At 40.1% G+C, this 109190-nt stretch overlaps 1 protein-coding gene across 1 annotated transcript; it reads left to right on the forward strand.

The window, feature by feature from the left end:
• Window positions 1–31786: 31786 nt before the first annotated feature.
• ofcc1 (orofacial cleft 1 candidate 1) lies at window positions 31787–108867 on the forward strand. The gene is made up of 24 exons (XM_082547155.1): window positions 31787–31817; window positions 34262–34338; window positions 38577–38643; window positions 39024–39203; window positions 41590–41694; window positions 42344–42427; window positions 44518–44742; window positions 45071–45168; window positions 45459–45520; window positions 46554–46605; window positions 47837–48166; window positions 53145–53387; window positions 56466–56614; window positions 56923–57037; window positions 57860–58157; window positions 63929–64020; window positions 65811–65956; window positions 77354–77608; window positions 79654–79906; window positions 80289–80452; window positions 85588–85747; window positions 102881–103081; window positions 108385–108517; window positions 108708–108867. Exons 2-24 carry the CDS (start codon window positions 34321–34323, stop codon window positions 108779–108781), a joined length of 3504 nt encoding a protein of 1167 aa, XP_082403281.1. The 5' UTR covers window positions 31787–31817; window positions 34262–34320; the 3' UTR covers window positions 108782–108867.
• Window positions 108868–109190: the final 323 nt, after the last annotated feature.

The following is a 109190-nucleotide window of genomic DNA, read 5'->3' on the forward strand; positions in this document are numbered from 1 at the left end:
CCAATTTGTGGAAAAGCAGTTCCAAAATAGTATTTATAGAAATAATCAAAATGAAATAGCTTTTGAGCACCTCCCAATAAGGCAACTTTTGGTTACCAAATTGCAGGTGAAATAAGTTATTTTTGTTTTGATTGTATTGATATGTGCCTTTTAATAACTGTTAAACCAGTTTAACATAAATAAATAAATAATTTTGCACTGCACACTGCACATGTGCAACCCTGTTACTGGAAACTATTTAGGAAAATCGAGTCGCGTCGTAACACCGAGGTCGGTGCTTGTTGATGTTTTGTATTTTTTCAGTCTTTTCTGACTAGATCGAGTATGTCAGTCTAACAAAACAAAACATATCAATTTCAGTTTCCTTACTTTATTTATATAACTTCATCAATCCTGTTACAAAAAAGTGTAACTTTAAAAAAACTGTAACAAAATGACTAATGAAAAGTTGGGCTTATCTAAAACTGAATGACTATGCAGTATCAGGGTAACTTAATGGTGATGGTTTATTCATAGCACACAGCAACTAAAATATCTTGTAAAAATGTGCAGTTAATGCCTCATCTGAGCAAGAATAACTTTTAATGATTTATTGTTAATGTCTTAAATGCATAATGGAGAATTATAAAGTAAAGGGTCTATTTCTTTTATTTCACCAGTTTTGAAGCCTAAATCATCCTCATTCTGGAATGACCCAGTAGTGGTTTGTCAAAAGTACAAGATGTAACACAAAGAAGTACCTGATGCTAAAGATAAGCCTGTTTAGACCCAATTTTTTAAAAAATGCTTATTTTTGCTATAGTTAGAAGATCCACAGAGAATTTTTTTTTATTAAAAATGTAATTTAAAGTAAAAAAAGGAAACATAAGGGATACATAAATATACATAAAAATGCTTAAATATTGCCACAATCCCTAATGCCAGTCTGCTACTCTGAGTCCAAATCAAGCTGTCAGCGAGTGTGCCAACATGTCCAGAGGGCGTCACCACACATACTGTACTGAGCTACAAACAGACACCACTTCATGCAGTGGGTTTACAGTGGCTGCCAAAGGCCAGAGAGGAAAGGAGTATGAGGTGTGTGGAGAAAAAAAATGTGGGACTGAAAGATGTAAAGAGAAGATGAAGAGAGAGAGAAAGGAAAAGTGGAAGTGAGAATGGAAAGAGAGAGGAGAAGAGAGGATGTAGGAGATGGCATGAGGGCAGCATGAAGATTGCCCAGGACCTGACTGGCATATTCTTGGATAGCTAACAAACAGAGAAACAGAGAATAGAGGGAGGGGCGGGGAGCCTGGGGAAAGTTTGGGCCCTCAGGATGTTCTGTCCCACTGCCAGCCCCAGAAGTGTGGCTAGGAGATAGCAAGCCCACGTGCAGTGGTGCACCATACACATGCAGACATCCACACACATGGACTGACAGTGAAAATGAAGACATTGAGCAATGTATGTATCGGGACGCTTAAGGGAAAATGTCCCAAAGATACAGGGAATAAACTAAAGGTAAAAAAAAACAAAAGAAAGAAAGAAAAAATTGATGTTCACGTCTCTTGGAAGATTTTTCAGCTTCTGGATGACTCTGCATTAAAAATGATGCATTCTTCAAGTTTCATTCCCCAGAATTTGGTAACTCAGACTCTTTTCACATAGACCAGTGTGTAGTGCATCTTCAGTCAGGTCAGCTCTCTTTTTCTGCTACACTTTCTCCATCTTTATCCTCCACTCTCTCATTGGCAATGTAGAGTGGAGGAGCTTGAGGCCATGTGTGCAGGTTTGGGCCAATTATAGGGATTCTCATCAGTGCTGGGCTGTCTCTTGCTGCAGGCACAGAGCACACAGACCAGCCGAGGGTCCACATGGGTCAACCCTGTACCCTGCACATTTCTGCACAATGAGCATACCTGGGAGATGCAGTTTGGTAGACTTGATACATAAAAGACGGGGGAAAAAAACAGAAAAAGGAAAATTATTCTTGTTGAGCTCACGTACAAAGAAAAAAAAAGGTGTTTTTCTTTAAAAACATAATACATATTGTATTCTAATACAACCAGACAAAAATTATGTAAACAAATGAAGAAGCTAAAAATGCTTAAATTTCCTAACGCGATCTGGTCAAAGTTATTTGTTATGTATTGTTGTCCCTCTCTGAAAAAGGACTGCTGTCACATAAAATAAAATCTAAATACAAAAGAAAAATCATGAAATTTAAATTCAGAAACACTAACTTCACAACGCACCTGTTGAAACATGAAAAAATGTCCTAAGAAAGAAACACAGAGAAGCTTTGTGTTAAAGTTGTGCCTCTAAAGGTTTCAAAGACACCATGCAAACATAAGAAGGATAGAGCAAAGATGTAAGCACCGAGTTTGACACGAAAACAGATGGATAATCCAGTCATACAACAAGACAGTGGGGATGAGATAATCTGCACACAAAGCATTTCCTCTTTAGTAAGTTATTTCTTCGAAATACGACATGTATTCAAATGTATTTCAGCTCTAATGAATTGTTATAAAATAAAAATAAAGAAAAGTTACACAAGCTTAAACATATGATGGTGTAGTAGCAGGAATTCTTGAAACAGAGCCTGTGGTTCACACAGTTCAGCCCCCCTTTTAGGCTAGAAGAAAAAGTAAATAATTGGTACCCAGTGAGTGAAACGTAACATCTGCTGACAAAGTGGTTAAAGCTCACTGTCCCAACTCCCCCATAACTGCTTCTTGCTGGACTCCTTAACACACTAATGTAGAAGTCACTGCCCTAAAAACAAATATCCACATCAGCAGATACCAGTCAATTAGGTACAAGTCAGTTTGGCTTTACCACAAAGCTAACATGGAAGAACAGGTCAGTGACTTTCTTAGTTTACCTGGAAGTAAACAGCACAGGTACGACACTTGGCTCAGGGCTTGACAACAGCAACGACAGCAATACTTCGAGTATGCGCTTTATTCAGCCGTAATTGCCAGCTTGGAGGGAAATTTGGATGAGAAACTGGATTAAGCATGACCAAATCTTCTTAAATGTGTAGAAAATCAAAGCGCAGTGAATGTTTGCCCCATACACATTGGCTGTGGGATGAAAGGCTTGGCCGAGGTTCGTGAACTAGTGCCGACACCGGGAAGGTTGTTTGTTGTCAAATTATCTGCTTTTATACTACCAGAACTTTGAACAGTGCTGGTTTGTGTGTTTGCTGCTGAAACAGAATCTCAAACATGGCCTAGAACTGTGTGTCTTGGAGAGGGAACCAAACTTGTGGCCTGTTTGGCGCGCCTGCAGTAGCGCAGCCCTTAAAGTGGATTTTGCTGGTGCACAGGATTAGCTGCGAGCAGACTCAAGCAGAGTGTGTACGTGTGTATGAAAAAAAAAAAACTATGTGTGCATGTCTGTGTGTTGGCGCTGGAGGCTAGCGTGTGGTGAGGAGGAAAGATTCGCACCTCCATGCATGCTGCTGAAAACCTGCTAACCGTTGCATTTACAACTCTCAGTATGGTGAGGTAAACACATTTTTACTGAAACTGAACCCCCACCCTCCCCTCCACAGTAGATTTTTTTTTAAAGGAAAAGCAACAAAAACATATCTAAAATAGCAGTGCTACAGAGGAGGGATTCTCTTTGCCCCTAAAACAAACATTTTGGATTGCCAAATGATCCCTGTCATCCAAATGCAAACATTCCCAATACCATCAGTTGGGCTTACGCCTGCTGACAAAATGGAAAGCAAATTATGTGCGGTCACCATCTCTACAGAAACTAGCAGTGACATAAAAATATGCCCACTGAGATCAGCTAATGCTTTAAACACTCATTTAAGTGCTCTTGAATTTATTAAAACCATAATATAAATAACCATGGGTATTTTTTCACTCCTAAGAGAAGAAAAATGAATGTCAGACCCAGATTTCTATCCCAAAGTGCATTTTGGCTTGTTAGTTGAAGAGGAGGGAAGGAAGCTAGAGGAAGCTTTAAATCCTTGTCAAAAAGAAAGACATTAAGCCTGAGCAAGATGTTCATTTAGGAAACCTGGTCTGAAGGTAGGTACGACGGTGGTCCATTAATTACAATAATCACATCGTAGGTGTTAGAATAATTCATTAACTCAGATTTAGTTAAGGCTTCATTTAATAAGTCCTTGTTGGTCAGGAGAATAAGAGACAGGAGAGAGGAGGGCGGGAGGGAGACGGAGATAGAAAGAAACAAAGGGAGGGGGAAGCTTGAGAGGGAGATACAGGGTGCCTATTAAACCACAAGGCCTGGATTGTCAATTTGTGTTTGAGCGTTCCACTGGGGGAACTGTTCCATCCTTTTTAAGAGATATATCATTTTATAAACGACCAAAGGGAGGGAAATGGAGACAAAAACTGGGGGCTGGGTTGGGTGGGTGGTGGTGATACAAGGGAGGGATGGAAGGAGGGAGTTACAGAGGAGGGGGTGGTTGGATAGGGAATCAGTTTTGCCTACTATATTTAACTGACCCATAAATCTGTTTTTAAATTCCCCTCCATTAAAAAACGCCTGGGCAAACGGGAGAGAGGAGAAGGCAAGGAAAGGGAGGGCTTTTCTTTTTCGCGCCAGCTGTTAAGTACCACAATCCATGCATAGCCAGCGCTACATTTATCCTAACAATGTAATTGGTCCAGCTCCCTTGGCTGGTGGCTCAGTTACTGGCCCTCCCTCAGGCCCCCCAGTGTGTGTATGTGTGTGTATGTGAGTCTGAAACTGAGGCCCTCCCTTCAGCCCTAAAATGAAGAGAAATCCCTGGATTCTACTGAGACAGAAAGTCACAGGGGGCTACGGTGGCTAGGCTAACCTTGGCTAATGCTAACATAAACTGCATGCACCTGCTAACAACCTCACTTCAGGGCTGTAAATCTGTGTGTATGAGTGTGTGCATATTTGTGCATGGAGGGCACAGGCAACAGATGAAAAAGCAAAGGAGGTATGAGTTAAAACACATATATATGCACACACATACTTGAACAAGCTATCAGTCCTCCTACCAGCCTCTCCTTGTTTTTTTCTTTCTCTTTGACACATGTACAGTACACACACATTCACAGTCATCGCCACATGCACCCATACACACACACACACACACACACTGTATTGAAAGCCTTGGTGCAATTATGAGCAAAAGGACAAAAGCTTCATAGCAGCGAAAGGGTTTGCTCACTGTTTTACCTGGAGCTAAATATCTGAAGAAGAGTGGAGTAAGAGACGAGGGAGGAAAAGGGGGTGAGGACAGAGACATGGAGAGGGGGAAGAAATGGGCAGCAGGACAACAGGGCAAGACCAGAAGAGGAGGTGGTTAAACGCAACTATCGAAAGAATGGATATGATTTTTTTTTCTCTTCTGTTGTTCAGTTTCTGATTTTAGAATTTTATATCAGATTTTGACAGTGCTAAGAGTGTTGGGGAGCAAGTTTTCTTTAATCAGCATGAAAAATAATGTGAGACGCTGGGTGAGGGTTGGGAAAAACGGGGAGGTGAGGTGGAAGAAGGGAGCATTGGGGATGAGAAAGGAGACAGGAGCTGCATAATGAAATGCCGGGCTAATTTAGAGAACTCCAGCTGGCTGAAGCCAGAGGGCCTGAGCTTCCACAACATCTGAAGCACCTTAATGCTGCACATGCACACACACTATAAACTACAAACACACACACACCCTGTCAGTAGGCTTGTGTGGCGTGGCTTTGTGTATGCCCGTTCGTGTTGTTTGGTGACGGTTGATTTCATCTGGCTGGTATATGCGTGCATAAGTTTTTAGAAGGAAGCATGCTAATACTTGGATTAGAATTATTTACATAGAGTATCTTTGTTCTTTGTTTTGTGATATGCGTTTCCACGTAAACTGCGTGTCATGCAGATTTGTGAAGAATGGGAACACAATGCAATGCCATATTTTCCATTCAAAATACTTCTTCTGAATGGCTCACCATGAGATAAAATGCATATGTTTCTCTAACTGTGATTCTAACAGCAATGGCCTCAAGCTTTCCCAAAATTTCTCCCCCCAAAAAACTAAAAAGATATTCAAATTTCTTCGTATCTTTTCATACAAACAAATGTAACAGATACGGCGACACAATAGAGCATCATTTGTTGCATCTCGTGTTCATAATATGGTGCATGGTATGTTTAAAAAAATGTGACAGTGCCATTGTAAAAATAAACTAACAATGACATTGACGATGAAAGTGTCAGTTACCTTTATGGTGCAGTCATTTTGAAACAATAACCCTGCCACTATTAATAATCCTGCTTTTGTTATTGATCATCACAATCGATCTGACAGGTTCAACTTGAGGTTGAAGTAGTTCTGCTAGTATGGTTGGCCCGGCACACCTTTTCTGAACATCCAATACTTCTTTTTGCTCCCTGTCAACTTTTCAAATTTCCTCTGTTTGGGGCTCTGCTGCCTTTTTGACCCAAGGAATATGTTGGCCCTGAGAAGTCAAACGCACTTCGACTTAAGAAAACACCAGCAAAAAGAAAAATGCTGTAAAAGCACACAAAACACAACAGAAGTGCTTTTTGGAGACAATAACTTGAGTGAACAGCTGTGGAAGTGACAGAACATGCACAACACAACATGAAAAGGATTGTACTGAGACAAGCTTCAAAGGAGTAGAGCATTCACCGCTGTTTTGAAGAAGAAGATACAAGGAAGTGTTTGCTTTAATTGCATGAGTCATATAACACTGCAGATACATGTTTGCTTATACAGTTAGCTCGTCCCGAAAAACACTTCCATCGTGTTTGGTGTGCTTTGTGTTTTTTTGGCATTATCCTATTTAGTACACTGACCTTTCAAGGACACCATAAACTTACTTACTTTCCTTTGGCCAGGTAGTGTGTACAGGTGTATAATATCTTGGCATACAAGATAACATTGAATATGTACAGTACTCAAAAAAGAGTAGTAAGGAAGAATATTAGCATTCTATTAAAACTAATAGCAATTATATTGTGAAAGTGAAACTTTTCCGCCTTCAGTTCCCAACTGCAAGGTTTGGTCTTCAACACACTGATGCCAGCTACATATGAGGCACTGAGCAGAACATAATTGGCTGAAATGTTGGAGTAAAATTCCTTTCCTCTGAGGCTACATCACAGTAATGGCTCAAAACACAGCTGGATTAGAGCCTTTCTGGTTTACAACCAATAAGGTTTCCCATCTGCAAACAATGCCCAACTATATTTTGTTGCCCTCCTCCATTTGGTTAACCTCAAGCCTTTATGGTTACCTAGGGGTGGCTTGAGGTGATGGCATTTGACTTAAGACTAGAGCCAGAGTGAAATGTTGACTAATCTGTAACATCTGGCAACCTTTACGAGAGAGAGAGAAGAGAGAAAGAGAGAGAGACTGATGTCAAGTTGGCAGGTGGAAGAGTGAGGAGCAGTCACTGTTAAATTTTTATAACCACACACGCACGCGCACACCTACGTGCACATGAAGCGACTAGACTTCCCATTGCCAGGGTGTGTCGGCTACCGATGCCAAGCAGCTCGACCTTGAAAGTTAACCAACACACATTTGTGCGGTTGTGTTAGTTATCCCAAATAAACACACCAAACACAGTCGTCATCTTAGATGGTCACTGAGTGTTTTACATTTACATGCATGTGCACACACACACACACACACACACACACACACACACACACACACACACACACACACACACACAGATCATTGTGAAGTATCATGTAGTCCAACCAGTGTGTTTTGCAATTGTCGCCCTGACCTTTACTGCAAAGAAGGCACGGTGAGCCCGAGACCTGGGAGCTGTCAGCAACTCAAACACTCCAATAAATAATGTTTAGGCTTAGGTGTAAATGTATGTGTGTGGGTCTGTGTGCTACTTAGAAGAGGCCTACAGCACTGTTTCGTTTAGTTGATACTCAGAAACCATTTAATAAAACGTTAAAAAAATAGATAAATGCACAGCCGTAAGTACAAGTCAAAACAACACACAACTGGTCTATTATTAGAGTTCAGTGTTTCCTGGTTACTGCTGCTGCTGAAGTCTTGGGTTTGAATCCAGCAACTGGCCGAGGCCTTTCTGTGTGGCGTTTGCATGTTTTTCCCGTGTCTTCTTCTATGATCCAAAGACATGCAGTTGGTGGGTTTTGGTCAACTGGTGAGTCTAAAACTATTCCATAGATATAAATAGTTGAACTGTGGGGTGGGGTTTTGTGGCAACAGTTAACCATAATCTGAGCATAATTATTCAAAGCACCAGTAGGAATTGATACACAGGTTATTGTGGCAATGTTGACTTCACTTCTGCTTTCTCTACTGAGTATATGCTGTAAAACTGAAAGATAAACAAGCCTCCCCCTTTTCTCCTTGGCATTTATTAAGCATTATTTTTATTCAAGTAATTTTTCATATCAATTCTTAGCTAGTGTCAGGCTTGCAGTAAACAACCTTCCTTTGTGCTATAAAATCACCAAGCAGATCCCCCCTCTGAAATGTGATAAAGGTGGCACACAATTAAGTCTGTGTATATTATATTTTTCTTATACGTGTAAGATGAATAAGTTTGAATATGAATGTTTCCACACACACGCACAACGATGCACATGCTCTTCTTCAGCACAGACCTCCTGTCTTCCTCACACACTGAATTACTCTGATAATCACCGGAAAAATGAAACAGCTATGACACATAATGCAACATAAAAGGGAAAAACACATGCAACACACTTTACTCCATGTTCTAAGCTGTACCACGTAGCAATCACACGTTTGGTACGCACCAGGGTGAGAGGAATAGCAATAAATTGGATTTCCCAAGGATGATGGTGTGATGAAAGATTGTGTGTTTTTCTCATCTACCGCCAGTGCTGTTAGAGCAAGGCATGATTAAATAAAACCTTGCCCAAGTTTCAATAAATGCATTATAACAATTGCATTTCCTTGACAAAGATTTAGGGACTGGTGTGATGCGATTGGATTACTGGGGAACATTGAGCTTTTTTAATGCTGTTTTTGCCCTGCCTGAAGTTGAACGTACACCTCCACTTGAGCAAGTTTAAAGGATTTCTCTCCTCTCAACATGTGGTTAGGGACTTTGATGAACATGATAGAGGTGGCTTTTGCTCGTTCCGTCCCCACCCTTTATGCAATGAAGAAAATAAATGACCACGCTTCTGCCTTTCACGCAATGATTTTAATTCCTATTTGTGGTTAGTGCACACACCAGCAGTGTAACAAGTCATCTGAAAGTTTCTCTCCCAGTATTGATTAAACCCCTAAAAGCTCATCTCTCTTAATCAAAATGGCATATTTAGAAGGTTTTGTTTGGTCTCTTTAAATGGACAAAATGTAACTCTACACCTTTGTAAAGGCAAACCTGTCTCTGCCTCCAGCTCCATCAACCCTCTCCATCTCTCTCCTCCATTGGAAGCTACACAATGGCTAGGTGTAGTATTGGTGTCATTTGCCATGCATGTTTGAACCAGAAAGCAATTCAAGAAATAAAAGGGTAAATTGTACATGGTTGTATGCAAACTTGACTGTGTCATGAAAGCTCATAAATCTGTTGTCGAGCCTTTCTCACGACACTGTGCAAGATGCCGGGACTGGTTCCACAGGAATTTTATGTTTGAAACCGTGAATGTCTGAAACAGGAGATTTTGTGCAGCTCCAAGTTGGGAGTGTTACAATACACGATGCCAAATGTCAAACTTTTATATATTTATTTGTTTTTTTTAATGACACAGCAATGGAGAAAAGCCTGGTATCCAAAAACAAACTTGTATATGCACCAAAAATCTTTTTGTGATTCTAGAACATAGCAACACAATTGATTGCACGGGCACATTCATGTGGTCTGTGCTGCCTCAGATGAAATATTTATCTGAAGAGTAGAGAGACTATGAGTCATAGCAGATCTAATAGTACAGAAAGATTAGAAGCCTGTTACGCTGATGACTAATACGTAAAAGGCAGTGCATAGTTACTGAGGAAATTCAAAGAGATGTAGAGATAGGAAGAACACCCAGATAAACAAAAGGAGACGAGACAAGTTTATGAATGTGTGTGTGTGTATGTGTCACCTACCAGCGTGGGAAGATTGGGTTTTTTTTTAAATTTAAGGTCAACTGTCTGTCTTTTCATTAATTCAAGTCCACATGTTAGGAGATATAAACATACTCATGACCCAGCGCTACCCATCTGTGATTCTGGCAGGTGGCGACAGGTTTGTTAACAATACCACACCTTCTCTTTCTGCTTTCACCCACACAGATGTACAGAGTATACACTGATATATAGGACCTGTATGAACACATTACAAAAAAATTACACGCTTTAAAATCCTGCTGCTCTTGTCATCGGTCCATATTCTCCTGCCTATCTGTTTACAGGGGCAGAATAGAGGAGGACACATGACCTTGAGAGGTGTTATTGTCTTCAAAACGGTGTGGAGAATCTTTTTTGCAAGTGTTCAGGATGTTAGAAATGAAAAAAGCTGTCCAGGTTGTTCAGAAATGCCTGAACAGCCCGTAACTGAAACACAGTATTTTGGGATTTAGACTTTACAGCTTGATCATTTACTTTATGTGACCAAAATAAAAAAACACCTCCAAAGACAACATGACGTGTTAGGTAGGTTATTTTCTCTGTGTCAAGAATTTGACTCTAAATAATGGAGGTTAGTTCATATATACTGTCGGTGTTATTTGCCTTATGCTATTGTGCGACCAAACTCTGCGCAGAAAGGGTTCGTGCCATCCCTCCTCTTTGGTAGAATACGTAATTGGGCTCATAGCAAGTGTGTCCAGCGCCAAGATACATGCTAAAATACAGATCTTTCCTCTTTAAACCAGCCAAGTGCTATAGAAAACTTTCTTCACCAATGGTGTCCACAACAGCCTTTTGACACCAGCACAGCCACCAAAGCAATAGAGATGTGGAACATGGAACATTGGTTCCCCACACTCTTACATAAGGCTTCAACAGCTTTGCAAGATTTGAAGAGATCCCAGATTACTAATTGCCTAAACTGACACTTTTATGATGAAACACAACGAGTTGGTCAGACAGTTCTTGCTGATCACACCGCAGTCCCATTCCACTGCCCAAGTGAGCACTGAAGGCCCCAATGGAGTCACGCCAAAGGAGTCCAGAGAGACGCTTGAAGTAGTCCCCCAACCCAAGAGTACAATGAAAGCACTGGAGGAAAGCAAAATGTATGGCCACTAAACCTGGAGCCAAGAGTACTGCAGTGTACACCACTGTGCACTGCTTCTTACCCAGTGCAACTCCAGAGACCAATAGAGTCCAGCCTCTCTCCAAAAGATTGGCTCAAGAACTTGAACATTTAGGTAAATCCAAACTAGATTTAGCAGTTTTCTTTCAAACATAACTCCCTTCTTCTTATAGCAGTAGTCTTGGAAAATATAAGTTTGTCTAGGGTGACCCTACAAGAGTCAAATTGCCCCAGACAACAGCTTGTAACAAAAACTGCCTGCAAAACTAAATAATATCAAGGTGTTTTTTTAACATTGTTTTAACTGGTTACATGTTGCTAATTCAACCAGTTCAGTTCCAGAATAAACATGGTGCACCAGTGATTTAACCACAACAGTTTAGCACATCAGAGAATTTAAGCTAAAGGCTGAAACAAAGCGAGGAAACATTGCCTCTGGTCTTCTAAGTAAGATCGGACTAAATTCAAGTGATTTGAAAATGCTATAGATTAATTTTTAATGCCAGTAAGGCAGCGTAAACCATTTTAATTCATCTGTCACGTACGGGCGTGTGGCAAGCAGGGAGCGAACCCAGACACAGGACCCATCTCTTAATCTTGGCTTTATTAATGCTGGAAAAACAGCAGGAAAAGCAAATAGCAAACAGTGATAAGGCAGGTCAGGAACTGATTGACAAAGATCACACACAATGAAGAAGAACACAACAGAGAACAGAGGGAAACACAGGCAATATATACACAGGGGGTCAATTCAAGTGGTTGGGCTGTATCCTATCACAGCTGCCATAAGGTTAGAGGCAGGCAACACCGTGGACGCGTCATCAGGTCCTGTAAAACATTCACAAATTACTAGTTAACCTAACATGCATGTCTTTGGACTGTGGGTGGAACTCAGAAAGAACCCATAGACAAGCACAGGAAGAACATTCAAACCTCGCATAGTAGGTGAATTCAAACCCAGGCAACAGTGCTAACCACCGCGCCACTGTGACGCCAACAACTACTTAATGTTTTTTAGTTTAGCGAGTGTGTGAATCTGCACTTATGTGTTGAAGATATTACATTCACAGTTAACACAAACCCTATTTCATTGCTTCATAATATGTAATAAGGTGAAATCTCATTTAAGCCATCGAGACAATGACGATTTCATAACACTAACTGTATATGCGAATACATTAATGTAAAAGTTCCTTATTGAGAGAAGCACAGCTGTACGATGTTAACAAGAGTGTGATGAAGAACAGCATGTTAAAGTGGATGGATGTTAAGTAGGCAATAGTGCAATATATAGCTTAAAAGGGGAAATGTAGGTTGTTTAAACAAAAACACTAAAGTATAAAGCTTAAAAAACACTTTGCGATGTCACATTCCTACTGACGCTTTAAAAAAAGCATAATGCAAAATATGCCTGGTATGACATGAATAAAAAAAAATTGCACAGCTTTAAGCCTTAAAATTAAATGAGAAACAAAACATTGTTTACAATATGCCACGGTTATCATTATTTCAACAGGCAAATATGTGACATTATGGAATGTCATAAAAAAAAAGTGACATTGAGTGATAGCAAGAGCATGCAATTGTGTGCCACGGTGGCAAAGGCTGCTACGTCAAATCACTGCGAACTAAAGTGACACGCAGGTTCCTCAATGCAAAATAAAAATAGAGTATTATAATGAGAAAATTTTTTTTATTAATGTTTCCCCCCTTTTCTCTTTTTCTCTCGCCGTTGGAGGCATCCAGGGTTCTGCTCAGCATAGCTCACAGTTCCTCCCTACTTGCAGTCTCTCCTTGGAGGGAAAGTCAAAAGGTTTTTCATTTATCTCAGACTGAAGACAAAGCACAAAACATGACTCCCTCGAGAGACCCACGAGGAAACTGCGAACACCTTGCCCTAAATATCTGATCTTGGAGGAGCAGAAAATAGCATGCACGCATTTGTTTGCTAGGACGAAGACTTCCCTCATTCCCCAGACGCTGTGTTGTCATTGAACATTTTGCCTGTGTTTTTTAGGCATATAAAAATACATTTCGATTTTTATTGGGGAAAGAAAACACATACTACCAAGAACAAAAGATAATTGTATTGATTTGCAGAGCATGTGGAGCAGTTCAAAAAAAAGTATCTGTTGGTAATGTTTGGAGCTCTGAGATTGTGAATGTGTGTTATGTGTGCATGCATGTGTGTGTGTATTTGCTCACTTCTGTATCTGGATGTGTATATTCTATTGACCACATTTTTATTTTTTTTTTTTACCAATGTTGACTTCCAGATATAAAAAGGCTCATTGGGTTGTTAAACTTGAATTTGAGAAACAGCTTTGAGGTATAAAAAACTAAGATGAAAGCTAAAGAGGTGGAGGCAAAAGCTTTAGAGTCCTTCTGCGGGTGTATCTGTACACTGTTCCTGCACAGTGCAGCTACATATATAGATCAGTGTGACACAGAGTTAAAGTTCAAAGCTGAAGGGAATGTGGTTTAAAGGCTGTCATACTCATTGCGGTAGCTTCCGTGTTTGTTAATGCAGCAGTAATATTTTGCACTTTGCATTCAAACCTGCATAAAAGTGCCGAGTAAGGGACTCCAATGCTTGCATTAGGCTTTTTATTGTGAAATAAAATTCGTATTTCACGCATGCTTTTCCTGCAGAAATTCATGGCTGCATCTGAACAAAGTCACAGACAACAGTTAATCAGAGTCACTGAGAGGAACTGGTAATGTCAGTTATGGCTCATGGCTCAAAGACATATTTTCTCATCTGTAGGCAAGTTAATCTCTCACTAACACACTCTCTTTTGCTGCAAGCTACACTAAATCAGATTTGCATATGGATAACTACTCAAGTGAAACCGTATGAATGTCCACAGAAAAAAAGAAAACAACAACCCCCCCAAAAAAACTAAAGAGCAAAATAGTTATTATGCTCTGTTTTGCTTTTATAATATATTCTGCCTGACTCGTTGTCTCGTTCTCTCATGTACACATGCAAAAATGTGTATCTTGTATCAAATGTTCATGTTATTTTGCAAGATATATAAAATGAAGAAATAGAGGAGACAATGTAAAAGTCTGCCCTCTGCTGCAGCCGGAATGGCAGGCTCCTGTTTGTGCCAAGCGTCGAGTCTTGCACAGACTGGTTTGCTGCACCAAAGCAGTGCAACAAGTAATATATTAGATCATTAGTGCAAAACCTTCATCATGTGCTTTTTCTTGTGTGGGTGGGGGACCTCCGGGGAGGCCAAGCTTAGGGGGGAGACCTCCAACCTTTTCACAAGGAGGGTGACCTACAGAGGCAAAGGGGAGTAATAAGACCTTCAAAGGCAGGTTAGTTGAAGAGAGTCAGGGACAACCCACACTTAGTGCCCGCATGAATATGAAAACAAGCACAAAACTTGATGCAATGGAGCACTTAATCATAATGTTTGGGTTTTTAAAAAAAATAAATAAAAGGACATACAAGAACATATAAAGCTGGGAAAGAAATTCTCACTGATGCTACAGATGCTAAAAGAAAACCTCCTTCCTCTCACCTACATGTCCACACAAGCACTCACATAAAGTTTCAATCTGGTTATCAACCTTGGTCTCTTGGCTACAGGGCTTGTGGGATATCCCTGCTTCTTGGCACTCATATCTAACACAAGCTAGAAAAACAGGCTTCGGGTTTGTGTGCGCACGTCTGCGCTTCTGAGTCATTCTCTGTGTGCGTTTTGTTTTTGTACGAGTGAGTGTATTTTCAGAGTACGTCTGTTTCTCAGGCATGTGCGTTTTAGACGGGCTTTTGTTTGTGGGATAACTTGTGCATGCACCTGTGCAAATGTGTGTGGATTACAGAAGGTAAAAACAGATCCACGACTAGATAAAGCTGCTGAAAAACATAAATGACACATAGAGGCAGAAACGGCAATTAGCCGGAGACTAAGAAAAGAAGAGATCCGAAAGCAACTGGTTTCTAAAAAAGCGAATCATTTCTTCTTCTGTCCATGCAACAAAAGGATTACAAAATGTTCTTGCAGAGGGCTTTTGTGTCGTTACTAAACTTTTAATCAAAGTGAAAGATAAATTTTGGATTTATATGTGAATGTATAAATGACAGAATCAAACAAAAAGCATAAAGCCTGAGGAGCAGAAAAAGTGTTAACATTTCGTGTTAACTCATTTCATGTTACTCAAATGCTGAATTCTGATTATGCTGCAAGTGTTCATGACAGAATTACTCAATTTACATCTTTCAACAACTATATTTTTTAGGTGTAGGCACAGGTACGTCTGTAGGTATAAGTGGGTGTTACTGTAAGTACAGGGTGTTTTAAAAAGAGTCATCCGATTTGAAAAGGCTATATTTTTCAAAGTAAAGGCGAGAGAAGCTTATGGTAAATTTTAAAATACGAATTCCAACAATATGTGTTTGAGTCATTACTAGTGAACGGCCGTGGAATGAAACCACTTTGTAATCGGATTATTCTTTTTAAAACATCCTGTAAATCTAGCACAGTTGAATTTGTATTATAAGACCACAGTAATACATTATAAACTATCAGGGTTGTGATCTCATTTTTGAGTCAAGGTTTGAAATCTCAGCAGAGATACACGTTTCCATCTCACTTACATGTTTTCCTAAGAAGTTACACATGCAACTCTAACTGCTGTTTTTACTGCCTCCTGTCTGGGCTTTGAGGTCACCTCTTACCTTTAATTAGCTCCATCCGTCTGTCCTTCCTTTCATCCATTTTTTCCCCAGTTTCCCTATTTAGCCTTTTGGACCTTGACTTTGAATAGTTCAGCCCAAGCAAGATGGACTTTAATTCTGACAGGTGTATTTTTTCCCCCACTGGATCACTTTAAATAAGGGCAACATTTATTTGAAAAATGTGGCTCTGATGATGTGTAACATCGTGGAGGATGATGCCAAGGTAGGATACATGTTGAATTATTGACGGTGTTGGTGGTAGAGCAGAGTAAGCAGATATTTGATGAAGATTTTGGATGAGATACCCTGAACAACCTGCTCATAAATGTAGTACTAAGTGCTGACGTGCCAGAAGCTCTCCTTAATTTTTTGATTACAAGCAGCATTTGCAAAGCTGCTTTGCAAACACACACACTCCCAACCTCATTCATACATTTAAACACCTAAATTGTTTCCCCCTTAATCCTAAGATAACCAGATGGTTTGCTTCTAGATACTATTTATCTAACAGCACTATTATTGATATGGATGGCGATAATGGGCAGGGGTTGGGGAGAGGACATGGTGCGGCAGCATTCCTGGTAGCCACTCAGCCAGCTGGAGAGTTAGTACTGCTGAAAGCAAAGAGACTTCCCACCCATTTTTCAGAAGATCTACAGGTACCTGCTACTGCAGCCAGTGTGTTTGTTTGTGTTTATACACTTTTTTGACTACATGAATAAGTTATTAAAAAGCAACCATGGACTAGTTAGACATAGATCTCAAACAACTGCAAGCAATGCCGGGATGTGTGTGCAAATAATCCAAATAAGTGGGCACTGAGCGAAAATAAACAAAGCAAGCATAAAATTACTAAATTTCACCATCAAAACACTGGTTAACATTTTATGACCGAAAAATCAGAATAAATCTGGACATAAAGGCACAGAATTACACAGAATTGTATTGTAATTAACCAGAAACATCATCTCATTATTATGAGTCATGGTCATGGCAATCAAAAAGGTCAGTCCTATAAAATTATATCACTTCCTTTTCTTTCAAGCAATACGAAAGAAACCGTTAACAACTGAGCTGTAGCCAAAACAAGACAGTAGGACAGTAAGATGTGAAGAAGCTAAGCGTTTCATTTTTGAGTGGAGTGTTGATAGAAACCTTTCCTCTCTTCTTTCTGATATGTGATGTCTCGTCTTTCTTGTGGATATGAACTAAATATAAATAAAAGGGCAGGGTGCACAGGTATGAGTCTGAATAGAATAAAAATGGTAGACACATGCAGACAGATACATTTTTGATTAGCTTACTCACTGCACAGGCTGAATGGTAGAGAAGCTGTTGAATGAATGCTTGTGCATTGCTCATTTTCTAAAATTCATTTTTATTTCTCTACTCTATCACCGCTGTTCACACATGTTGGTTTTCAGTTGCAATTTTTACTTAAAATGTTGTGGCGAAATTGTAGTAAGCAGGCCCCGCACCACTGGCCTCCTCTCCTTTAATAGACCTGGTTAGTCTGAAAATCTCCTTGACTCAAGTTGTTTAATGACCATGGCTAATGCTGCTGTGCTCCCTCCTCTCTTTGTCTTGTCTGTGTAGCTAGCCTAATCACTGCTGACAGTCAGCTTTGCTCTTTTATTAGCTCTGCGTCGCTTGCAATCAGTGACAGTGAAGTCAGGCAGCAGGAAGGGCTTGTGTGAACTCAACACCCACTCTGGCCCAATGTTCAGACTTGCACACACACAGACACACACATACACACAAATGTGTACACATGCATCATCACAAAAAAAAAAAAAAAACCTCCCTAGTCAAATCAACAATCACGCAGCCTCTGACTTGCACACATGCAAATGAGCAGTGTATGTGCAGAGACACGCACGGCCATAAATTCATAAAAATATCTGCAGCGATGTATGTAAGCACAGACTTGTCCATACATGCATTCATACATCTACTTTCAAAATAATGGAACAGCCTTGACAGCCACTGGCCCCTCTGTATGTGGGTCAGGCCAATGCAAAGCTATATTGATTTTTTTGGCTGTGTGTCTAACTGCGTGCCCCCGTGTTCAAGAGGCTGACTGCTAACACGACAGCTAGCAAGCATATCTAAACGCGCACACACTCATTCACAGATGAGAGGTTCCACAGTTTGCTAGCCCTTCTCGTCAGTGCCCCACGAATTGGCAGACAATGAACTTATTTGATAAAGAGGAGGGCTGACATTCGAACGGGCAATTTGTGAGCGACAGGCCAGGAGAGAGGGATGGGGGTGGGAATAGGGGGTCAGGAATTTGCTTCACTCTCTTTAGAGAATGTAGCGTCACCCATATGTCCGTCTGCCCTGGTGCATACTCGATGGAGTGGAAGAACAGGGATGTGAGAGTGCTCTCTCTTTTTTATTCTCTCTCTACTTCCAGCCTATTTTTGCAGGGCTGACAAGCTTTTCTCCCAACTCTGGTGCAGAGCGAAAGCTTAATGCTGTTTTGTCTATTGCATTAAACCATGGAGTGGCCATTTAGGCCACTATGTAGGCCACACAAAGCCAGAAAGAGACAACTTTAAAACCTGTGCCATTCGTAGCTGAGGTTAGTGCAGAGCACTGCTCTTTCTCAGTGAAATATCTCCCGTATTTTAAAACACTGAAATGTCACTCATCCTGAATTGCCGGAACGTTTCTTTTCCTAAAACGTGCATGCTATATTTAAGTGCTTTTCAGGGATCCCTTATTAATCCCCTTAACTGCAGGTTTGCACCTCATATTTACCACAGCTGACCTTTTGACCCTAGCCACCGGCTAACATCTAATGTTGAAATTGGCTAATTTGTGAAATGGCTGAATTTGGGGCTAAAGACCACTTAGTGCTAATGGCTGGCTCATCTGAATATAAGCGCCATGCTCAGGGGAGGGCATGAACAGGGCAGCACTGCTACCAGTGTTGGTGAGAAGTATTTGCAAGAATTTCCCATCTCAAAGAAGCTAGATGTGTCTCCCTCCCACATCAATCTGAATACCTAAGACTTTCACTGTTTCCATTATCTTGCCATTCGTTATCCTTGTGTGCTGTAGGCTTATTCTCAATTACAGCCATTTATGGTTTCTAGAGTAATTACATCAAACTTCAGTCAGTTACCTGTAAGGTGTGTTCTACTGTAAATTAATTTGGAAGTTTCTGTCTTACTTCCTTTTCATTTGGTAGTAATGGGCTGTACTTCTTTTTATGCAAGACAACTAGAGGGCTGAATGAATTTAGAAGCAGGAATCTGACCTCATGAGGGAAAGCAAAATTCCAAGAGTTCAGAACAGTTTCTATTAAAACCGGGAGACTGAACACGATATGTGACAAATGCCGCACATGGATGGGAAAAAAAGATGAGTCATTTGTTCTCTGTTAATAGGAAGATAATTTAACACATTATTACCACATTTTTTAATTAGAAACAGCTTAATTTGTGCGATGGTAATTGGAATGATGATTCAAATAGACAAACTGTAGCGTTGTGCAAAGTAACTAAAAGTAAAGTAACCATCTTAAAATAGTTTTATTGTAACTTCTTATAGTCCAGTAAAATAAATCCACTTATTGTGCAACCAAACTATCTACAGACCACCACTTATTCTAGGTACAGCTGCTAGATATTCTAGGACAGTGGTGTCCAAACTCAGGCCTCGAGGGCCGGTGTCCTGCAGGTTTTAGATGTGTCCTTGATCCATCACAGCTGATTTAAATGGCTAAATGACCTCCTCAACATGTCTTGAAGTTCCCCAGAGGCCTGGTAATGAACTAAACATTTGATTCAGGTGTGTTGACCCAGGGTGAGATCTAAAACCTGCAGGACACCGGCCCTCAAGGCCTGGAGTTGGCCAAGTCTGTTCTAGGAGAATCTTTCCACAAGTCTTATGGGAATTTAGACTTTTTCCAGATATTTCATGTAATCCCAAACTACCTTTGGAGGTTGCAATCAATATGATAAAGTGTATATTTATTTATGGTCGCCTATCCTGCAGAGCGAATCTGGGATCAATCATACACCTTCCTGATGGTACGGTCCCTAAAACCTTATATTGCTGTATTCTGTTTCCCAAGATACAAACATCATCAAATACTAAGAACACTTTTGGAAGGAGTACGGTGCTTTTTCAGTGGAATTACACAGAAAATATGCATGATGACAGCTATACCTGAGAAAGCATATTTACTTCCAGCTTCTTCACTTTCTCTTCACTGTAATTTGTGTACTGGATGTTTCACTATCTCGGTTACCTTCAGCATATTTAGCCAGCCCTTCATTTGCACTCGTCATTTAGGCTAACAGCTTATTCAGCCTGTTTATGGATGGCCCCTCAGAGCTAAATTAATAGAAGAGGCTTTGGGGACCAGAGAGGAAAGTCATAAGCAAGACTGTAATGCTCATTTGCAACGCAGAGGCTAATTACCAATTTGCCACTCTCCAATCTTGTTTCATAATACTTTCACGACTCAACTTCTTTTGTGTTTTGGTGCCTGCGAGCGATGTATGACTTTTATACAACAGAGGATGCTTTGATTCTGTCTTCTTTATAACTTCATGTGCTGGAGATATTGAGCTTATAGAGTTGCTCCACACAGGCCCACATTAAACACTGGCTCATGTGAGAGTGGTACTGTGATTGCCTTCAGATTTGACAGTCTTCCCTTCAGTTGCATTTTTTTTTTGTCTCATGAAGAAAAAGAGAGGTAGATGTGACGAAGCATCTGAGGGAAAGAGTGCAATTGGACATAAATCATCACTCTAAGCTATTCAGTGGTTAAACTTCTAAAAAGATCTTATCATTTCCTTTTGAGATTCAGAAAATGTGGATAATTTTACAGATAAGAATCTTGCGATAACAACACTTAAAAAACAGACTTTTGCAAGTTTTATTATAACCTATAGTTTACAGCAGGACAAAATGCTCAGATGTCAGGTAATCAGGGGTGATTATAAATAATAACACGCTTTTTAAAAAATATGTGTTTTTAGGGATCATAGACGCATGAAAAATATGAACTGACAAAGCAGTATAAGCACCCTGAGATACGTTACCTGCTTTTAAAATGCCTTTTTTCATTGAAGCCCCGAAAAGACAGACAGAAAAGGAATCTGGAGGGTTTACTGTATTTGACAAAAGCTTTGCTGAACACAATCCAGTCAAATAATTTTGTCAGATCTTAACAGAAAAGTGAAGTCTGATTTCTGAAGGACTCCGGGGTGACGTGTTGACTCAAGGATTAACAAACCTGAGTTATAACATGCGTTCACGAAATGAATGTTGACTCCAGCCTTTTATGTACTTTTCATCTATGGTTAAACATCTTCTACACAGTAGCTATTAATGCTGCTCATCTCACAGCAAACAAACAATGGATTACCCAGCTTTAGAGACTGCATTCTTGAGAATCCATCACTTATGACTTTTGGGTGTTAGCCCTGAAAGCGTTCATAAATAAAAATCAAATTATGTGTCTGCGTGAATGCTGTCAAGGCAAATGCCAAAACATATAGCATTAATATCTTGTTGTAGACTTTCACATTCCTATGAGAGCACATAATCCCCATTGAAACCTCTTTTTTTTGTACTGACATGAAGGAGCTGGCTAGCTAGCATATGTGGAAAATTAATTTGGGAAATCAAATTGAAAAGAAACTTGTGGTTTTCTCATAACCACTAGAGGAGCTAGCTTACAATCCTTACAGCTTAAATGTTACCTATATCCCAGTCTTCTTTCTGACTGCCTTTTTATTTGGGCTATTTATATCTGACTGCTCAGTGCTAGAAAGCTGCTAGCTTACTCTGTTACAGCTACTTGTAAAGATATGGTGTCCCTGCAAAATTAAACAATAAAGTAAACAACAAAAACCCACAAGAAGTTGCTGTGTGGGCTACCAAAATTTTCTTTGATATACTGTTTACTCACCTCTGCTATTGCCTTGAGATTAGCTAATGTTAAAGGTTATTTTGTAATATGTTCAAGATGTAAAGACACCGAGGTCATGTAGCCATATTCAAGTCACGTGTTTCTGGGAGGAGTCTTGACAGTGGTGCTCAAGCACCTGTCCTTTTGGCCTCTTCCTTGGTAAGTGCACTTTTTGCAAGACAATTTTTTTTGTGTTTTTTTTTTTTTTTTAATTTCAATTTTAATCTTAAATTTTGCCCACAGCACACAATTCCCAATTCAAGAATGTAATTTCCAGCAACTATATTTTTATAATTTTGCCAGACCACACATAAGCAGCTAAGCCTGCCAATCAACCGCCATTATGTCTCCTAGCTGCTTTTTTCTGGTGAGCCAGGTAATGATGGTGTTTGCCCTAGCCTCATCCATGTGCTATCAATCAATATAATACAGCCAGCCAAACACAAGCAATGATAATCCACTTTTAGCTTATAAAAAGCAACGCGTGAGCTCAGTCAGTCTCTTTGCTTGATTGCTGAGAGAATTAGGTGATCATTTGTCTACACAAATACTTTTTAATAATTATCATTATTATTTTGGATGAAAACAACATAAACACATCTAGTTAGAGTAGACAAACCAGGTGTCTGGTTCTGTGGGTGCTTCATGAGGTTGGGCTTTTGCTCTGAGTGGACAATGTAGCAGTACAAACAAAATGAAAGAATATATCAAAGTTCTCTGCAAGACATGAGTAGCAGCAAATTGCGTGACATGCTGCAGAGGAAAAAAAACAACAGAGACGACAGAGTTGATGCCCTGAATAGTTTGGATAATTTGCTCATCATCAGACTGAAATATTCCTAGCATTCTCCAGAAAAACATACAATTCAAAAATGCAAGTCACAAACCTAAATCAGTGTCGGTCACTGTTATCGATCAAATGTCTTTAAACCTTAAATGTTGCATATTCATTTAATGCTGATTAACCCTTAATTATCATGTAACACAGCGGTCTCCAACCTTTTTTGCGCCACGGACCGGTTTATGCCCGACAATATTTTCACGGACCGGCCTTTAATGTGTTGCGGATAAATACAACAAAATAAAACTAGTACCGGTACCGAAAAAAAGAAGATTTATTCATAACACATGTGAAAAGACCCAGGAAAACCGAGTTAACGATGAAAACGATAACAAAATAACGCTGAAAACCGATAAAAACCCTGAAAACCATACATTTCCCACCTGAGCCTCAACTCTCGCGGCTCAGGTACCAAACGACTCACGGATCAGTGGTCCGAGGCCCGGGGCTTGGGGACCACTGATGTAACATACTGCTTTTGTATTCAGCAGTTGCCACAATCCCAAGAAACAAGAGATTTGGAAAATGAAAGAAAGAGAACTACAGCAGGCAGTCCAGGGTAGCAGCTCACCTCTGTCATGGATCAGGCCAGCTATCAGTAAAGCGGTGGGAGGGAGATATATATTATCACCTATTAAACATCCTAAACAGTGACTGCAAAACACCACGCTCTGTGTGAAATAATATTTTTGATCTGATAGATGTTTACATTATTGTAAATAAATAAATCATTAAGTATGTAAGCCACTAAATGGTGTGATATTTTGTAGAACCTTTAATTATTTATTTTTGATTAATACTCATGTAGCCTTCTGTGGCTTGAGCAGCTTAGTTAGCTGCTGGTCTAAAAATGTGTGACAAATTTCAAGTCTTATTTTGAAAAGAACCTTTATATTACACACACACATACAAATTTCGAAATCTACAACATCTACAACAACATTGAGAGTGACACAAACAGCAAAATGCAATTTTACCCCAGAGAACTCCTAGTTCTCAATGTGTCCTTGCTTCCCTTGTGCGTTAATATGTCAGTGCACACACACAGCAGTAAACCGAGTGTTGAATCATTAACTGTAGGAAATAGATCATTAAAAGTTCAAAAGAGATCTAGGTTAAACTCACAGAGTGAACATTATACCCTTTAAAAAACTTAAAAGGCAAGAGGCAGAGGACACATAGTCTATGAATAGTCCAATGAGCTTGCTACTGCCTTCAGGGTCAGTGTTGCATGTCCACTGAAGACAAGCTAAGAGGAGTTGCTCATTGGACATTAACATTTCAAACGTACTCCTAGAAATTTAGACACACGTGTGGGTTAGCTACCAACCTCAGAGATCATGGTTGAACTCATTTGAGGCAATCAGTTGCTGTTACAGAAAGAGGTTAACCTGGACAGCTCAACTATTTCCTGGTACATTAATTAAAACAGGATATGTCCTTGTGAGCCTTTGATGAACTGATTTAAAGAAACTTCAGAAACCTTGCGTACAGTATTTTCTAGAGTCACTTTTTGAGATTTCAAAAAATTAAGCACACATCCTCTCTGAATATTTAATTAAGTTGTCTTACATGTGTGTGAATGGGTGGATGATTGTGTATAGTGTAAAGCGCTTTGGGGTCCTTAGGACCAAGTAAAGCGCTATACAAATACAGACCATTTACCATTTACCATTTACATACACAGGCATTTCTGTGCTACACAGCAGTTCTTACTGTTCACATTGAATGTGAAAGCATGACTGTCAGGAAATGATGACAGTAATGTATACTATGTATACTATCTGTCTATAATTTAATACAAAGCATCACAACATTAGAAAGTTGTTTGACAGGGTAAACTGTTGAATGTCAAGAAGAATGAACTGAAAATCCTAGAAAACCTGTTTAATAAATGATTAGACAAATTCTTAGATAAATATAAATTACTCTCTGACAGTTAATATGGATTCAGATCAAAAAGATCAACATCTCTGGCATTAATCGAATCAATTGAGGAGATTACAAATGCTATAGATCAGAAACAGTATGCAGCTGGACTATTTCAGGATCTCAAGAAAGCATTCGACACAATCAATCATGACATATTAATTAATAAACTGGAACGGTATGGGATAAAGGGGGTTGTACTGCACTGGGTGAAAAATTATTAAAGTGACAGGAAACAATTTGTGAAGCTGGGTGTCCGTTCCTCATCATGCTTGGACATTGCTTGCGGTGTTCCACAAGGCTCTGTACTGGGTCCAAAATTATTTATTATTTAAATAATTTTGGCATCTGATATATTAAAATTAGTATCATTTGCAGACGACACAAATATTTTTTGTTCTGGAGGGAATATAAAGGAGCTGCTGGATACAATTACTTCAGAAATGTGCAAAATTAAAAAATGGTTTAACAGGGACAAACTATCGCTAAATCTAAGTACAACTAAAATAATCTTATTTGGGAATTCCCTTAGAAATGCACAAGTGCAGATTCATATAGATGGTGTGGAAATTGAAAGAGTTCTTGAACATAAGTTTCTTGGTGTGATTATAGATGATAAATTAAACTGGAAGTCTCATATAAATCATATACATAACAAAATTTCAAGAAGTGTTTCGATCTTGAGTAACGTAAAACACATTCTGGAGCACAGATCCCTCCACATTCTCTATTGTTCCCTGATTGCACCGTATTTGCATTACTGTGCAGAGGTTTGGGGCAATACTTACAAATGTTCGCTATCATCAATCTTTATATTACAAAAAAGGGACATAAGGATAATCCATAAAACTGGTTACAGAGATCATACAAATCCACTATTCTTAAAATCAAAAATTCTAAAATTCACACATGTGGTTCATTTTCTCACTGCACAAATTATATATGAAGCAATAAACAACCTGCTTCCTGACAGTATTCTAAAACCGTTTTCTAAAAGAGAACGGGGATACAATTTGAGGGGGGAATTAAATTTAAAACATCCTTGTATCCGTACAACATTAAAAAGTTTTTGCATCTCTGTGTGTGGAGTGAAGCTGTGGAACAGACTAAGTAAAGACATGAAGCAATGTCCGAGCATGGCTCAATTTAAAAAGCGGTTTAAGGATATGGTTTTTGCAGGGTACAGGGAGGAGGTAGAGATTTGAGGGTGTCCTTGTCCAATATTTTCATGTGTGTGCGGGTGCACAGGTATGTTGGTATGGGTATATATATCTGTAGGTTGTGTATCCTTTGAGGTGTTACTGGGGTTATTGAAAATGTGTATATGTGTGTATGTGTATATATGTATGTATGGATAGATATATAATAAATAAATAAATAAATAAATAAAAATACATGTGACATATAATGTAATTGCTAGGAGGTATTTCTGTAGTCTGTTGATTACTAGATAGTGGAAAAGGGGTGGGATTAAATAAGCTTATGCTTCTTCCTGCTCCTTTTTGAAAGTTATTTGTAGTTGTGGTTGCTCGTTTTCCTTTTGTTTTGCTTTGTTTGTTTGTCTCTTTTTAATTCTATGTTGTTGTACTTTTTCAACATGTGCAAAATAAAGATTCAATCAAATCAATCTTTCAAACCCAACGAGTTAACAATTTTCTCATACAGTTCTAATGACAGTTAAAGTTTAAGATTGTGTTATTGAGGAAACTTTTTTTTCAGAAATGAAGTTAAACGGGAATACAGAAGGTTTTTCTAAGCAGAAGCTCGTCCAGCTTTGCAACTGTGTGTATATAATAGGAATTAAACTGTACTTAATAGGGAAAAAATGTCTGGATTTACTCTGATCTGCAGTGATCACACCTGATGTCAGGTTTTAAAACACAAGTAACTACTCCCACTATTATATATTATAGGAATAATTTAGTGTCATTACAGTACAGTTAGGATTGTAATTCAATTAGAATTTATTAATGAACATATTAATGTAATTGCACTTTTTATTGCACGCAAAGGGCATTAGATTGGAACATGCCAAAATATACAAGGAAATACAATATACAAGGCAAAACAGAGTTTGTACAATTCCAGCAAACCTTAACATCAATTCTTCTTCAAAACAAACCGAACTTTCTTGAACAAGCTTTCTTGTAATTTCTTTAAGTGGTCTTCAGGAATAGTCCTCCAGGCTTCTTTAATTGGCATTCAGAGCTCTTCTTCTTCTTCATCATCTGTGGATGTTGTCTGCTTATTTGTTCTATTCTCTGTCGAGATGATCCCACACTGCTTAAGTAATGTTGAGGTTTAGGCTCTGGGGAGGCCAATCCATGACAGATAGTCTTTCATTGTGTGTTTTTATATCCAGGTATGATTTTACTGCATTACTGTGTTTGCATTCATTGTCATGCTGAAAAATGAAGCTGTTGCCAATCAGATGCTTTCCAGGTGGTACACACTCATTGTTGTACCTCTCTCCCGGACTTCTCCACATATATTGATGATTTGAACCAAAATTTTAAATTTGGATTTATCACTTTATAATTCTTATAAAGTGATGAATTACAAATTAAAAGAAAGTTTGGCTGCTTAAGACTTTTACACAATGTTGTATGTCATGTTTTTGTTACATTTTTGATTTTTAGTTGTTCAAAAAAGTCAATAAACTTAAGCTACTTTAAGCTAAATATAACCAATCACCAAGCAGCAGTACGGTTTTATATTACATATTTCTTTTGATGTTTGCTGTGAGTCACCAAAGTTAAGTTGAAGCAATCGATAAAGCCAAACTTGTATGTTCACTCTTGTCTCAGACTGTATTTCTTATCGTATCCTATACACGCCAACCCTTTGAGCCACTAACAGAGTGCAGCCTCTGGCTTCCTGATCTTTAAAAAGAGATCATAAGTCCTTCACTCTGACATGTCTTCGCTGTATTTCAGAATAAATGGCAAAGAAAGAAAAACAATGTATTTATAGCACAAAGTTTCCTAACAATTGTCTAATTTCCTCAAGCACTTTGGGTGCTCATCAAAAGGGGCAGACTCACTGCCTGTCAAAAATAATAAATAATAAATTCTTGTCATATGGAGTCATTTGCATGTGAAAAGCCCCTTGTTGGTCACCAAAATGTTTCTCAAACACGTCCCTCTTACTCTCAATTTCTGTGAGATCATGCCCTAATGATGACCCTAGGCACACTTTTAATCACTATTTGCATTGCCCTTTTAAAAATTATTCCACTCCTCTGCACAATTTTAACCATAGAAACAGGAGAAGGATTCTTGTGATTAATTCCCTTATAGACGCAATCTTTTAGGGCCACGTCAGTTTTCTCTTTGACATTTGAGGCATTCAAAATAAGTAATGTGAAATTTTCACATGTGCTTATGGTGCATCATGTAAAGCAAGTTTCCTTTCTACAGCAATTTTTCTCGAGATTGATGAAACCAAAGTTGAGGTTTTACATGCAAGCCACTTTAAAAAAAAAATGTCACTCACTCCCGCTCTTATAGATCTACATGAACTCTATGATGAAAGAGACAGCAAAGCGAATTCAGAAAAAAAATTTTGACAATAGATACAGAATTTTATTTTTTTTTTGACAGAATTGCACTAACACTTACTCTTAGCAACACCTTTTCCAGTTTCACTCGCCTATAAAATCCAACAGGTCACCAATGACTCGTCAAGGTTTAGGGTTACAGTTGGGTATTGTTTTAAAAGGCAGGTTTTTCTATATTAGAGGATGTTAAAATAAAAAGATGTCATAGATTTTGCCATTACAGTTTCTCTGTAAAAACGCACACAGACCCCAAACCTTGCCCTTAACACTGAATGGATTCCCAATAACCTGGTGGATGTTAAGGCATTATGTACATGCATAGGAGGCAGTTTCAGATAAACAGTATATAATACAGTTCAGTGTTTCATCCTTTTTAATTTTAACATTTAGCATAAAACAACAGGATAAACTTTTTTTTTTTTACATCAGTTTCCTATACTTGGATCCAAGAAATAGGTTTATGGTGCTGCAGCGCCACATTCATGTTTGAGTAATCTACAGTACATGCGAATAATAATGTAGCCTTCAAGGTTTATATATTTTCCCTTCATGGGCGATGTTATTAATAGCCTCATCTTTCTTGCTGCCTTAAATATAGGGTGAAATATTTTGACAAGTCCATAGCAAAGGGAGAGAGGTCCAGGCCAAAGAAACATTTGTTTGAATTAATCATTCGATTGTGAATTAACGGTAGGTTTACATCTCGCTGGACCTTTCTCTGTAACTCTGACATCACCTTGAGTCAGTATGTGCAATTGCTCCTGTAAGTCACATCTGTGTCTATTTAGGGAAAATCTTTACAGAGATAAATTATTTTTGAGCAATGAAGGATGAATCTCTTGTGTTTTCTTTGACCTTGTGAGCAAAATACAAAAAGTAGAGCAATCGATCTCTACCCTCTGAAGATACCACAATATTGTATTTTGGAATGAACAGCGCGGGGGGGGGGGGGGGGGGGGGGGGGGAATAGAAGTGAAGCCAGATGAACAGCTGTATTGAGATAAACCGTCACCCCATATGCTGAGGGAAAACAATCTCTGCACATTACAGAGAGTGAAGATGAAAAAAATAAGCTTAATCAACTAACATTGATATTACTTCTGGCAATTAGGAGCATGCTGGTAATGATATGAGTTTTCAGCTGTAAATAATTATGCTGCCTGCGGGCCATGCTTTAATTCTCGGCTGTATCTATAAACAATAATCAAACCAACAGCAGCAGGCTAAAAGTTGGAGATTTGTGGTTTGCAGAGCAGCGGTTGAGGAGCAGCTTATTGGAGCCCTGTGGTGATGCCAGTAGTCAGGGTCACCTTCAGGTGCTCTCTCATCTGTACACCAGCGCGCTGTTCTATTGATCAGCCGGGATGTTTCAACACAACAGATATACATATACAGCTGCACACAAAGCACATGCGAACGTATATGAAAGGTTTGTGCAAAGAAGTGCACATGAATGCATGGGTCCTCCTACCTATATAGTGTGTGTATGCATACTTTCTGTGCACACATGCATAAAGCTGGCATGCTTTACTCATTCTTCACATAGGATTTCCGTGGCAATGATTACAATAATACTAGGTTTAGGAAACTGACTCAGAACTAAACGTGCTTAACATGCTTGTTTACTTCAGTGCTCCTAAAATTAATACCAGTTTTAAAAGAGCAACATAGGAAAAAAAAACTTTAAATGCTAGAGTGAGACTTGACAGGTAACTTTTACTCACTGTCACACAGGAAGCAGAAATCTGCTGATGTGTTGGGACTAAGATGAAGTGCATAATTAAGGAAACATATGAAAGCCAGCACCAGGCCTGAGATTAATTAGGTGTGTGTCAATACCCTCATCAATATCCGATTAGCTAATGACACATGGCCCAATGAAGGCTATTGATCTTCTTCAAGTATGCGGAGTTAATAGGTTGAAGCCCACACTCAAATGGAAAGCTGACAGAAAGCTGTAGAAACAGTTTCAATGTATTTGGGACACAGGGCCCTAAACACAGCAAAAATCTGAAATGTCCCTTCAGTCATAGACAGTCGGATCACATTCGCGTAATGTGGCCTCGTGGGATTGCAGTGATTGCTGTGACCACAACTGAACTTACTCAGCTTTGCAAGAATTCCCATTCTTTTAGTGATAATTAAAAATGACCCAAAGGATCCCCCTCCCCAAAATGAAAAAAAAAAAAAAGACTCAATCTAGATTAATAGTGGTGGAATGGCCAACATCATAAGTTGGCCCTTTTATGATAATGATTGTAATGATAATAATGAACACTTGGATGAAGGATGAACAATCCCCTGTCCTGGAGTTGAATCCCTATACAGGTTAATTAGGTAAGATAACATCATTAGCCACTCTCATGCCTGCAAAGAGAATTAATTGGATAAGATGGAGATTTAGGTCTATATTTAATCGCATAAATGATCAATGACAGCTTAGGCAGAAAATGGGAGGTCCAAATCGGTGGGCATCTTATTTAGAATATATTTAACCAGCTTAATAAGCAAAAATAAAATTAAACAAATGTAAGTGTAATATAGATCCTGTAAATACTGCTTTTGATTCAAACATGCATTAATGATGCGTTGTTGTTCGTAGTTAACTTCTGATTGTTTTCGGCTTTGTTCATTAACCAAAGAAAGAGTGTGATACGGGTCCCCTGAATGAACTCAGAGTGTTCACAGCAGCTATCATAAACTTTTGATAAAACAAAACAGTGACTCCGTAGTGGCAAAAAACAAATGAGGGCTATTCATTGCTGATACATATGAGCAATCTCTCTTCCTCAGTTGAAAAGGCCACCAATGGCCTGATGGCTTTGCAGTCATAAATAAAACAGAGGCTGACTGTTTGTTCTAAGGGAAGCATTAGTAGTTCATGATCTGTTTTAAGGAGACATTAGTGTTAATATGCCTTATGCCAAACATGAATGGGCCAATCCGCTGGGCATTTTGTGACTATCCTTCATAGCAGCTGTAAAGCTTGCTTGGTTTTCTTTGGCTGAGAAATACATTTGTCTGCACTTTCCTTTAAATAATGCATGCAACTCGTGTGAATTGTCACATACTACATAATGGATGTTTACACAGCAGCACGAGCACTTTAACGTCAGTTTGGGAGGTTCACTGGAATCGACACTGAGCGATGACAAAAGGGGGAAGTTTCGTACTTTTGTTCAGGTGAAACTATATGTAAACATTTGTTTGAAGAAGCGCCATACCGCACTCCACATTAATAATTCAGCCTTGTTGAGCAGTGATGCCATCTGTTAGATGAAACTATTACACAGACCAGACTTTATCTTGCCAGCTTAATGGTGTTGGTCATGGGTTGCCACAAACTGTCAGAAATGTCCTTCCCCAAAATGTGAAATTGGATAACTCACAGTTCCTGCTTCTGTCATTCATGTTGTATTCATGACAGTCATCTTGCCACTCTCGAATAATGAATTGTGTGCTATCTTTCAAATATAAAAAGTTTAAAACCGGACGTGTGTACTTTCACCCAGAGAAAGTGAACATGAGGAGGTCATCTGACACCAAGTGTAAGGGCTTGCTGTTAGGACCTGCGTCACTATCGCCTTGGCGACTGAGGTGTAGCTAACCATAAAGAGGGAGGATTCTGACTTCACAAGGTAACATACCTCTTAATCCTAAGTAATAACAATATCTATGTATTCAGTTACTGTTATGGTGTGCTAGTTATTTGCAAAAGTTTGGCTTAATAATCCATTCAGATCAAATTACATAGTTTAGTGAAAAGCCTTCTTACCTGCTTTTAATTTACCTGAAGAGGAGCAGTTTGACAGAACTCAGAAAAAGGGATTGTTTCTTATGTTACTATAAATTTATAAAGTGCAAAGAGCACATTTAAAGTAAATATGCTGCAAAATGTTAAAAAGCCTGGCCCCTTTTTTGACTCTTATTGTCAGCCGTGTGAACTGTGTGTTTTGGGGGAGACTGACGGCTGTCAAAGAACAAGAAAAGGCTTCTGTCTGCAAGCAAATAAAATATTCTTTGGTGCGCGATGCCCTGTCTCTTTGTGACTATTGAATTACAGCCCCGATCCGTGTTTGTGGAAACGGGAAAAAAAATGTCAGGGAAGATTTCAGGTCACACCATGCCTCAAAAAAAGGGGAAGTGCCTTGTCTACTGCAAACACTGATCCCACTGTCATTCTGGATTAGGGGCTGATTGAGCTTAGCTGACTAGATGACAGAGGAGATGGTCTTTCTCAGGGCGAAAGAAGTAGATGGAAAAAGGTTGCAGGTCAAATATAGTGACATTCCTGAGGAACAATGCACACACTTGCGGTATTTTTAATCAGTAGATCCATTGTTCATATTAGTGCTGTCACTATTTTAGACGTCTAGGGTAAAGCACAAGCTCCTTATTTAATATATTCAGTGTTTGAATTTATGTGAATAAAGTTTAACTCTTAAAAAGTTTTGAGAGAAAGCCTTTAAAATGCTGCTTTGTGTGGAAAGGTCCAGAAAAAGTCGTGAAAAAGTTCTTTAAAAGCCGAAATATTTTCAGTTCCAAAATTTAAAACAGCAATCAATCGACGGCAGCGTTGTCTTTTTAAACTCTGAACCGAGCTGCTTGTTCCCACCATTTTGCTGTGATTGAACAGTTTTGTGGTGTGCAGGTCAAAAACAAATGCAATTGCAGGAAATCGTATATAGATCATTTAGCTGCACCCTGGCTCGTGTCGGCAGAGTGTGTTTGCATGGGTGTATTGCTCAGTAAACACATGAGTTAAATTAACACAGCAGAGAAGTCCAAACTTCTTGTCTTTTTTTTTTGGATTGATACTAGCAAAAAAAAAAAAAAAGTCCAGAAAGTGCATTAAACTTCCTGGACTTTTGGGGTTTGTTGTGCAGTGCTGTAATATATTCACATATGGCTGTTGACGGAAAGCAGAAAAGTGAGCCGGTCCTTTATATGGTTAACAACAGTACTGGCAATCTCAGTATTTGGCAGGGGGTGTTCAGTTTTAACTACTAATGGACTTATTTTTCTCACAGCATCACAATTTTACAGCCTGTGTAAAACGATTGCACACACACACACACATGCAAACACACAATGCCAGAAAAACAGTTCACCAAATTAAAAACAGGAATGTTAGGGTGTCTTTAATTCAATAAAATACACATGTACAGGAAATGCTACAAAGCACCTCTTTATCTAAAAGTATTATCCTTCTTCTGGTGATAAGCGCCATTAGACACAAATAGATGCAGCTGGAAATGTAGCTGAAAAGTTTTACTCTCCACAGTTGTTTACGCGATCGCTTTTTCCTTTTCTTTTTTTGTTCTCTTTTTTTGTGGGCCGTGATAAGGTGCATGGATATCCTGTGGTCTTTGCCTAGTCAATGTGCGCGGACCGCACACTGGCTCCGCTTTCACTGAGTTATTACGTCGAGTGTAATTTGAAACAATTACAAAAACACTGGCCCACTTGTTACAACACTCATTTTCCCTCACATATACAAACCACAGATTCAATAGCTTTACATGTTTTTCAATCACACCCAGTGGAGCAGTGTTCAGTGTGAAAAAGTATAGCATTTCATCCTAGCTCGCATGGTATGGGATAATCTTTCACATTTTGCCTGGGGTTTGTTTTGCTATTTCAGCAGAAACTTGTGCAAGCCATGTGAATTACCATAGGAAAAGACGATAAAAATACCAAATGATACTGTATCAGATGTAAATGAATAAACACTTTGAATAATCAAGGCAAATAATTTGTTATCTGTGATAATAAATGGTGTTTAGTGTCCTACATTCTCTGAGATGCATTGCAGAGATAACGGTTTTAAGCACACAAGCAGGAGGAGAGTGTGTAATGCTGTGTGTGCTGCAGTAAAGGCTTTCGTACACACATTCAAATAAACCTTTTTTTTTTATAGCTCTAATAATATAGGCATGCTTTAAATTAAGAGGCAAATTTAACGTTTGAAATTAAGTCAATAGTAGCATCTCTGTGCTTTTTATTTAGTTTTTAGTTTTTCATGAGCCTCGGTTTAACTTTATGTTTTTTTCCACCATTTTTCACACATTCTGTTTTTTAGGCCTGGTCTAAGTTCAGAAATCAGGGTCAGCCAGTGATGATCTTTTGCAGTTTGTGGAGATGGACACCTTTGGCAGTGTGAGTACAGTTTCACTTCTGGCCCTCATAACAGTGTGACTGAACACAGCGAGGTCAAATCCTTGTACCTCCAGCTCTCCCTCTCTCTCAAGGTGCTGGAGCAGCCTGACCATTGACATTTAGCATTCCTCTGTGCTGCCTCTGGGTTTTCAATGGGGGGGGACTGAGAGATGCAGATGCCAGTGCCTGGTTCTCAAGGGTAAAAACAAAAAGGCTCTTGAAAATCCCAAGGAGTTCCCATGATCCTAGGAAAGACCTTGATCCGACCTGTGTTAGATTTCCATTCCATGGATTAGGACAAAAAGAGCATATTTGGCTCATATTTACTGGCATTATTTTGGTATTTGTTTTGTATTTTTCCCTGGATTGTGGAATTGCAGCGTTTAGACGACTTATCTAAAATTTTGGCAACAATAAGAATTTACAGATTCTCTGCAGTTTGTTTTCACATCCATTCAGAATTCATGCCCTTCAATGACATTTCTAAGTCGGTACAAAAGCTTGTAGTGACATTTTATGGTAGAAAGTTTTCAAAGTCATTTTTCAAGGTTTTTTCCAGCAACATACATAATCTGTTAGCATCAAAGGAGCACACATGCATAAATAATTGACTAATTCACTTAAAGGGGGCCAGCGTAGATTAATTAAGCTTGAATACTAATTATGTTTTCTGTCTACACCAACTGACGCGGTTGTTGTTTAGAAGAAACTGTTTGGTGGGTCACAATTACCATGCACATATAAGGCTGCTCTATAAATTGAGACGGTTTCACATTTTAAGGGTAGAATTGGCTTTGTATGCTTTTGAAACAAAATGCTAACCTTATCTATACTCATTTAAATAGAGATGCTTTGTAGATGTTTTAATTATTCTTATGACATTTTATCAATATAACAATTTTTATTATGTGGATAGATAAAAAGAGACTTTGTCAACATGAAAACAAAAGTGGTCATTGATTTAGCAAGGCTCAACTTTTGCGTGTCACATCGTTTTATTGCATGGAGTTATGATGTGTAGTCGCACATATATGTATATTAATGACTTTACTCGCTGTGTGTATCATGCCCTTGGATTCAAACTGTGTTGATCAAGACAAATAAGAAATTATTTTTAGGTACAAGTTGGAGCTCAGTGAAGACACAAAACACATTATGGGATCTCTGTGTAAAGCTCTTAAAACTCTTGTCACTTCCAGAATCACTCTTGTCCCTGAATCCTTTGCCTAGTGCGCAGGGTGCTTGTCTGGAAATGGTAGCTTTAAGTAGCTCAGTGAAGACAAGGTTTTGCTGTCTACTCTCCCCTGGCAAGCAGCGCGCAGGGACAGAGGAAGACAGCTCAAAGCTGGGGCCTTGTTTACAGCTGTATGGGGAAGAAAACAGGCAGACGTAAATGAGGGTTGACGGTTTCATGAAGCACAATTGGTTGATGGCAGATTCAATGTGACTGGGCTGAACTGGGCGATGATCCGTACAGTATGCAAAATTCACTTTCTAGCTGGTCTGTGCCCACCAGCCCCTAGCAGCGAGCGGTCTTCCCCAAGCCCTTCTAGCTATGCCTTTGAATGCAACAAGAACTGAACAAGGCATTGTTGTGCTCAATTCCTTTTGACAACAATCACATTTAAAAAGAAAGAAAGGGAAAAAAGTCACGATTCTCCTTTTTTGTCACCCGTTGTAAATTATTTTTTTCCCATGTTGGCTGCAAAGTAAGCATTTGGTGTGCTTCACAGTGAAATGAGGTGGAGTGGGTGGATTTAAAGGGGCATATGTAGATGCCTTCAGATGGGAAGAGAATGGGCCTTTTGTGCTGTGCTACTATTTACAGTATGGCTGTTGTGAATGGTATAATACATCCAAATTTCTTGGCGTGTAATTTTGGTGCAGCTCCAAAAGTTTAACACATGTTTGTGCAAAGTCACAGAAAACAGCAGAAACTTTGGCTTGGGCTGGTTTTCACATTTCTCAGTGTACTGCATAGTAAGTCCTGCACCTGACCAATTAGTTGGCTTTTTTGTTTTTTTTAATGAGTCCTTTCTTAGCTTTCATGACAGAGAGCTTTACATGGCAGGATGTGCACCCAGAGTCTGGGGCTACCATATAGAGTCTAGGCTCTTTACTTGGTTACCTTATATTCAAATTGACACTTTTATTTGCAGGGCATGAAGCTATCGCACTATGCACAGTTAGAAACATGGGAACTTTTATAAATCAGAGTAATCCAAAATGTGCTTTGAGGACAACCAGTGTAAAGACAAAGAAAGAAAAAAAGAACAGTGCCAAAAACCCTTCATGTTATGTGCTTAAAATGTAAAGTCTGCTATAAATTATGAAGTAAATGATATTGCAGATATTTCTAATTGGGCTGTTAGCATAAAAGGTGGCTTCTTCTTAAACGTCCACTCTTCAGATGGTTTGTGGTTCAATCCCCAGCCACATGCCACAGTGTCCTTGGGAGAAACATTGAACAATAATAGCAAACATCTGTGTTGAAAGGACTTATATATGCAGACTATTAAAGATTATTTTCCTAGTCTGAAAATCAATTACAGTAGCAAACAAATCTGAAATGTTTCTAATCACAGTATGTGTTGTTAAAAGGCTGAACAACAAGCTTTTAGTGTCAAGGGGGAAAACTGTAGTGTGGATGGACATTATTTTATATTTAGTCATTAAGGATTTCCGAATTGGCTCTGAGGTTCCAATAACAATCAGCATTTTAATACCATATAAAGAATGCAAATACCATTTAGCTTATTCAAATCACTGATTTAGTTTGCAGGATAATATTATTTAAGTTGTCTGGTGTACAAATGAGGAGTGTGTGCATTTTTCATTAGCAAAAAAAGAACTGTTTGATTAATTTTCTTCTAATTGTTGCAGGGAATGTCGATAATTTGAGTATGCACCTGAACATTAGTGCAGAAAGTTCTGTAAATTGTTTACTGAAATGTAAAAAAAAAAAAAATCAGAGAGAGAGAGAGAAGAAGAAGAAGAAGAAAATGAAAGAAACGACATGGAGACATCTTCACCAATGCAAAATTTGTCTCTCATTTTTGTATGTGCAACTCAGAGAAAATGATTGGTACCCAGTCGAAAAGAAAATGGTTTTTAAATAAGTTACAATTAGATAAGCATTAATCTCAGTGGTATAAATGAATGTCTTGCTGTAGGGCTTGTTGAATGTAAAAACAGATTTACAAAAACTCCTCTTACCAGATTGGTCTGGAAGTAGTCCTCTGCTATTTTAATTGCTCTGTCATTTAGAGTTGAAATAAGCCCTCCCCACCCATTCTGCCCCTTGATTTTTCCTTTGAAATTAAATATTGTATACAAATACATGCTGTTCATGGGCATGAGCACAGTTCATCACTGAAATCTGCATAAAATGATGCTTAAAAAGCTCCATACGCTCTGAGCAACAAAGCTCTTTTATATGGCGCATTCTTATGTAAACATATCAATAACAAAAACAACTACTTGTGCTTTTTACCTCGGCTTTCTTATTGTTCTGCTTGTCCGCAGAAATGAGAGAAATGTGGGAGTGCGGGGTTTGTTCCACATACTCTTGATTTCAAAGAAACCCATACTTTCTGTCTTATAGACCTTCTTCTTTTTTCTTTCCACTTCATACCAGTGAAGACCACCTACAACTCCAAGTCGGAATAGTGTTCACTTAGCCTGTCTTTGTATTCCCCCTGCCGCCATTTATATTAAATTTGTGGCATCTTCAAGAATAAGTCCTTCATCAAAAATCTGTCTTTACCAAATGCAGGAGACCTGACATGATGTTATTTAAACACCACTTCTCTCCCTCCTTTGAGGGTTTTTAGGTTGAGTTCATGTGAATGGAAGTAATGAGAAGTGTGCCTGGATTTCCATACTCATTTGCACACCGAGACGGTGTACTCTCATGCAGCTTGTGCAGAAAAAAAGAAAGAAAGAAAGAAAATGCATAATTTTCCAGGCGCGAGTGTTGTTGCCCATTCTTTTTAGAAACAAGGAGGGAGTATTTTAATGTGACCTTCATTACACATTCGTGTCAACTTTTCTTATCTATTTATGATTAAATTCTTTTCCACTCCTGTTGTTCAATTAGTGCTTGACCCCTTTAGCGGCGATGTAAATTAAATGACATTTCAGTGTCGTCCCATATTTAAAATACTGCGTTAGTTGCGGATCATAAATGATGATCTTCATTCTGCAGCTAATTTATTCATTTAACAATTTCCCTCCAGAAGTTACAGCAGAAGGCTCTGCAGCAACCTAAGCAGAAGAAATCCAAGTCGGCTGAATTTCTGATGGGTGAGTCCTGCTTGATGAGTTATTGCTCATAATTTGTGTAAGGATTAATTAACTAATTACAGACAAATGGCTTTGGGCTAAATTTTGCTCTTGCTTGTCAGGGCGCAATTTGTAATTATTTTAATCATTTCTTCTTCTCCTCTTTTTTTTCTCCTCCTCCTGCAAGATTCTGATTTAATTTTAACCTAATTGTGTTTTAGCATCATTCGAGGAGGATGCGCTTGAACATTTTGGGGCAGTCAAAGCACCAATAGAATTCTGTTGTTTATAAATATGCCTTGTTTTTTTCTTTTTTCTTTTAATGACTCACTTTGATGTAAGTGTTGTCCCGGCCCTGCGTGTCATTGTATTTTCATTTATGTTTCTATTTATTCTGTCAGGGAGAGAAGCGAGAGCTAATGTGGTGGGCATTGAAAACCCAGCCTTTGATGGAGAAAGAAGCACCGAGCATTCCATTCCTCCGGTTTGGCTCGGGAGAGAAATTCGAGGTGACAGACCAGATAGCACCCTTGCAGCTCACCAAAAAAAAATGGAGCCGCGAGCCCCTGCCAAAGAAAGAGGTGAAGCTTCATTCTTCATTAGCCTCAAATTTGTTGACAGTAGATGTGTTCCTGATCTAACCTTTCTCTCACTGCCTCTTTCCTTCTCTCAGTCTGTAGCTTTCCATTTGGGGGGCCCTTGGTCCCTGCATTCCAAAGCAAGCGTGTCCTAACAAGCAACCCTCGTATAACTTCTTCCTTCGCTGGAGAACGCTACAGTAGTGGGTGTTCTATCTCTATCTAGAAGTACCCTCGACACAATCAGCCTTGACTCCCACTCTCGGCTACATGCCTTGTGGTGGGCTGGAGTCATAGGAGAGTGCATTTACATACGCTACTACGCTATCGAGCCGATCCGCTGTCTGTGTGGTGTACTCACAACGCCCCCAAAACACAGCTTAAGGCCAATCAGGCATACGAATATGCCCCCTTATAATTCAGTATGTCAGAGAGAACTCTTGAGGAATGGGATGGTAAATTAGGATGTGTTCGAGGTTGTGAGTGTGCCAGTTTTCTCGGGGATGAGTCACATGTTAGATTCTTGATTTAATATGGTTTATTTTGCTTTCGCTGTGTATGGCTAGTAATTATTATCTATTTTGTCATTATTTTTTATGCACAAGAGGCAGAGCAAATCCTGGGTGGAAAATAAAGTTCATTCTCAAGTTGCTCTGGAAAAGCAATCATCTTTTTTTTTCTCTCCCACCATCGGCTCGCATTTGGTGTGAATTAAACACTGTCAATATCCATTATAAGGATTTGCAAGGTAGGCGACCAAATCCGGAATCAGAGAGAGAGCCCCATCCGTTCAGAGAGGAGTGTTACATCTGACTGCCAGTAACTCAGAGTAGCGCTGCAATTGGACAAGGGAAGCCTGCTTTGATGGACTGCCTTCATTTTTACATGGACTTGATTAGGAAGGCAATTTATGGTTGCTGAAACACTGCAAATAAATAAAATTGAAAATGCACTGAAGAATTTATAGGTTCTGAATCCACAAACTATGAATCAGTAGCACGCAATAAGCACTTCTGACTTGTGTGCCTTTACTGGAAGATCCAAACAGAAAATGTTCCATGTTTGTGACACTTTGGCCTTTTCCAGACTCTTTCATTATCTCTTGGTCTCTGCTAACAGTATCTCTGGCTGCCAAGAAGTGCTAGTTACAGATATTGTGCATGTAAGAACAGATAATTGAAATTTTCATTAGAGAGATGAATTGGAGGGCAGCCAGACTATTTAGGTAAATCACAGCTATGATTCAAAAGGCGATTCACGAAGCTACTACCATTATGCAAATTTGTATTTGAAAAAAGGGTTTCATAACCTCAGAGCTATTTGCGGAGAAATTGTTCAAACTCTCTGCTAACAATGTACCAGGATTTAACATGTGAATTTCACAGTCAATTTATGACACCATTGAAGAGTCATGTAGCAGCATGACTCTTAATAAGTATTTCAGTCTGAGTGTTTAAGTTGGAGTATGAAAGAGCAGGAAAACCTCATGCAGATATTTTACAAGAACACAAAAGAATTTCTGTGGAGTTTTTTTGGGGGGTAGTGGCCGAGTGGCCAGTGGTCCTTTTATGCAAACAAACTCGCATTTTTATGCAACCAATCACTGAAGCCCTCAGACTTCTATAAACGCGCCTTGTGTGGAATATATAACATGACTTAATCCATTTTCCCCTCACAATCTGAGAAATACAAGTCAAGCAATTTAGATTGGAGCAAAATATTCAAGGCTTGCAATGATAATGATTCCAGGGGTTAAAAAAAAGCTGTAGGTGGGGTGTACCTTTAATAGAAAGTGCCCCTGAGCCAACTGATTCCCATAAACTCTGTGGAGCAGACTTGATACCCATAGGTCAGTGATTGCTAATAAGAAGTCAATGAGACATGGGCTCAAGTTATTTTCCTTTGGATCTGCTCCCCCAAACTTGCCTCCTTCTCTAGGCCGCTGACCTCGGAGTATTTAGCTGGTATTGTCTTTGAAATTCCAGGTACTTTTGGGCTTGTAGACTTTCTCATTAGTTCCTTTTGAACATGGAAAACATATGGCAGTCATATTTAAGAGATTGCTTGCCATGACCTTTTGCAGCATGCTAATTAGGCCCCAGAGCACCGCAGGCCGTGGAGAGGTGCACTGAGAAACCCAGGAGTCTTTTTCCCAGTTCTTTCTCTGCGCCTCTGAACTCCTGTCTCATCTTGGCTCTGCCTTATCTAGTAGCAGCCACTACCACTGCCCTTCGACAGTGTGGGTTTCAAAATTAACATTTTGCTTCATGTGCTTCTAATAACCACTAACCTGAACCTGTACAACTCCCTCCTTCCCCTCCCTTACCACCCCGCCAACTCCCAATCCCTCTTTCTCTCATTCGCTTTCCTCGTCGTGCACTTTCCACAGGAAATGAACGTGCGCAAAATTACTTTGACCCGTCATCGACAAGGCAGACGGACTCGGGGCATTGCAGGATGACTGGGGTCAGCGCTGAAGATGAGCTGGAATTAAGTATGCCATTCTCTGTCATAATGGTTCTCCTCGGTTCATTAAAGAGGGGTGAGAGAGATCACTAGTAACAGGCTGCCATTCGTGATGCCACGGCGGTCTATGTAAATACACCAAGTGATGGCATCACTAGATTGGCTACCCAAGTCGTTGTCATTGATGAAGGTCATGTATCATTGGTCAGTTTTCATTTCACAGTGGCATTTCACAGTGGCATTTTCTCCCCCCCCCCCCCCCCCCCCCCCCCCCACGTGCAGAGCCATATCAGGAGTTTGCAGCCCCCTCCTAAAGTAGGCCTATTAAAGGCAAGCTCTTGGGAGCCAAGTAATATGCATGTTATAATGAAACCTGGCTATTAATGGAGAAGGCATTTCACCTGTATCTTTTGGATATCACTGCCGTGTAATATCAAAGGATCCACCAAATCAAATCTCATCACATGATGACAGGCCAGCTAACAGGCATGTTAATGCTCCCATTTCATTACCCCTCTACATACACTTGATTTTCACCCTTCCCCACGACTAATTTGCATGTTAAGATGCAGTTTCGATTGAGTTGGCTGATAAGCAGAAAGTAATTATTAAAGCACACAAAAAGAAATATATTTCTTTTTTTGGCACCATTCAAATATACTTGTTTGGATTTACAGAAACTTTCACTGCTGATGAAAAGAAACTGTATGAAAGAATAACTGCGTTGCTGGATGACGAAGACACCTTCATTGACTTACCTGGTATGTATCCCCTATTAGCTATACTACAGTGCCATAGTGATTTGTGGGTCCTTGATTTATTGTGATATTTAGCCAAATTTCATCCAGTTTTGCACATTTAACCTATGTGTATCACTTAAACTAGTTTGCATGTATTTGCTTGTATTGCTGGTTTAAATCATTGGTATAATTCACAGACATGCTGGTTAGTGTAGATAGTGCAGAAGCACTAAATTTGTTTTCAGACTTTAGAGATACATCTTTCTGTTAACTTCCATCTGTATTAAAATATCATTAAAAACACAATTTTGTGAACAAGAATATCATATTTTCTTGTGTGTTCTACTTTCTAATGTTAAATGTAAATAACAGAAACCATCCACCCAAAAATATGATGCTGTATTTCCCACTAAAAGCAGCACTACCATAGAACAAAGAGTAAACTAGAAAGGGACGCTCACCAGCAGACGGTGCTTTCCAAGCAACCCTATTGTCTCACAGTAGTCGTGCCTTTTCTCATTAGCTCAGTTTCATTTAAATATGTAGCCATCCAGGCAATACTGAGATGGTTTAAGCTTAGCATTGTTCTGGGTGAAGACAGTCATACCAGATCCTGTTGACATGACGCACATCTCTCTTGTAATTCCAGCGCACAAGTGATGGGTTTAGGCCCGCTTCAACACGGTAGAATTTAGCAGGCTTGTATTATTTCCTATTGTTTTGGATTTAGCTGTACCACCGAGATTAGCAACCCCATCCATTGTTTTGGAATGTTCATGAAATCCCACAGAGAAAGTAAAGAGGATCTTGGATTAAGAGTTGCTTCATGCAATAGGCTGAGAGAAAGGGAAGGAAAGAGAGACAGGGAAACAGAGAGAGAGAGAGCTTGTACTTCTGTACTGTCCAACACTACTTCCAGTTAGCACTTTACTGAGCTACAATAGACTTCAAGACAATGACCTTATGCAGTTGTATGGATGCCTCCCACCGGTGTAGGCTTCAAGTGTTCTTTGCAGAGGGCTCAGAGTATGTCAGTCCTGATCCTGACATTTTGTGACTGCTTCTCAGGCTTTTGTTTTGGCTTTTACAGCCTGTCACAAAGCACCATACACATTTCACAAGAAAGAACCTGAATAAAACAAAACATTAATGAAATGGACAGTGGCCAGTGTTGGAGCTTTTTTTCTTTCCTCTTTTAAGAAAAAAAATCCTGGAGAAGTCTTGTCTGTCTGCCTTGGATCTTCAGCTCTTCTTCTTTTTTATCTTGATGAATTCCTTTGCTTTGGCTTGGAGATGAAAGACCACAAAACTGGTATTCTGGTTTTCTGTAAGGCGTTAGGCGTCGCTATCAGCCTCTATGTGAAAAGCATTAAGCAGTTTTAACAGATTTGGCTCTTGCACACGTTGGACTGCACACGTTGAATATAGAGATTGTTGAAGAATACATCACATTTCTACCAATGAGCCAGCACAGCAAAACTGAAACAGAAACAGCGAGCATGATAAGCTACTGCAAACAATGCCTCTCTCCATTCAGTAATGATTTTTAGGTTACTAACTTAAAACTACTTTGCATATGTTTTTTTCAGTTTAGAGGCTTGGTCCCATTTCAGTCTGGGCATGTTAGATTAGCCTAGCCTGTAGAATGCCTTTTACTGAAATAGAGCAATTTGATGAAATGTGCTATATTCATTGATTCATCCTATTTTTTTTAAACTAACTAAAAATATATATTTTTGTACACCTCTTATAATAAAAAACTAACATTATAGGATTCAGCATTTCTTTTTTGTTCCTTCTCTAAACAAAGTCCTGCCTCAGTATAGTTTTAAGCCAAACATGTGGATGTGTGAATTGAACATGATGCTTTTTGACTGTTCACCATTGTGTTTTTGTACAAACTTCCACTTCAGTACATCATACTGTTTGCAAACATACACATATCTATCAGTTTGTGCCTGTTTCTGGATGTGCTAAATATGCTCATCCATCAGTATGTGAATGCATGTTCCAGTGTTTACGAGTGGAAATCCGTGTGCGTATGTGTGTGTGTTTGTGTATGTCTGGTTGTGCGTGTGTCTGCACATGCCCACTGATGCGAATCTCTCCAGGTACGCTGCTAGCCTCCAGGGATGAGGAGGTGTTGGAGGTGAAGGCGGGTGATCTGGTGCTTCAGCGGCGACTGCTGCTCCACAGTGGTGGTGATGCCTCGGGCTCCAGGCCCTCCCAGGCCCATACCATTGCCAAAACCCAGGCTGAGGGTAGTACTGAGCTGGGAGGAGAGGCTGGACTCGAAGCAGGGAGGATGGTAATGGGCAGAGAGAGCACTGTAAAAAGTAATGCTATCCTTTTATTCGTTTTAATGTTGATTGATCCTATACATATATACATAGTACTATTTTATTGCACTAAATTAAATGGATTATCTGATTAAAACAAATATATATTGGAGAGCAGAAAATGTCTCATAAAATCAAAGTTAAAAGTAACATGATATTATTTCAGCATTGCAAAATTAATTAATTCAATTCAGGGTTGCATGATTGGATCAATGATGCAATGGGAGACTTGACATAATATTCAAAGAATCATGCATGCTTTGGTAATCTTGTAGTTTTGTTAAATATTAGAATGCTTTTGCTGCCTCTGTAATATTTCTTGCAGTGAGGACAGCTGAGGAGGTGATCCCCCACTACACCCAGCAGCTGAAGGAGCGTGCGCGGCCTGACATGATCATGCTTGGCAGCCTTTCACTGCAGCAGGTCAGCGCTACAAAGAGGAATATCTGTGTCATCATCCCATATTCACCAGCACATCAGCCATGTCCATTATAGTGTGTACCAGTGGCTTGGCTAATGGACATAGAGTCTGTGCATGTGTGCATGTACGTCTATCTGTTTTTTGTCTCTTCACATGCCTGTTTGCAAAGTGAGTAACTTCCTTGGCTTAATTTTCTTCTTCTCATTTTCTATTTTTCTTCTTTTCTATGTTGTCCCAAACCTCCCCCCCCCCCCCCCCCCTCCCTTCTCAATCCATTTCATTTTCTTGGAAGATGGTCTCAGCTGAATGCACTCATGTTTCTTTTGAACAGCGGGCATTCAAGGTACTTCAGAGGTTAGATTACTCATTCATCCTTGACTCAAAATTAGAACATGGATTTTAAATCGATATTCTATTCTACATATGATAAGCTCAAACCATTAATTTATTTGATTTATGTAGACTCTCTTCTTCTCTCTTTCCACTTTGTTGTGCATTATTATGCATATTTGTCTCTAACAGAAGCTGAATTTCCTCGGTGCTTTACAAGTCTCACGGTCTTTTCAGGAAAAAAATAAAAGATCACGACTACTTTTCATTTTCCAACTGAGGATTTTCTGAACTAGCTTTAAGATCTGAAGCTTCTTTCAAAACAAGTGTTTGCATTCGATCAGACAGAAGAGAAATGGGAGTGGATAGAAGAACAGCAGGTTCTCATTGTGTAGGCAAATCTAGGTTCCAAAGAAACACATTAATGCATATGTAAACACAGGAATGCAGGACTTCTATCCACTGTATTTTTAGTTCTAATCCCATTTGAAAAGAGAGGAGAGAGAGTATCAAGTTACATGAATAGAAAGTAAATGTAACAAAATACCCAACAATGACTTACTGTCACTCCGAAGTCACAGCAACAGTTGACTCATCTTTCCTCACTGGATAATCAGCGGCATCTACTGTGTACTGTATCAGTAGTGGGATCGGTGTTATCTTATTCGACAATAATATGTATGCGCTCTCCTACTGTTTCCACTCCCACCTCCCATTGAAAGCACATTATCCACCAGAGATTTCACATCTATTTTAAAAATAATAGCGTTTTTCTTCTTTCTCTATTCTGCCGCACAAAGCCGCTGCAGTGCGAGACATTGTCACTTAGCAGTGTCAATGTGTCTGAATGGGGAGTGTGAATGTGCTGACTGAATGTAAAACCGGCAGAAATACTCATCAAACGCTACATGTCTTTAGGGTCTGGCTCGGTATCGATTGCCTGCAGATTGCATTACAGTTGCTCCTTGTGCTTAATTCTGCCATTATGGTGCACTGCACTGTTTCACAAAGCTGCACCCAAAAGAACGCGTGCATGTGATTTTGAACATGTTTTCAGCAAGTGGCTCAGAATGGACCCCCGAAGAGAAGCAAGTGGGCAAAGAGAAAGAAAAGACTAATGGCTTTCTTCACTGGTGATTTTAAGGTAAATGATCATGTATTGTATAGTGCAGAGCAGAGATGTTGCTGTTTTGCTACATATGAGAACACAACATATCCACTTTAAATTAAAGGAGCCCGGTTCACAAAGAGACAGCGATGAGGCAGTGAGACCACAACCCATGATGAACACACTGCTTCCGTGGTAAAGTCCAGCCCATTTCATATTTCTTTCCATATGTAAAATTTATGTCACATGACTGTAATCATTAATTGTGTTGAAAGCATTTGTATTCCCACTGACGTTCGGGAAGGAATGTAATTCATGTGTCCCCCGCATGACTTCTCTTGTCGGCAGACATTGCGTTGTGGGTACTATGGCTCCGGGGCACAGAAATCTGTCCATGTCACTGGGCTCGGAGGTGCATCAATTCTTGGTCCATCCGCTTTATTCAGAGATCACACATCACATCTTGAAGCGAGAGCCCCAAAGGCAATCAGCTTAGCATGTTTAAGTTTTAAGTAATTACGGACTACCGCGCCGGCTGACACGATAAAATCAAGACACCACTGTACACATCAGCATCTCGTCTCGCACCGGGTTGTATTATGGGTGGGTGGCAGTCGGACACCAGCCCTGTCAGATGAATGTGGTTTGGAGTTTAGCGAGATGACCTCCTCTCGACAGCCTTGAACCCTGTAAATTCCCTCTGATATCAATGGTGGGTGGCTATTAGACATGGGAGACTTTCTATGCATCACCTAGGGCTACATCTGCCTGAAATTGAATGAGAAATTATTTCACTTTCTCTCTCTCTCTCTCTCTCTCTCTCTCTATGCCTGTGAAAGAAAAAAATTAAAGAGCAGAGACACAGAGCTGACTTGTGGTTTTTGTAACAAATGTGTAATTCATTTGTTTCCACTGTTTCTAATTTAATGGAGGTTGAGTAATTGCATTAGGAAGCACATTGTGCCTTGTTGTGAACTGATGAAAGCACATGTAATACTTTTGATAGGCAAACAGAGAGGAGGGAGTGAAGGAGAGAAAGAAAAGAAAGAGTGCTCGCCTTTGATGCGCAGCATTTATTTGCTGAATTATCCTCCCTTTTACAAGCATCTTATCCCCAGTCACAGGCAGGCCAGGGCCCTTGTGATATTGCTTTATTTTGAGGAATTAAGAGAGGTGGCGAGGAGACAGAGCGAAGCAACCGCTTATTACATTACCACTGATAAGATTGAAAGGCAGAGAGAAGAAAAAGAGGAGGGGGAGAGAAAGACAGAGAGAGCGAGAGACAGTGGAAAGTGTTTTGTTGTGGTGTTATTAGATTGAGCCGCTGTTGGCTACAGAGTGGAACAACAGAGGGTCCAAAATGCAGGTGGCTGTTAACAGGGTTAGCCTCTTGTGTTTGTGCGCATCGCATACAAGTGTGTGTTTGTGCACGTAGCAGCCGCGACATCGAAAGCCCGTCACTCAGAGCGTTGGGGGAAGGCCAAGAAGAAGCGATGGCCAAATACAGCCAGATGACAGAGCTCCCAGAATCCTCCTCTGCAGCATCACGGCCCCTGTGGCAGGTAAGATCTGTTAGAGCGAGCCACACATTCACCGAGGACAGAAAGCATGTAAACAGGAAGTGACATACCCTTAATCTGTAAAAGGGTGGTCTCGCAGGAGAAGATATTGATCCTGAAGTGTTTACAAATAACCACAAAAAACAAAAGTGAATGATGTAATTTTGTGAAATCCTGTAACCTGTTAGAGTATCCAAAAAAAAATCCTTTATTTTCTAGATTTTCAAATTTTGCTCCTGTATGTGCACACGCCTGCGCAAAAGCGCATATATTTGCAATACAGCGCTGACTAAAACAGTTTTCCTTATACAGCGTGCTAAATACGTAGTCACAATATCACTATATATTGACACAATGTATTTTTACGTAGCATATAAAGAATCTTTTTTCTGTGGGGATGGTGTCTTTGGTTTTTGCAAAATAAGTAGGAGGAAAAGGGAGCCTTTAGAGAAGAAAAAGGGGGGAACAGAGTTAGAGGAGAGAAAAGATAACCGAGTAGGAAAGAGAGAGAAGGGGACTGCAGCTTTAGTGGTAGCATCACCAGCTGTGGGAGGAGTGTGCTGTTGTGTTGCATCTGGGGATGAGGCTGCCATGCCACCGTGCTGGCTTAAAGATGTAATGAATCTTCAGTCGGGGGCTTTCCTTCCAGGGTGACAACTGGCTTTGAGGAAGGTTGTAAATGCAGGGGAGATTGTGGTATAATTCCTCAGACTGGCGTTTGTGCCCCCCAGTCACCATTCGATTATCTCCCAAATTGCTGTGTTTCACTGAGATAAAGATTTTTTATGGCTTGCTGACTTGAAACAACTAGCACAGGCAGAATAGGGGGCAAAAGAGGGAGAGGGAAAGAGAGAAAGAAGAGAAAGCAATGGCCAAACCTGCCACGCATAGTAATTTCCTTTGGTAAATGACAAAATCTTTGTTTATATGACATTTCCCTAAAATCACTGCAGCGAGATGAATCTGAAATATAAAATGTCACATTTGGCATGCAAAACTATGAAAATATATTTCTGTGCAAAATTCATGGAGGCATTTAATTTAGAACGTGTTTAATAACTAAGGCAGCCTGCATCAGTAATCCTGCCCGGAGGTCCCAAAAAGATTGTCATATTTATTCTCTCCTTTCTTCACCCCCCCTCCTTCATTCCAAAGCCAAAAAATTTTAAGGGTAAATGTTCATTGTTAATTAAGATATACTAATTAAAATGAAAATAATTAACGAGAAAGCTTAATCTCTGAATATTAGCCCATACTTAGAAAGAAAGGAAGTTTTTGTATGTGGCATTTCCTGTCTCTATTAAGAGTGCATTTTGTGTGATCAGTCAATGTGTGGAAAGCCCTGAAAAGATATTTCAGTGAAAGGACGGCCGCTTGCCAGCAAAACCACGGAGGATCCCTCGCTGGAGCCTTTGATCTCATCTGTAGGAGTGCTGTAATGTTATGGCACTTTAGGCACAACTCAAGCTTGGGGCAAACAAACCACCTCTGATATGGAAAATTGGCTCACTTCACCTTTTACCTTCACCTTGCTGTCTCGACTGACTCCTGTGATGCCTGTGCAAGCATGTGGGCTTGATAATAACAATGCTTACAAATTGGACACCGGTATGACGTTATTATTTTTTATTCCAGTGCTTCTTTATGCTCCTTTCTCCTCCTCCTCCTCTTCCTTTCTTGTCTGCATGCATACATCTCGTTCCAGTGTGGGGGTTTGGAGGTCTTCATCCCCTCCTCCCAAATGTGAGATGTGTGGGCTAAACGGCTTTGCCACCAATTATACTAATTTCACTTCTGCCTAAATTGTTTTAGTTGTTTTGGTATGCAAAGATGCTCACAGAGGGGAGATTGCGGGGCATTACTGCAGGGCTCAGCACACACACCCCTGCATTGCCTGGCAGAGCAATGGGGATCACCAGCCCTTGCTAGGTGAACGTGTGTGGTGCGTGACTATGAAATAGCAGGGAACAATCTCAGGTACAAACAGCACTGTGTGAAAGTGCGTGCATATGAGTATAGACACTAGCCCCTGAGTGATGCTATATCATTGATTGGAACTGAGGTCTTTAATTGCCAAGCATTCAGAATTTGCCCCTGGCGACTGGTTAACATGGTGTAAATTTGAGCACATAAAATAAATAGGAATTAGAAATTGGACCTTAGATCATATCAACACTTATTTAGGATAGGATAGGATGATATGTTGAGTATCACTGTGCGAATTGTATTGTGGATTTATTTACCTTCATCTGGCAGCAGGATTAGGTCAGGAGAGCTGCTTAAAACTTCAGATGGCAGCTTACAGATAGGTTACAAGTAGTTAATATTATAGCAATGTATCAGTAGTCTCATGGTAACATAACTATAAAGTTGTATTACCCGACAACTTAGCAAAGTAAGGACCAAATTTTGTGCCATCCTATGCTATAGGTTGGTAGATAAACAGTAAAATCTTGATGTTAATGCATAATTATTTCAATATCAAAAGACAATTAATCACATAATATTCTGTATTTGCAGCGGTATATTGTTGGCATGGTCACTTTTGACCATTAATACACTAATCAGGGTGAGTATTATTTACAATCAAATCAAATCAAATCACTTTTTATTGTCACATCACATGTGCAGGCACACTGGTACAGCACATGCGAGTGAAATTCTTGTGTGCGAGCCCCACAAGCAACAGAGATGTGCAAACACAACAACACAAACGAGCAAAATACAAGAATGGCCAACCTGAAACTAATAAATATATGTACAATATATAATAGTGTATGCATTTCTGGATGTGTATACTAAATATTTTCCTACGTGTGTGTGTGTGTGTGTGTGTGTGTGTGTGTATACACATTTTTACAAATTAAATAGTAAAAAAATAAAATAAAATAATAATAATAATAATAATAATAATAATAATAAAATATATAAAATATACAGAGTTGAATATGTGCAAAATATGTGCAAAACAAGTGGCATTTATATACAGTGTGGAGTGCATAATATTAACATTCATCTTGATGCATGCTCAATCATCCAGGTAAGTAAATCTCCAAAAGTTGATTCTGTTCATCTGGATGAACATCAAAAACATTACGTCGAGATGAACAGAATCAACTTTTGGAGATATTAACATTCAGCCATTTTTGCCAACGTCATATAGATTTGGTTGCAATGGCCATGTACTCACAATGCTGTTCTTAATATAACACCCCTGCAATGACACAAAAATACTAGCCAAGAGTAGAGAATATATTAACAGAAACACAGAATATTTTCTGTGTTTCTGAGTTTCTGTGTTTAAATCTTTGCATTTTAGCAACAAAGTACTAACATGTGTGAAATATAGTGTGGTGGTGGTGGTGGTGGTGGTGGTGGTGGTGGGGGGGGGGGGGGGGGAGTTGCAATCCAGCTAGAAGCCTGCAGTAAATGATGTTATGATGTGAATAAGCAGAAGTAGATGGAGTCAAACTATAAGCTCAACTTTTCTTCTAGTTTTTTAAAAGTGGTATATTGGCTGATATATATATCACCAATAAGACAGTTTCTCCTGCTGGTTTTCAAATAATTATAAAATATGCAGTTACTGGTTAAATAAAATAAATATATATTTTTAAAAAATGACATGTGCACATAAGAAAGCTTATATTCCGGCTGGTTGTGGTGATCTGTGATTGCTATCAGGTGGCTGCAGTGCTGCTTCCTGTTTGATGTGTGAAATCAAAATGGCAAATGCTGTAAAGTGGCTTATGGTGCATGATGTCACATCACACACACACCAACATGCACATGCTCCACAGGGTCTCATACTTTCCAGACTCCCTTGCAAGTGCCCCTGATGGAACATGAACTCATGAGTGGAGTTGCTGTAATCTTAACCTACACTTAAACTAAACTCAAATATGAATTGCATTGAAATTTAGAAACAGCACATAATTACATTGTACAGGTTATTACAACGTTGCCATGCAAAGGCAAGCAATGGGCCAAATTTACTGTTTGTGCTAAAAAAGTAAATAAATTGTGACTAAGGGGTTTCTGTTTAAACTAGATTGACTTTTCATCCACTGCTGTTCAACAGATGCCATAGGACACAAAAGGCTAAAAAGTATCTACATTGTCGTCTGATTATGTTTCATTAGAACAAAATAAAAATGACTGTCTAGCCTGCTTAGACTATTACTCATCCTAAGCTCTGAAACAAGGCACATGTCACCAAAGCAAACAAAGGCATTTGCAAGTGGAATGATGTAGCCTGAAGGTTAACGGGATAATCTTAGTAACACAAGGATGGGGTTTTTTTTAAAACCAGTCGTCTGAATAGGGAATCTAGTTTCGTTATCAAGGAATGCTGGTATTCCCTTGAGCAAGGCCTTGAGCTTTAAACGCTGAGGGATTGAATGGAGATATGTAGATAGGAGATTGTGACTTTACTGAGCTTGTCTTTAGTGGAATCACATTTGAAACACCTGTAATCTGAGTATTTATTTTTTGAGAGATAAAAATGTAATTCTTGTTTGAAAGATATACTCGTATGAAGGTTTTTAGTTTGTTTGTCCATCTGTCTGTTTGTTTGTTCTAATGATGTTGCCACCAGCATTAAAGTAAGGACAATATTTAGCTTACATGATAAATAATACAGACGTTAAGATGCCATTTGGCAAACTCCTCAGGGGGTCTCATATATCCTCAGCAGTCAAAGACACTGTTGACAGGCAAAATCTATTAATATAATTATTAATTGCCCCGTAGTTTCCTTAGCATACAATAATTTATATTTATATTTAAGTATAGAGAAAAGCTGTTCAAATAGAATTTGACAAACTTTATTTACACTCACAGTTATTTACAAAGTTACAGAAGTCTTGGTTCAATAAGGGTGTTGATTAAATAACAGTATTTTCCCTAAGAAAATATTTTTATAATCACAGTTTCCACGAATAAAGAAAGATAATAAAATCAAGCCTGTACTTTTTTGTAGGCGGACCAGAGGACTGCTCCCCAGCCCGTGGAGGTGTGTGTGCGTTGCCTAAGAGCCACGAGGGACAGACTTCCCAGGGGTCTCTATACTGTCAGAGTGGCACTTCACAGCCATCTAGGGGGTCCGGCTCTGGCCTGGTGCAGTAAGAAAGGGCAACATGTTTGGGCAGCGTCTACTGAGCCCACTGAGCATCGGGGACGCTTCTACGACATTGACCTCCACATTAACCAGAGTCTGTTCATGGTAGCCACAATTTCACTTTGTATAAGCTGTGTTTAAGCATCAGGGCAAAGCATGGGGTGTGCTCTAATGGGGTGATATCCACTGAGCTCTGACAACAACAAAAAAGTTTTAATTTTAGTGTCATACGTCTTTTCTCTGTTGACAATAATACAACAACACACATCAGGGAAAATACACACAATCTGTCCCTGGTTGTGACTATTAAGTGTTAAGAAATAGTATAAATATAGTACAATTTTGTTTTGCAGTTGACAATTGGAAAACTTGAATTAAATTTTTATTTTTTCAAAGAAAAATGGAACTAAATATAAAATACATCTTTCACCGGGAAGCAATTTTGACACTGAGGAGGCAAGAAATTATATTTATAAATTGGTCAAACAATAAAGCTGCACGTGCTAAAAATGACAGAAGCTACAACACTGCATTTCTGGTGCTATTTCAGAATTTCCCTTTCTTCTTCTGCCTTTATTTTCATCAGCTGCAGTGAAGATGGAGCAGTTTCTACACTGAAAGGGTTATGAGAAGTTATATTACTGTAAAGGCAGCGTATGAAAATATGTCACACACAGCCTCTAGGTTTTTCTCTAGGGATCCCTATATGAATAAAACAACAACTTCTCAAACATGACATTTAATCCATGCATGTAAATCAAATCCAATATCAATTATTCATTCATATAGAAGAAATAATGTTTTATTGGAATAAAAATGGAGCACAAATGGAATGAAGCATTTCGTTTCTTTCCTGTGTGTCTTTCAGCATCTGCCACATGCTTGAGCCGGATCAAGGCATATAAAAGCAAAAATAGAAAAGTTAGGCAGAACTGACAAAAATATGTATTTGAAACATATTTTTAAAAATGTCAGCCTACATTTCCATTGCATAATAGATGACTAAATATGTTTTCCCGTTTGGTTCTTTTATTGAAACAACACAGCAGATTACATTAGATGAAATTATGCACATTTTACAACCCCTTTCCTAAACCTTTGGATATGAAGGAGCGGATCTTCTATATAAGCTGTGCTAATCTTTAAAAAAACCCACATACTTATTATAGATGGTCGATATTGACCAGTGGATTAGAACTCTTTGGTTTATTCATTCAGTGATGTGTGCACGGTACAAAAGATTCACAAGCAAAACCTTAAAACAGAAACCACTAAATGCAGTGTCCCTCTTGATCCCATAGAGTCTCATACAGGCTGAGAAAGCATTTCTTCACTGTTGTGATGGCAACTCTAAAGGCCTAGCTGGAGCATTTAGCACATGTGGACACTGTCAGCGTGCTGGTGGGTGTATTCACTGAGCTAGAGCATTCTGATAATATTGTCACAAGCTCCCATGAAACATAAAAGATGGGGTAAAATCTGGCACGAACTGAAAGCAAAACCTGGGCTCTGCGTCAGAGGTAAAAAGAAAGAGGAAAAAGAAAAAGGTTTAAGTACAGCATGGTAAATGCCTCGTGTCACTCTGCCTTCCCTCCTCTCCTCCCCAAGCCCTCAGCTGTGCTTTATAGACAAACCAGTTGTTGTTGTCCTCATTGATAGTAGTTGGAACGTTGATCAGATTTGTCTGAGACTACCAGGATTGGCTTAGCTGGTTTTCTCTCCGTCTCTCTCGCCTCTTGCCCACACGATAGCGTGCGATTTCAGTGGAGCTTGCAGTGCCTTCTAAGAGGAAATGAGGAATTAGTGATGGTAGGAGGAAGCCAGGAGCTTATTTTCCTTTCCTCTTTCTCCATATCTCTCTCCCACTTTTTTTCATTCACCCTTTGCTTTGTGTGTCTGGGTTTGGATTTAGACAGAAACAGTGCCGCTTAGTTTTGAAATGTCTTGGATATGCAGAAGAGTGGGAATGCTTGAAAAGAGTTGAGAAGGGCCGAGACTCATTTTAGAGTTTTATACCGAAAAAGGAAAAAAAAAAAGATCCACATTCTAATTAAAGAGGGGAGGAGGGGAGTGGACAGGAAGAAAATTAGGAAAGATCCTTGGAGGTATATGAATTTATTCTTGTCTTTTCCACTTTTTAAATCTTTTGTCATGTGTTGTGCTTATTGCTAAAAGATCACTTTTTATCAGTTTACTGTAAACTGCACAACTGTAGCCGTTAATTTCCCCTCAGCACTTTAAAAAAAAAGTCAACCTGGATATTTATAATAGTTTAAGTAGATCCTCCATAAACAGAGGAGCAGAAAAAAACTCTGAAGCATATCAAGTCTCACAAACCTCCCACCACATACGCACATATGCCCACGTGTCTACACAAAGGCACTGCGCGCGCACGTAAATGACTATTTATGCAGGTCACATTTCTTACAGTAAATGAATAATATGAATATCCTCAATATCTATAATCTCTGATATTATTCCATAAATTTATGTCCTGAGTCAGACACTACTACCCATCATTTCACAGGTGCATACCAAAGGCTGATTTACAGGGGGGGCGGGGGGTTGAAGAGAACGGGATACAAATGATTTATGTGTTAAAACAAGTCCTCTGCATTTTCCATTACAACTAATAAAGGGATAAAATATTTCCACCCAGTGATGGATGATGTCGCACGCACCTCACTGTCAGTTCATTTTTTAAGCAAACCCACCGTTCTCTGGGTAAATAAGAATGTATGTGTTTTCCATTGACTGCTAACCACTAACAATTTTTGCTTCGCGCAAGACACCCTTGATATTATCAGTCTGATTGATGATGGCTTCTCTGAATCACAAATTCGGTAACTGTCAGCTCACGCTCTACAACAGCAAACTCGAGTTGCCCTCTTCGCAGTGTTTGATGCCGCAGTCTTTATCACGCCGACATCTCCTTTTAGGCAATTTTCTGAGCTCGATGGGTTAGAGTGGCAGTTTAGAACGATCCTAAAACAGCAGATAAGTTACGGGAGGATTCAAGTGTAGGATGTAGATTAAAAGGCAGTTAGCATGAGATACTCTGCTGTTGATGTGTCTGCATGTGTGCATGCGTTAATGCATGCGCCCTGGAGGCATGTGCGCTCAGCTGACTGAAACTGTGAGCAACTTTCTTCTTTCCTTATATTGCTCTGTATGTTTATCCAGGTCTTACCTTCCACCTGTAATATCATCCCTTCCATGGTGCTGGTTTTCCAGCTGATCACAGCACCGGGAGACAGAAGTCACGTCAGCTCTGCGTTGGCCTGGGCAGCATTTCCTGCTTGTGGGCCAAGTCTCGGTTTGGTCGAGGGCAGGTGAGTCAAAACCACTGTGATGAACAGCAAAATGATCTTCACGTGTTTCCCTCTGTCATTCTGCGAGTTTCCCCCTAACTCAGTCCAAAGACAAGTTCTTTAGCTCAAGCGTGTTAGTTTTTAGCATGTGCACCCTGCCTCTCTGCCCCCCCAGTTACCCCAGATAGGATAACTGGTAATGAAAATGGATGGCTGTAATTCATTTTCAGAGAAAATACCTGCAGTCCAAAAAATGCAACCTGCAACTTTTATGAGTGTTTCTCATCAACATTTCTTTGTACAGTGACAGGTTTCTGTTATGTGCACAGGTTCAAAACGCCACTGGTCAGGGGCGAGCCCAGCACACAGCTGGACCAGTTTAAAAAGATTGAAGCCCTCATCTCCTCTGATCTCGACCACTGGCTGTGCAACCTGTATTTTCAGGTGTGTGTGCAATTACGAAACCCCTTGTTCACATGTTTGTTTTGATGACGCGAACCTCTCGATTATTCTATTTAAATTCGTAATTGCGTGCAGGTACAGTATGTGCGTGTTTATTTTTTGGTCTCAGTTATAAACCATGTGCTTGTGTGTGCCATTTTTTTGTGTCTTTTTCACTCTGATCTTCTTCTTTTATTTGGAATGTTTAGGGGGCAGAACGGTGGATCTGAAAAGATGGGGGGTGGATTTTTGGATTTTCAACGATAAAAAGCTTTTACAGAGAAATTGAAAATTGGCCCCAGAGAGCAAACAAGAACCACATCTTTACCCAGCAATTCTGAAAGCATTAGAGCTGATGCATTGATTAGATTAGTAAACATCTTAATTGAATTAAAAACCAGAACAAAGCTCTCTGTCTTGGATTTGCTTCTTTATTTGTCCCTTTGACTGTGACATGTTGTTTGTATTACTGCATTATCATTACTGTTGGTACGGTTGCTTTGATTGCTGTGGGATATTTTTTTTGTATCTCTGCATATGCACAGCACAACAACAAGCACAATATTCTTGTCACATTTATAGATTTAATTGAATTGTTTTACTGCACACTTTGACAAATGCTAGTAGTTCTCTGTGCCTGCAGTTTTGAACACCTGTAATGTTATTCATACAGCAAGATGTTCTCCCACAAACAATGATGATGCAATGGAACATTATGCACATAACTACTGATTATTACAAGCTATTAATGTTCACTGAACACATATGCAGACCTCTGACACACGCAAAGCAGGCCTGTTCCTCTTCTGGTTTCTTGTGTTTTAGGTAAAGAGACTCCCACCCGGAGCATCTCGGAGACCAGAGCACTGCATCACTCTATCGATCCCCACTTCTAAACAACCTATCATTCCCCAATCTGAGGTCCACCAGAACCAGCTGCCACTCCAGCCCAAGCCCCCATCGCAGCACCAGCTCTGTCCTCAGCTCGTTCATCCCCAGTCCCAACAGCAGCCCTGTACAGACCCCAGCTGCAGAGCGGGAGATCCCTCTGTGGTACATTCTCACCGGGGGTCCCCTCTCAACCTGTCAGCTGATTCTGCTTGCTCTTCCTCATCTCTGCCAGGTAGGGCTCCGATGTTACAACTCCCAACTATGCCACAGTGTGGAGAAAATGTCACCCTAATGTCACCAACACTGGGAAAAGAAGAATGACAGGCCTCCCTTACAGCAAAGCTCCACTGAGGTGAATGTGCTTGAGGGTAGGGTTTGGTAGGGGAATGCTTGACAGACAGACATTATATTTGTTTTCTCAGTTAGATTATGTGTAAAATATATAGACTCTAATGTTAGTGTTAGCATAGGCAAAGTATCGTGCACAACATTAGCAGAACCTGATAGTTGACAGACATTTAGATAAATAAAACCACCACTTCAGCAAGCAAACAAAAACCTGGCATGTAAAGTGCTGGTTAAATAAGTCCAATCAAGCTAGCTATCGGTGAACAGTGGTTAGCCTAGCTGCCATGATTAGCACAACAAAGGTTTTGGAATTTATAACCACATTTTCTTCTTTATATTCTGTGTCCAGCTGAGCCAAACCAAACATTTTACATGCTTACATGACCTGGAAGACACACATTGCTGTGTTTTGCGGTCTGGCTTTGGTTCACTGTGGATGACTAACTTATAATTACCGAGTTCGAGCTATAAAAAGAGCTATATAGCAATTTTCTGCCAGTTGACTGAAATTCCTTCTTTAAGTTCAATACATAGTAGGTGCTTACATGCTGCAATGCATTTCTGATTACCATCTTAACTTCATCTGCCTTTTTATCCACAACTCACCATTTCAATAACATCCGGTTAGCTTTATTTTATATGATTTCTCCTTAGGAAGATAAGATATAAAACAGATGATGAAATTTTAGATTTAGTTATGAGACTTCATCTTGGTTCAGTCTTTACTGTTGCTTCAAGTCAAGGAGAGGCTTTTAGAGTTCGTGTGTTCCCTTATGTATGTGTGACCTCTTCCTGTGTCCTGTAGTTACTTCTTTAAATCTTAACACAAGCAAATCATGTTTAAGTGAGGGATGGGCGCTCCTTTGCTTCCCTTTTACAGCATGCAGAGATAATATCCTGTGTCATACAACGTAGGTATTAAGGTATCCTTCAGCTACGTAGGAGAAATGTTTTTTTATGGTTTCCTTGCTTATGTGGTGGTCCAACCCAGGTATATTAGTAGAGGGCCCGGGTTAATATAGTTTTTGCTTCATTTCATTACTGAAATGGAGTGAAGTGATATAAGTATGAATCTTACAATGTCCAAAGTTTGAGCTAAGCGATAAAAATGCTGAAATCACATATTTAATCATAACCACATTTAATTGGGGCTAATGATTTTGTTGATAATAATAATGATAATATTAGAGTCCATCTCCTTATTTTAAAAACATACTAGTTTTAGTCATCTAGCATTCTGGCCATTGCCACAAATCAAGTGCAGACTCATTTGGTATTGATCCTCAACAAAGACGACCGGCTAGCTTCTTTGTTATTAATACACTGGCCTTTTTTTCCTTTTCTCGCTTTCTTTCTTTCTATTTTTTTGCACGCACAGCTCATCTTTATTTAACAGTCCTCAAAAGTTTCTGGGGTGCTCTGCTTTAAACATCACACAGGCTTTTTAATTACAAATGAGTTGTGACAGGTCTGCTGGGTAGCACCCTGGCCCATTTTAAACGTGATGCCGGCTGACAGCTTGGCAGTGTTCTCCCAGCACTGAAACATGTGGAAGAAATTGGTCTTTTACATTTCACAGCTTGTCGCTTCCTCCGCTGGCTGACCTGTGACCCCCCACAGAGATCCTAATGCCCACAAGGGAAGTGTCCCCAACGAACTGACTGCCTTTCCAGAGAGAAAGAAAGAGAGCGAGGGAGGGAGAGGAGCACTCACTATGGGAGATTTATGTTCTGCCACACAAGGCAAAAGGTACCAGGTCTCTTCACCGCACACGGCTTCAAACTCTGGCTTGCACGCAGGCAGAGATGTCAACACACACGCACTCGCGCGCACGCACATTCTCACAGGTGAGGAGGTTGCTTGGGAAGTGAACCCAATCCGCAAGTGAAATAACGGATCAAAAGGTGTCCTGCACAACACCTCATCTGCGCCGTTCCCTAAGCCGACCTGACGTTTGTGCCTCATTTGCATACAGATCCGTTCATGTTGCATTACCTCTGGAGCGAATTATGGTGTTCAGATGGGGTGATACGTCAAGGTTGAATGGAGCGATTGGATGGACAACTTTAACCTAGCCAAAAATGGAAATCCAATTTAGCCAGGAAAAGAGGATCGAATTACCCCCCTACCCCACCTCCTTCTCAGTTTTTAGTCAAGTCTGAGGGTTTTCAGACATTTCTTTCCTATTTCATGCCTCCCTGTTTCTGATGTCTTCTGCGTGGAGCTCACTTTCTCTCTGCATGTAACGCCTAGATTTTCCTCATTACCCATTTGTCTCTGAGTCAGGACAAGTATATGGAGATCTCTTGTCATTGCGATAATCTGCACAGTGCAGAGCTTGACAGTGAGACTTGAAGATTGCATTCCTCGGGCCTTAAGTTAATTAATCCCCACAGAAGAAACACAGCGTTGGTGAGGTGTCTATACGGAACGAAACCTGACATCCCAAACCAAGATTATAACTCTGACGAGTTTCAATCAAAACAATTTTATGTGGGCATTAATGTGTTTCTGTTTCATATTATTATTATTAGCTATCGGATGGTAATAATCTGATTTACGTCAGTTGACTTGTCCAAGCAGAACGGAGTGTATTTGGCTTTTTACCGCAGTGATCAGCTGGAGGCACAATGGGTTAAGTGACCTTTCGCATTAACTGAATGATCCAGTTAGTATGGGTTTACTTGAACCCAAATGACTAATTAGATTAGCATCTTGTTTCATGATAGCCTTTAGTGGATCACTGTGAGCATGCAGATGAGTCTGCTGTAACTATGACACTGCTTCCTTTTTTTTCTCTCGTTTTTTGAACTCATTTATTTATTTTATCCCACAAAGGCATCTTAACATCCATCCCCTTGAGCATAGATGGTGATTTCGAGGATTCCTCATCTCATCTCTCTTTTGGAGCATTGCCCTTTACTTTCAGGATGTTTTTTCCCCCCTCCAGGCCACTCCCAGTCATCAGCATTTCAAACCGCGATGTTACATCATAAACTCTCAATCAGCCGCATGCCACTTCCTGATGATTAATTCGACAACGTTAATGTCCAACTTCCAAATGTATGCAGAAACACACATTTAAAGCTTTACTTTAGTATAAGCAGACTGCATGGGACAAACACAATGGAAGGTGAATTCCCAGAAAAGTGAAGGCTGTGTTTGATTCAGCAGGTGCGATGTAGACAGATTTAACCTGCATGACCTACAGAATTTACCGGTAACTCCTGATATAATGGCACATAACTATTTAGACATTAGTATGCACTGCAGTGTTTGATAGTCATTAAAATGCAATGGATTACAAGAAAGAAAGAAAAAAAACTTGAGTGAAGCAACAATAAATCTGCACCGTATCATAGCAACCTCAACATGAGAGCCTGACAGACTCAAGGGTAATCCGTGAGTTGCTAACCTTCGATTCCTCTGTAAATTTGGACCAGTCATCAGGCAATTAAGGGCCTAGGTGAACAAGAACTGCCATCTCAGTCTGGTTCCATCTCACCAGTAACACAGTGATGGGGTCTCGACGGTGTTACAGGCCTCGGGCTTTTCTCTTTACTTGGCCTGTTTTTGTGTGTAAGCAAGAAAGAAAAGAGGCGCGTTGAGTTATGCGTTTTGTGAGGTAGACTCTTACATTTCTACCCTGGAAAATGTTTGTCCATATATGCAAGTTTCTACATATTAATATCTTTGCCTTTTTGTGTGTGGGTGCATCAATACAGAGTGTGTGTGCGTGTGTGTGTGTGTGTGCAGTGGATGAGTATGTGTTCTGGTCTTATAGCTCAGAGCACAGGGGGGAAAACAAGGAGTTTGTTGTTGGCCTTGGGTGCCCAGGGAGGCTGGAGTTGTGGCAGCTCTAGCACTCTGAGTTCATGGACGTAGCCTTTAGCTGTCAGAGCTGTCGATGCTGCCTCCGCACTGATTCTCGTTCCATAGCGTCTGAGCGTAAGCAAGTGGGGCCTAGTGTAATAAGTTCGTGTTTGTGTGTGTGTGATAGTACAGTCTCTGAAAAGATCCTAATCCACGGTGGTCCAAGTCTGTGAGTTTATGTGGTTGATGCTTCAGCTAATAGAGTATGAGGGGTGTGTGTATTTGTGTGTGAGAGCATTGCATTGTTCTGACTCAGACTGTCTGCACATGAACACAGACGTAGTGCTCATGTGCAACATTAAAAAGACTTCTGTCCAATGTAAACTAAAGTCAGCAGTGTCGCTGTGTGCTATTTAATCCGACTATGCTTTTTAAAACAAGGTAGGGTAACATCCTATAGTTTACAAAAAGATTATTTGATTTTTTGACACTTGAAGACCTGTACTTTTTTATACTCTTTATACTAAGACACACCAATTTGACACAACTTTAAAATCACTTGTCTAATATTGTGCAAGTTCTTTTCATGCCACCAAACCAGTTCTAACCAGTAAAAACTGGCACAGAGGATGTCTGAAAGTGTCCCATGGTGTTTAGATCCTTTAGTTCCTGTGGTTTGCAGGGGTGGAGTCTCTGTGCATACTGTGAATGCTCGATTGGATTGGTAACAAGGGAGTTTGAAAGACCAGGTATATTTCTCAGGCTCTTATTCTCCTTGTTTGAGTCATTACTGAGCACTTTTTGGCTTAGAGTCTTCTGGAGGGGGTCACTGAAACCAGAAAGGGCCTGGCCTGCAGTGACTAACAAGAAAGAGAGCAAAACATTGCATTTAACAAAGTGGTCAGTTCTAGTCACCTGCTGTTTTAATCTTGTGGCTGGCAAGTGTGTTTATCCCAAGCCCTGATGTGACCACACAACTGAGTACACGGTTATGTAACGTCTTTATAATGTAGAAATAAAAATTTTATCCTGAGAATAGAATAACTATAACACCAGGGCAAATGTTTACCAGCAAAGGGGTGGTAATTAAAAACTACATCAGTGTGAAATCTGATTTCAGACTCTGTGAAAAATAGAGGTGAGCAGAATCTTCCTGCCATTTAAATGCAGTAAAAATTTAGCTGTCAGGAGGATTTCTGATGTGTGGCTAATATTTAAGTTATTATTACTGATATATTTAATCCCACAGCAGGAGAAAAATTATATCATTGCTGAGGCTTCCATATGTATTATATAGATGTGATTGGTTCCACGGGGGGAAAAAAAAGTTTCACATAGTGAGATTTTTACATGTATCAAGCTAAGGTTTACTTAATTGCAACCTCCAGGCAAAGCAGGAACCCTTTTTTAAATTCTGTGAATGTTAATATGCTAAATAATGCAGATCTTCGACTCTTCAAGCATGAGACACACATCTGGCGGCTTACCATTTAAATTACAGCAAGAAAAAAAATGCGAGACAGAGAAAAGAGAAAAAGAAATGGAGGATGAAAAACACTTCAGAAGAAGGGAAATGATGGGAAAATGTGTGAAAATGTATCATAACCAAAATTTAATTTATTTTTTGATTTTTCATCATTTGTAATTGCATATATATCCATATCTATATATCTTACTGTATCTCCCTATATATTTTTTCTTCCCCTTTTTTTATTATATGTGTATTAATATTACTCAGGCCTGAAATTATAATGATAAAGTGTGGTATGCAAGAGAAAACAACCTTAAATATTCTTTTCCTCTTTACACTTACTGCACATTATTTCTCTTTTGGGCGTGCAGGCAAGAATTTCTCATCAGGAGCCATTTCTGGAAGCACCGGAGAGAAGAGTGATCCATGCAGGGAGAAAGCAGAGGGTGGGAATCACTACAAGGTAACACTGTGATTTAAGGGGAAGTGTTCCCACCCTTAAAATGAGCACCCTTTCTGCTTTCCCCTTCCATTCCCTCCCTTTCCTTCCCGCCCCTCTCTGCGGCCTTGCGCGCACCTCCCCGGCTTATTATCTGAGATTTGTCAAAATACATTTCACACTAACAGGTATTTTTCAGCCTTCAAAGCCAGTTTTGATCTGCTTGACAAGCCAAAGCAGCTCAAATTGTGTGAAATCAGCAACGCTAGCCAGGCCTCGCCTTTTTTTCTTCTTCTCCAAACCGTTCTAAACACGCCTCTTCCTGGGCTACAGACGACTTAAGCTAAATTAATCAAAGCCTGCGTGTTACCTGCCATACTTTGAAGTGGTAATTGCAAAATTACTCCATGTGCTGATCTGGCATTGCTGCCTCCCGGTCCGCCCCTTCCATTGTGCCTCTGCTGCGGCCTTTTGTTGTTGTGATGTTATTGTTGAGGTAGTTAGACGCCTATGAACAACATCAAGCCTCCTTCTCTCAAACACATATACCCACCACCCTTTCTTGCCCGTCTTTATTCCTACTAACCTCCTCCTGCTGATGTACAAGAGGCTCTTTGGACCACCATTAATCAGGGATGACCTGTTAAATAAATGAGTTTGTTGATATGAGGTTTTATATCTCTGCAGCCTCTGCAGACCATGTTTTTCCTTCCCCTCTTGGCCTATCTTTAAAACCTTGCTAACTCTGTCAAATGTCTTGGTTGGAACCCAGTTGTCTAATGATTAAGTGGAGTGATCTCCAACCTGCCCCAGCCTGGAAGCGCTAGGGATCAGATTTCAGCCCTTCAACCTGCAGTGCAGGCCTAATTAAAATGAATTTTCTCCAGGCGACCACTTTGCCCACAGGGCAGGAATTCAGCTATATACGGAATCCACTCTTAAGGTATTGCATTAAATTTATTGTGTGGAGACACTGGAGAACATTGTGGTATATCTCCTGCATTCCCCCCCCCCCCCGTCTCTCTGCCTTTTTCTCTCACTCTTTTCCACCTTTTTATTGTGATCATCACTCTGGAATCCAAGCTTGCTTTGGCAAAGATTGCCCTATGAAAACGGATGGAGCTTTTATGGGACTCTGCCCATTTACTACTTCCTGGGCCTAGTTTATCTCAGAGGGAGAGACAGAGAGGGATGGAGGAAAGGGAAGATGAAGAAAAAAATAAAAAATAAAACGGAGAGAGGTAGAGTCAGAAAGGGGTGGAAAAAAGAGGCAGCTTGCTTATTCCAAACTGTGGGTCTCATTAACATACATCAGTGTGTATTTCACAACTTCAAGCAGAAAGGCACTAAGCCCACCCAAGGGCAACACAGGCAGGGCTGACACGGCCAGGGAAAGCAAGCCGTTAACATGTTGGCGGCTTAACAAATAATATCTGCTCCCAAGTACCTTAGTGAAAAATTTAAAACCCCACTTCCTAACTCCATTTGACTGTGTTTATGACGATGACAGTAAACGACTTGTGTGGAAAAAAACAGTGCCAGCTGCTCAAATATCACATATTTAACGCCACCATCACTGTACGCATGTTTCCCAAATGAACTCAAGTTGAAGGATGGCATGCCGTATGCGATTTTGCCGTCATTCTTGTCTCGTGTCAATTGAGGCGCGGGTGAGATATAGGAGAGGCTCCAAAGCGCCACGCACACTGTCACTGTCACCGTGTGCATCCCCCAAGATAAATTCAGAGGCCTGTTTCCTGCTTTGATTACAAATGACATCCGCATGTGTTCTCCCCGATTTCTGCTCCTCACAGAAGAAGCCAATCAAGAAGACAAATAGCTGTGGCCCCAGCATGAGCGGCAGAAGTGCACCGCCTCGGCAGGCAGACAAACAGAAGATGCAGCCTTCAATGGAGAACCTCTCCGCGGAGGAGATGGAGGAGTATACATTCTCCCTACAGTAAGTCTCACCACTCATTATCCCGGCTCAGCCTTGCAAAATTCAAATGTGTGGGGGAAAGAAAAGAAAAAAAAGCAAAAGAAAGAAAAACGTGGGTGACAAGTGGTTTCTGTGCCTCACAGACGCTGAAATGTACAGCATCAACCAGACAGACTCTGACAACAAGACGTGCCTAGAACACCTCCTTAACAGATATAGATAAAGTAGTCGAGTGTCTTTCGAGGGAAATCCAAATGAGTTTGTATGTGGTATAGCTTAAATCGCATATAACTCAATTTTAATTTCCCAACATAAACAAGGCACACTCAAAGCAATTTCCAGAGCCTGGTGGCCTCATCTGTCCCGAAGGAAAGGAAAGTACTCCATAAGAATTTGGTGAGGAATCACAGAAATTCAGCTGCCCACAATACTATCATTTTTATATTTGATACTTTCAGAAGTCACAAGTCCTCTTTTGTCTGTTAATTAAATCTGTACTTGCCTACATTTGACTTAGATCTCAAGACTACACAATCAACAGTCAGTGTTTCTTTGTGCTTTGCTTTTCAGGACAAAATAATCAGTCGTATTTCAGCTAATTTGCTTTGTGACAGTGTCGCATTTAAAGCCAAACCAAACGCTGCTCAAGCTACAACAATAATGTCCCCGTGAATTTTTGTTGTTGTTGTCTCCCAGTCCTCTGCAAAAATGCGTGGAAATTACGTTTCATCTTTATTGTGGCTCACAGCATTTGATTTTAATGAGAAAACAAGAATGTATGAAATACAAACAGAGCGCCGAATTTCAAACACCTCGGCCAAATTTGCTAAAAGCATCCAGGTAGCACCCGCATGCCCATGGAGCATCAAAACAGACTGAGAGCAAAATTGCTTATTTCAACAAGAAAAGTCTCAGGTATTTGTTTTTATTTGAATGTCAACTAAATTGAGGGGAGGAGATTACCATTACTGCACTGGGGGGGGGAGAGTAAAGACAGCGAGAGAGTCTACTGTATGTATGTGCAAGAGAGACATAAAGCGAGCGCTCCCTGGAGATTTAAAAGTACCCATGTTTCCTCATTTCTGGGAGTTTGTAATTTATAGCTGCTGGTCACATATTAAACAAGATCAGAGACTACTCCCTGACATCTTCTGAACATACTGAGGGAATTCAAATGATTACCAGCGTATCCTGCCAACAAATGACGACATAGAGACTATCTTGAGGGAAAGTGAATACAAAAAAAAATAAAAAATGAACACAGAGCCCGGGCAGACTGCGCACAAAGGGACACAATTAAATGGTTTTCACGATTATTCATAGTGCCGCTTTTTACCTCTGAGCAGTTGCTGGGTTCGGTGAGATGAGACATTTCTGTCAGTTATAGGTACGGATTGTATTGAGTTGGAGACTTGGCTGTTCCCTGATGCCCTGTGAAGGTGCTGCTGCTATTGATTTCATCTTTACAAGCACACACATTACAGTATCTTTGAGCTAAAGGCTGATAATTTTATTTTATTTTTTTGCCCTCACCTAATCAGACTATTAGAAAGATACAGTGGCAGTGCTGGCTTTCACGTTAAAGACGCAGCAGTCTCTCATCTGTCTCTCCCGCTGTGTTGTTTGACTTATTCTGGGTTTGTCTACATTACCTGAGGACTGACAGAGATGCCGACAAAAGGGATTATTTACAGATATTTTTTTATTTATTTTGCCTTAATGATGTCATCTCGCCCCGCGTCGTCTTTTGGCATTTTGGGAGCTCGGGTTTTTATCTCTGTGTCTGTGTTTATGTGCATCTGTAGACGAATGTGAGAGACAGAGGGTGTGTACAGTATTTTTTGACTATGCAAGCGAGTAGAGTATGCACACACACACACACACTTGCCTGTATATTCTTGTATTTTAACTGAGGAAAGGAATCATACTGAAGTGATTGAGGGATATTACTGCCATCTATTGAGCCACAAGAGACTGAGCTCATTGAGATTTTTATAAGGCATCCTGACACAAACGTGCAAATCAGATGCTCATGCATTATTAAGCAAAGACTTTGAAACAGTAAGATTCAGTTCAGACAGTCGGAGAATCACACGAGCGGTTTGACATAGTGCATTCATTTATGTGTCGCAGTCAGGAGCACTTTATTCATCAAGTAAAATAAATGCAGCGCGATGAATTGGAATGAAGTGGGCTAATGTCTTAAAGAGATCTGCAGTATGTATGGGACCTGTATACAAGTGCTTAGACTGTGTGTGCGTTACAGGTGGGACTGTAAATTAAATTAAAAATTTTTTTTTTTAAATGTATCAACTACATAAAAACATAATACTGATACAAGTAGAACCAAGTCGACACGAATGAAAACTACTAGAGGTTTTATGTAAAAGTTTTTTTTATTCCAAATGGTGACAACGTCATCTACTTTGACAGAAATACTGCAAAGTACATCTTTTGGGAGGAGATGTTTCCAATGGATATGATTGTTTATATATTATAGTACACACATGTATATTTTTTATTTAAAGTCTTTGTTTCATTGGGTGAGGATCAGGCTTTCTTGTGTAATTGTTTTCACATTTCCACGCTGGTGATCTAAAAAGGCATAGAAATAAAAAATAATAATAATGAAGTCGAAAATCAAAGAAAACACTATGCTATGCACTTTTTTTTAAAAACTGCAGGTATTGACAATTGCAAATTAGTTCTGGGCAAATGAAAAAGTCTGAAAACATGTCAGGAATGATCTTTTTGTCAAGCGTTACTGTGCCGCTGATATCTGTTTGAACACGCTTGAAAGACTCCAGCCGACCCTCCAGTTTATTTGATGTCTACAAGTGTAATTTTCAATACTCCTCTTTTTTTCTCACAGAATAGCACTGAGCAAAATCAAAGCACCTGATTCAATATGGCTGTTGTAATTCGATCGGGCCAATTTAATGCTTTTGGTCGAGGATAAACATGCTGAATTAATTTTACACTTTAAAGACTACTTTACATTTTGTGTACTCAGCACGGTGATGAGATACTAATGGTAGCTCACATTCGACCTGTGCAAACCTCATCATGTGTGATATTGACGAATTATTACTAATAATAATAATTACTATTAGTTGTTATCTGATAATATATACCCTATTCCTATGTAGTGTACCACATACTTACATGATTATTATCAAATTGCTATAGTGTCGTATTATACCTCATCAATGTCACCCAACTATTTTTTTTTCCTACTCTCGATTTGAGGAGAGAAACCTGTTTTAATCAAAGTCATTCTCATATAGCAATTAGATCTAATTAGTCCAATTATCAAGATTCTAATTACACTGAAATATATCCCCTAAATCTCATATCAATTATAGTATGTGTGACTCGTCCTGATCGGGAAACATGAAGAGCGACAGTGAAGACAAAGCTGTGTTGAAGGTAGCAGAGAGCGTTTTCATTCTCTGGAGGACAACTGGCTGCAGAACTGTCCCCATCTGTCCCCAAAGCTTTTATTACAAAATGCTGTTTGGTCATCTGGGGATAAATGTCGCTTAACCTTTATCTAGTTGTTTCAAAATCTGAACTATTTTGCTGCTAATTATGATGCCATGATTAGTTACATGCTTGTTTGTCGTCTCAGTTAGATAAGTTGAATGAATAATAATAAATACAGTTTCAGCTGTTATTGCTGCAGCTATTAAACACCACCGTTAAGTCTGGACTCAAGGAAGGAAGAAGCCACTGCGGTGACAGTGAACTAGATTAAAGTTAGGTTGAACTTTTGGTAGCACAGTAGCTCATATGCTAATAAGTCTCAAACAGGTACACAAATCCACACACACACACGAAATCAGGAGCAGACCTTGATTGTGTAGCACAGTATGTTGCTATAGTGGTGGAGTGTTATACTGTAGGTGCACTGGAAAACACACACGCACACACACACACACACACACACACACACACACGCACACACACACGCGCACAGCCTGCTCTTGCTGTGGAGTCAGAGGGAACACACTGACCTAATTTCCCCCAGTTAACTCGCCTCGTTGGGGACCAACGTTCCTCTCCACCCGTTTCCCCCAACCGAGCCTATAGGAGCGTCCCTGATGTGTATCTCTGTGTCTCTATCATTCTGTGCCCTCCATCTGTTTGAGTATGTTTCCTCGCTCAAATATAAGATTCCAAGTTAAGTGTTATTCTATTTTACGTGTTTATAACAAGGGTAACGTGCAACCCCGCAGTGCCGCACGCCTGGGAAAGACCAGCAACTGTCGTGGAGAGAAAGAAAGCCGAGCCTGAAGTTGTGTACAGAAAAAAGGCAGAAAAACACCTGAAATAACACCCAGTTTCAGGCTGTCAATCCTCTGCAAACTGCAGCTACGAATCACAACTCTGTGCAAGGGTCAATAAATTCTGATGTAATACTGGTAGGATAAGTGGGTGGAGACATGGTGGTGCTAGTCACCCCTCTCTAGCGCTTTCCAGGGCTCTTTCCTGTACTGAGAGGGCAGGGAAGTGTCTGCGCTTCTGCATGCCCAAGTACCTGCTTGCATGTGTGAAAGAGTGGCCCCTGGCTACCACGGCCCGAGTGCACATGTTAGGGGTTTTTTTAGTGGCCAGACGTGCCCTGGGTCACTTTCAGATCTCACAGACACATACTCGCAAAATCAACATGCCGCTTCCTTTATGGAAATCAGAGCTGTCACATCCTTGACAGACTAACACTGCAATATGATTGGTTAATTCACACTGATGGTGTGCATCAGTGGGCGCATACTGCGGTCCCATTGGTGGTCTGGGTCAAATGAATGCGCTTCACACTGACACGTGGGAAAGAGGGGAGGTGTCAGATACTGAAAAGTGGCAGGAGCTATATGTAAGAATATATGAGTAATCGCATATGATTTGTGCATGAGGCCTTTGTGTGCACTTGAAAAAATAGAGCTAAGCCAGAGATGGCACTTAACTTACGCTCTTCCTTTTTTCTTTTATATCTGTAATCACTAGTTCCCCAGCGTTATATAAACACATAACTCTTCCAGAAATTACAAGTTTTACATGCAGCTATGTAACAGCCAATGCACTGTAGCACAAACATGCACTAATGGACTGTGTCCTGTGCAAATAAATGTGAACTCTTAGGAAAATATTACTGACAGGCAGCTCTGATACTATAACTGACAAGCTCTCTGGATGCCGATGTAATCAGAAGTTGCAGTTGCCTACTGCAGCATTTGTATATATATATATATATGCATGATGTCATCTGCACACGTTTTAGCTATTATTATCAGCAATAAACAAAGGTGGAGCAGGCCTGACAGGCATTTACCTTCTTCTTATATTTGCTTGGAGACAGTTACAGTTATAGTATCTATAAAAAAAACATGATCTTTGTTAATCCATATTTGTGTTGAGGCTGGATTCCTTTGAATGAAGCATTTGAATCAATAACAAAACATTACATCATTGAACATAATTGGCCCCCATTAGTGGTAATGTATTGTAACAAAGCCTGGGATTGGAAAAAAAGTGGTTTGAGAGTTATAGACTCCTACTCCAAAAGGCATTTCAGGCCACGTCTTCAAGTCAAACATCATCTTTGCTTTTTGTCTTTAGCACTCACTTAATTGATCTCTGCGTACCCGCACAGTTAGACTCTATAGCTCTTTATTATTTCCTTTCTTCCTCTCCCTCCCTCCTGTTAATTCCGTCTTTATCTCACTTCTCTGCCTCTCATTTTCTCCATCTTTCCCTCTCCATCCTGTCTCTATCTCTCTGGTGACAATGTCCTGCAGTTATGAAGCAAGGTCAAAAAAGTGAAATCCATTTAAATACTGATGCAACTCTCTGGAGGGCCATACATACATTCTGCAGCACCCGTCCCTGTACACCTCACACAGATTGCTGAATGGATGGATGTGGAACATTTATTTGTTCTGCATTTATCGCTTATTGTGTTGCACATCCACTGGCACCCATATCTGTATTTTCTCAGCGCCCCCCAAAAATCTAGAGAGAGAGCGAGAAAACAACAACCTGTTCTTCATTGTTGAGCACAAGGGTGGTGGTAGTTGCACCATTTGTGTGTGTGTGTGTGAGTGTGTGTGTGTAGCACTCGCAAAGTCAGTATGTGTTTGTCCATCCCAGGTGCATCTGCATTTGAAATGTTTCCACCCTACTTTATGGTGCACCAAGGGACCTGCCATTTCCATTTTTAATTCCCTCTCGTGCTAAGTCAGGCACTCCATAAAAACGCCACATGTTGCTCAGCAATGAAACAGCTACCTCATTTATGCATCTAAACTATTCCAATGTGTGCGAGGAGGCCAAAATGTTTTTGCAGGAGGAGTTTAGGCAATGCAAGAGTCAAGTTGCTAAATTATGGCTCATGATCTAAGACTAGTTTATCCACAAATATGAGATATGAGACGGTTACATGGTTTGACTTGTAGAGCCGTTGTTATACCTCTCATCTATGAATGTATCATAGATATTTTTACTTTTTAAAATTCTGTTCTCCATAACTTCTGTTTAATTGCAAGTAATTGGCTTGATTTTTAATTCTGATGTGTACAGGTTTTATTACATGGCAATTGACTCCAAATACCTGCCACTGTGCTCCAGTTTTGTCAATGGAGCTCATTTAGGGTATGTATATACTCTTTGGCAGATTTGCAAAATAAATAAATAAATAAATGTGCTTATAAAACCTCAACATGTTAAGGTAGTTTCACTTGGAAAAAAATAAAGCAAAGAAAAAAAACAAATGAGAGGAGGGAGTACGAGAGAAAGAGTGAGCACAAAGTTGTATCCGATGCATTTTTTTTTTCATGCTTTCTGATTCTTTTTTTTCCTTGTATAAATAAAAGTTCTCACAAGATGATATAAAATGACTCAATTATCTAAAAGCCTTACAGGCACAGAGAGATGCTCTGTCCAAGTTGTTATTGTGCACACACACATACACGTTCGAGGTGCTTTGGAAAATGATACCAGCTTAGAAACCAATAATTATCATTTAATACATCTTGTGGGAGCGTGTTTCTTTATGGTTTCCACTTTGTAAGCTTCGTGCATTATATTTGGCCCACCTGTGCAAAGCACTGCTTCAGTGCCAGAACTGCAATAAACATCTGTACTTCTGCATGAATAAAATTTAAAAATAAATACGTTTGTTCACATAATTGAAATGCATACACGTGAATTTTATTTACACAAACTTCTGAAACTTATTTGGCAGTTTTAGTTAATAATTCTTTATTGTGATTTTTTTGCACTCGCATTATAGATCTCCTACAGAACTAAAGAAACCACTTGCATGAAATGCAAAACAGCTTCAAGAACTTTTCAAGCTTTTCAGGATCACTTGCATTAGAGTCAAATGTCAAAATAATTATTAGTATTCAAATATAACTGATAACATCCACTTCTTTGGTTTCCAGGGACAAAAGGCAAAAAAAAAGTGTTAAATGAAAAGCAAGACATAAGAAGCTGGAGCAGTGATGGCTTTGGCAGCGATTCAATTGAAACAAGTAATAATCTGTTGGGGACCCGTTTTTGTGGAGTATCCAGCTGTGGGAGGCCAGGGAGTGCCTTGGTGTGTCTACTTTGTGTGTAACAGTGATTATGCAGGTGGCATGCCAGGCTAAATTAGTTAGTCTAAAGAAGCCAAAGCGCTCCCAACTACTTTTGGGTGCCAACAACTTGTAAAATGTAACAATGTTCTGACAAAATGATAGATATCTCATGCCCGGAGTGAGCAATGGCTGGTTAACATTACACAAGTATGTTTCAAAACATTGAAACAAAAAGGCCATTTAGTTTAACATCTAAAGCAAAAGAGGATTTATTACTTTTATTATTCATTTTGTTTATCATATTGTGTTTGTTTTGTTGTAATTTAAGACAGTGATGCTGGATGCTGTTGCTGGGCTGACTGACTGACTAAAGTGATATAGGTGTTTAGTCTCGCAGCTTTGGGTGTGATGCCTGTGGTATGTTTTGATTCAGCTTTGTGGACTCTAGTAGCTTAGGTCTTCCCCTCTACATGCCCCATCATAACTATCTACACTGACAGCATACTGATGCACATATACAATGCCAATCAAATTTGTGAAAGACCACTTAAAGCACAAGTTTTATTCTGGACGCTCTCACCACTTTTAAATACACAGTTATCCCCTCACTAATTGTTCTCTGAGTTACTTGCTCTCTCTTTTCTTGGCTGATAGACAGCGTTCTTTGTTTTATTCCAGTTAAACGCATTTTGCCACTACCTGTGTCTGCAACCGTCATTAGCCAGCAATGCCTCTAAGCTCTCGATGTATCACATGGGTACTGCAAACACAGGTGACAAGGCTGACATGATGACCTATAAGTTTCTTTCAGATTACCAAAAACCTTTCACCACGTTCCAAGCCCTAGCAACGCCTTAGACCTGATTGTGTAACGCACGTAGGACAGATGACAGATACACTCCTAATTCAAAACAAATGCATTATCAGCGTTCCTCAGAAATGAAATATAAACAAAGATGTGGTATCTTGAGTCCTATCTCTTGACAGAGATAATCACACTTCCATAATCACCACAACACTTATGCATCTGGGCCACTAAGAAAACAATTACATTATCTGTCAATCTCTTAAGTCTATTTTCACAGTGGGTTTTTTTTTTTTTTTTTGCTTTCTCTGTTTCCCCAACAGCAAACCGTTCATCGACTAGGTGGGAAAAGAAGTGTGGGAATTTAAAAACAATGCCGGTGGCCTAAATAAGAAAGTGACAGAAAATATCTTAATCCTCCGAATAAAGGGATAAGTCCAAGACTTTAAGTGGTCTGACACTGGAGGGTTTAAGCCATCGGGGCTACGCAGAGGGAATCTGCGGGTTACCTTTACTCCCTACAGCCCTGGAGCCTTCACACCATAAGTGTGCTATTTTAAATGGAACACCCCACTGTACTCCCTCCCCCATCCACCCTTCCATCTCGTATTACCCGTGCCGTCTTCAAGGTATAATGCATGTCACTACTTGCTTTTCGCTTTGTGCTATTTTTAAGAGCGTAGCGTCTGTTTGTTGTCATAGCGTACAACATTAAGGGACACCAGCCTGGGAAAACCAGTCCAGGAGATGCTTCTGACAGAAACACGCTAGTTAAATCTGATTTACAGGCCTTGGCACACTCAGGAAAGATTTGGAGTGGATGATGAGTCCTTTTGCAATATGCTTTGATGACACGGGTATGAAGAACAAACATATCAAAACTAAGATAATGAGCAAACAGCTTCTGGCCCAGATTTCACAAAAGCATTAAAACTACAATTAAAATATAGTATTATGTCCCATGCATGCCTGTTGAAATGGTTGGTTTCATCACTTGGCCACTGTGCCACATACTATCAGCCATTCAGAGGACAGGCTGTGATATTGAAATGAAACATCCTTCATCCCTGCGAGATAAAAATCCCACACGTCCGCCCGCTGCCTTCCCCTATTTTTCTGTATTATACTTTTGTAATTGGAGGTGCCATAATGAAATCAATTCAGTCGGGATAACAGATTTCACATCATGTTACCGGTTTCCTTTAGAAGGGCCCGCTTCGTGAAGACGTCTAAAAATATTCCTCTTTCATGCATCATCAATATCTTCATTACATGAAAGATGGACGTCAGATTGTGTTTGCTGTTTCTGCGCGATGCCAGTTGACAGGGTAGCATCTCGCCTGTGTCTGCGACACACTGCGTTTACAGGGATTTGGAGAGCATTTTTTGTACAACACAGTGAAGTTGCGATAAAGCTGGAAGTGCTTTTGTGGAGAAGCATGAGATGCGTTTGCTAAGACATCATCTTTCTATCTGCGTTTTAACTCCAAATCTTGTATAAAAGCACTGAATTGGATCTTTTTCAGTGATAGTAAACAAAGACTTTGGCTGAATAAATATATATATTTACTCTGTGTGCATGAGCAACCAGTGGTTTCACACAGGAAACACGCAGTTTATTCGCAGTGGAGTATACTTTAGTTTAAGATCTCAAACAGAGAGCTGAGTGATAACAGACTTTCATGACACATTTAGCCCAACAGGATAAATGTTATTTCAGCCAAGCTCGAACATTTATCAGCCCAAACTCTTGACTGAGCACCTTTTTTTTTTTTTCAATGAATTCCAACTTTTCCCACATGTACAGCAAAATATACCACTGCTCTAAATAGCATCCACTGAGGAAACTTGATTCAACTTCAGATAATTTCACACTTCACACCTCACAGCGACGGCCAAAATTATCTCTGGGTTCGAACAAAATTATGTGAGGCTCCACATTTTCGTATTAGTAGAAGCAGGGAACACAATGCACTTGTACATTTTGATGCAAGTCTAGCCCACATTTGGTAATGGGGGTGAGAGAGCAATACAATTGATTCGGTTTTTCGTCTTTAGGCAATGTACCATTTTCCCTAGATACACACTACAAAGTGAATTCCAACTGTGCTCTGGGACACAGTGGTGAGACATGGGGATGTCCACAGGCATATGCCTTAAGTCACATTGTGTGATCCTCGCCATAGCTCTACTGTAAACACCTACTTTAAGTCTTGTTCTAATTACTATCAGGCGAATGCTAGGAGTCATCACTATCACTGCTTGTTGACATGTGCAAATTATATTGAACAAAAGTCAACGAATGTTGTAAATGCACACCTAATTTACCTATACACAAATGTGAAATGTCAGGTTTTTATGTTAGGGTATTTCCTTTCCTTTTCTTTCCTTTCCTTTCCTTTCCTTTGCTCCTGCCTCCACTGCTCCATCTGTGCACTCCTTATGAAAGGGAATAGTTGAGCAGGCCTGACAAAGGGCGGCACATAGGAGGCAGAGGTGCTGAGGGAAGCTGAGCACCGCTGAAAGGGATTCCTATCTGTTTGCGTGTCTTTGGTGTGTTAGTGAGGGGGAAAAAAAGAGAGAGCACTTGTGTATATGTTGGCAATTGTATGCGTGTGTGTGCCAGTTTGAATACTACATTTCCCTACCTTTAATGTTTACTGCATGGCTGTCGTGATGGAAATAAGCTTCTGAATAGTATGCAACAGAAAGAGGAGGAAGGATTTGCATCATTATTCAAAGTGATTGTCATAACCTCCAAATCGACTGAACAAAGTCAACACCTTTGTTCTGTTTCAGTAATCTTGCTTTATGTGGTCACCTGTGCATGAACGTTCTTATCCAGCCTGAAAGTGTGATGTAAAATTAATGAGAAAAAAAGACATTACAATGCTTTCATTGGAGGGAATCTGAGTAATGAACTCACATAATTACATACTTGAGTAATAGTATCAGTGTCTAAAAAAAAAAAGAAATGCTGAAGAAAACTTCAGATAGTCATGTACAGTGTGTATGATCCTCCTCTTATGAAAACAGATCACAACTGACTGGACCTGGCTCCTGTCCTCCGTGTCTGTCTGACCGAGCGCGTCTGGCTCTCTCCATGCTGCCATCTGAGCTGGGCCTGCCGTTGCTGCGGCAACAACAACAACTGCATAGTAGCTGGCATGGCTCCGTTCAGCAGCTCGGCCTCATTATACTGCTGCTGGCTTTGATGTGGTTTCTGAGGCTCTACCTGCATTACTGCAGCCAGTGGCTCTACCTCCAGGCCATAGCAGTTCCTGTCAACAAGTGAGTTTGCTTCCTTTGATATTGCCCTGCACACACACATGCATGGAAGAGGATCGCATGAATACACACACAGACGCGCAAAACTTTTCAAGCGCACACATTGCTGCTGACATAAATCCATTAATAAAAACAGAGGACTGACACATACCAGATAATAGTAGCATATTACCATACTGTAAATTCATTAGCATGGCCACACATAACATGACCTGAATGTAGGCTCACACACATGCGGTGTACAGTTATGGGAAAATACGATGCGGAGAGGACAACAAGCTGAGAGGATGAGGATGTGCTGTGTGTGTCTTGGTGTGTGTGTTGGCAAATGCAGGCTTGATACACCCAGATCATCTGTTTGGAATCCCCCCATTAACATTTTAACAAGACTTTCTCAATATTAACAAACCATTGCTGGGGGAGTTTGCTCACCACACAGCTTTAAGTCCCAAAAGGCTACATTATTTGGAAGGAATTTATTGTTATTATTTGGTACGCAGCATTGATAATAAACAGCAATAAGATGCCACAGAACTGTTAAATCACATTGGAATAGCATATGGTGCTGATTTAATTCATCACAATAAAAGGGCTGGCTGCAAACATGCATACAACCAGGTTTTTATTACAATAACTCAGGGGCGCAAACATCATGGAAAGTGATGGAGGAGAGCTCAGGAAGAAAAAAAAATGTGGCTGAGTGAAAAAAAAAGGAAAAAAGAATGGACTGAGGGGGCGGATAGAAAACAAAAATGTGAAAACAGAGGGGGTCAACGCTGGATGACAACTTCCACATGTCCAAATCTGCTGCTCTCCCTCCAAGCATTTCTCTCTCCATGCAATGGTCAGAGCTGATGATGCCCATTGAGAGGGAGGGAGAGAGAGACTAAGTGACAGTCAGAGCGGTTGGCATGATGACAGGCATACCTCGCTTCACCCTTATATCTCACACTCGTTCCTTTTTCTTTCTTTCTACGTCTGTGTCTGTTTGTTTTTGCATTCTCCCTTCCCATAATCCATCCCGGGACATCATTGGCCTGCAAAGAGTCCCCAACAGCAAAAGTCCCTGGCCTTCAGTGCTTCTACAGTCATCTATGAGTGCTTCATTTCTTCTCTTCTTTTCTTTTACTCACTCAAGTTACAAAGCAGTAATACACTGGTCTAAGGTACTAAACATCTTGTGTTCAGAATATCCTGAATTATAAGTAAACATATACTGTAGGCATAAGCAGTATAATATTTTTGTGCTTATTAAATATGTTTTTCAATGTAATCTGTTAAGAGAGCGATCAGAAGTAGAGTGTAGCATAAATCACATTCTTCAAGGACAGAAAAAGTATGTCAAAGTTGTACTTAACTAAATGTACTTTAATTATAGCACAAAATGTCTCTTATTTTGTGCCAAAATAATAGGAAGCATTTGAGAGAGATCTTAAGATTTTTACTTATAATTTTGTCTGGAAATATAAAAAATAACACATCAAAGTCTCTTGTCTTTACCGGTCATCCAGAGAGGTAATCTCTGTTCTCTGAAATGACTTTTTGGGGCTTGAATCTCTTGAGAGATTTGCTTCAGATGAAACACCAATGGACCTCTACTGTCAGATTAATGGACAGAATCTGAGAGATGCTTGACTCTTGGAGCAAATCAGATGGAAATTAATGAGAGAAAACTGGACCCCTCCTCTCCCACCACTGGCTCTACCTCCTCCTGACTGATGGGAAGATTAAGGAACTCATGAGGCTTGCTGTAAATGGGGAGTTTAACGTACAACGGGCTTGGATAAGCTCTGCCATGTATCGGCAAAGGTGGTAATACTCTTACTTTCAGTGTCCTTTGCATCTTTAGTGTCTTTTATGATAGTAATAGGTATAAAGGTTTCCTTAACAACAGTCAGTCATAATGCCATCAAAGTCATTTGAGTGAATTAGCCACAAATACTATAACACAGTATATGGAGTTGCTGGAAACAGCTACATGTAGGTCATGCAAAGCATCACAAGCACAAATATGGTACACATATATTGACACTTTCCTCTCATACCAGATTCCACTTCCACGCACACACGGTGGACCTCGTGTACCAGAGTTCTTTACTCCACACCCGGGAGGAGCTGGCAATGGTGGTGGTGGGTCCCCTGACCTTGAACGCAATAACGTTCCTGCTGGTTCTGATCAGATGGGGCTGTCAACAGATATTTGGCTCACTCCCTTCCTTCACGTCAAAGTTTATCATGGCTCAGGGAGTGTGGACAGTCCTCGACCCCCTGGCAGTCTTTGCAGTGGACGCCATCCTCGGGGTAAGTCACTTAAAAATAACTTGGACACTTGTGCACTTTAAATAGGAGTTCACTTTATCTTGGCAAAGTGACTTTAGATTACAAAAAAAAGAGTGCAGAGAGGGTGAGAAGCAAAATGTGCAAGGTTGGATGGGTGTCTTTTTTGGCAGCGGGTTAGATGTGTAAGGTGACTGAAATGGATTGGACATTTCTTGCTGCAGTTTCATGTAGGCAGCAACTTAAACGTAAAAAGGGAGAGAAAACGTTGTTATATTTTGACTTTTGAAATATGTGAAAGAAAATCCGTGAACTGTCTTGTGATCTTCATTTAGAAAAAGAGATTTTCTGCATCCACAGTTATAGGAAACTACTTATTATTTATTTTTAATCCTTGTCTCCTTAGCGCCTCTCCTACAGTCCTGACACACCAGTGGGGGATGCTGCCAAGCTTTATTGGCACTTCTATCAAGCTGACAAATCAGGTGCAGCGGGGGTGATCATCACTCTCTTCCTCTATGCTGTCGTTTTTCTCCTTTCCATCACCATCCTTTCCATGTACCTGCTCAGGTGAGCTACACAGTTAGAATACCAAATATAGCAAGAAAACAATTACATTATCTTAAACACAAAATGTTTTGAAGCAACTGGCATTAACATTAAAATAAATCTCAAATATTTTCTTGTTATTTTAGAGATAAAATGAATGTATTTTTGAATGTTAATTTGTTTCTGTTTTCGGTATGCTCCTAGTATATAATATGTACAATAAACGTATTTAATACTTGCTGGCTTGGTTTAAGTCAACCATCTACAAGAACTTTGTTTTGAATCTGAAAACAAGTTATATCACTTGTTAATGCCACTTGTATCTGTGGCATTAAATACAAAGTATCTTTATGAGACACCCACAAATAAGTCTGCCTTAAATTCTGTTTCAGGGGCTACATGTAGGTCAATCTGATCTCAAGTGAGCTGGGACAATAAAACCACTGCAGTAAAACCTATAACACCCCCGCAACCCACAGCACACAAATGCACAACCAGCCCTTAATCGTCCAAACCTTACCTCCTCCCCATTTAGTAAATCAGAACGATGACATTTTGAAATTGGTTTCTTTGGGTCTCAGTCACACCGGCCTAGAGACAGGTAAGTGATCTCCTGACAACCTCTATTTTCGAGGGAAACATTGTTAACAAGTGGTTAAGAAGTGGTTGCTAAAGTTTCTGCATTAAAAATCTCTTTATGATTGCTTCGGTTGCTAGTAATCACACGGCTAAAATACAGCTAGCAACTAGCTGTGGCCACCTATAGTTGGAAGTCAGCTACCTGCCTACAAACACTGGCCAACTGCTCCTCGAGGAGTAGTGAAACTTGATTGCAACTTGCAAACTGCAGGTGGAAACAGCAATCTGCTAGCAACAAAACAATCATGAAGATGTTTCTTGTGTAGGACTGTATACCTCTTCTTGAACAGCAACTTCCAGCAACCACTTGCTAACCGGAAATACACATTTTTCTTTAAGGACTAGAGGTTGACAGGGGTTGCTGGCTAGTCTCCAGGCCTTATTAAACGCAGACTACTTTAGGCCCGGAAGTAGGATTCGTCACGTCATCACTTAACGACTGGATAGTATAGCACCAGTTAATAATAATACAGTATATCTAAATGTTACTATCCTGCTTGTTCCACCCTTCATCAAGTATTTATTCACCTTTTCTGTCCACAAAAAAACTGTAAACAAAAAAAAATCAAAAATATAAACAGATGTTGATGTAATTTATTTTGAATTTATAGTTGCAGGGAATTGCTGATGGAGTTATGCATCAAAGGCCCACATACACAAGCATACACAAACTTATTAAACACAGAATCAGGAATATACACACGCACCACACAGCTAGATTGCCTGAACATACCATTCGCTGCAATTCACTGGAAAATGGAAATCATTTCTAATTCAAACGTTAGATGTGTTTTGATATAGCGTGAATATGGAACCCCCTTACTTTATCCGATTAGGCTGGGTGTTTTGCATGGTTGGGATCACTGCAGGTTTCATACATATTGAAAAGGACGGTGTGCGGATGGTGATGAACACACATACTCTATCTTAATGCACTGTGTGTTCCACTCATGTCTTGCAGATTGAGGTCAGCCATGTTGAAACATTTGGTTGCTAGCCTGCATTGTGATTTGGCAACTCGGATGGCTTTTTCATGTCATCTATAGACCTTTTGCTGATTAGTTCGAAAGCCCAGGCAAAACAAACACTGCTCTTTCTCAAACATTCAAAGGCATTTGATTTGACAGACTTTTTGCAATATAGGACTCACTTTAAAGGCAGGCAGGTGATAAATTACTGAATAGTGTAACTCAGTATTCATCCAAGGTGTGTTCTCTCACTCTAACATACGACCAAATTCCATTAATAGCTTAAAATGTAAGAAAGCGCCTATTGAATTAATCAGTTTGAGATTGGCAGCCAAGGAGATGGTGCCATCTAATTTCAGTGAGCGAGACGCTTATCGGGATCAGACTAAATGGACAATATTAAAACAGCAGCCGGGAATAATGACTTCTGCCACTCAGCAGCCACACGGGTTTGTACTGAATGTAGGCCACGAGGCTGAAGCAAGGCTGATAATTTTATGGGTTACAATTTCCTATTGGCTACAAGGAAGGGGCTCTGACACAGACCATGACCTATTTCTAAAAAATATGCTCCAGGCCGTATGTATAGATAGAATGGACTGTTATCCTTTTTTCTTAATTACATTTAGGAAGCTTTTATTCACTGCCTGCAAAAATACACGTAAAATACCTCTGTATTCTTTGACCCTTTATAGAAACCAAAATGAGCAGCTATAAAAGTAGTAGTGTAGTGGTAGTTCCATCAACATTTTTGCAAGACTGTAAAAGAAAAAAAACTTTGTTTGTTTCAGTTACTGCAAGTGTCTACTTCATCAGTGTCTTTATCAGTTTTCCTTCTTCATTAGAAGAGGTTTGCAAGTTTGTTTTTGATGGAACAAGATAAGAAGGTATCTTTGTTTGCACTGAATCCTTCTGTTCCATTAAATTTAGTTTGATAGGATCCTTTAAAATAAATCACACATTCTGTAAATTGAGAAATACAGTTTAAGCTACTTTTGACTGCTCCTTTGTTCACTAAGGGTTTCCACAGTGGGTATCTCTGCATGTTTGATTGAGCAGTTTTCACACTGAATGCCTTTCTTGATGCAACCCCAAAGGGATTTGTGTCACCTCCCATCTTTTGCTTGCTAGGCAAATGTGTAAACCACTACACTACAGAGCAACCAAAGTGAGAAAAACCTTTGGGTGAGATAATACTAACATATACGTTAGAAAGACAAATCATTTGTGTTTTATTCTCTGACCCTTTCATCCACTGACATCAACTCGTGAACCTTGTGCTTAAACAAAGACCTGCCATGAGCCTTGTCATCCAGATCACAACCTACATGGTAAAGAATTACATACTTAAATTCAGGCCTTTTCCACACCAAAGAAATTAGCCCGTTTTGAAGCTCGGAGATGCAAAGATGGTGAATTCCTCCAAGAGAGAAACCACATAAATGAATGAGAAGCACAATTCAAGTGTAGGATTAAAATGAATGCATGCTATTCCTGTGTCTGAGGTCAAGATTCTACAAACATCCCACTCCCAAGAGCAATGGGGAATGATGCTGAGTTCAAAGCTCCGTACCAGCTTCTTGTATAAATCCTTGCCTCCTTGATGTTGGTTTTATTTGAGAGTTGATTACCCTCTGACAGGCTAGAATCTCTGTGGAAGGGCACAAGGTCTGTTGGTTTTGATGGTCAGCCAAGACATTTGTTTACAGACATGGTGTTTCTTTTTAGGGGTTGGCTGCATGTGGCAAACGAAAAATAGCATTTTGGTGATGCGTACTCATGTGGAGGTATGAATCAATATGCCTTCTGCTGGGCAGAAAATTTTCTTGTGACTCAAGCCGGGCTCTCCAGATGCATCTGCAACCAGCACGTCCACTGTATCTGCCATCTTTGAAGCACAGCATTAACACTGAAGAACATCCCAGGATCCGACTCCCACACATTAATATTTGTGCAACCACGCAGACACCCAGCCAAACTCAGACATTTCTACACTCAGCTTGTGTCCACAAAATACTTCCCACTCACAGGCCAATTTGTTTGATTCCTTTTGCTGTTTCAATTGATGTATTAGACTTTTATAGAGCATCCAACCCAGCTGTCAGAATAAAAAGTTGGCCCTGTGCATTTCTGCAAGCTGCAGATCCACACAACGTCTGTGTTCTGGAACCAAAAATAGGTTTCATATGAACTTTTCTAGGTATGTGTGAATAAAGGTGATGTTTCAAATGCTCTTGGAACTTTTGAGGGCATATACTGCAGTAACCTATGAAATAACAAACGTATATATTTAATTACGCACCGCATTTTACATGTTTCTGCAACAGTGGAAACATTTTTTGGTTCACCATCCTCCAGCCTCCATTTCTCATAGGTGCACTTGTTTACAACCAGCGACCATGATTTAATGAACGCAATTAATATTCTTAATAACAAACTAAGAAAAAAAAAAGATTGGTTCTTGGTGGCAATGAAACAAGCAACATGTTCTCATACGTCAGTGGTAAAGCAGGTTAATTGCCAGTGACTCCTAAATTGATATACATACGTGTTTGTAGAAATAACATAAACGAGTAATTTCACTCATTAGTTGTGTTTGTGTTATAATGCTTCAGTAAAGTCTGATGATTTAAGGCGTAAATCTGAGTAAAAAGTCTTTGTTGCTTTTGCAGCTTTGCCAGTAAAGGTTTCTAGGCTGCATCAGTCAGGTTCTTGTATTTCTCTGTGTGTTTAGTCTCATAATGGCAATTTTAAATGTAATTCTTAAACACAGCAATGTGCTCGACAAAAACTAAGGACATAGCTTTACTGACTTCAGTAAATAAATACTTAGAAGTCCGTGGCCTGTCAAAAACTCCACATTCATTCTGCATCAGTCATTCTTTTTTTTTTGCCGTGATCTGACATTTCTCATCACTGTCTGCTCCAGTGCATTTACAGTGAAGCTATATCCCCTTGCAGACATGTATGTACATACATAGAGAAATCCTCTTCAAAATATTTCCAATAAAAAAGAGTGTTTAATGGGTGAAATAGGAAAAACAACATGATGCATGTATTTACATTTGAATCCGATTGACCAAACATGGGCTGGTCAGGGACAACCAAAGGGCCAGGTGTGGCTTTACAATGCTAGGTCTGTGGTGGGCAGTACAGTTACCGCTGTATACTTTATTGGCCATCATTCATTCCCTGTCATTGGGAAGTTCCCATTCCCTTCTGTGTTTCTTTAATATCTGCTGTATTTGCAGGCTAAGTACCCTCATATAGCAAGTCGCCATTTTTTAAATCTCGTACCTCTGTTGGGCATATTCTCATGTGCTCAAAGAGCTTCTTATCAGTCTTGAGTTGCCACCAGCAATTAAAAAATTATAACGCTAAAATGTAGATATGAAGCCATATTTTTTGTATCAGGAATGCAGTGCAGTATTTTATTACAAAAGGCTGTGTTTAGTCAAAAACGTTCTCTAAGATCTCCAGTCAGTCTGCTTTTGTTGCGCCGTCTTACATTTCTGAATCTTTTCTTTTTTCTCACCACACACCTTCCAGACTCCACAATGATGGTCGCATGCTGGATGTCTTTCAGCGACTCACCGCCAAGGAGGGGGTATTCTTCCTGCCTCAAGACCTTGAGCTGTCCAATCAGGAACTGAGCTACATTGTCAAGAAAGCAGAGCAGTGGAGAGGGTTCAATGGAGAGAGGCGCAAGGTAGATACATTATTGGTCTCCTTTGCTGTCTCTAAATAAATTGCATTGTAATTAAACCAATAGTGACCTGTTGGGCTAATGATACTAGTCTTTTCAATTAACCTGGTCAAAGGGGAGGAATTAACTGTGGTGTTTGTAACCAATAAGGTCTTCTGCCGTGGTGCAGGTGCTCAATGAAAGTGCTGAGCTGGGTGAGATCAGTGAGGCACTAACAGAAGCATTTAAAGGCAGCCAAGATAACACAGGGTTAGCATTCACTGGTCACTTTAAAGGAGATATTACATCCGAGAGGATGTATAGAATAGGTTCATTTTATATCATTAAATTTTCTTTAGTTACATTTGAGAAAGCTGAGAATTCATCTCAGAGGTCTTTAGCTCCGTTCTAATTAGTACAAGATAATTACCAAAACAGAAACTCAGCTAACAGGCAGCCTGATTAGTCTGTGGAAACCAATTTTCGAAGATATTTCATTAAAGAGAGACTGCTCAATCAACACACACAGTGGAATGCGTGTGTGAGATATAGTGGGCATTCCCTTATTGCGGACATTTCGAAATCATCTAAGGCAGCTGAAATAAATGCTTGTCCCCATGAAATTACTATCACGGGGGAGAGGATGACGCATGTGGCCCAGCCCCGTGTAGGTCGATGATGGTGGCACAGGAGAGGGCAGTGTATTAGCACAAAGCCTACCCCTGATGTAAAATCTTTGCATAGTGATTGAAAATGTGACTTGTTGAGATAAGGGAAATAGAATGCAGCGATCAAACTGCAGCCCCCTTTAATTTATTCTGTAGGGTATTTTAGTAGCACACTGCTCGCTACATGTTCTCCATGTTCATTAACTCCCTTGCTCTTTTCTCAAATAAGTATGTGAGGCAACGGGATGAGAGGCTGCAGTGGACTGTGGTGAAAGATGGTCTGCGCATTAGGAAGTGATGCATTATTTTGTCTAATTGTAGAACTAAAACAGAGTGGGCCAAACCAAAATGTAGTTTTTGAGGGTCGTAGCAGTTAATATCTGAACGACTACACATCAAAGTCGCGTCAAACCGTGTCGTAACAAAGTTTACACTACAAGCAGGACTGCATTCATTATGTTGCGTTCACAGCGCTGTGGAAAAGCGAATTTCGTTTCAATGAAAAAGGCAACATGAAGCTGCTATCTCATACCTGACACTTGTCACCGTGTGACAGGTGTGACATGTGATAAAGCAAAGTTAAACATTCCTGAATTTCTTCAGGGCAGTAATAACAGGGTGAAGCAGCAACCAACAGAGCCCCACAGGCAGAGACGGAACAAAACTTCAGCGGTGAACGATGCAACAAAGTGAGCTTGTTGCCGATTGTGTCAACATGGCATTAGAACTTGTGTCTTCCTCTCAATGATGCAATGCTTTGTTGGGGTTTTTTTAATCTGTAGTTACACTTTATTTTGAAACAAAAGACAGGACGTGCAACAGGAAGCAGGAGACATGAAGACAAAACAGTATGCAAAATCTTGTTTTCCTAAACAAAGTATTTAACTATGTCGATTGTGACGTGCCAGACACAGGGGAATGGATACCTTTGAAAAGCTGGATTCTTCTTGATAGAAAATTGTACAAAAACTCAGCTACAAAAGTGAGAGAAACAGAGGAATACATTTTGCATCAGCAGGACCTAAAAAATACACTTTTTAAATGGTTTTACACTACATTGCTAAACCAGATAGTATAATTGTAATCGTGTAAATGCTATTCTTTTTCTAAAGTCTTTTTTGTTGTTGTTGTTTATTGGTCTTCATGCCTTAATGAAATGCAACCCCTGTTCTGAGAGGTGACTACACCGCCATTAATGGGATGGTGATGGACCTGTTTATTGGAAGAAAATTGAGCCTTCCGTTGTTTGGAGACTTTAAAAGAAATTACATCCCCAAAGTTTGTGATTAAGAAAATGCCTCATTTAGCAGCTGATGGCCTCTTGCTGTGGTGCACTGCTAAATCATCTTTGCATTACTGCATATCCCCCTCCATGGTAACAATTACAGCATACTTCATATTATACCTAATTTGATGTTATTAAACTGATAAAATGCTAACACGTTAACACGTTCTCTGGTCTGATGAAAATTTAGGGTTATTGCATTTTAACATTTTTACATTATTCAAGCAGACCATTTTTCATCAAAATAAGATGGGCCTTACCATTATTTCATAATTATTGTAACAGTTTCTCCTATGAAAAGGGTCACTTTCCTAACTCAGCAAAGACATATCCCTATTAGACTAATTTGACTACATGCAAATTTTTGTCATTTTTCCCTCATTAACTATTTATCATAGACAGGGAAAAAATATATTCATGAAAGCGAGCAAAGGAGCAGCCCAAAAGAGCTGAAACTAATATTTTGCAACTCTAATGATTTTTTGCATCCTTAATTAGATAGAATAAGGTTGATATGATTAGGTCAGGATGTAGTGTTTTTCATTAAAAATACATTTCAGAAACTGTATTCCAAATGTGCCCTTGCAATTAAATAATGAATCTGACGCATTCCTTATTATGGACCCAATTAATATCAGAGGCAAGGGCGTAATTTTAATAACAGTGGGCTACGAGACCTTCATTAGCTGAGCGAGAAAAAGGAGGGATGAGGGGAAGGAAAAACAAGGTACCCATAGGAGCATCAAGAGTTTGTAACCAAATTTAAAACGTTATTGAAAAAGATAGAGTGAGATATTTTGAACAAATCCGATCTCGGGCTATCGGGATCTGCAAATAGCCCATGTTTCTTTTAACTAACTCTGGCACTTTTGAATATTTTTATAGTCTTAGATCCTCTTCTAACCCTGTAGAGGTGTTGAGGCTGGACCAAAGCTGAAAGAAGCTTAGCCTTAAAAGGGAAAAGAACGATTATTGCTTTTTATTTTTAACATCGCACCTCTACTGAAATGTGGTCACCTTTGAAAAGCCACTTCCCCTTTTTCCCTCTCCCCCCCTGGAAAGCAGGCAATGCATTCATCAGACAGTCACCACCACACACTTGACCTTTGTGTGGTCCATGTGCAAAAGGGTGGGTGTTGCTCAGTGCTCACACAGTGTCAGCGTCATCATGGATATACCTCCAGATTCTTCTCAGCCCGGGGAAAACTTCTCATCCCATCCATACTTAAGTAAATACATGAAACAACTCTGCTGATTATGATTCCTCCTAAACAGCTAGCTGGTATCCATCTAGGCTAAAATCATGTTAAACAGTGTGTAAATATGAAAGTTTTGTAACTGCACATATTCTGGCTGCCTAACTGTCATGTAGCACAGAAGCTCACCTGCTAAAAGAAAGCCTCTTTAACCCTCACTGAAATACAAGAGGCTTCATAATAATGGGAAAAAAACAGGGTGCTATATCTAGTCTTTAGCCATGTCATCAAGCATGATGTGTGCACTTTAAATGTGCATGTTACACATAGTGTATCATCACAGAGTTGGTTAGCATGGGTGAACATTGGTGAGCCTTCATTGTGGGCATTAGCAGAGTTTTGAGTTCTCTCTTTTTTGCCATATTTTTCAGGTATATGACAACAGCAAAATAAAATTCGAAATTCTGTTTTTGCTGTGCCAACGCAATACTTTTATTGGCCCTCATATGGCAAGATTAAGTGGCGTCCCTGTTCTTTGCTACCTGTAATGTAGCTGTTTCTGTCCTGGATGCTCTTTTCACTTCACCATTGACCTCTCGTCCTTTTGTGCAAGTAAAAGTAATGTCCGCATCTAGACCGCGCCACCGTTTTCTTCAGCCTTCAAGCTGCAAGTTTTCTTTTTTCTCTCTAACTATTGTTGAAATCACTGAGAACCTTTGTAATTAAATATTTGTAACTGTAATTGGATGAAAGTAACACATTCGTTTGTAGCACGTTACGACATTAGCAGTGAATAGCTGTTTCTGGCCTAGGCATGGGTTCCACTTTACCCCCACTTTCTTTTCCTTTCAAGCAATAAAGGTTAGGCTTATACTTACATCTCCACTCCTTAAAAGTTGTAGAACCACCTATTTTTCTATTTTGGAGATTTCTACAGACAATCATTTAAAAATTTCTGAAACGTATGATTCTATTATATGTCGGCACCTGTTCTAGAAGCTATATTGCTGAGACTTCTCCATTATTTTTAAACACATACAAATCATGAACTGACTTACCATGTAACACCTTGAAGCAAGGACTTTACAGATTGTGCAATGCTAATAATGGAGCCACCGATCAGTGCTCCAAACCCCAAAGTAAAAAACAGTCCAGATAAACTTCAGGGGCATAAAAATTAGCCCTGTAACAGGTGGCAATTTCTCCAAAAATCTCCAAACAACAGACCTGCCAAGTGCAACATGAAGTCATACCATTTTTTTTCCCCCACTGTTTCTTTTTAAAGAATTTTTTTTAAAGGCTAAAATTAAACCAAGTAGAATATGAGAGGCAGGTAATCAGTTAGGCTAAAAGTAGATTCTTGATGGTGTTAGCATGCTCAGCAAAATCTCTGTAATGCTCTATGTCCCCCAAGCAATGAAACAATAAAAAAAGAATCCACATTCAATAACCAACCTGCAAATGGCCTATTATTATCAAACTTGTAATTTTCACAAGGTGGTCATAAAACATAATCTCATTTTTACTTTCTCACCAATTAACTTTATATTATAAGATTCATCCATCGAGTTGTTCCATTGAGTTGCTTGAAGGTTTAAAAATTCCTCAGGTGAAGATGTCAACAGCAGGGTCCACTGACTAAGCAAAGAGGGCGAGTAAAATACTAGTATGTAGCTTTTTAATTTAATCGTGTGATAAATACAATCTTCCTTTTCCTGTGATAACAACAATCATAAAGAAAACATCATATGTTCTTCATTTGTTTATCAGATTTGCCCTGATATACGACTGATTCAGGATGATGTTTTTAAAACCTGTGGAATAAATGAATAAAAACTTCACATATTTTGCTGGTAGACAGCAATCAGTACCACAGGTTTGCCAACTAGAGGCGCATTTCAGTGATTTCAAATAAACAAAAATCTTCACTTTTTCTGTGCCGTCAGTAATGCTCCCAGCTAGTGAGAGGGCTTGCATGCTCCACATCTTACTAGTGGTGCAGTAATGAGCCCCATTAATTATGTAAAGGCAGTGATGCAGATGGACCTAATTAATTGTCTCCCGTCACCCCCTTGATTACTGTACCTGGAAGGGAGGTGTTAATTTCTGTAATACTTAAGCAGGTACGCAAACTGTTTTGTCGGAGCTACCGCTATGACAGTGACAGAGTAGAGCACCAGCTTTCCCGTTGCTGTTAATTCACCGAAAGGAAAGTTTCCCAGTGGTGGTGGTGACATTGTATTAATTGAAGGAGGGAGGGAGAGATTAAAAGAAGTGAGGAAGGAGGGAGAGAGTGGAGAGAGGGGGTTGTATGATGGCCCTGGAGATGTTTTCTCAACCTGATTGCATCAACATTTGCGTACCTTTGTGCCGTTTGTCTCTGTATGTCTAGGTAATGGGTTACCAGCAGGCGAGTTTGGGAACACCCAAGGTGTTTTGCAACAGCAGTGCGCTTGGTGGAGAGTAAACCTGTTGAGAGTCAAATGGCACAGACTGGAGTGGTAATGATAACTTGTGTCTGGGAGGCTGGCTGTTAATCATGTGAGGTGTGTTCTCCATTTTAATCCAGAGCCTGTGTGTGTTGTGAGCCCCTGACCATGGAGGACTGTCAGGGTCACACTTTTGGCACCAATTACCAAGTGATAAAAATAGATTTTGAGCTTTAATCTCTTTGCAAAAGTTCATCTGGAGTCAGACAAAATAATATAGGCTACAAATATCATACCTGCCTAATCTATACAATAGCTATGAGGACATGCACGTTCTCTATTTTCAGAGGCATCAAAAAAAATCTTAATCCCATAGTTAAATAAATAAAATTCAGTCCTCAAAACACTACAAGTGTGCATGCCTGCGCACTTGTACTCATCAATCTTGGGCTTGTTCAAATAGTACAGTTAAATGAGTGTGAGCCACTTGAGATGCAAATCTAGACTCATGTAAAGAAAGAAGCTTTGGAGAGGAAGGTAGACAGAGGGAGCAGTAGGCCGTGACAGGATACACAGGAACCGCTGTCACAGAACAATAGAACCTTCAGCTCCTCAAAAGGAACCCATAACAGCAACACAGGAACCCCGGGAGAGGAGAGGAAGAGCTGAGTGGTTCACTGGCACAGGAAGGGTTTTTAGAGTCAGAGGGCAACTACTGGTCTGTAGTGTGTGTGTGTCTGTGTGTGTGCGCCTTTGTGCGTGGGATCAAAATAGTCCTCCCAACCCCCAATAAGCTCTACAAAAGAGCAATGTGGTCAGTGTGCGGGCAAGTGTACGTGTGTGTGCACGCGTGCATTTATTTGCTTGGTTGCGTGTGTATGAAGGCAAACCTGTTCATGTAGGCCCAGTATGCCTGCATGTGTGTAAACTGTCATGCACATTTATAAGTGTGACTGTGTTCATGCAAACCTTTCTGCTTGCCTGCGTGTGCATGTCACATTAGAGAGACTTCTTCAATTACAGTGGATTTTTGTTTCTTCTTTTTTTAGTGGACAGTGCTGAGGGCCCCAGTGGCCCGAGGCGATAGCGAGCAGACAGGCAAGGACAGGAGCGACACAGCAGCAAGCACAGCATCCACAGTCGGAGCATTAGGGAGCGCAATATGAGATATGACTGCAAAGGCTACATGCCTGTGTTCCTGAAAAGGTCATGGACTTTGCTGAGCAGTAATGTGTGAAAGTGGTGCACAGTGGTTAAAAAAGAAGAGAGAGGGGGGAAAAAACAGATAAAGATCAAACACATTCACCTCTTTTCCAATTCCCACGCAAGATTTTATGGACACAAATACAGAATATCTTCAGTAAAATGAGCTGACTACTTTTAAATGTAGTGAGATCATTGCAGGCTCATAAAGAGGGTTAAAAAGCACAAACCTTATCTTATTTGGGTTTAAATTTCACCACACACTTCCTTTTCTTATAGTCAACCTGCATTCCTAAACAGGCGCACAGTTCCAACATTAGATAGCAAGAGAAAGGACAAAGTGTTCCAGTATGAACTCGTCGGTGTGAACAGTTTAATTACAGGGAGTGTCAGCTCCATTGCTTAATGTGTCCCTTACAATTAATCCAGGGAGAGGATGTCATTATCTACCAATGCCTGGGCCTGGGCAGGCTTTTCTTTCAAAGAGATGGAATGTGAGAGGGGAAAAAGAGGAGTCTAAACAAGGAAGCGCCTTTGGTTAGCAGCCTATATTATGTTCAACCTCTGTGTCAACCAAAAGGATTTAGGTAATATGCTCGGGTGTTGTTTCGAAACATTGAGTTTGAATATTTTGGACACTTGACTCTCATGAAACCATTAGTGAGGAAAAGCTTTTCCCTATAATTTCTTCATAATATGAAGCTTTGCATGTCAGCTGTCAAAACATGGGCAGCTGGAAGAGGTTAAACTGACAACAGGTTTTCGCCACTTTCAAGCCTCGACTTCTTCCTCCTCCAGCGGGCCACGTCCTAAAGAGTCCTTTTTTTCTGCTGCACTGCCATCCCCTAATGTGAAACAGAAGACAACAAATTGGACTCTTGAAAGTGAGAAAAAGACTGTAGCGAGAGCTTTTCAACCATAGAACAAATTTAGGAAGACTCGTTTTACATCGGTTAAAGAGGTTTTCCACCCAGAGCACCTGGCTCGGATCTGTGAAGCTGGTGCAGAATGTGGTTTCACCAAACATTTTAAGTGAATAATGACACAGTGAGATGCCATTATTGGAGGAAAAGATTTGATTATATCAGCTGAGGAAATGTTACAGGGCAAGTACCCTGCAGGCAGATATACTTTGCATACACACTGGGGCAATGTTGTATGTAATGCATACTCAACATACATGCATGCTTAGGTATACAGCTTCTAGCTCCACAGAGGTTTTGTGGCTTGAATTTGACAGATCAGATTTTTTGCGACTGTCTGCCGTTACTTACTTCTCCTCCCTTCACTCCCCCTTTAAAGAGTTTGACCTTGGCCGCTTCCTGTGGCCCTTAGGGGATGAAGAAGTCCTGGTGATTGTGACAGGTGTCGCGTCTTAACAGCCCCACGTGACATCCAGAGGAGAGATAGACATTTGGAATTTTTTTTCACCACATTTGGAGATTTTTTTTCCCCCTCATAAGCTTAAAGAGACAACTTAGGGTGTGTGTGTGTGTGTGTGTGTGTGCTCGTGCGTGTGTGTGCACATGCAGCTATAGTGTGTCTGAGTGAGAATGTGTGTGAAGTCTTACCACTTATTCCCAGCTCTCATTTTGGTTATTGGCTTGGATACTTATCACCTCCAGCCTTCGAGGCTTTATTAGGTGGAAGCTACTCCAAAGTCAAATTCTGGATATCAAAGGCAATACTCAACTTTGGCATCTGTCTGCAGCATCTTAATACGAAGCCTGGTCTCCTAAAATTTTAAGAACTCAACATGACATTTTGAAATGCGTCCTCGACGGAAATGTGTTTTCCCACCACAAAAGGGCCAGCATGAGGAGTCCATGCGACAAATGCCAAATGAGTAAGTTGGAAAGTATTGGTGACACAATTAGTTTGAACTTGATACACTTAATGTTATAAAGTTATGGTCCTGACCGTAGGGGCTGGCTGGAAAAGTCTAGCAAGACCCATCTACCAATCGGAAGGTCAGTGGTTTGTTCCCCAGATACTACAGTCTGCATGACAAAGTATCTTTGGGCAAGATACTGAACCCCAATCAGTTCATTTCAGTTCAATTGAAGTTATATAGCAACATTGTAAGGTCGAGACCCTACATTAATACAGAGAAAACCCCAAAAATCAAACGACCTCCTTTGAGCACTTGGCGACAGTGGAAAGGAAAAACTCAATTTTAACAGGAAGAAGCTTCCAGCAGAACCAGGCTAATGGAGGAGCAGCCATCTGTAGTGACTGGTTGGGAGCTGTTGAGCTGATTCCACAGAGGAGGGTCCTGAAAGCTGACGACTCTGCCTCCCATTCAGCTTTTAAATACTTTAAGGAAGCCCGTAGTCTGAGAGCCAAGTGCTCTGTTAGTACGGTACTCTACTATGAGATCTTTAAAACAAGATGGGGAATGATAATTCAAGAACTTGCATGTGAGGAGAAAGATTTTAAATTTGATTTTGGATTTAATAAGGAGCCAATAAAGACAGAAGCCAATATGACACACAAACCTTTCTTGGAGGTTGGGGTTGTAGCGTCGCCCCCAATGCATTCATGTGTGTGTGTGTGTGTGTGTGTGTGTGTGTGTGTGTGTGTGTGTGTGTGTGTGTGTGAGTTCAAATGTTGACAAAACAAAATAATTACTAAACGTTTGACACTTGATTATAGTTTCATTTATCATCAGTTCTGTTAGTGAAAATAAGGATAATAAGAAAACAGTTGAAAACTAGCTGCTGCCTGCTGTGCGTCTTTATGAGAGAGAGGTTTCTTATTCCAGTAATAACAGTAATACAGTTTATTCCTGACAGAGAGAACGAGTGCCTACTTTACTATTTCACCCTGCTTGTCAGTATTCTTAAGTATGATAAGGTTCATACATTTAACTAATGGTAACTAATTTATTTTCTGTTTTATGGGAGGTAAGAGTGAAAACTATGCTCCTTGGCAGGAGAGCGTGTATTCTGTTTCTTTATAAAAAAGTGAAGCAGTAATGAATCATGCATGAGAAATACTATAGTAAAACCCATGATCAATGGAAATTCAAATACAGAAAAAAAGAGTGTGGAAAAAGTAGCATATCATCAATATTTTAGAAACCAGCAACATTTCATAAATCATAATCAGGTGAGCTCATGACTTATCAAGAGCAGTTCAGATCCTGGTCTTAAGAGTCTTAATGCTCGTGGATACTGGTTTACGTGTTCGCCTTTCCCCGGTGGATTCATTATTTCAACACTGATGAAGATTCCGATCAACTTTAATCACCTTTACTTGCAGAAACGTGTGACTGTGAGTCATCTGTAAACATTGAAACATTTAAATGTGGCACAGGCTTATTTATCTTTTGTTAAAGTTTCAAGTAAACTTCAATATTCTCCAGAACAAACCTGGAAAAAGTGATCTCCCTAAGGCCCAGGGTGAGTCAGACATGGTGTGGCAGAAAAAAAGATGGGCTGCTATCTGAGTTGTTTACTGTAGGTTGAGAGTAGGCTTTCTGCAAAGGAGATTAGTAATGGTGAATTATGCATATCTTATTTTCTGGATTATCTCAGGCAGTCAGAGATGCTATCTCATTGTATAATCTCTTTTAAAGTCGTTTGGTTTATTCTGACTGTAAATACAGTCATTTTTGCTTGTTTATCTTTTCTAGAAGTCCAATTTAGCCTGTGCTACTTTTAGATGGAGTGTATTATTGCTTATAATCTATCATTCTTCAAGTTGAAATAAATGCAGACGGTGATCTTTGCTTTACCGGCACAGCCATGTGAGGAGGGTGGGTGGAAGCTACTGTAGCATAACAGTCATTTTGTCACTGTGCGTGTGTGTGTATACGCATGCACGTATGTGTGTCCCTCCATGCAAATATGAATGGGTGGCCTGTCTTGTCCAGTGGTGCGTTTAACCAGACACAGACCTTTGCTTCAGCCAACTCAGGCCCAACGCAGACAGTGTGCATCCATGCCATTTTCAAGCTGCTCCAATTACATCCGCTGAGCATCCACATATTGGCTAAATTTGCAATAATAGCATATCTATTTCCATTCTAATGGCTGACATTGCTTGGCTTATCCATGCATGTATGTCGGTGGTCTTTTATGCTTTATGGTTTGGTCTGTTCCCAGCCATGTGCAATGTGCTGTGGCGTGTCTTGGCTTTGGATGTGTGTGTGCTGGACGAACTTCATGTGCTGCTATGCACTGTGGAGTGCAGCAGTTTGTTACTTAGAAAAATGCTACACTAATGTGGATGCATTTTTTTCTTTCCTTTAACAGGAACTATACATGGTTACAATTTGAAATTCAGTTGTTATATTACATTTGCTAATCTCAGTGCCTCCATAGTTACTTTGACATTTGTGGTTGGCCTATTAGCTCTTTTATTAGCTGTTCCAGGATGGTGGTTCACCTCTACCAAAAGACAAATGCCAATTCTAGTAAATTCAAACAGTTTCATGCTATCGACTGGGAGTCACCTAGTTTTTATTTTTAACAGTTATAGTGTACCTGCTGAGAAATAAGGCTAATGTGACCTTGAAGACAAAATTCCTTAAGATGCAAAAAAAAGTTTTTCTTGTAAACTTTCAGATCAGTGTCGAGTAACAACAGGTTATTCATGACTTTTGTTGCTGGGTAATGAGTAATGCGATTACTTTTTAAATAATGTCATGAGTTAAGTGACTGATTTTCCAGTAACATTTCCAACATTATGTTCATAAATGCATGAAGTGATATCAGAGAATGAGCTTGTGCTTTAGTACAATTTAGCCTCTGACGTACGTGCAATGCATCTGTGCATCTGCACCACAGCATATGCACTTATTAATTCAAATTGTTGTGCTGCATGCAATGTATAATTACATGTTGCTGGTGCATGTGTCCACGAGTCCATGTTGACAGTGTGTTTGTGTTTCTACGTTCTGTCTGTATCTGTTACATGAACCCCGTGTTCAGCAACCAGGCCTTGAACCCAAGCCAGCTCTGACAGAAACGATGGTGGTGTTGGAGAGGAGGGATTGACCCTCTATAGCTTAGAGAGCCTCAATGCACAGTACACACACACACACACACACCCAACACACACCCTCCTCCCCATCAACCCACAACCCACTACTCCCTGCCTCCCCCCACTCCCTGCTGCATAGCCCTAAGCGCCCGCAGGCATTGGAGATGCACGCATGCGTTGCCTTACTGTGTGGGGCTTTGTCTGTCTGTGAGCATGGTCGTATGTGTGTGTTTGTTTGTGTGTACATGTGGACAAAAGAAGCAACCATGGCTACCTCTTTTCTCACTTGGCAATAATCACTGATGCTTCTTTCAGATCTGTCTGTGCTAACCCACTGCATTAGATGTGATTACCTTTTGTTCTAAAGTATACGGATTAATTTGTATTAAATGGTAATACCAATGAGCACTAATTCAATGTACAGTGAAAATGTGAAAACAAAATATCGCTTTAATGTAAGTACCTATGTTCAATACCACTAAATAATCGATCTATCTATCTATGACACAAAGTCTACTTCGTAAACTTAATGCAATGCAGTGATCCAGATGAAGCTTCACTGGATCTGCTGAAACACTTAAAATGTTTCCTTTTGGATCATATCACAGTTCAGCATTTCCAGCCAACATGACTCTGATCTGGTTCACAGCGTAAAATGTATTTACAGAAAGACTGCTAAAAACCAGGTGACTCCATAAAGCTTTCTTTGTGCTCAAAATATTCCTTATGTAAGAATCTCCAAGTAACTTGCTAAGGATACCCCAAAACCAAGTCTGTACACAGACTTCTATTTTTTATTTCTAAACCTCTATAGGGCAAATTAAAGCAGTAATCCATACACACAGTTCCAGACATACATCAGTCTCTTTAATCCAACATAGGTCCTACTACTCTCCCCATTACTGGTTCTCTTACCACTATGGCCTTAAATCTCCTCCATATATCCAGATTCACTCCCATATTTCTCTCCTCTCTTCTACACTTCTTTCCCACTGATTTGGTGCCAGCGCTGTTGCTGCCTTTCTACCTTATAAGAAGCAGCATGGATCGAGCAGGTTTAGAATCAAATATTACAAATATTAGACAGCATATTTTTGAGGTAATTTACATGGTAAAAAAAAATCATGGTGGGTGGAATCTGCAGACTGAATCTGCAACTCTTTGATTAATTTCTTGCAGTAATCCCCAAACCACTGACGACTGTGGATCTGAATTTGGACCAAGCAAACTTGTTGGATGCAAACAGAATTGCTGGGCAGCAGTCTTTTTGTGGTGACAGTTCATGGAAGCGGTGCTAGGTTGGGCACCGGTGCTGTAACTGCTTTGGTTGGCAAGATGTGCAAAAATGCCAGGAGCCACAGCACCGTTCTGAGCACCGGGTCCAGAACCAGCAACATCCTCTGTAGTCTCCCAAAATCCAAACCCCGTATCACCCTCTCCACTGAGTTTCAATCTCGTCCCTAGTCTGAGTCCCAACTGCAGCCGCAGCCGGGGCTTCCATGTGCGACTGACACATAAATAACCAAGCCTGTCCGCCACCCAGGCAAATTCAAATGCACCTGTCAAAGTGATGAAGCACCCACCCGCAGGGAAGCATTGTTTACATTTTCACTCCATTCTTTGCAAAAGTGAGATTCTAATTATTTTCCCACTGTAAATTAAAGCCAAGTGGGACAGAACTACAAACCAAAAGGATCACGGCAGTGGAGAAAACCCCAGCCCTTGCGGAGTAGGCGTGAGTTGGTGACGGGCGGGACGGAGGCAAGGTCAGCAGCTTTTAAGAAGGGAAGCAGAAATGGGAGGTATAGCATTCACACTGGCTGTAAAGCAAGGCGATGCAAGCAAGACGAGTCTAAGAGAACTCCAACCGGCTGGAATACATTATGCCCCTCACATTTCATACATAATAACGTGCCAAAAATGTGCTGCATTATTTTTCATACCACTGGACACAGAGTGAGACAGAAAGAGGTAGGGAGACAGAGAGAGCAAGAGAGGAGGGAAATGTTTAATTAGTCCATGGAAACGTGCAAATGGAAGGTAAAATTAGGCGAAGGTAGGAAGGTCTGGAGAAGAGAGAGTGCATGAATGGTAATGATGGCTATCTAGTTTGGATCAATCATTAAGGGATCAGGGGGACTGACAAGCCTGTTTGTGCCCATGCCTTAGGCTCCTGTTCTGGACAGTAGCCAGCCCAGCTCAGCTTGTGTGCTCATTGAAAGTTCTCCTTTCCTCCTCCCTTTAGTTGCAAACGTACACACACACTCTGGCTGCACAAGTACATCATACAGTATAAGTATAAACAAGTTTGTGCAGTTTAGTATAGTAAACCCATCATTTTAAAAATAACATTTTAATATCTAATACATGTAATTAACTCACTTGCAAAATAGTGGATTTCCACATTCGTGGGAGATTTTTAACTTGCTCTTGAGGCCCCGTGATTAGTCCCTGCTCTGACACAGTGTTTTGATCAGTTCATTACAAGGTTACAGGGTTACATTTGGGAACTGTTTTGATTGTCAGGAGCGACATGACATGTTTTTTTTCATAACAATCAAATCTAGACATGGTGTTTACATGTGTCATGCCACAAAATGGAGCAAGATGTCACATGTATATGTGTATGATGGGGAAGGCCATGTAAGACAAACAAATAAAATACACTGTACCTTTCCCAGACACGCATTACCAGAGAAATGTGTCACCCAGTGGAACTGCGTCTCTCCGTCTGCCCTCTTTTTAGCTGTTATTTGCAAGTTCAAGTCCTATTTTAGGTATAAATATGGGTCGCTCTTAAAATATAACACAAAAGAATACCCTTTTAGAATGAAGTGCATTTATACTTTTATCTCTGAGCAATAGATGCCTCCGATCGCAGTTTATTTTTTATTTTGTTTGCCCTCAGACTAAAAAAGCAACAAAGCGTCATGCTGTCGGTGACAGGTAATCCAAATCCATCTGTTGCTAGACTTTATATTTGCACACGCACTTGAATAAAAATGACTGTCAGGTCAGTCAAATTTTATCACAAGTCACACTGGATTTTTTTTTTAAAGAGAACCTTTCCACAGGCGCTTGTATTTAAAGACTGATGGCTTTTCTTCTGCATTCATATGTGGTATGGTATGATTCGCTAGGTGTGAAATCACATCTTCTCCCAGAAAGACAGACAGACTATATTTGCGAACCATGGAGCCACGTCTGCAGCTGTGCCATCCCCACTTCCTGTGCCCCTGCTCCTCCCTCCCATTCCCAATGTGCATTTGCGGTAATGTCTACAAATCCTGAAATTTATGTCCCTGCTGGAAAACATGGTTTGCCGTTTATAGTCCTCCGCTAAAAGAAATAAGGCCCATCTCTCCTGATACAAGTCAAGGGACTGATGCAGACTCTATCAGATTTCTAAATACAGACCCCAACGATAAATCCTGGCTTGATTGGGTTTGAATTGGGTTAGCTCACTTGAATGCTATCTGCTTAACCCACAGCTGGCCTGTCTGCTCCATGCAGGCATTGAACCTAAATCAGTCACTTAGTGCTATCAAATGGAACAATGGTGGAGTGGAGGGAGCACTCAAGCTAGGGCTAGAAGCCAGGCTAGCACCATAACACAACACAACAGACCAGAACAGAGTAGTGTCGAGCAGACAGGCCCTCTAATGCTCTTTCCTTTTTGTGTCTTAGCAATGATGCTTCTTGAGAGCCATGGTGCATTGCATGAAATGGCATCACCCAAACCGAACACACAAACACCTTTTCAAGCTTTTGTCTCGTCTTGTCAACTGGATTTCACGTGCTAATTAGCATAGGATGGTGGCATGGCAAACATTTAAAAAAATAAATAAAAATCCATTTTCATGCAAGCCAAAATACAGACACGCAGCACACCATACCGGGGGAATTCAAGCAGGTGCGTTTAACCAAAGTGACTGAGAGCACAGAGGCAGAATTCATGGTGTTTCTATCGCCACTGTACAGCTTGGATTAAAACATCCTGGAAAGGGGCCATAATTGAGTCATAGGCACACTTCCTGTGGCCAGTAAAGGAGGAAAAGATGCTTTCTTAGCCATTTTTTAAGACTAATGAATGACCTTAAAAATGCAGCCTGACCTCGCTGAGAACCATGGTATTGGAAGAGATCTACGTAGCTTTTACTCAGAGAGAGATGAAAACAATAAAAATCTGAATATCAACATCGATGTAAACATCTTATCGAAACAGACTGATTGCTGCCTTGCAGGGGCGCTAAACACAAAAGAAATCCAGGTAATCAGTTTCCCTCTCGTGTGGGCCGAGGACAGGCTGGAGGCAAGGCAGCTGAGGGGATTCCACAAATGAGCATCTGAATTAGCATCGAAGAGATCCATCCTAGCATACACACCCAATACACACACACATCTTCTTTGAGTGTTTTTAGCTAGTCTTATTTTCTGCACTCATAACCCGTTGACATTTCGACTCTGAGGTCTTTTTCCACTCTTTGGGTCGTGTGCTTTGCAGTTTATACTAGGCTTCTAATTACAAGAGGGGTAATAGCTCCCACTGTTTTCTCAGTGAAGCGCCTAGAGTTGTGTTTGGCTAACCGTTTCCAAGTCTGAGGTGACATCGATACACCGCCAAATTAAACTTCTCCTTCAGCTTGACCCTGCCACTCACGGCCCTCTGAATGAGTTTGCCTTTTTTCCCATATTTTTAGACGAATCATAATTATGCCGCCAATTAGAGGGTCACCTTGAAAAACTTCCTCCTTCTTTTGACTCTCTGTGTGTGGCTCAGTTTACGTGCGTGTAATGTTCACTGTTTTGGGTCGGTAGCTGTGAGCTAGACTTTAAATTATGTCTTTAAGTACAGCCACGTACACACAGGCAGAGAAAGAGTGCGTCACTGATTCAGCAATGTCACAGTCGCAGTTTATGAATATGAAAGAAAAAAGTTGATTTAAAGACTCTCTGTGAGCCAGATTTAGGTGGGCGGTGCTCGTGGCTTTACTACCTGGTCTTTCAGTTGAAGTGACGTATACAATCTGTGACCATTACACGTTCAAGACTTTACCAGCAGACACTCTCGGAGAGGAAGAGAGCTTCCATGATCTTCACACATGGATGACTTCAAGTTACATGACCTACATAACATGTTACACGCGCCGCTTGCTCCCCATGCCTCACCCTAATAGGGAAGGGCAGTACATTACAGGTGTGTAATCCCTAATATGTGCATATGGACACACAGAGAAACAACTGGTCTCTTTACATGCCACGTGGTACTCATGCACTCTGTTAGCTCCTGTTTAACACAACGGCGTTCATATTTGTTTTGTGTTTTTATATCTTCTCATGTGTTCCTGCTGTTAGCTGGCCTTTATGTTCTTATCTCCCTCTCAAAGGTGGCCGTGTATGACTATATCTTAACAACGGAGGACCCCGTGTCAGACTCTGCAGCGCCCAGCGATGAGTCCCATAGGGATGGTGCGCACATGCCAGAGGGTGAGACCAGCACCCACGTGGCAGTCTACACACTGCACCTCAGCGGGCTTAAACAAATATACAGGCACTTTCTTCGACAGTCAGATGGAGCCATCATAGAGGTGAGATATCAATGGAGATGACACTGAAGTCTTAATTTATTTGCATGTCTCCAATTTATGCAAATGTGAAACAAGAAGGAAAAAAGAGTCTGTTGTTGGAAGACGTTGCTTCCTGCTTTGCTCCAAAATGAAACTGTATAGTGATCTATACTGGATCTGAATTTATATGCCTTTAAAACCTGAAACAGGGCTCCCTCTTCTGTTGCTCTGTCCTGTTTGTTCAAAGATTTACTTCAATTCAAATTAAAGGTCTAATGCGATAGAATTTCAGATGGTGTACAAATGACAAAACATGAGACAATTGTATCATTTAAAAAAAACAGAGTTGTGTATTCCCTGAAAATTGAAGCTTTTTGCTTCATCTACATTCAGATCAGCAGTAAATAAACAAAAAGCTACCTTTGGCTGCTCCCCTATTCACAAGGCGTCATGACAACGGGTGTTTGATTTGATGTGGAGTTGCTGGGATTTACGTCATACTAAAAGAGAAATCTGTTAATGTAGATCATATTAATAAAGCTTATCTGTATATTTATTCAGTTTGAGACCATTTTAGTTTGTTTTATCTTATTCCCTCACTCTTTCTTTTAATACTTACTGACGTTGAAATTAAAGGAAGAGGGCAAGAGAGAGCAAGAAGAAGACAGAGGGTGTGATTGTTTCACTGGCCCTTGCATCACTTGGTTTATTCCCTCTGAATAGAGTAAGAATGGGAAAGGACAGAAGTGGATGCAGCAACTATTTCTTTATTCTACTTTCAGCACAATGAGAGGCAACAGTACAGCTCTGTGGCCTGAAAGGGTGAATAACTATGATTCTTTTCTTTTTGTTGTTATCCTTGGGCTAAAGCAGATTTGAAATTCTTTCTTCTTTTCAAACAGAAAATGACAGGATTTGCTTCGAGAAACAAATCATGACTGAGTTCAACATGTGAGCGTAACTACAAGCCGAAATTTAGCCGACAAAACAATTTCCTCTGTCTCCGTGTGTGTGGGTAACAATCATTTAGAATTTTTGGGGTGCAAAGATCTGCTCTGTATAAAGTCCCGGACATCGGTTTAAGTCACGACTCACGGTGACATTGGAAAATATTGATTGCTGTCCTCTAAGCACTTGTAAGAGAGACAGGCCAGAGTAACCGGCTGATTCATAGCTTGTTGCCTAATTAAAAGTAGGACTTCCTAACGACTGCTGCTGTGGCAAGAATGTTTTCCTTTCCTCAATCATTCTGTCACTCCCCTCACAACCTGGATCGTCCCAACAAAATTAATATTTTGAATGTCAACAGAGTGAGGATAGAGGGTGTCATACGCACTAACAATTAGCTCTGAGGCTCTGTTGTGCGCTAATAGCTCTCAATCATAATTTGAATGATGGAGCGCTTATGTGAATAAACACATGGCATGATATATCTATTACTGGTGTCACACTGTCTGTCTGTTTGTGTGTGCGTAGCCTCTAGACCTGTGCATAGCAGATGAGACATCTGGGAGGATTTTTCAAACAACAAAACCGCGCACACACCGCTCACATATCCTTTCTGTCTGTGAAAAAAATAAGTTATAGTGTTCACACAAAACCTTCAGCGCTCTCCCTTCGCATAAACACACAAATTTACTACACCAATAACCTTGGCAGACACAGCCTTAGCTCACTCAGAGAAACAGAATTCATTCCCAACCTGGCAACATGCTATTCTTTAAACAGTGCAGGAAGTGTCAGAGAAGCCACCGTAAGTGAAAGATAGGTGTCACAGAAAAACAGGAAAACAGGCTCGCACTCATGCACAGACACACACACATGCACACACAGACACATGCTGTTCATAATCTTTCTGTTGATCCCTTTTCTCTCTCTCTTACACACACACACACACACACACACACACACACACACACACACACACACACACACACACACACACACACACACACAATGTCCCGTGGGTATTGCTGTCTGTTCCTTGCAACTTCACAGGCAAAGGACCCCCAGCAGCAAGACATGCTGATGGCATCCTCTTTCACCCGCCAGTGGTGGGTATGATAGTGCCGATGTGCGGAGTTGCCAATAGAGTACTTTGTCGCTTCCTTTTGCTTTTCAGAACAGATCCCCTCTTTACATATGCAAAACTAATCCCCTGGATATATAGACTGGTTTTATGTATAGGGCAAGATCTAAGAATCTCCAAAGGGCATCCCCAGCACTTGGAAGAACACTTGAGCTGATTTTATTAGTGCTTTATGTAATTCTGGCAGTGATATACACACTGCAGCCGGGTCCTATATACAAAATGGCTTTAAAATGTAAGGTGACTGCTGCTGAGAGATGAGAACAGCACAAATTATATATATATATATATATATATATATATATATATACATATATATATATATATATATATATATATATATATATATATATATATATAAAACATCTCAAAACATGTTTTTTTATGTAAAAAACATGTTTTGAGATGTGATGATGTGGTTACACTACAGTTGCATGGATTCTTTATTTGTGAAATTTTCACAACCAGTGACAAAAGCATTTATCTTAATTAAACTGTGTACTGACAGTACTCGATTCTCCGCCTCAGTTAGCTTAAAAGCTAATCTTACTACTTAAGGAGTCTGTTTCCATTTATTGTGGAAATATTGACTGATGCCTCATTTCCTTTAAAAACCTTTGTTTTTTCAGGCAGCGTCCTGGACATCGGTGCCCTGGAGGACTTGTTCCGCCCTTAGCCTAACATGACCACAGCTCGAGGGGCCTGTAGCTTTGCATAACGCAACACATATACACTCAAGATTTGCCTAAATGCACATTTTAAAAAGCAAGTCCCAGAAGAAGTGCCCTGAGCTATAGACACTGTAAGACACAGTTTGGAAGGAGCAAAACAGTTAGGTGTGTACTGTTTGATTTGCTGTAAAATGAACTTCTGAGCGAGAGTCACGAGAAACTAACCTATTTCTGTTGTTTATTCAGCTACTGTTGAAACAGCTCCGTTCTTTTCTTTCCTCTGTTTCCGTCCTCGGTGACACGTAGGACCAAACGGAGGAAAGCTGAAATCGTGGGTGCGTCGTAAAAATTAACTGATGCTCAAGTCTTTATTGACTTGCATATTGAATTCTGTTTAAAGAAAGTTAATATTAATGATCCATCATATGCTCTCGTTCAGTTTGTTGCCCAAGGCAGGTGTCTGTAATATGGACCATGTTGAAGGAATCTTCTCGCTGAATCACAACAATAGAAAAAGTTTAAGCTACGTTCCCATCAGTGTGCTCCAATAAAAGACATTAAAGGTAAAGTGAGGTGTAGCTTTTCAAACACTCATTACCTATAAACAGATGTTCCACAGCTGCCGACTCACAAAACGCACTGCTGACAACAACTGTTAGGGCCAAAATTATGCAGGGAAATGCATCTATATAACCTAGGACCTTCAGAGAAGGACTCATAACCACTCTGTCTGGAGAAACAAGATGGCTGATGAAGAAATTAATGCAGGCAAAGTCATTATCTTCCCTCCTAAAACCACAGTGGGTTTATGTCCCCCTGTGTCGTTTTTTCTCCGGGGCTAACATTTAAGTGTCGATGGACTTATAAAAAGATAGGACAAGCCAACTGTGCTCCTTTTGTCTCCTTTCCTCCATATGGGAGGCAGCAGCATATGCAAGAACTGGCTCAGCTTCTGTAAAACTTCCATTAAAGATGCACAACTAAGGCTCTGCCAGCTTGAATATTACCTCTCTCTGCAAATTATTTATGGCTCGGAAAAAACGCTGATGATGAGCATCTCCAGCGACTTGTATAAATAAAAACACTTTTTTTTCTGCAATTTCAGCTGTGCTTTTTTTCCCCTCCCCTCTCTCTCTCTCCCTGTTCTGGGAATGCACTTAACTGTTTGTAGAAACCAAAGCTATGCAGTTTAGACACATACGGTTTCAACTCCATAACATTTATTAGTTTACCTTCCCAGCTGGACTTATGGAGTTTTACAAGTACAGTGACAAAGCAAACAAATATGATAATAATGATGCAGAGCAATGCAAAGTTGGGAAGAGGTTTCATAATAATCATTATATACCATCTCTCATTAACAGAGCTGTTTGTGTGTGTGTGTGTGCGTGTGTGTGTGTGTTTTCCTTCCCACAGCTCAGTCCACTGTCCTTCTGCACACGACGACTCTTCACCGGACCAATATTGACCTAATTTAACATGCAGACAATATGAAGAAGTTAACCTTTTGAAAAAACACCTTGCAGCAACATTAATTGACAAACCACATCAATTCTCCCTCCTACCCCTCTTTTGTAATTACTCTGCTGCATGTTTGATTGCCGCTGTGGAGCTGAAGACCTGCGCTTCATTTGCCGTGAGGTCATCGGCAGCCCTCAGAAATATGAATTTGATTTTTACAGGAAGTGAGCGCGCTCTCTGTGTGCGTGCGTGTGTGTGATGTCGTTTCATGTGCCGCGTGTGTCTACGAGAGGCAGAGGAAAAGAATTAGGGAGGGGAATGTCCTTGGCTATGTACTATATGTTGCATGAGGAGATTAATGCCTCCCTGGCAGTCATATCTGTTTAATAGGAGGACTTCCCTGAAGTACACCACAGGCAATTGTCAAGCAAGTTTATACTAATTTTAGAAAAAATAAAAAAATAAAATGAGCTAAAATGAAATAAATAATAGAAAAGAAAACATTTTTTGTCAACACTTGCAAAACTAAACTTTGAATATATAGACTGGTTTCATGTATAGGGTGCTTTTGTGCCAGCCTGCATTTTCAGCCTGACCACTTGATGTATAGCACAACCTGATAAACATTATTCTCTTCTTTTATATGCCTTTTTTTTTGACAAATGTGTGGTTCATCATTCTGTAATTGCTTATACCAGTGAGATTTAAGTTATATTTCCTATCACTGTATATAAGTAGGCCAACCCAGAGTTGTGAGAGCCGTTTCCCCTCTGGGACGAGAGGTAGTGTGTCATATAAAGTCTCCATTTCTGCTTCTCCTCCAACTTCACTCTAAGCACGGGGACAGAGGAAGAGACTGTGCATGACAACACTATTCGCAGGCCTCGAGGAAAATCGCAGTTCTTCTGCCAATCTCAGTCACTGTCATCCAAGTTCAACCTGCACTTTGTGACGCTTGATACGTTTACAGGCCGCGGGGGCTCCTGAAACAGTCGGGTTTATCATTGTTGTGCTGTTCATTTCTTTTTTGTCACCTTTTCTCGTTTATGCTACCTGGCTGATTTAAGCATGCTTTGGGTGAGTTTTTTTTTCTTTTTCTGAAGGTGATGGGTGACATAGAAGGCCTCGACAACGCATCCAGCACGGTGTCCTGCCCGGCTCAGAGCTCTGACAAACAGAGGGAGGACAAAGGAGGCGACGCTCTCCAGCTACGGAAACGAAAGAAACGATTCTGGCGTGAGTGTCTCTCTCTGTTATTTCTATCACTGTAACAAAAATATGTTTTTCACAGTTAGCTCGTCACACTCAGAGCACACAACTACAGCACATTCAGTCGTCCCAGTCACCTCACACACGTTTGACTCTCTTGCTTGTGCAAACCTACCTGTTATTGACACAGTTTTATCAGTCGTTTCATTGCCCTTAGGGTCCCATCGTGTTGAGCCAATAGGAGGAAACAGGTGTGACTCCAGTTTTGCACTACAAGACCTCAATCAATGACACCAGATGGAAGAGAGAATAAACACTGAGTCCTCTTATTGATCATTTAGCAATGCACTGCAGAAGTTATGCATTCTGAATGTTACTTTTCCTGCTCTTTGTGTTAAAATCAGCGTTTATTAATCTGACAACAGCTCTCATCACCTGTTTGTTTTTTAGTAGTTACAAAAAACATCCCCCTGTTCTGTGTATTGTGTAGTACTTCAAAGAATCACAGTGAGAAATGCACTGTACTTTTCACTCTTGAGACCCTGTGCAAGTAAACATAAATGGTGTATGTGAACTGATAAGCCATCTGTGACCTAATAAAGCAAATAAATACTTCACCACCACTTCTAATGGATACAGGTTGTTAAGTGCTGGGGACTGCCTCAACACAATGAAATATGAAGATTCTTAAAGTCACTAA

This window comes from Aulonocara stuartgranti (genome assembly GCF_965226115.1).
Source record: "Aulonocara stuartgranti genome assembly, chromosome: 9".
In the NCBI taxonomy this organism is placed as follows: domain Eukaryota; kingdom Metazoa; phylum Chordata; class Actinopteri; order Cichliformes; family Cichlidae; genus Aulonocara; species Aulonocara stuartgranti.

Excerpts from the sequence above, each read along its gene's own strand:
- ofcc1 (XM_082547155.1), top strand. Across the intron at positions 80,453-85,587 it reads CTTTCCATGTACCTGCTCAG|ACTCCACAATGATGGTCGCA; the intron begins GTGAGCTACACA and ends CACACCTTCCAG. Across the intron at positions 108,518-108,707 it reads ACGAAAGAAACGATTCTGGC|GGTCCCATCGTGTTGAGCCA; the intron begins GTGAGTGTCTCT and ends CATTGCCCTTAG.